At 53.7% G+C, this 110,995-nt stretch overlaps 8 protein-coding genes across 12 annotated transcripts in view; 3 read left to right on the forward strand and 5 right to left on the reverse strand.

Moving 5' to 3' along the window:
• CD93 (CD93 molecule) overlaps positions 1 to 755 on the reverse strand; it is a 1,984-nt gene extending 1,229 nt beyond the window's left edge. The window contains exon 1 of the mRNA XM_051793105.1: positions 1 to 755. This exon is cut by the window's left edge and continues 1,229 nt beyond it. Within this exon, the coding sequence (XP_051649065.1) occupies positions 1 to 499 (499 nt within the window). The 5' untranslated portion in view covers positions 500 to 755.
• A 24,127-nt stretch (positions 756 to 24,882) lies between these two features.
• Positions 24,883 to 34,399, forward strand: LOC127473465 (GDNF-inducible zinc finger protein 1-like). Its single transcript, XM_051793102.1, has 8 exons — positions 24,883 to 25,096; positions 25,186 to 25,359; positions 28,121 to 29,398; positions 30,046 to 30,930; positions 31,659 to 31,753; positions 32,324 to 32,491; positions 33,139 to 33,296; positions 33,785 to 34,399. The coding sequence occupies exons 3-8, from the start codon at positions 28,122 to 28,124 to the stop codon at positions 34,022 to 34,024; spliced, it is 2,823 nt and encodes a 940-aa protein (XP_051649062.1). The 5' UTR covers positions 24,883 to 25,096; positions 25,186 to 25,359; position 28,121; the 3' UTR covers positions 34,025 to 34,399.
• Positions 34,400 to 34,505: 106 nt separating this feature from the next.
• On the forward strand, positions 34,506 to 43,614 carry GZF1 (GDNF inducible zinc finger protein 1). 2 transcript variants are annotated; one of them, XM_051793104.1, is made up of 6 exons: positions 34,506 to 34,586; positions 35,965 to 37,307; positions 39,260 to 39,354; positions 39,871 to 40,038; positions 40,983 to 41,140; positions 41,936 to 43,614. In XM_051793104.1, the coding sequence occupies exons 2-6, from the start codon at positions 35,986 to 35,988 to the stop codon at positions 42,269 to 42,271; spliced, it is 2,079 nt and encodes a 692-aa protein (XP_051649064.1). In that variant the 5' UTR covers positions 34,506 to 34,586; positions 35,965 to 35,985; the 3' UTR covers positions 42,272 to 43,614. The 2 variants fall into 2 exon arrangements, with proteins under 2 accessions (XP_051649064.1, XP_051649063.1); XM_051793103.1 differs by lacking the exon at positions 34,506 to 34,586 and adding an exon at positions 34,600 to 35,780.
• Positions 43,615 to 44,074: 460 nt separating this feature from the next.
• On the reverse strand, positions 44,075 to 53,354 carry NAPB (NSF attachment protein beta). Its single transcript, XM_051793106.1, has 11 exons — positions 53,187 to 53,354; positions 50,969 to 51,048; positions 50,554 to 50,670; positions 49,189 to 49,235; positions 49,008 to 49,085; positions 48,236 to 48,291; positions 47,932 to 48,016; positions 47,221 to 47,325; positions 46,882 to 46,950; positions 46,636 to 46,686; positions 44,075 to 45,892 (listed from the first exon to the last, which is right to left on the reverse strand). Exons 1-11 carry the CDS (start codon positions 53,282 to 53,284, stop codon positions 45,788 to 45,790), a joined length of 891 nt encoding a protein of 296 aa, XP_051649066.1. The 5' UTR covers positions 53,285 to 53,354; the 3' UTR covers positions 44,075 to 45,787.
• A 667-nt stretch (positions 53,355 to 54,021) lies between these two features.
• On the forward strand, positions 54,022 to 61,992 carry LOC127473294 (uncharacterized). Its single transcript, XM_051792718.1, has 8 exons — positions 54,022 to 54,177; positions 54,322 to 54,537; positions 54,954 to 55,137; positions 55,276 to 58,455; positions 58,979 to 59,221; positions 59,488 to 59,660; positions 59,903 to 60,020; positions 60,846 to 61,992. The coding sequence occupies exons 1-8, from the start codon at positions 54,068 to 54,070 to the stop codon at positions 61,104 to 61,106; spliced, it is 4,485 nt and encodes a 1,494-aa protein (XP_051648678.1). The 5' UTR covers positions 54,022 to 54,067; the 3' UTR covers positions 61,107 to 61,992.
• Positions 61,993 to 62,820: 828 nt separating this feature from the next.
• On the reverse strand, positions 62,821 to 77,379 carry ZC3H6 (zinc finger CCCH-type containing 6). 2 transcript variants are annotated; one of them, XM_051793100.1, is made up of 12 exons: positions 76,929 to 77,379; positions 72,449 to 72,629; positions 71,835 to 71,960; positions 71,027 to 71,282; positions 70,701 to 70,822; positions 70,492 to 70,608; positions 69,327 to 69,440; positions 68,679 to 68,786; positions 68,002 to 68,255; positions 66,759 to 67,261; positions 66,124 to 66,363; positions 62,821 to 65,246 (listed from the first exon to the last, which is right to left on the reverse strand). In XM_051793100.1, exons 3-12 carry the CDS (start codon positions 71,907 to 71,909, stop codon positions 63,748 to 63,750), a joined length of 3,288 nt encoding a protein of 1,095 aa, XP_051649060.1. In that variant the 5' UTR covers positions 71,910 to 71,960; positions 72,449 to 72,629; positions 76,929 to 77,379; the 3' UTR covers positions 62,821 to 63,747. The 2 variants fall into 2 exon arrangements, with proteins under 2 accessions (XP_051649060.1, XP_051649059.1); XM_051793099.1 differs by lacking the exon at positions 76,929 to 77,379 and adding an exon at positions 76,635 to 76,917.
• Positions 77,380 to 78,447: 1,068 nt separating this feature from the next.
• FBLN7 (fibulin 7) lies at positions 78,448 to 87,657 on the reverse strand. Its single transcript, XM_051792735.1, has 8 exons — positions 86,565 to 87,657; positions 85,218 to 85,377; positions 84,562 to 84,732; positions 84,157 to 84,282; positions 83,945 to 84,082; positions 82,834 to 82,971; positions 81,660 to 81,798; positions 78,448 to 81,536 (listed from the first exon to the last, which is right to left on the reverse strand). Exons 1-8 carry the CDS (start codon positions 87,270 to 87,272, stop codon positions 81,164 to 81,166), a joined length of 1,953 nt encoding a protein of 650 aa, XP_051648695.1. The 5' UTR covers positions 87,273 to 87,657; the 3' UTR covers positions 78,448 to 81,163.
• A 95-nt stretch (positions 87,658 to 87,752) lies between these two features.
• MERTK (MER proto-oncogene, tyrosine kinase) lies at positions 87,753 to 106,054 on the reverse strand. Of its 3 annotated transcripts, none has more exons than XM_051792734.1 (19): positions 105,821 to 106,054; positions 101,631 to 101,988; positions 101,300 to 101,400; positions 100,944 to 101,117; positions 99,630 to 99,716; positions 98,906 to 99,021; positions 96,385 to 96,568; positions 95,984 to 96,135; positions 93,365 to 93,518; positions 92,907 to 93,027; positions 91,687 to 91,772; positions 91,499 to 91,594; positions 91,082 to 91,162; positions 90,725 to 90,817; positions 90,487 to 90,605; positions 90,172 to 90,281; positions 89,858 to 90,017; positions 89,423 to 89,559; positions 87,753 to 88,284 (listed from the first exon to the last, which is right to left on the reverse strand). In XM_051792734.1, the coding sequence occupies exons 1-19, from the start codon at positions 105,888 to 105,890 to the stop codon at positions 87,810 to 87,812; spliced, it is 2,874 nt and encodes a 957-aa protein (XP_051648694.1). In that variant the 5' UTR covers positions 105,891 to 106,054; the 3' UTR covers positions 87,753 to 87,809. The 3 variants fall into 3 exon arrangements, with proteins under 3 accessions (XP_051648694.1, XP_051648693.1, XP_051648692.1); XM_051792733.1 differs by having other exon boundaries at positions 92,907 to 93,060; positions 93,365 to 93,515; positions 105,821 to 106,053; XM_051792732.1 differs by having other exon boundaries at positions 92,907 to 93,060; positions 105,821 to 106,053.
• Positions 106,055 to 110,995: the final 4,941 nt, after the last annotated feature.

The following is a 110,995-nucleotide window of genomic DNA, read 5'->3' on the forward strand; positions in this document are numbered from 1 at the left end:
ACATTCCCTGGAAGCTGAACTTGCAGAAGAAGGCGGGCAGCGGGAGGCGGCAGGGCCGGTCGGCCCAGCCGGCGGGGCCGTGGGGGCCGTGGGGCCGCAGGCTGGCGCAGCGGGCGCTCGTGCAGGTCATCGACGGCTCCGACGCCCACGCCGAGAAGTTGCCGGGCGTCCCTCCGGCCACCCAGGAGAATCCCCGCAGCGGCTCCTGCGGCTGGACACAGTGCCCCCGCTGCAGCCACAGCCCGATCCAGGCCAGGCCGTGCCCCCCGGCCGCCTCCAGCAGCTCCCGCAGCCGTGCGGCCTCGCCAGGGCTGCCCACGCTGGCCAGGTTGCCGCCGTTGTGCCGGCAGCGCTCCTGGGCGCCCTTCCAGTCCAGCTCATCCCGGTGCAGGGTGTAGCAGGCGTTGTCGGCGCACACCACCTCCGCCTCCTCCCCGCCAGAGCCCGGCACCGCCAGCGCCAGCAGCAGCAGCAGCAGCAGCAGCCAGGCCACGGCCATCCCTCCGGCTGGACGGACGGACACACGGACACAGGGACTCGGCAACGCCGGCTCACATCCCCTCGTCCCGCCGAGCTCGCCCTACGCGCATCCTGTGCTCCCGGGTCTCCTATTTATCACCGGAGGCCACGGCTTCCTGTAGCGTGGTTCTGCTCCCGGTTGCTTGTTGGTCCCTCGCTGTCTTCCCCTTCCCCCCGGCACGGCCGGCTCCGAGCTCCCATCCCAAAGTTTCGGCTGCTCTGGCTGGTGACGCTTTTCTACGGGAAAAACTCGCCCCGTTCCTGCCTTTTTTTTTTTTTTGCTGCTGTTTTTCAAGGGCTTGATTTACTCCCTCAACCCTGCAGACGGTTTTCTAACCCCTAATAGGGTCCGAGAGTTTGCAGGCACGTCTTGCTAAAACGGGGAAGGAAAACAACCGAACCGAGGAGCCGTGGGATCCCTGGCCATCGGCCTCTGAAGCAGACGGAATATTTGGCGCCGTCTCCCCCGCGCACGCGCGACGCTTCCAGTGCATTTTTCCCCTTCTCCGTGTGCTTTAAATAGATGGACGAGCCCTTGGAATAGGAGCTGGGTCGTGGGAAGGTCCGGGCTGCCAGGACAGAGCCAAGCTCTGATGCCGCCCCGAGCAAACCCTGGTCGGTGTTGGCATCACGTGGGCGAGGGTGGATCGCGGAATCCCACAATGGTTTGGGCTGGAAGGGACCTTAATGTTCACCCAGTCCCACCCCTTGCCGTGGGCAAGGACACTTTCCACCACCCCAGGCTGCTCCAAGCCCTGTCCAACCTGGCCTTGATGCCAGGATGCTCCGTTAACACCTCCCTGATCACTCGTGGCAGGAGGAAGGCAGGATGGTGTCTCCAGCCACGGTGCTCCTGGTGCTTCCCACGGGCTGCTGGGAGACCCTGGGATGAAGGTGAGCTGGCAGATGCTTTGATGACACGTGTCAAGCGATGCCAGTCACTGGAAAAGCAGAAGGAGGGATAACAAGTGACCAAAATGGGTTTAAAAATAGCTCATCCCCGGTGGCCCACCCACCCTGCTGCATCCCCAGGAGCTTCTCCTGGAGCTTCCCTCTGGCAGCAGCTCGTTCAGACTTTAACCCCTTGACCTGGGAGTCTGTTGTATCCTTTCCTGCTTGGCAGGCACCCATCACAGCCATGAATTCCCTGCTCATTCCAGGATTTGTTGGTTTATCTGGGTTTTCTGTGCTGAGTTGGCTCAGTAACCAGAGAAAGCAAAATGAGGAACCCCCTTGTTCGCTTCCCTCCTAAAGAGAAAAGCTGCCAAAAATCCCACTACTAAACACTGCAGATTTCTGTCATTATTCCCCAGACCTGTCCATGTACAGTATTCCCGGGACAGCCCTGGTTGCTGGGATGTCTCCTGGCATCCCCTGTCTGAGCAAAGGTCCAGAGATCCACACCTAACACTCCAAAACCAGAGAATTTTGGGTCAGCAGCCATCCCAAAAAGCTGCAGTGGGAGGAAAAAAAAACCACCTTGATGCCATTTCAACTTCAGAATTTCAGAAAGGTGGGCTGGGGGGGGGATTTTTTTTACCTTGGAAGGAATAAGAGAGCTCAACACAAAAGCATTTCCTTGCTGCCAGCCCAGGACTGTTATAAAAACACGGCTCGTGTTTTCCCTTTCCAGCTGGTCCCACAAGTCCCAACCAACAAATTGCTTCAACAAACCAATTCAGCATTTTTTTTTGGTCCATTTTTTCTCCATTCCACGGAGAAAAAAAAAATGCCCATTTTTAAACTATTATTCCTCTGGATTCCCAACCTGGGCTTATGAAAAACCCCCAAAATACTTAAATATAATTTCTGGGTGTGGATCCAAGAGGTCATTCCAGGGTAATTAAATAATTGCTCCATTAGGATGTGTAGGAAGTCAGGGCTCCTGTCCCAGTGAAGAACTTCTTTTAATTTGAAAAAATGAAGCTAAAAACCTTTGCCAGCAGCTTTACTATATTTTTCTCCCCAATAAATATTTTAATATCCCTGTTTACAAACAGTTCTGTGGACAGGAAATCTCCCCCCCCCATCGCTTTTTGGTGAGATCCCCGTCTGCAAAACTTGTGCCAGTATTTTTTACCCACAGCTTTGGCAAGAGGGAGGTTTTTTGGTGAGTTAAAAACACATTGAACTTCTTTTATTTTTAATAAATAGGCCACGCTCTTTAAATTTCCTTCTCGGCCTGATGGTTCGAGAATCAAAGCCGTGGCTCACGACTTAAGAAGGGGTTTGTTTCTTGGCTGAACGAGCCCATAAACCCCCGCCTCGCTTGATAATCAAATCCAAATTATCTCGTGGAGAGCAGAATTCCTGCCGGAGGGCACGCGGGGCTTAAAATAAAGCAGAATTCAATTAAAAAACAATTTAAGAATCGGCTTGACGAGGGGACAACGGTTAAAAAACTGCTGCTGCGAGGCTGAAGGAGGAAACGTGTTCTGTGCGTGTGACATCAGCAGATCCCGAGGGTTGGGATGAGGGACAATGGGGCCGGAGGGGGGGACACCTGCGCCAGCAGCCCACGGAGAAGAATAGGAGGAACTGGGTTTCCTCCGGAGACATCTCCAAGGCCACGGAGCACTGGGCAGCCTGGCAGCCCTGGGAAGGGCACTCTGGACGGGGCAGCGCTTTAATCCGTGAAATTTTGGGAATTTGGGCAGAGTGGAGCAGGGTTGTCCCCCCTGCTAATGCCAAAGGTGCCCTGTTGGATGTTAAGGTTTTTATTGTGTGCTTTTCAAAGCCATCAGGGCTGAACGGGGCATTTCCCAGCTGAATGTTTTGGGAGGCGGATGCCCCGTGGCCAGTTTGGGAGCCCCTCGCTAAGAAGGAGGAATTAGCAGGGCTGTAAGTGGGAATAAAATGCCAAATACCAGGAGCAGGAGGTTTGTTTTATTTAGTTTTTCACCATTGTTATGGGGGGAATGCAGCACAGCCACTTTATTCCTCAGGCAGTCCCTGTCCTTAGGGGAAATGTGTGAGTTGTGGAGGAAATCTGTGACTCATATTATACATATATGGAAGGTGTCCTTGGAATGGGATGATCCTCAAGGTCCTTTCCAACCCAGTCCATTCTGTGGGGTTTTTTTGATGGAGTGGGTGAATACCCAGCTGGACAGAAGGAAACAGGGAGTGAGGGAAGGAAGGAGCAGTGCCCACCCCAAATATCCCGTCCCTTCCAGGTATCTCACTCCCTTTCACAGCAGGAGGGGTTTGTTCCAAGCCTGGGCTGGCATTTTCCACCCTGGCACTGTGTGTCCAAGGACACTCCCTGCAGCTTTATCAGCTTTTCTCCAACACTGGAGCAGCTCCCAGGCTAAACCTCCTTATCAAACCCAGGAATTCCGTATCTCTCCCAGATTAAACCCGAGCTGTGTGTGGACCTTTGCTGGTGTTTGGGGTCTCTGCCAGGTGGGAGGGAGCTGCTCCGGGTGTTCTGAGTGGCTCCCATGTGGGTGATGCTGGAAGTCAAGTAAGGACACGGTCCTCATGTTCCCAAATCCATCTGGGTTTTATCCCCTTTCTCCAGCCCATTTCCCACCCTGCTGTGTGTTTGAACCCAGGAATTCCAAACACCATCTCTCCCTTTCCATTTGAATACAGTCACTGGGAATTCAGGGAGGAGAAATCCCACAGAACACCAGCAGGCACATCCTGAGCGTGCTTTTAAATTCCTTTGGGTTATACACGGAGCACACTCTTCCCAAGCTTTTTCCTCCTGGAAGTGGAAGGAGTGGACCACAGCTGGAATGTTAGGCTCTCATAGGCGACCTGGGAGCAGCAGCAGGGCCACCTGGAAAAACTGGGAAATCATGACAAAATAAAGCTGGCTCTTTGTCTGCACAGATTTGCTGGCACGAGAGAAGGAAAAGCTCCTCAGATCCTTATGGGAACAGGACAACCATCCTGGGAAGCCTCCCGGGAAGGAAATCCTCACCCCAAGGGATGTTTTGTCTCTTACTTTGTTGTTAGGAGTGGGGGTTTATTATTGTTATTTAAATAATCCTAATACTAATACTATTTAATGGAAAAAATTATTTATTATTCTCATTATTCAGTTACAAACAATACAGTGCCTTGAACCTGCTGACTGGGTTGTACTGGGTGGTCTGGTGCTGGGAACGTGGCGTGGAGCAACCTCTCCTTGCAGATGGAGTGCATTCAGGAAAACCAGGGAATTAAATGGGCTGCTGTCCCTCCTCCCACTGTTGGGATGAGGGATATTCTCCAACGAGCAGTTCTGCAGGAGTTATGCCATAGCAGGGGGGGAAGGTGAAGGAGAGGACAGACGTAAAACCACAGCCCACACTCCCTCCCTTTAATTTCAGAGGGAGATTTAGGGATATTAATGTTGGAATGGCACCAGGACACCTGGCTAGAGCCCACACCCCTCTGACCACACAAATAAACTCTGGGATTTCTCCAGCCAAACAATCCAGAGATGCCGGGGCTGGGATTTTGAGCTCTGAGTGGGGATTTGCCTGATGATGATCTGAGACAAAGTTGGTTTTGGGGCCCTGGCAGAAAAAAAAACCCTGCAAAAAAAAAACCCACTTCAACTCTGCTGAATTCCCTGTTATTCCCAAATTTTTTTAGTGTCTCCTGGTCATCTGCTTTGCTGGATGAGCCATCAGGGAATTTGGCAGCACGGGGAGGGTTGTGCTCCTTCTGCTCCTGAAGCCGTGGCTGAGGGAATTCCAACCCACCTTCCCAACCATGGGATTGCCCAAGGAAAGGAAAATCAGGCTGGTTCACCTGTTCCTGACGTTTCTGGCCCCAAAATACAAAGTGGCAGAGGGAAATGGATAATTCCAAAAGGACAGGGAAGGTTTGCATGTTTTCTCCCTGGATTCCTGGGCCTGTTCTTTGTGGGGAGCTGGAGGCAAAGGCAAAACGTGGGGAGAAAACATTTTTAGCACATTATAAATTTTTATTTTTGGCATAACTTGGGATTCTCCCCTGTGCATTCCCATTTTAGCTCATCCCATTGGGTGACAGCATTGTTTCTCCAGTTCAAATGCTCAAAGGCTGTTAAACACTCTGAGCAAGGACTGTGGAGCACTGATATGGATCCTGGAAATTCAGGGATGTGGCGGCTCTCCAGAGCCTGCAGCAGCCCTGGGTCTGATATTTAAACTAGAAAAGCCAAATTTAAATAAAAAAACCCATCCTAAACCCACAGAGTACCCAAAGCAGAAGTAAGATAAGCGTGTCCAGGCGAGGATGTGGTTCCCGTGGTTCCCGTGGTTCCCGGCTAAAGCAGAGCCTGTGGGATGAACATCCCTTTGCCTTCCACGCAGGTGCCGTCATATCCCTAATTTTGGGGCATTTTCCACTCTCTGCAGCTGCTTCAAGTGCTGTAAAGATACATATTAAGCACTGACTGGGAAGAGCAGCAGCAAGGCTGGCTGTGTTCCCGCAGGGAGTGCAGCATGTGGATCCTGGATAGCAGCTTCTCTAATAAGCTTGCCTGAATCCAAGGCATTCTCCTAATCAGCTCTCATTACTGCTGGGCTATAAGACATATTTAATTCCAAATGGCCTTTTCCAGTGCACATTTCCCTGTGCTGGTGGGTGTCCAGCACTGCTCATCCTGAGCCCTCGGAGACGATCCAAGGTGTCCCTCAGGAGCCGGTTGCTGCCTGTCTAAATATGGAATTCACGTGGGAAGGAAGGTGTTGCTCCATTTCTCTCTCAGGTGATATGTGGGGACTTGTTTCCCTGTGGTTCCTAAGGCTTTTGCCCATGGAAAAAACTTGTCCCTGTTACAAGGGAGCGTCAAGCCTTGGGAAACACCCTTGGCCTGGAGCTGAGCTGGAGCGGCAGGAAAGGCCAGGAAATAGGAATGGAAATAAACTGGTTGTAAATGGGACTCGAGGGGAGGAAATCATAGAATTCCAGAATGGTTTGGGTTGGAAGGGACCTTAATGATCCTCTCATTCCAACCCCTGCCATGGGCAGGGACACCTCCACTGCTCCATGTTGCTCCGAGGGGAGAGGGTTGCAGGGCTGGGTGTCCTCCACATTCCAGGGATATCCCGAGTTCCCCATTTTCACCTAAAACCAGGAGCAGGGGGGGTTGAGGTGGTCCCTCATACTCTGTGCCCGTCCCACGTGGTTCCAGAGGGAGAATCCCAAAGGAAACCCCATCATCTTGCACTGACAGATCCAGCCTCTGCCACATGTGATCCCAGCAGAGGGAACAATCAGGTCTGGAAAGGGCTCCAGGGCCTGGGATGGAGGATCTGGGGGCTCTCCTGGGTGTCTGGGGCAGTCACGTACCCACACAAAGGAAGGTGCCTCCGAGTGTCCGTGGTTTCCTCCCTGGAGCAGAGCCAGGGGAGTGGTGGGCTCTGTTATTAAATATTGATTTCCTCCCTTTAGAGCCTGTTTACTCCTCACACACAATTTCCTGCCTGTTTTCCCTCCTGTCAGAATTTCTGCGTTTGTGGCAGAATCCAAATTTCCAATCCCACCCCCCCCAGATATCCCCGGACCGGCCCCAAGGATCAGACACAAGGATGGGGCTTAATTAATTCTCAACCTGAACTCCTTGCGGGATTTACTCATCATTCCCATATCCCAGGGGCTGGGAGGGACCAGGGTGACTCAGCTGGGGTGGCACCATCCCTGTGCCTCCAACACACCCAGCTGGCTTGTTCCTCATTTTCCTATTTTTCCCCCAGGATTTTTTTTTAACGCTGTCCCAGCCCAGCTGCATTGAATTGCTTTTCCGTTCCCTCCCGGTGCTGCGCACGCTCCTGGGGAAGGAGATGGGTTTGGAAGAGGCTGAAACGTGAAGGAAAAGGCAGGATTGTAAACAATCCAGGGGCCCGGGGTGTTGCCCTGTCTGGGCAGCAATAGCTGGAAGGAAAGGGAGGGTGGGATCCTCCAAAGGGATGAGCGGCTCCTCCGAACCCTTCCCAATTTTCCAGGGCACATTTGAGTGGCGTGGGATGGGTCGCTTCTTCCTCTGCTTCCTGGAGAGAGGGATAAAAGATGGGTACAGCCCAGATAACCAGGGATTGATGAAGGGTGTGAAATGCAACCTGCAGTGGAATCAGGAGGATAATTAATTCCCTGCTTTCCAAAGGAGCGAGGGGTTGGAACAAGATGCACTTCAAGGTCCTTTCCAAGACAAACCACCTCACAATTATTGTTCTCCTGATAACTTTTCCAAGTAAAGGGCTCCTCCAGGCATCATCTGCCTCCAAAGGTCAGGTTTAGGATGTGGGATGGATACACCAACCCTCTGGGAGACTCTGGGTGGTCAGTGTGTGTGTGTGTGTGTGTGTGTGTAAAATTCCATAAAAAAAGGGGTTATAAACGTGTCATCAACTGGGAAATCCGGAGCTGCTGAGCTACTACCAGCAGCAGCCCCCCAGAAGCTCCAGGCCCTCTCCCCATCCAAGGAGAGATCCCATCAGGAAGCATATCAAGAAGGAAGACGAGCCTAAAGCTCCAATACTCCTTAAAAAAAAATTTGGCAGGAAAGTATCCTGTAGCACATGAAAACATTGAGGTCATTCCCCCCGGGATCTGATCCCAGCAATGCCTGGAGTGCTCCTGCCTTCCAGAACTGGGCTCTTTTCCAGGCTTTTTTCTTAGTTATATCCAGCAAATCTTCATCCTTGAAGAGGAGGAGGAGGATGGAGGCACTGCCTGGGAGGCACTGGTGCCTCTGGATTGCTCTGGGAATGGGGCTGCACTTGTCATTCCGGGGGCATGAGAGGAATCCTGAGGAAAACTAATCTGTTTTCCTTTTCGCTAATGAATTTCGTGGCTCAGAGGTGAGAGAAATTGGATAAATTGGATATTTAAATGGGATATTTATCACTGGTGGGAGGAACTGAAAGATTATCCCAGCTGCCTTTCTGCTTCCCCACTGGATGCTGACTCTGGGCATCTCTTCCGTGCTACCTCCAACTGGGAATAGCACGGGCTTTTTAGTCCTATCTTTTCCCCTTTTTTTCCCCGTTTCTTTGCAAATGCAGAATTGGTTTCTGGGGGGAAAAAACCACGACTTTTGGGATGCGCCATTCCGGGGCCACGTGTTTCCGTGGAGCATTGGACAGATGGGGTTGGAAGGGAGCTCAGAGACCCTCCGATTCCACAGGCAGGGAAGTGGGTTTTGCTCGTGTGCAAGGAGCTGCTCCGGGTTTTTTGACATTACAGACGTGCCAGGAGCCAGCTGGGGAGCGTTGCCGGAGCTTTATTCCCGGTGTCATCAAATCCAGCTGACTCCAGGACAAACAGAGAATCATCTGTGCTGAACATTATTCAGTATAAACCTCGCTCATAACCGAGTATAAACAGAAAGCCAAGGGGAAGCCAAAGATAAGCCCGATCCACGTGGGCCCATCCCCACTTTTGGATGGATTTGCTTCCTCCTAAGGCACAGGGTTCAGCTGGAAGTCACACTTAAGGTAGCAAAAAGCAGGCCATGCTTCCCTCCCAACCGCCTGGATGTGGGAGAGCTCAGCTTTAACCCCGAGTTTGCATTCCAAGATCAGCACGTGCACTGGAATAACCATTCCCTGTTTCTAGCTCACATCCCCTGGGATTCGGGCCCTGGATGCTGCTGGGTCTGTTTTCTCACATGGGGTGTGTGATGCTGCAGCTCCCAGTGTCTGGAAGCCCAGGTCATTCCCTGCCCTGCAGAGCCATGTCCCACTCTGACCCACTTCCCAAATACAGAAAAATCCCAGAATCCTGCTTTCCCTCCTGTCCACGTTTTCTCACATAAGGAGAATTCAGCTTTTAAGTGAAAAAGAAATGTTTGCTCACACCTGGGCCAAAATAAATAAATAAACATGTAAATATTTCCCTGGAATTGCTGATGCTTGACTTTCTGCCTTAAAGTTTCTAGCCCCTTTAGCTGTGGAGAATTCCTCAGAAACCTGCCCTAACCCTGAACTCAGAGCCCCACTAGCACATAACTGGGAGATAAAAAGCTGAGAAAGCTCACAAAAATGCTGTTGGTACAACCCGAAGGCGGAGCTTCTGAGGAAAAACTGGGAAATGACTCACATGGCTCCCGGGACGAGTCAGTGATGCTATCCCAGTCTGACTCTTTTCCTCCAGGAGCATCCCCCAGCCCTGCCACCTCTGCAGGAACAAGAGGAGGCTGGAAAGTTTCCACTGGAGTGGTTTGAACCCGAAACCCTACGAGGTGCTGTCATAAATCCCGAGCTGGGATCCCTGTTCCGTGGCCAAGGCTGCCGTGCCCTCTCCTGGTTGAGCTCCGGAGGCCTCTGGGATGTGCTGAGCCTGGAATTGCTCAGGGGAAGGGTCCCTTTTGTAGGATCAGGTGTGTCCCACATCCTCCTGAGAGCTCAGGTAATTACAGAAATCCCGGAAAAGCTCTGTCCTGAGGGGAAAATTTGCCTTTCACCCACTTTTTAAATTACTTTTATTATGAATTTTTACAACCACACGCGGGGTCTCATCGAGCCCAGGGAAGCGCATTTTGACCATGGTTTTCCCAGCTTGTGTGGAGCAGATGGATTAAAACTCCGTGGAAAACGGGAGGGAAGCAAAGCCTTGCGCTGTTCCAAGCTGCTGGTGCAACAGTTACAACAGTTTGGAGCGGGAGAAACAACCAAAAAGCCCTTTTTTTGCACGGAAAAGAGCCGCAGTCCTGAGCACAGCTCGGGATAGCAGCCACAGCCTGGTGGGATACACGGAGCAACTCCAACGTGGTTTTTCTTTTCCACGTTACTCCAAGTTTTCTTTCCTTTGTTTTTGTCTGGTTTAACTCTTTTCCCTCTTCCAGCTCACTTTTATCCACGGAAATGGGGCAGTTGAATGGGAGGAAGGCAGGGGCTGTCGAGCCCCACGGCACAGCTGGCTCTGCATCCAGGTGCTGGTGGAGCTTCCCCACATTCCAATAGGATGAAGGACTAATTGCTTCTGAGCTTGCTTCTCCCCTTCACTCCACTGCAAGAATCATGTAGGGCTTGGAAAAAAGGATATCCCAGGAGCTGGAGGGCCTCATGCCAGGGCAAACCAACTGCTAAGGAACTGGGATGTCTGGGAGAGGAGGGAAATAAAACAATCCCTAAAATTACTGGGAAAAGGTTGAGCAAGGTTTTATTTTCTTGCTTTGACACTGGGAAGAAGCAAATCCCACCCTGTTTGAGACATCAGCAGGATGTCAGGTCTTCCTGGATGGATGCTGGGATGTGATGGTCTTTGCTCAGCAGCGGGGGTGATTTGTGTGGGAATAAAGCCCTGGATCTGACCCCCGGGGTGCTTGGAGTCACCAGAACAGGTTGGGCTGGTAGCAGGGAGTGAGCTGGAAAGCTGGGAAGTGGCTGGGATTAAATCCTAAGTGTGCTCCCAATCCCTTTCACTCGGGACAGGGCTCAGCAGGACGGCACCGTGGTAGGAGGTGGCACAGGAAAACATCCCTAAATCCCTCTGTAATCGTCCAGAATGCCAGGATGGATCCCAGCCAGAGGTCACCAGCACTGGGGCCGAACCTCTGGATCAGCTCCATAATTAGCTCGCTCTATGACTGCATTTCCACACGGGATTAGTAACCCGTGACCCACGGGGCAGGCAGCCCCTTCCCTCTCCCGGGTTGGGATGGATCCATGGGAGAGAGGCCGTCTCCATCCGATGGCACCCATCTCCTCACAGGTGGGTGCTGATCCACGTGCAGCACTCATTACTCTGGCAAAGCAATCAGTAATTAGCTGTTCTCCGCTAATGAAGGCCCTGCCTGCACCAAGACACGGGTGAGTGACCAAAAAGCCCCCGTGTCCCAAACCAAGGCGGGATTGACAAAACACAGGGATCAGATCCCTGCCTTAAGCCCGGCCTGATTTACCAGAGCTATCAAGCTCTGCTTTAAACCCCCTCCGAGGTTTGGTGGAGCTCCCGTGGGAAGGGAGGGCCTTGCTGCCCATTCCCCCTCCGAGCACATCCCCAGTGCTGGTTGTGTCAGCAGGGGGGTTGTGTCTCTGCGGGGTGTCAGCAGAGCGGGACGCGGATCCCGCCGGGATTTCTCCGGGAAGCGAGGCGCTCCGCAGCACAATGCATTATTTCCTGCAGGGAGGGACCCCGCAACACAGGAAAACATCAGCACTTTTCTGCAGGCATCGCTCAGGCACTGCCTGGCCCCGGTTTGTCCTGCTCCCCTGATCCCAGTGGGAGCCGGGACCCCCGGGGTGCCAGAGGAGCAGGGATGGATTAGGTTATTTTTAGTGGAATTACGTTGCTGTTCATCCTCCTCTTGGATCCTGCTTGGATCCCGTCCGTGGGTGCTGGATGTGCCGGAGCCGCCGTGTTTATCACATTAACCTCCAGGATAAAGAACTCCATAAATAAAAAGACGGGGCCGCGGGGATTGTTCGGAATGTGGGCGATAAAGATAAGAGCCGGGGAGGTTTGGGCAAAGCCCCTCCCGGATGGAAGGACGTGTTCCCTGTGTCCGGCGGCCGCGTTCCTCCCTCCTTATCGCGGCGCAGCAGGAGCCGGGCGCCGGTGCCAAGGGATGTGCTGGGTGCCCGAGCTGGAGTGGCACTGCTTCAGCGAGGGGAAAAGGGAATAAAGGTGAACAGGGAGAGGAGGGAGAAGCGTTGGGATCGCAGCCAGGGGAAAACCTCCCCTTGACTCCAGGGATTTTTTTTTTATTTTCTTTTTGGCCTCCCCGGGGCACCAAAAACAGGGAAGAAAACAATTCCCTGGGGGTTTAAAAGGCATCTTGTCTTTTCCAGCACTATTTGTGTCCTCTCCTGTGCCATACAAACATGTGGCTATAGGCATCCACCACTGGATTCACCTGTGGAGGGGGGATGAATGGAGACAGGGCTGAGGTCACGGGAATTCCAGGGCTTTGAAGCAGCTCTGGGACCGCTGGCCCTGGGTGGAAAACGTAAACAGCCACAAAAAAAGATGGATTGGGCTCCAATGTCCAGCTCCTGAGATGCCACAAGGCTGTTATGGGTTCCGAATTGCTTTCTAAGCTTTTTGGGAGAACCTGGATATTCATGGGATGGAGGTGTCTCATCTTGGATTTGGGAAGGGGGAGCCCACTGGCTGAGACAGTCCCAGGGATTGGGGCCATAACCGGCCATCCAGAGGCCGCATCCTGCCAACAGGAGGGAGCTGGTCCAGCAGTGTGGAGGTGGGATGCTCCCCTTTTCCAAAATTTAGTGTTTTCCCATATTTTGGTGATTCACTGGCAGGTCAAAGCTGTGTGTGCAGCTTCCCGTAGCTGCAGCTGCTGTGGGATTTCACTGGATAATTATGGCCAACCTCGATTCCCACGCTGGAAATGAAAAAGGAATCTTGATGCTCCAGGTGCTCCCTCCCCTACTGTAATTCCAAGGCTTTTTACCTTTCCCAGGAGCTAGCTCATCTCTAGGCATTATCTGTGGATGCTTTCTGAGCATCCCTTGTGGATTTTGGTGAAGGACAGCGCGGCCCAGGGACAGGCCTGCTGGAAATGGGAAGAGCCCTGCAGATAAGCATCTGGATCCTGCCATTGTTATCCCGAAAGGAGCAGCAGCAGAAAGGAGGGGAGGAACAGGGGATGGTCCGAGGGGGCAGAGAGGGGCCAGTGGGGGCTCACAGGGGATGGAGCTGCCGAGGGGGAGGTTTGCAAACAGACACAATCCTTGTCCATCCCAGCCACCTGCACGGCCCGGCCTGATCCCAGCCCAGCTGGAGGCAAGGGCAGCCTTTCCACTGACCTCACTGGGGAAACATTCCCTCCTCCCTGTTTTCGCAGGAAGGAAAACACCGGGGAACGAGGGACTGGGCATGCAGGATTCAAGGAAAAATGCATGTGGCAGAACACGGTGAGCCTGTGCCTAAAGGATGAGCCCGTTCCCAAAGCCCTCCTGGGATTTCCCTTTTTCCTGCTGCCAAGATCCTATGAAGGCTTCAAATGAGATCCAAGCTGGATACCTTCGGCTACAGGAGGTCTGGGGGTCAGAGCCCGCACTCCCACAAAGTAAAAGCTTCCAGTTTTTCTTTTTCCCCAAAGGCTGCCTTTTGGGATCAAGTGGAAATGCTGTGCCAAGGCCGGGCTTTCCATCAACTGCTCCTGCTGGAGCTGATTCACTTCTCTATTGAACAGCTCAATCTGGGAGGTTTGGCGTGGTTTCCCGAAAATTCCCAGGAAAAGCTGGGAAAGCCTTATCAGGCAGCTCTGCCTCTGGCAACTGTGACAAGACAGTGGGAGCTGGGACCTCTGGAAAGAGAGATTATCCCTGGGGAAGTGGGAAGCAGGTTGTACTACACATCCGCTGTAAACGGGCCAACTTGGAAAATAAAGGGAATGTCATTCCCATCCTGCAAAGAAACAGGGGGCAAAGTCACTTTCCCAAGTAGACGGGATTATTGCTGGCATTCCTGCAGTATCCATGGCTCCCCTTCCCACCGGTGCTCATCCCTCTGTTATCATGGACGTGGGAATCCCCCTCAGCCAAACTCTCCTTTTTCATGCCACTTCTGCATTGGCACAGTTTAAAACAGGCACCACTTCCATGACTTTTAAGAGGAAGGGGTGGAAAAGCGGCATCCCACTGTTTGTGGCTGCAGGAATGTGTGGTGCTGGCAACATCCTCCCTTGGATCTCTTCCCTGCCCAGTTCCTCAAGTTTTCTTTCTCTATTTCTAATTTTTACTCTTAATGACAGAGCAAAGTCGTGGGGGGTGACGGTGTCACTGCTCCCAGTGACATCCCGCGTTATCCGAGCAGGGAAGTTGGTATCGGAGCCTCATCCAAACCACAAATTCCCTCTCCAAATTCCACCTCCCGAAATTATCCCCCTTCACGATCCCCTGAGACAGAGAGGTTTTCCACGTAAGACGGCCCCTCCTTCATTTTAATCCTCGGCGAATTCCCACCTTGGCCACGGGATCGGATTCCTGCAGCCCCCCCATGCTCCCCCAGCCACAAATCCCTGGATGCAACGTGCCGCTGAGGCCGGAATGTCGGATGTGATCCTCCTCGGGCGCGTGTCCTCCGAGCACGGAGCATTCCGGACCGGCCTCCTGCGGAATTCGGGCTATAAATTTCCCCGGCAGTTTTGGCTCGGAGCAGGAATGACGGTGTTGGAGCTCCCACATGGCTTTCGAAAGGCATTTGGTTGTGATTAAATGCCGAGAGTGGAGAATCCACCTCATCCCAGGGTGATCCATCCGGGATCAAACAGCCACGGCTGCAGCAGGGGGATGAGGAGTGAGGGTTTTATTTAGGTGGGATCAGTTTGGGTCTCCAGGTGTTCCAGCTGCTCGCTGGGAGCACCGGTAGGTGTGTTTGGGAATAGCTGGAGCTACGCAGGCACTTATTCTTCCCATTGAGGTGGGATTTGAGGGACTGTCCTTCCCTCCTCATTCCCTGACACTGAGCTGGTGGAAGCTCACGAGTCTCCTCTGCAGCTCTCGGTGCCAAACTGGGGAGACCAAACCCCTCTGTGGGAACAGCCTCTCTGGAATGAACCCGGAGCTGCTGGAAAAACACCATGTCCTGGTCCTGGCTCTGTTGCCATGGCAATGAGCTCTTGGATTGCATCAGCAGAGTGGATGGGGTCATTCCTGGTTTGCCAGCCAGTCCAAGGAGCTCCCCGTGGTGACAACCAGGATTCCAGCAAGGACAAGGCTCCTCTTCTGTGCCTCCCCATGGCCTGCATCCCTCCTCATCCTCCTTTTCCAAGGAGCTGTGCCAGCCTCTGATGTTGGACACAGTGGGATCCGTTGGTCATTCCCTGCCTGGGTTGGGATGGCGGGGCAGACTTGGAGCAGCATTTTGGGAAAAGCTTTTTTTCCAGGGGATTAGAGGGAGCAGCCTCTTCCTGTCACAGAAACAGCGTGAACGCACGACTCTAATTCTTGCAAACATTTCAAGCTGGGAACAGCTTGAAAGGATTACAGATAACAGGGAACACGGATCCCCACGAGGGTGCTGGAGGCAGGAGGCTGCCCTGCTCCGTCACGGAGTGCGTGGTGCCTCCGTCATTCCCGCCTGGATGTGACTTTGGGCTTGCTGAGGAGCGAGTGAGTCCGTGTGTGTCACGGACGGGAACCCCTGGGATGGGATATCTTGGCCGATTTCCAAGTACAGAGCACTGACATCCAGCTGGGACGAACTTTATTTTCACAGACCCTGGATAAGCGGGGTTATCCCGGGCCGTGTGTAGCTGTCGGGCTCGGGAATGGGCAGCCCCTTTGGAAGGACCCCAGGCACTGGTGTCTTCGCGCCTCGGGCTGCATTTTTGGGACGGTTTCCCTAAAAAAAAAAAAAAAAAGCAAGCCCCAGAATTCCCCAGGGAGGCGACGGACACGCTGTGCCTGCATCGCGCGGGGGTCACGGCGAGCCCGGGGCGGCCGTGGCGGGTGGATCAGAGGCGGAAACTCCACCCCAGGGCGGCACATCCCTGCCAAAACAAACAGGCGGGGGGTGCTCCGCTGCCCCGGGGCTCCGGGACAAAGAATTCCCACCCTCGCCCTTGGAATCGGAGCGTTTGTTCTGCTGCTTGAGGGTCCTCCAGGAGGGCACCCCCCGAAACGGCCCTTGCTGTTTTTCCCAAGGGGAAGCGCATCCCGGTGCACACTGGGAGAGTTTCTTGGCTTTTCCCAGGGGAGGCTTGGAGCAAGGAGTGGAGACCCTCTTGGGTTTATCTTTCCAGCAAAATAACCCAGGTGGCTTTTCCAGCACCATCTGGAAAGTTTGGAGGGAGGGAGCGGAGCGTGCCAAGCCACCTTCCTCTGCTCCATTCCTCCAGTCCTGCACCCTGTCCTTGGAATAAAAGGATGACATTCCTGCTTCACAGGAAAGATGGAATGCTCCTTCCCACGCACTCACATTTTCCAGGGGAACACAATTCCCACCCTGATCCTCGTGGCTCAAGCCACAGTGACAGGTATGGTGTGACTCTGTGCACCTTGTCCCAGCTCTGGAAAAAGGCAGGAAAGCTCGGCACAGCCTGATGGTTGGCATTTAGACGTGGGAATTCTCGGCCTATAAACGGCCCTTTGCTCATATCTCAGCTCTGGTTGCGTGTCTTGAACTCTCAACCTTTTGCTCTGCAGAGGGAAGTGCTATTTGTGGAGCCACAGATCCACTCGGAAACTTTTCCAGAATCCCTGTGTGTTCCCTTGGGAAGTTTGAAATGTCATGTGGTGCATGTCCTGGCAGCGTGGGGTGAGGGAAGCAGCCAGTCAGCTCCTTGGCCCCCGAGTCCATCCAGGAGAGATGGATGTAAAAAATCATATTTAAGTAATTTGGGATCTTTTTCTGCTTCCTTTCAGCTTCTGAGCCTTTCCAAGGCATTTATGTCCCTGCCAGATTTTTCTCTGACACTTGAAGGGTCCAGCCTGTTTTCCTTTCATTATTCTTTTTTAAGGATGGATATTCTTGTCTTCACACGTCTGGGAGGTAGGTAGGGCTTAAAAACACAGACCTGTCATATTTTGGGATGTTCTTCCCAACACAAGCCCGGGCTTGGCAGTCCCAACTGTGGAATCCCAACTGCAGCCAGAGCAGCACCATCCTGGTGTTCCCAACCACTCCTGGCTGATTTTTGGGATAAACAGTGCTCTGGAGATCTGTTGCCAGCCCCTTCACAGAAGTGCAGTCAGGATTCTTTGGCACATCCATAATAAATATCCCACTGGCACTGACAACCTAGTTAATCTTCATTTTAGAATTCTTCGGAATTTTAGATGTAATTAGGTGTCATTTCAGACCTGCTTTGCTCTGCAAACCAACAAAATCTTCTTCTTCTCCCCCCCAGCAGTTTCCTGATGTTCACAGCTTCTCTATTTTCCCCATCTCTGAGGGCGCTGAGAAATAAAACAAGTCGAGTTTTTTTTTGCCTGTTCTAATTCCTTTCTCCCCATGGAAACAATTCCTATTTCCCTTTCTGCCCGAGGAGAGCGAGGTGGAGGGATGGCCAGAGGTCAGATCCATCCCTTCGGGCACCCCTGTTCATCTTGCCTGTGCCTATCCCAGAAAACTCAGCCTCACTCGGAGCCTTCTCCGTGTTTGCAGCAACATTTTCCTGCTTCCCTGCAATCCTGCCTTATAATCCTATAAAGGATAAAGACGGAGCACGATGTTCTGGGATTTTAATTGAGGTGCAGCACAGTTTTTATAAACTCCAGCCCCGGCCAAAGGGATACTTTTACTTTATCCACTCTGGCATTTCTACAGCTCTTGAATTTGTGGCTTTCTGGTGCTTTGCAATCGTTAAAACACCCCGGAGTAAAAGCAGATGCTCCTAACAAAGAGCTCGTGGCCTGAACAAAAGTCACAGCTGCTTTTCCAAAGGGTTTCTGGGCATTCCTAACCCAAGTGCTCTCTAGGAATACTAGTATTTTAGTGCTAGTTGGGAAAATGTTCTTTCAAAGACAACCTGTTAGCCTGGAAATGCTTCTGTATATTAATTTTTGTATTTTTAAAGGTCAAGGTGGCCACGGTTCTAAAAACTACCCCTGAGATTTTGCATAATTATTAGGAATAAGCACAAAGCTGGTAAATTATTGGGGGAAAAGCTCTCCAAACCCTTCTCCTTCAGGTGGAGTCCACCGAGCCCCTCACCTTAGAGGTGGATTATTTTTGACTTTCAGGATGTGCAAAGGTGGAGCTTGACAAAACCAGATCACAGAATCACTTCAGCTGGAAAACATCTCCAAGGTCATCAAGTCCAACCTTTAGATGTAAAAAGCAGGTTTTGGTTCAAGGTGTGGTCCAGCCCCTGAATTCCTGCACAGGCAGAGCCACGTTTCCCATTGTTGATCCCCTTGGATCAATCCTCCTTTTCATGAATTATCCACTGCTCAGGTGGTGGGATCCCACGGAAGGGTGGCAAGCAGGGGGAAGCCCTTATCCAGGTAAGTGATGTTTGCTGACTGGGAGTGAATCAGTTCCATAGCCAGGGATATGAGCTGCAAAAACAACTGGAAAAGAGGCGAAGTGACGCAGATCTTAGGGAGTCAAACAGCCAGAAATCCCTAATCTGCTCCTTTATCCCCAAGGCTGGCATAACCCTGAGCTCCACGTGGGCACTGAGCCCACAAGAGGCACATCCGAGCCTCATTCCAGTTATCTGGGTTTTAAGCTTTTCTTGGAATTCCTGAAAGATTATAATCTCTGATGGCTTCAGTTTTAATATCTGATTAATATCTGTAAGAGTGATTAGTCTGAGGTGGAGCAAAGGACCAGCCCTGCCCATTCCCACCTCCCAGGAGAGCCCGACCACCTCAACAACAGCATTCTCCTTTGTTTCCTTTACTCTTTGTTGTTATTCTATAAGGGAAATAATGAATTATTTCCCCTCCAAACCGGGCAAGGAGGGTTTGGGGGGAAAAGCCAAACTCTGGGAGGAGTCCAAAAATAACCCATTTGTTCACTTCCAGCACGGAACCTCCCTCCCCGCTCCTCTTCTGTGCTTAATGACCGTGCTGGGAACAAATATTGATGGTTAAAAGGGGATTAATTGGGCTCTTAATGAGCTCGAACTGCAGCGTGATGTGCCTGGTGATGAGATCACGATGTTCCACCGGCGTTCAGGGTGACGGGGACGGATCTGGAGCTGGCCCTTTTCCCAGCAGGACAGCTGAAAGGAGCGGACAAAGACGGGATGAGAGATGAAAGCAGATGGGAATTTCTTCATGGGACGGGTTGTCAGGCATTAGGAGGCGGTGGAGTCATCGCCCCCCGGAGGTGCTCAGGGAATGACTGGACGTGGCACTCAGCGCTCCGGTCTGGTTGGTGACGGGTCACAGGTTGGACTCGATGACCTCGGAGGTCTCTTCCAGCCTTAAATGATTCCGTGGGACTGCGTGTGTGACCCCCCGAGCTGCGCAGCTGGGGCCGACCTCCCCCGGCACGCAGACGGTGACTAAGCGTGAAATTCCGCGGGAATATTTTGCCAGGTGTTTGTTTCTCCAGGCAGCTGCTCCTCGCATGTTTAGTCATCCCGGGCCAAGACTCCACACCCAATCTGGGGATAGAAAGGGCATTTTCTCATCGCTGCAACAGCACCTGGAGGCAGGAATACACCCACGGAATGATGCCTAAAGGCAGACCGTGACTCCCTGGAGTCACTCAGGTTCAGGACGCACAGGGAGGCCAGATATAAACCTAAATTCTCATCTTTTTCCCAAATAATTTGGATTTTCAGCACTCTAAGGAAAATAATCACTGGGGGGAAAATATTATTGCTGTGAAGACAGATGTTTACATTAAAAAAAAAAAAACCAGGGCTAATTCTAGTGTCCGAAAGTCAAGAGGCTCCTGCAGGATGACATGAAGTTTGGGGTCTCGGGAGGCAACGCTGCTTTCCGGGGAACAAGGGAAAAACACAGCAGGTCGTTGCCAAAATATCACTCAGTCCAATGTATTTAGACTTATTTTCTTTAAAGCTCTGCCTGGTTAACAGCTGGGATCAGGTGGAGTTTGTCTGGCATCACCTTCATCAAACCAGCAGCTATTTTAACCGGAGCCTTGGTCAAACACAGCGGCCGATAAGATCAGCGAGGCTGGGACTGTAAACCTGGCAAGGAATCGCTCTTTTCTTGCCATTAAGAATAACTTTGGGGGTTTGTTTTGCTTTGTTTCTTTTGGCTGGGAGCGAGGTGCTAATATCCATGTGTTCTCTGTGATCCCCTGCAATCCGTATGGGCCTTAGCACAGCAGGGTCTGACTTGGAAGGGACCCAGCGGAGGAGAGGGGAAAAAAAAAAAGGGTGTTTTTTTTCCCCCCCTCCATTTGCTGATTGAATATTTGTTTTATATTGAAGTGCCTGTAACTAAACAGGAGGAGGTTGTTTCCAAGAGGAGAAAGCATTAACATCCTGTCCCTTAGGCTGAGACTAAACATCATCCACCTGCTTTCTAGATCGTTGATGGAGAAACAGGATCTTCATGATATTTATGAACCCCCAGACTCAACTATTTAAAATTGAACTAAAACTATTTAAAGATGGGCTTGACTTCAACTTAACTATTTAAAACTACTAAAACTATTTAAAAATAGGCTTAACTGGAAGGGTTCAGGAGTTAAAAAAAGGGAGGGAAATGCTGTCTGAGAGCTGCATCAGACCTTCAAAATTCCCTGGAATGTGACAGAAAATCATGCCTTTCCACAGGTAACTGTTGGGTTCGATGCCTCAAGTTTAGCAGGGGTTAAAACATTTTTGTTTCTCTGGAAGAAGAAGAAAAAGAAGTTTACAATGTGCCAATGGCTTAAAAATGTGTAATAAACAAGGGCACGTAGCAAACGAGCTGTGCAGAGGATTTATTTAGTAACAAAAGGAAGCCATCACTGATACACTCCCTAAATTTGGGTTTCCATCGCCCTAACACGCCACTTGTCACGAGTGTGGGGTCAGGATCGGAGCGAATCAACCCAAAAGCAGGCCTGCCCCCCTTCCCTGAAGTTGTGGGAACACATCCTATCGCAGATGCCGCCACGCAGGAATGAGCTACCAAGAAAAATGAGATGGGAAAAGCAGCAGTTCATGGGCCAGAGCCAAAATCACGGGCGCCTGAGTGCCCAGGGTGCTGCTGACCCGGCTCTGAGCTCGCTCCTGAGAGACCTTCTCAAATGAGGGTCTTGACCTCGGTGGGAGCCCTTCCAGTGACTTTTGGATGTGTCCCTGTATCAGTAACATGGAGTTGGTATCAAAACTGCTGACTCGACAGCACAAGGGAACTTGAAGGGGTGAAAAGAGCTTTTAATTTAATTTTGAACCACACTGGTTAATGTAAATCGTGGTAGGGAGCGGGAACTGAACAGTCCACATCAGGAAGGTGACAAACACTTATATTTTCCAAGTGGCGATTTGATAAATAATTATTAATCGCCTTGATACATTAAAGTCATCGGTGCTGTAGAGGCCTAAGTTTTCAGGAAGAAAGGGATCATGATTTCAACCACCTGGTTGAACCAAGACCCCACCTGGAGGGAGCCCTTCCTCCAGCTCCAGGGTCCCCAGCACAGGACGGACACGGAGCTGTCGGAGTGAGTCCAGAGGAGGGACATGGAGCTCATCAGAGGGATGGAGCAGCTCTGCTGTGAGGAAAGGTGAGAGAACTGGGATTGTTCAGCCCTGAAAAGAGGTTTGGGGGTGACCTAATGGTGACCTTCCAGTACCTGAGAGGAGCTAACAAGAAACAGGGAGACAGACTGTTTACAAGGGTCTGGAGTGACAGGACAAGGGGGAATGGCTACACACTGAAAGAAAGTAGCTTTAGGTTGGATATTGGGGGAAAATTCTTGGCTGTGAGGGTGGGGAGGCCCTGGCACAGTTTTCCCAGGGAAGCTGTGGCTGCCCCATCCCTGGAAGTGTCCAAGGCCAGGTTGGACAAGGCTTGGAACAACTTGGGATAGTGGAAGGCGTGTCCCTGCCCATGGCAGGGGATGGAATGAGATGGTCTTAAAGGTCCCTTCCAACCCAAACCATTCCACAATTTGATGTTATTGGACTTTGATGGTGGGACTTGATGATTCTCCACCAAAACAGACTGTACTTTGCTTTGAAGTAAATTTTGCTTCTTTTAAGTATTTTAATATCTCCTTTTAAGACAAAACACATAAGGATTTTTATCAATTCCTGCATTTTTCAAGTGACACAAGGATTTTGGAATTTTTTGGCCGGAATACACACAACTCCTGGTTTTTGAGACTGACCATAGAACAGCACGAGGGGGAGTTTTTGTGGGATGTTTGATTTGCAGCACAATCACATGCCAAAATTTATTATGGAGAATAGCAGGAGAGCCTAAGCAGAGCTGACACACGGAGCAAGGGCCTGCTGTTTGCTTTCCATCAGGAGTTTGTCTGGAATTTGCATTTTTAGACTATGCTGAAAGCTCTGTCTCTGTTTGGGGGACAAACTCAGAGGTTTGCTGAGTGGTGGCTTGGCTCCCACCCAGGAGAGATTCGGGAAAAGGCTTTTTGAAGCCCTCCCTGCACTTCCATGGTCGGATTCTTTCCAATACAAAGATCAGCTGAACAGCAAGAGGTAGGAATTGTCCACCAAGGGAAGCTACTTGTACCAGCCTCTTTCTATCCTCCCCAGAACATTCTCACTCCAGGATCCTCAACTATTGAACTCATGTGATTCTATGCATGTAAAGAGGTCCAGGTTATGTCAGCGAGCCACTGGACAAGGATCTCTGGATCCTGGAAGGGATGAGCAGGGCTGCAGTCCAGGCTGCTCTTTCCAAAGTCTGCAGCATCCTCTGGTGGAGCCGTAAGGAAGGGAGAGCCATGCAGGGAAGAGGTACAACGAGGTTTCACTTGGGGTCTCCAAAAATGCACCCCAGTTTTGCTCCAATTCCCCAGTGCCCCCATGCCAAGCATGTGATGCTGTGTATGGAAAGCTTCTGGCCACCCAGCAGCCAGCCTGGGATTTGGGGGACATTTCCATCCCTTGTTTTGCTGGAGCTGTCCTGGCTGACCCTGGGTGAGTGTCCGATGGGTCAGGAGCAGAACCTGTAGCCTGACTGGCAGAGCTGACTTCCAGCTTCTCTCCTTTTCCTGCTCTTAGTCACCACGATCAGAGCCCGAGGTATTTCTTCACTCCCAACCAAAGGAAACACTCAGATAAAATCTGAGTTCTCAGGCTGTGATTCTTTCCTGGATTTTATTGTGTTTTGGCTTAAGGGGCAAAACAAGTTGCTTTATTATGACATTCCGGGGCCTGGAATGTTTGACTCACCACAGGGCACCCAGGTTCAGTGTCTTCCTCAGATTGAGAGGGTTTGGACACCTCTGGGCTGCCTCTCACCCATTTTTATCCCTCCTCTTGTAACTCCAAAGAAAAATTAAGTGATCTGGAGAGAGCAACTATAACACCCTTTCTCCCTCTTCCCACGCAGCAACCAGGATACTCAAGGGAGATGTGGGGAGTGTGGAGACTTCCTTCTGTTCTAGGAAGCTCCTGAAGTGCACGAGAGCAGCCAGAACATTTGGAGAATCGAGTGAATCTCCTGAGAAACAAGACTGGTGGATGGAGGGCAGTGTGAAACCCAGCCTGGAGTCACGCAGCCGCCGGCGTGCCGAAGGTGCAATTCCAGAATCCCTTCTGGGCCGCTCGGGCAAAGATTGACACGCGGATACAACCCGGCGCTGCCAACTTCTCCAGCAATTCACTCAATCCTTGTGAAAGCAAGGCTAAATTGGCCGGGAGCCTTCACTTCATCTTCCCTCCCAACTCCTCTGGGTGAGAACTGTTGAGCAGACCAGGTTTCTGATAAAGTAAAAGCAAACACCATTCCCTCGTGCTGAGATACAGGAATATTATCCTGACATTTTAGCATGGATCACTCATATTGCTGCTCGTTCTCTCCGCTCCAAGAGCTATGTCTTGACAATAGAAACATTCCCCGACTACAAACAAAATAATCAGGGTTGAAAACCAAATTCAGGGTGGAAACATTCCCTCCTCCATGGGAGTGATCCATCAGGCTGGATTTACCTTTCAGCCTCTCTCAGCCTAAGCAAATTGAGTTTGCACAAGTTATTTTTATTTAAAATATTTTGATTTGCAATATTTTTATTCTGTCTTTCCTATAGTAGTCTCGTTTTCAGAGAAATGCACAAACATTTTCTAATATCAGGCCAAAAGCCTGATAATTACAGGGTCAGGGCTCAAATTTGCGTGATAGGAGTGTAAAAAAGAAAGGTAAACAGCACAGATGTCAGCCTCTTCCTGATTTATTTTTATGAAGGAATTTCTTTCACATTTCCTCAAGGAATTAAAATCGTTCAACGTTTTTTTACAAGCCATTACAATTTCAAGATTAAATCTGCACTTAGTTAAAAAAAAAAAATGCACCCAAGGAGGAATTTATCTTGGAAACAAGACTGGTGTGTTGAAGCACTTGGCAGCCCACAGATTTGTCCCATACGTTGGCTGTTTAAAATGATTTTATGTGATAAATAACAGGAATATGGGATCACCAGTGGGAAATAGCAGTTTGTGCTTCTCCTAAGCCCAGGTTTACCCCATCAGAGTTAGGAGGTGGTTTCTATAAACATCTCTCTTAACACTGGCAGTGTTATCTCTCAGTATCCACAGTGGGAGAAGGCAAAGAGCTGGATGTAGCTGGCACAGCAAACCGGGCTCCATCATAACTCTATTTAATTCACCTGAGGAAACGAACCCACTGAGGCCAATTGAAATTGATTAAACACCGAGACCGGGTGCTTGGAAAGTGCGAAAACAAATTTATTTTTTTTTTAATTTCGCGTTGATTGGGGGTGTGAGTTTTTTGCGGGTTACGCGTCGTTTCGGGGTGGGGTTTTTTTTGCGGGTTTAGGGTGGTTTGAGTTTTTTTTTCCCCCAGCTTTGTTGGAACCGCCCTGCCCTCACTCAAGATGGCGGCGGGCCTGAGGCGATGAGGCGGCGGCGGCCATCTTGGTTTCGGGCGGGGGCGGCGGAGGCAGCGGAGGGTAAGGGCGGCCACAGGCCGGGAGGGACCCCCCGGATGGAGCCCGGGAGCGTCGGGAAACTCCTCCGGGAGCGATCCCGGCTCCTCCTGCTCGCCGGGAGGGCGACCCCGGGGCCTCGCCGCCTCAGGGACCGGCGGGGAGCTGCCCCCCGTGCAGGCGGCAGGTGCCCCCCCCCCCCCCGTGCCCTGAGGCGGCTCCCGCTGGTGCCAAGCGCTGGGATAAAACAATTCCCGCTCTCTGGTTTCCTTGCAGGATTTAATAAATGAAAACGCAGAAGATGAGCGCGGCTGTGCCGGCGGCACAAGGAGGAGCAACACGGCGCGGGATCATTCCCGGAGGATGGTGAGCCTTGGTCCCGTTCCAGCCGGGAAGCGGGCGCGGCCTGGATTTCCTCGTGGGAGGAGCCTTTCCAGGGCTGTCTCGAAGGTAACCAGGCAGAAATCGAAGGGCTATGTGTTCTAAAAAAAAAATAAAAAATCCCAAAGTTTAAGACTTTTGGAGGAATTTGGCCAGCAGCGTGCTGGAGGATGGATGGAGATTGTTCTGGAGCATAAATTGAGGTTCTTCTGGTGGGCAGATGGAGATACTCTAAAGGATAAATTGAACTTTTTTTCTGGAGCATTAATGGGGATGCCCAGGATGATAAATTGAGATTCTCTGGAACAGGAATGGAATTTTGTCTGGAGAATAAATGGAGGCTCTCTGGAGCATAAATGGAGATTTTCCTGGAGGATAAATGGAGACACTGTGGAGGATAATTAGAGATACTTTAGAGGATAAATGGAGATGCTTTAGAGGAGAAATGGAAACTTTTCTGGGGGCAACTGGAGATTTTTCTGGAGAATGAATGGGAATGCTTTGGAGGGTAAATGGAAATTCTCTGTAAGATAAATGGAGATTTTTCTGGGGCACCAATGGAAGTTCTCTGGAACATAAGTGGAGCTGCTCTGGATGTTCCTCAGCTTATCCAGAAGTCCCCAGACAGGCTGGAAACCTGTTACTGTTTGCTCAGTGTCATGACCTACCTAACTTTATGTATCTGCATCCTGTGGGAATTCCTGTGAGGAATTTTCCAGGGGATTAACACAGTGGAGCAACTCCAGCTTTTATTTATCTCCTGATGATACTGTTTCTTACCTGTTACCTTGTTGTCTCACTGCTGTAAATATATTTTTATTGTCACAGTCCATTTTTAAGGTTCTTCTGGCTGTTTACCAGAATTCCAGGGATTCTCATTTTGATCCCTGTTGGAGCTCTTTGTTGTTTGTGCACATGCAGTTACTGAGAGTTTAAAGGAATCCTTCCTGGGAAAGATAATAAATTAAGAAAAAACTTCCTCTTCCCCTGTCTAAAGAGAAAATTAAGATGTAATTGGAAAGACTTGAGGGAAAAGCAAGGTGGATTTATGTGGATAACAGGATTTTATTGTGGGAATATTTACTGTCTTTCCTATAAAAAACTCTTCCTTTACTGTGATAATTACCTCATGGAAAAAAATTATAAAAAATATATACAAATATAAATCTCTTCTTGGACTTTGGGAGCCACTGTTGGCCTTTATTTTTTAAAGCAGTTTCACCAATTCCACTTGCACCAATTCCACTTGTACTAATTCCAACTGCACTTATTCCAGTTCCTTATCAGGAGCTGTAATTGAATTGAAATATGGTTTGAGTTTTGCGTCAGTTCTGGCAAAATTAAAGTGCTTTTGCAGTTAATCTGTTGGATGAATTATGTTTTCTGCAAATCTTGCACATTTTTTAAAAGTATTTATTCGCTTACTGCCAGGCAAAAAAAACTGGAAAGAAGTTACAGACAAATCCATAAAATATGGGGGAAAAAAATGTTGTTGTCATTTAAATTGTTGAAGTGAGTGTTTTGGAGACATAGAGATTCAGCAGCACTTTGGAAAACTAAAGTTTCCAAATGGGAACTAAACCCCCGAGTCTCAATTTTTTCTTTTCCCAAAGGAAAAAATGGTGGGAATTGATTAATTTGTGGCATTTTTTTTTCATTGGAAAGACACTTCAGCCAGCAGTTTCCAGGGTGGTTTAATCCAGAACCAGATGAACTAAGAGATGATCTTGGAATGTATCTCTGCCATCTGGCTTTGTATCAGATCCCGGTGTTAGCGGAGCTCCCGCGGGAGCGCGGATCGGGATCTTATCGCAGATGGGAATCTTACAGAGGAGCAGGAGGAAATTAGCACGTGCCGTGCTCATTGATTTCTTTAAGCTCCACAGCCCTGGGGTCAGCACAGAAGCCAAGGATATCCTGCTGGAAAACATTAAGGGAGCAGATTAAGTGGGAGCTTTTGTGGGTTTGTGGGCTGAACCTCCGGATCTGCACTTCTTTGTGCGGCTTCCAAGTGTGCCGGAGGAGCCGTGGGGGTTGTGTCTCCACGTGGGGAATAGTTGGAAGGTGTTGAGTTGGGAGTGTTGCAAAGATCCCTTCTGGCTGTGGGAATGACACAGTAGGAGTCTGAATATGAGGAGTCCTTTCCCAACAGGATTTAGACAACTCTATTTTGCCCCCTTCCCCTCAATTTCCAGCTTCTGGGAGATGGTTTAGTTGCCACGGTGGTGACCTGTCAAAGGTTGGACTCAGTGATCCTGGAGGTCTTTTCCAACCTCAGTGGTTCTGTGAATCCATGTTTCATCCCGTGCTTGGTTTGGCCTTTTTCTCCAGTTCCTTTTCCTAAGTAGTTTCCCTATAGGAATATTGTTTTCTCTGAGGAGACATCTGGGAACTTGCTGGCAGTGGGGGAGTGAGGGGATTGTGGATCAGCCAGGTAAGGAGGCTGGAAGATTCCATGGGTCTTCAGCCTTCCAGGGTCTGAAGGGGCCTGGTTTCTGCTGTAAATCCTTGTCACCTCTGCTGTTGGAAAGTGCTTGTGTGAGGAATGATTGATCCTTAATCCCGGCCAGTCACGTTGCTCACGTTTTCGTGCTGCGGAATATTCATTCCAAAGGGTTTTCCTCGGGGATAAATCCAAGTCTGAGGCTGAAATAAGCCATATGTGTTTGCTGATGGTGGTTGTGCTGACAGGGATAACCTTGAGGTTTTCACCGCCTCTCGCAGGGAGGAATTAGGTTACGGAATTCCACCGGGCTTACTGATGTCAGACTTGAATGGAAAAATGGGAAAGAGGGAGCCCATTCAAACATTTGTGTGTTTCTTCTGGCAGGATGGAGAAGAAGAAAATCCTGATGAAGTCCAAGGTCGCCGCTCCCAACCTCCTGAGGGCACTGCATTCCCTGTACCAGTTCGGGCACCTCTGTGACGTGACGGTTCTCACCCAGCACCTGGGAATTCAGGAGGAGTTCCTGGCTCACAAAGCTGTCCTGGCAGCTTCCAGCAACTACTTCAAGGGGCTTTTCCTGCACGAGGAGATGCTGGACACCAAGACTTGCACGGTGACCCTGCAGGACATCTACACGGAAGAGTTCACCTCCTTCCTGGAGTTCGTTTACACCGCGGAAGTGGAGATCGAAGCAGAAAAACTCCAGCGGATGAAGGAAATAGCCGAGAGGCTGGAATGCAAGGATCTGCTTGACATCTGTGAAGAAGTGAAAGCAGAGGGCAGGAAGGGCTTGGATTTGAGCCTCCACCTGAAAGGACAGAGGGGTGAAAATGGTGGATCCCAGTGGCCTCACATCCAGCACGAGGAGAACCCCGACCTGAGCTCTTCCCAGGTTGTGGCGATTCCTGTGCAGAGGAAACTTTGGGACAGGCAAAAACATAAGAAGTTGCTGGCGGGCCTTGAGCTCATTGGAGGCCAAGCAGTGGGTCTGGAGCAAGAGGACGCTGGTTTTCCAGACCCAAAACCCAGGACAGCAAAGCTGCCAAAATGTAACAATCCAGATTCCACAAACACACTCGGTGTGGATATTGCTAGTCTGGAAAACGAGGATAGTCGCTCCCTCCTAAGTCAGGCTGAGGCACAGGGAGCCTGCATTGTGATTAGGAACACCCTGCCTGAGCGGTGGGAAGACGGAAAGAGTCTAATTTCCCAGTTTTCCACCAAAACAGGACATAGGAAGTTGCCGCGGCACGCGGCGAAAATCCCAACGCCGGTGGCCTGCAGGAAGCGCGACGAATCCTTCTGCGTCCTGGAGCAGTACCGGGAGCACGTGGAGCTCCGGCACGACGCCGGCCTGGCCCTCAGGTCCCGCTGCGAGAGGTGCGGGCAGCGATTCCCGGCTCCGCGGAACCTCCGGCAGCACCGCCCGTGCGGCTCCTCCGGCCACGCCAGGGTCCCACGCCGCAGGGACGCGGCCGAGCGGATCCGCAGGGTGCCCCTGGGGAAGCGGGAATGCCGGGCCTGCCCCTACTGCGACAAGGTGGTCGGCTCCAAGTGCGGCCTGTCCGTCCACATCCGGACACACACCGGGGACAGGCCCTACAAGTGCGAGCGCTGCCCCGCCAGCTTCGCCCACAGGTCTGCCTACAGCACCCACGTCAGGTACAGCACCCTCGGGAATGTGCTTCCTCTCCAGCTACAGGCATAAAGGCATTCCCAAAGCCCTCTCTGCTCTAGGTCCAGAATTCCTTGGACCTGATGCGGAGTGTGTTGAAATCGGGACAGATTTTTTTTAGTTGGCTTCACTGAGCTTGCGGTGCAGATGACTGAGTTGAGGTCTCCTGGACGGGGAATTCAGGGAATTTCCCGTTGAATTGAAGGGGATTAGTGCAACCAGATCCAGGAAGCCTCAGATCTGGGTTTTTAGTAAGAATTTTTTGTCTCCATGTTGGCATTTAATCTTTATTTCCCTTGGTTTAAGTCCATAATTTCTTATTCCATCCACCACGTCCTTGGAGGAAAATTTACAGTCCCTCCTGCATTCCCAGTAAGGTGACAGATATGAGATTAACTGAGACATTTTAATTGCCTTTAATTACCTGGTCCAACTCTACCCAAAATTCCCCTATTTTTGGGCTTTCCAAATACACTGTGAATTTCTTAAATGGTGCAAAGAGCAATTCAAAGGAAGTGACTCTTCCCCCCAAGGCCAACATGTCTGAATTGAAGCAATTGAACAATTAATTTTAATTGAGTTTATCATTTAAACACATCGAAAGTTGTGCTCTGTTGTTTGTTTATTTTAACAGGAAAATCCACGAGTCTGGGCAAGAGAGGAAACTCCTGCCTGTCTACTGGATGGTGGTTCCACCTGCACCTGGACCAAACGCCACGAGCCGTGACAAAGATCCCGACAGAGAGCCTTGGGATGTGACATCAGAGGCCACGAGGAGTGAGGAAGAACCCGGGGGTTCACCCACTGCTGAAGCAGACCGGAGCGAGGAGCAGGAGGAGCAGAGTGGGAAACACAAGGAAGCTGAAGCAAGGAGTGAAGAAGGGAATGAAGATGAAGGTGAGATGAGCGTGAAGGGCGAGGAGGAGGAGGGAGATTACGAGGCGGGATGCTCGGAAGTCGAAGGAGGTACAGCCAAAGAGGTGTGTTCCGAGGAGGATGGCGGAGACTCAAACGAGAAGGACGGCGAAGGACACGAATCAGACGAAGAGTCTAAACTACAGAAGGTCAGCAAAAGCGGGGCCAACAAGAACCCCCCCTACGTGATCCGGTGCGAGAAGTGCCACGAGCAGTTTGTGTCCCGGAAGCGGTACGTGGATCACTGCCGGGACGCGCACCAGTGCCTGCCCGGCAAGGCGTACCAGTGCGACGTGTGCAGCAAGGGCTTCGCCAGCTACACCAGCTGGAAGGAGCACCGGGCGTGCGTCCACACGGAGGAGAGGCGCTTCTCCTGCCCCCTCTGCAACGCCACCTTCAAGCGGCAGCGGGACGTGCGCACCCACTCCGTGCGGAAGCACGAGGGCCGCGTGAAGCGGCCGCTCTGCTCCGTGTGCGGGAAGATCCTCAGCTCCCGCACGGCGCTGGTGTTCCACATGCGGACGCACACCGGGGAGAAGCCCTACGAGTGCGGCGTCTGTCACGCCAGGTTTGCGCAGCCATCCCAGCTGAAGATCCACACCAGGTCAGCCTCCGGCCTCCCGTTCCCCCTCCCTGCACCCACAGCACCTTTTTCCTCTCCTGACTTCCCAGCTTCTCCTTAGAGCAGGAACACCGGGATATCATTTGGATTTTAGGCTCTGTGATTAATCCTTTTACACAAAGGCTTTGGCTCCGGGTGGTTGTTGCGTTTGCCCGTGGTCGGGATTTCAACACGGATGCCCCGTCCAAACTCCCAGTCACTTGGGACAGGCTCTGAAATCCAACGGGATTCACTGATGACGAGTAGCGTAGGCTGAGGAGTGAGTCAGGGACCTCAGAGACAATCTTGGAGCAAGGAATTAGTGTGGGATTTCTTTATGCAGCACAGAATCCGTGCTGCTCCTGAGGGCTCCTGCTGCACTCCCTGAGTTTGACGGGATGAGTTGCTCTCTGGTGGTGTCTGTGTCAGCTGTGTCCTCTCCCAGGAGGGGGTGAATCATCCCATGGAAAATTTCCCATCTTTGTCTGAAAAGAGAGCAGAGCAGATAAGTTACAAGCCTCTTGCTTGACAACTTGAAATTAGGAATGATTTGGCTTGGAATTCCTGTTTGGGTTGGAATAAGGGAATTCAGCGCAGTGTAGAGACCAAATCTCATGTCCTAAAAATGGGGATATCATGCCAGGTAAGGTCTGCAGGACACGAGGGACTGGGGAGGCCCACAGGATCAGGACCTGATTTATTAATAATCCTTTGTGCTTTGCCTCCTTCAGGTCCCACACGGGGGAGAAGCCGTATATTTGTGAGGACTGCGGGGCTTCCTTTGCTGACAAAGGAAAACTCACCGGCCACAAAAGGACACACACAGGTGGGCATTAAATACTCCGTGTGGTTTCTCCCGTGGTTTTCCCTTTTCACTGCTTGGAATTGCTGGTTGGGATGTGAAGAAAATGCCCTTTTTTTTCTTGTACCTCACAGAAGAGATTCCAAGTACCAAGATGGAATTAGTAGGGAGAGAAGCTCTTTTAGCCTGGAGAAAAGGAGGCTCGGGGGGGACCTGCTCGCTCTCCACAACTCCCTGACAGGAGGGGGGAGCCGGGGGGATTCGGGCTCTGCTCCCAGGGAACAAGGGACAGGAGGAGAGGAAATGGCCTCAAGCTGTGCCAGGTTGGACAACAGAGGGAATTTCTTCATGGAAAGGGTGATCAACCATTGGAACAGGATGGAGTCCCCATCCCTGGAGATGTCCAGGGAGCGATTGGACGTGGCACTCCGTCCTCTGGGCTGGGTGACAAGGTGGGGATGGGGCACAGGGTGGGTGGACTCGATGACCCTGGAGGGCTTTTCCAGCCTCAGTGATTCTGTGCTTCGAAGACCAAACTTCAGAGTACAAAATCCCCGTGCGAGAGTCCCGCGTGTCCCGTCTCTCTTCCCTCAGGAGAGCGCCTGTTCAAGTGCGACGTGTGCGGGAAGCACTTTGCCACCAAGGAGTACCTGAAGTGCCACAAGCGCTGCCACATGGGCGCCAAGCCCTACAAGTGTGATGTGTGTGGGAAAACCTTCGGCCTCAGGGCCTCCCTGGCCCAGCACAGCAATGTCCATGCAGGTAATGGAACCACCTCCTGGCACCAGGAAAACAAAACCGTGGCTCCTGGGGTGCTTCCCAGTTTTTGGATGGGGAATTTCATTCCACAGCTCCCTGAATTAGGTGATCACAGAGGTTGGAAAAGACCTCCAGGATCATCGAGTCAAAGTGATCACCACCTTGTCACTAGAGCAGAGCACTGAGTGCCACGTCCAGGCCTTCCCTGAACACCTCTGTGGTGCTGGCAGCAGGGCTTATCCTGATCCTGGCTCGTTAAACAGAGCACAGGAAAATCTTGTGTCATATTAGTGGTGCTTTCCCGGGAAACTGAGGCCTGGCTTGTGCCAGGAGTAGAGAATGGCTGTAGTTCTCCTTGCAGGATCAGAGAGCTGATTTCAGGGCTTCTTGGCAGTGGAGAAATATTTGTCATGGAAGCATAAAATCCCAGACTGGGTTGGGCTGCAAGGGACCTTAAAGATGGGACACCTTCCATATCCCCGGTTGCTCCGAGCCCTGCCCACCCTGGCCTGGAGCACTTTCAGGGATGGGGCAGCCACACCTCCTTTATCCATACTTTAAAATCCTTGGGTTTTTTTGGGGTTTTTTTTTATGGGGTCCAAAGAACCCCCTCTCCTAACGCCGTGTCTCCCGGGATTGGTTGTTCCCAGAGACCCGCCCCTATTTCTGCGAGCAGTGCGGGAAGACCTTCACCCAGCAGGGCGCCCTGCGGCGGCACCAGCGCATCCACACCGGAGAGAAACCCTACAAGTGCCGGGCCTGCGAGAGGACCTTCACCGACATGTCCACGCTGCGCAGACACGTGGCGGTACGGCATCCCTCGGGATCTTCCCGGCCCTCAGGGTCACCTCGGGAGAGGGATATAAGCTCCGGCCGGGCGGAGGGTTCTGAGTTTTCAGCGTGTGGAATTTTCCTCCGACGGCGGCACAGCAGCTCCCACTGCTGGCTGCAAAATCCAGGCGTCTCCCAGCCTTAGGAAAAGAGGCACCATCCCTGGAGGTGTTCAGGGAATGACCGGACATGGCATTTAGTCGTCGGTCAAAGGTTGGACTGGGTGATCCCAGAGGTCTTTTCCAGCCTAAAACGTTTGAGGCAGGACTCGGGATTTTAGGTGCTTGTTATGGATTTAACTACAGAGTCCCCAGTCCTTTAATCCTCACCTTTAATCCTCGTAACATGATGGTTTATACGACCCCGGGAATAGGGTTTTACATATTTGAAATTATTTTAGTTACAAATCAGGTATAATTGTTCTCCTGTCCTCTTCTCTTTTGATTTTTTTTTTTTTTCCCCCAGATTCACGACCGGAATGCTCACTGGAGAAGTTTCCTAATCGATCTCACCACCAAAAAGGACCATAACTGGTCCAAAATAGAGACCTTTGGGGAAGCCCATGCAGGAGGAGGCTCCACCCCGGAGATTTGGTCAATGGACCAAGGGAAACTTTATAAACCAGAAGGTGCCAAAACAGCAGCACAGGTGGCACCTGGTGCTGGGGACACCGGGGACACCGACCGCTCTCTCTTGTACTTGTAAGGTCAGTTTTGGCCCCAAAAATGTGCAGAATGGGGAAAATTATCCCTCAGAACTTGGGGGTTTATCCCCAGTGCTGCACCTGGATTCCAGGTGGAGAAGGGGGTGTAATCCCTGCTGAGGGTATTTATTTCAGTGAAACGTTTAGATCTGTCCCGAGTTTTATTTTCCAAACCCGTGGATGCACCTCAGAGCATCCCATTGAGAACGGGGGGGGGGGGCGAGGAGAGTGTGGGTGCGTGTTTATACAGGCGCAGCGCGGTGCCGCCGCTGTAAATCACCAGTTTCTCTTTTAATAAAGCCACCAGTGCCGCCCAGCCGCGTAAAACTCGTTTTCTTTCGCGCGGGTGGAACGGCCCGAATTTGGAAACCACAAGGCCCGGGGAAGAGCGGCCGCGCGTTGCCTAGCGACGGGCTGCGCGCCCGTGACGTCACTTCCCATGCGCCGCGGCCGCGCTCAGGGCGGGCGGGGCCGTGGCGCGTCAGCGCTTCCGGCCGCGCCCGGGACCGAGCGGGAGCAGCGTCCGGAACGCACCGGGAACACGCCGGGAACACACCGGGAACGGTGAGTGCGGGGCTGGCACGGCGGGAGCCATGCGGGGCTGGCCCCGCCCGACTTCTTGCCCCCTCCCGTTTCTCTACCCCCCCATTCCCCGCATTCCCCTCCACGCTCCCCCCATTTTCCTCTGTCCCCCCCCATTTCCTCTCCAACCCCTCGCAAGTCCCCCCATTCTTCCCCCCAGCCCCCCGTCCTCTTCCCCTCCCTCATTTCCTCCCCTTCTTCCCCCGCCTCCACTGGGATGTGCTCCCAGGTTCCCCTGTGATCCAGGATCCTTTCCAAAAGGGATTGGAAGCAGGAGCTGAGGGAGATCTCCCTGAGCAGCAGCTCCACAACTCCATCACCTGCCCCAGGCTGGGGCAGCTCCCCGGGAATCTTCTCCCCATTCCCCTTCAGTGGCTGCTGACCGGAGCTTTTTGTCTCTTTCCAGCTGGTTTTACCTCTGGAAAAGGGACATATTCCCACAAATGGACAGTGCTCAAGTGGGAATTAGGGGCACAGTTGTGAAATACACGATGAGTAGTTAAAACTCATTTTACTGGGGTATAAAAGTGACATTTTGGTGCCATTAGTTGTTTAGGCATTTGGTGGGTCGTCCTTAAATTCCTGGGAAGGGGAAAGAAATTCCTCAGATTCCAGCAGGAACTAGAGGGTTAAACTCAGCAGGTCGCTCAGAGCCTCTTCAAATCCAGAGAAACGTGGTTTGTTCTGGGGTCAGACATTTGGGGGAAAAAAAACCCAAAAAACACCAGTTCTTTTGCAAACTTTGGAGCAGCTTCAAACATTCCCGGGAAACACGGTGTAACCTGAGCAGTGCTGGAATGGGGACACCCTGGGAAGGCTGGAAACAGGCCTTCAAAATGTGGGGGCTGGGAGCCCAGTTTGAGGGAGGAATTCTTAAGACAGTGAGCATTGTGAGGAAGTTTGATCGGGTTTGGGTTTTCAGTGTGAGAATGTGATTATCCATCGTGCCTGGTGTTGGTGAAGCACTTGGAATTCTATCTGGGAATGCTGTTAAGGCAGTGGTTTTTTAGGATCGCAGTTAATTTTGCTTAACTTTGCTTCATTTTACCTTTCTTTTATTGCCTGCTGAGGAGAGGAACCGTTCCTTAATTCCACGTGCCTTAACCAGAACATTCCCTTGATCCACCTGTGTTGCTCTGTCCCTGTTCCAGGTTCTAATAGTCCAGAGGGTCTCAGGTAAAATTACAGGTGGGATTTAAGCTAAAATTCACTCCATGGTCTGGTGGAGATCAGTCCAAGTTTGGACTCACTCCCGGAGCTCTCTCCCACCCTCACTGGAACACCCAAAGCCCCGGAAGTGGCTTTCGTCCATTGGAAACCCCCGGGAGTTCCGTTGGCTAACGCAGGGTGTCCTCAACAGCTTCTTGCAGGGGGAAGAAAGATGGAAAGCGCTCCGGTCCTGCTGGAATCCAAGTCCTCTCCCATCAACCTGCTGAACGAGATGCACCAGCTGCGCCTGCTGGGCCACCTGTGCGACGTGACGGTGAGCGTGGAGTACCAGGGCGTCCGCGCCGAGTTCGTGGCCCACAAGGCCGTGCTGGCGGCCACCAGCAAGTTCTTCAAGGAGGTCTTCCTCAACGAGAAGGCCGTGGACGGCCCCCGGAGCAACGTGTTCCTCAACGAGGTGCAGGTGGCGGATTTCGCCTCCTTCCTGGAGTTCGTCTACACGGCCAAGGTGGAGGTGGAGGAGGACAGGGTGCAGCGCATGCTGGAGATAGCCGAGAAGCTCAAGTGCCTGGACCTCTCGGAGACCTGCTTCCAGCTGAAGAAGCAGATGCTGGAGTCGGTGCTGCTGGAGCTGCAGAACTTCTCGGAGTCGCAGAACTCCGAGGAGGAAGGCGCTGCCCACCCCAATGTCCCACCTGAGTCCAAAGCCGTGGCAGAAGCCGAGCAGGAAACTCCGGGTTCCCCCATAGCCAGGCCCAGCCATGGAGCGTCCCCGGAGGCGCCGGCTGCCAAATCCAAGGAGAAGACGGACAAAAAGAAGGAAATGCTGAAGGCTCCTTACGCCAAAATCCGGAGGGCGAGCGGGAGGCTGGCCGGGAGGAAGGTGTTCGTGGAAATCCCCAAGAAGAAGTACACCAGGAGGCTGAGGGAGCAGCAGAAGAACGCGGAGGTGGCCGCTGAAGACGACAAATACCCCGAAGACGAGGAGCTGTGCGACCCGGAGGGGGAGGAGGAGCGCGGGGAGGGCGCCGCCGTCAAGCCGGAGGGCGCGGGGCGCGACGGCAGCTCCGAGGAGAACCGCCCGAAGGCCGGCGAGGACAAAAAGAAGCGGGGCAGCAACTTCAAGTGCGGCACGTGCGAGAAGGAGTTCCTGTACGAGAAGAGCTTCCTGAAGCACATCCAGCACAGCCACGGCATCGCGGCCGAGCTGGTGTTCCGGTGCGAGACGTGCGGCCAGACCTTCGCCAACCGCTGCAACCTGCGGAGCCACCAGCGGCACGTCCACAGCAGCGAGCGCCGCTTCCCCTGTGAGCTCTGCGGTAAGAAGTTCAAGAGGAAGAAGGACGTCAAGAGGCACATTCTCCAGGTTCATGAGGGTGGTGGGGAGCGCCATCAGTGCCAGCAGTGTGGAAAGGGGTTGAGCTCCAGAACCGCCCTGAGGCTCCATGAAAGGACGCACACGGGCCACAAGCCTTATGGGTGCCCGGAGTGTGAGGCTAAGTTTTCTCAGCCTTCGGCACTAAAAACCCACATGAGGTATGAACAGCCTTCCCTGGCCTCGGGAGATCCTGGGGGGACGAGCACAAACCCCCCGGAGCCTGTCCCCTGTTTCCCTTTTTCCCCCCTGCTTTGCCTCACTAGAAGGTCACAGGTCGAGTGCTGCTGCTGCTCCTGGAGCGCTTCTCCCCGGGGATGAATCAGGGCTGGAATTACTCCAGCTCACTATAGCCAAGACAATAAGAAGCATGGAAATATTTAGGAAAGGTTTGACCAGGTTTTAAATGGGAGAACACCAGATTTGGGGGCTAAGGAGGGAAAAAACTAAGCTGGGAGTAGAAACGAGTGACAGATCATGGGGCAAAAATCCTCTCCGAGGGGTTTAACCTGATTTTCTCTCTGAGGGGCTTTAGCCTGATTTTATCAGTTATTTTTATCTGTCCCAGGGTGATTTTATCAGGGTAAAAGTCATCTCTGAAGGGTTAAATCTCACTGTATCAGTTATTTTCTCTCTCAGGGAAGAGATGCTTTTGTCAGGGCAAAAATTGTCTCTGAGGGGTCGAGCCTGATTTTTATAATTTATTTTATCTGCCTCAGGGCATTTTTGCGAGGGCAAAAATAATCTCTGAGGGATTTAACCTGATTTTATCCCTTATTTTATCTGTCTCAGGGAAGAGGCATTTTTAGCAGGTCGAAAATCAACTGTGGAGGCCTTGAGCCTGATTTTATCCTTTATTTTATCTGTTTCATTGCAGAGATGTTTTTATCAGGGCAAAAATCATCTCTGATGGGCTTTATCCTGATTTTATCAGTTATTTTATGTCTCATGCCATTTTTATCAGGGCTAAAATCATCTATGAAGGCCTTGAGCCTGATTTTTACCCCTTGTCTGTTTGGTGGCAGAGACGTTTTTATGAGGGGAAAAAAATCATCTCTGAGGGATAGAACCTGATTTTGTCACTTATCTGCTTTGGGGCATTTTTATTAGGGCAAAAAAAAACCTATCTGAGGGGTTTAGCTTGATTTTATCAGTTATTTTATCTGTCTCAGGGCCTTGTTATCAGGGCAAAAAAATCATCTCTTGAGGGGTTGAGCCTGATTTTATCAGGGAAGAGAGATTTTTATCAGGCCAAAAATCATCCATGGAGGCCTTGAGCCTGATTTCTTTTTTTTTTTTTTTAATCTGTTTCACGGTACAGACATTTTTGTCAGGGTAAAAATCATCTCTGAGGGGTAGAACCTGATTTCCTCTCTGATTTTGTGAGGGGGGAAAAAATTCTCTCTGAGGGTGGGTTTGAACCTGATTTTATCAGTTATTTTATCTGTCTCAGGGCACTTTTATGAGGGGAAAACAATAATCTCTGAGGGATTTAACCAGATTTTACCATTATTTAATTTCTGTTAGGGCAGAGACTTTTTTATCAGGGAAAAAATCATCTCTGAAAGATTGAACCGGATTTTATCAGTTATTTTATCTGTCTCAGGGCATTTTTATGATGGGGGGAAAAAATCATCTTTGGGGGGCTTTAACCTGATTTTATCAGTTCTCAGAGCTTTACCTGCCCAAGGAAATGAGCTGATCCGCCTAAAGATTATTTTTGGGGCATAAGTGGAATTTCCTCTCTGTTGTGTCCCATTGCCAGGAGTCTTGCTGAACGCTGGAAACCCGGTGCTGTGTTAATTCCTTATCTTTTGGGATGTGTTTTGCCATCTGCCCTCTCCCTGCGGAGAAAACCGGCTATCCCAAAACCCTCGCTGCGCTTGCCCTCACATCCCAAAGGACGGGCACCACACCCTGGGGAGAAATTCCCTAAACTTTTCCTCTGTCTTACCTTAAAAAAACACCTTTAAAAAATTCGGGTTTACCCTAAAATTCCCAGACCTGGGCGTCGATCCAGCGACAAAACAGCCTTGAATGCCCCCCTGGCTCCAGTTGTTCCATGGAGGGAAGAGCCTCTACCTGGTGTTTGAACATTCCTTTCTCCTTTCAGAATCCACACGGGGGAAAAGCCCTTTGTCTGTGATGAGTGTGGGGCCCGGTTCACTCAGAACCACATGCTCATCTATCACAGACGCTGCCACACAGGTGAGGAGCCGTCGGGCACCGCGGGATCCGGGTCGGAGGAGGCCTGGAAGCCAGGGGGAGGAAAAAAAAGCCAGACAAACCATTCCAGGAAAGGTGGAAACCATCTGCCTTCAGAAGATGCTTTTTTGTTGTTGGTTTTTTCTAGATGTGGTTTTCCTGAGAAAGCTCAGAACACCCAATAACTCGGGATGTTCTGTGATTTTTAAGCTGAAGGAGGGTTTATTTAAATTGGGGACTGGGAAGAAGTTCCTCCCTCTGAGGGTGGTGAGGCACTGGAACAGTTTTCCCAGAGAAGCTATGGATTCCCCATTCCTAGAAGTGTTCCAGGCTAGGGAGCAACCTGGGCTAGGTGGAAGGTGCGCCTGCCCACGGCAGGATTTGGGACTGGGTGACCTTTAAAGGCCCCCTCAGATCCCGGAGGGAGGACACGCTCCATAAGATCCCTCAGTTTTGGCTGGTTTAAGAGCATTCCCAAAAGCCCTGTTGGTTTAATTCTCCTTTTCCCCCCTTTTTTAGGGGAAAGGCCTTTCATGTGTGAAACGTGTGGGAAGAGCTTTGCCTCCAAGGAATACTTGAAGCACCACAACCGGATCCACACGGGATCCAAGCCCTTCAAGTGCGAGGTTTGCTTCCGGACCTTCGCCCAGAGGAACTCCCTGTACCAGCACATCAAAGTCCACACAGGTAGGACGTGCTCCTTTTTATTTGACACTCACCATTGCAATATTCCAGCAGGGAATTTCCCCCCCGAGGCTTTTTCCCCGAGGCTCGAATTCCCACCTTGCCTGCAACGGCTTGATTCTTGGTGCCACTGCTTCTTCCTGAGGGATGGCAGTTGATGCCAAAATTGGCAGAAATGAGACTGCCCAGAGACAGTTTTGAGTCTTCAAGCAGCAAAGGTATTTATTGTGAGCAACGTTGGGGAACCAGCTCCCAAAGCAGCTCCCAAGTTCTCAGTGAAAAGCCAGGTAATTGATACAGTTTTTAGGAGTGATTACAACATTATACGTGCATATTCATTTAATTTCACAACCTAATTAACATATTCATAATAGGCAGAGCTTGAGGCAGAGCTGTCCTTTTAGGGAGTCCTCTGGTGGTCTGTCCAGTCCTTCAGCCTCAAGAGGGTCCTCTTTGTCATCAACTTTTCCTGACTACGTACTGGGAGCTTGCAAAAACCCTCCTGATTCAGCTCCCTCATCTCCCCAGATGTCCATTCTGTCTAATTCATGACTACTGAGTTGTCCTTTCTGTTCTCTTTCCATTAGTACAGAACAGAGCTCTGGAACAGGGTGCCCCTTGTCCCTTTAACATTAATGTTGCATTCCTCAGAGAGAGGGGCTGCAACATCCCCTCAGAACAGAATTCCAGCAGCTCAGAACTCTTGCTCGGTTTCACAATTCCCTGGCACACTCCCGAGGGCCGTGGAGGTGCTGTTAATAACCAGCCAGGATAATCAGTGTCCTGGTTTAGCTCCGAGCTCCTGCGCTGACCGGGGAAGGAGGAAAACAGGATTTGTCCCCGAAAGGAGAGTTTTTGGTGCATCTGGAGAGATCCCCGTGGTCGCTGGGGATTCCCAGGGCTCAGTGTCCCGCTGTACCAGCCCTCTAACCCCCTCTGTGTCCCAGGGGAGCGGCCGTACTGCTGTGACCAGTGTGGGAAGCAGTTCACGCAGCTGAACGCGCTGCAGCGGCACCACCGCATCCACACCGGGGAGAAGCCCTTCATGTGCAACGCCTGCGGCAGGACCTTCACCGACAAGTCCACGCTGCGCCGGCACACCTCGGTACGGCCTCCCGGGCTAACAGGGTCGGGGGAACAGGGTTGGGTGGGATATCATGGAATCAGATGGGTTGGAAGGGACCTCCGAGATCACCGAGTCCAACCCATGATCCAACCCCGCCGTGGTTCCCAGCCCATGGCACTGATGCCACATCCAGTCTCATCTTAAAAACCTCCAGGGATGGAGAATCCCCCAGTTCCCTGGGCAGCCCATTCCAATGGCTGAGCACCCTCTCTGGAAAGAAATTCTTTCTAATCTCCAACCTAAACCTCCCCTGGCACAGCTGAAGACCCAGCCCTCTTGTCTTGCTGATGGTTGCCTGGGAAAAGAGACCAACCCCCAGCTGGCTCCCCCCTCCTGTCAGGGAGTTGCAGAGAGTGAGGAGGTTTCCCCTGAGCCTCCTCTTCTCCAGGCTGAACAGCCCCAGCTCCCTCAGCCTCTCCTCACAGCACTTGTGCTCCAGTCCCTTCCCCAGCCTTGTTGCTCTTTTCTGGACCTGCTCCATATCAGGAAGGAATCCTTCCTTGTGAGGGTGGGGAGGCCCTGGTGCAGATTGCCCAGAGAAACTGTGGCTGCCACCTGGAAGTGTCCAAGTCCAGGTTGGAGCAGCCTGGCCTAGTGGAAGGTGTCCCTGCCATCATCTTTATCCCTGGATCTTTTTTAATGTCCCTTGCAGCCCAAACCGTTCCGTGGTTCCAAAAATAGAATTTTCTGCCAGCATCAAGTACAAGCTGGATCCAGACTTTTCCCTTGTCGTCTTGTGTCCAGCCTTCTCTTTTCCTGGTTCCTCATTTCCAGATCCACGATAAAAACACCCCCTGGAAGTCCTTCCTTGTCATCGTGGAAGGAGCATCGTCGAAGAACGACGACGGCCACAAGACGGAGCTTCCCGACGAGGAGTACGCCGTGTCCCCCAAGATCCCGGAGAAGCTGCTGTCCTTCCCTGGGAACAGCCCCTACCAGAGCCTGGCAGCTGCCCCGGGCAGCGGGAGCGCCGGCACGGACTGTAAGTCTTCCGGAGGGCCGGGATCGCAGGAAGCCCTGATGGGAACCACCCTGAGCGAGCTCGCGGTGCTCCACGCGCAGCCGGACTCTGTCCAGCCACAGCTCCACGCTCTGGTGAACATGGAATAACTCGGGGTTTGCTGCCACTCCTTGAGCTGCACCCCTCGCATAAGCCCTTTGCCTGAGGGAAGCTGGTGGGAGTGGATTTTCCTCATTCCTCTGAAAATTCGTTCCACAGCTCCATCTCCTGGAGGTTCGGCAGGGCGACACTTCAGTCGCTCCTCCGGGAGTCCCTGGGAGTCGATTCCCTGGGAGTAGAAGGGGTGGCTCGGGGACTGTGTTCAGGTGGGTTTATAAAGGTGGTGCAGGTTTGTTTTCCAGGTGATTTGATGCCACGTGGACAATCAGGAGAACCGAGGTCGTGTTTCTCCATGACATTCACTGCATTTTCCCCAGCAGAAATTCATCCAGGAGATAAGCCGGGCCAAACTGCTTTCCAGGAAACCTTGGTTTCTCTCTGCTGTCGCCAAAGATCCCAGCAGTGAGCCAGCTCACTCCTTGGGAATACGAGTGGGAGCTTTGGAGTCTCTTTCCAGGAGTTTTGAGTCTCTTAAGTAGCAAAAGGAGCAGGTGGGAGCCAAGTGCTGGTTTGTTTTTTCCACATTTCCATGAAAACTGGAGCAGTCTGGCACTTCAGTCTTCACCTTCCAGCTGCTCCAGCTCACATGGAAATGGGCACTTAGAGACCAGAACATCTCTTGGAAAAACATCTGGGAAAGGCAGCCATTCTGGAAAAGGTTCAGTTCAGAGGCTTTTCCTGATCAGCACCTGCTGCTCCATTTTATTGGAATAGGATTTGGGGTATTTTCCCTGGGTGGGGGAAGGAGCCTTTGAGAGTTGTCATCTGACTGGGATGACTCTTTTTTGGGAACAGCAGCTCGCTGCTGTGCTTTAATGCTTCAAAAACTCGGGATCAGCTTCCCAGTTGCCACCGTGTAAAAACCTGCATCTTTTTCCAGATAATTTTCCTGTTTCTTTTTGCCTGTTACCGTAGTATTCCCACAGAAACTTTCTCAGCTGGAGCTGTGAGCAGAACTTTGGGAAAGGTAAGCACAATCCAGCCTGGTGTTGAGGGCCTGTTGTCCAGCAATAAACACCCCCCCCACACACCTGTGGCACAGAGATATTTTTGATCCTAAAGGGAGGCCGGAGGTGTTGCCATGGAATTCTAATGTAGGAAAAAAAAAAAGGGATTTTTTTTTTTTTAAAAGAGAGCATTTCCAAGAGGTTATATTTGAAATATTTATTCCTGGTGAAGCTCAGTTGTCCCCGGTGACCGATGGGGAAGGGGCTGTAGATATATTTAAATCCTGAGCGTCTGGAGCTGGAGCCAGGGAAAGTTTTGTACTCCGGGAATGTATGGAAGTGAGTTACTGTTTAACTGGTCTTATTAAAGTATGGGAATATTGAGACCCTTCTGGTGACTGGATGGTCTGATGGGGGAGGGACACTTTGGGACAGGGAAATATTCAGCCTGGAGAAGAGAAGGTTCCATGGAAACCTCAGAGCAGCTTTCCAGGATCTGAAGGTGCCTACAAGGAAGCTGGAGAGGGGCTGGACTAACAGGACAAAAGGGAATGGCTTCAAACTGAAAAAGGGGACATTTTGGTTGGGTATTAGGAAGAAATTCTTCCCTGGGAGGGGGGTGAGGCCCTGGAACAGTTTCCCCCGGGAAGCTCTGCCTGCCCCTGGATCCCTGGAAGGTCAGGTTGGACAGGGATGGTGAAAAGGGGGTGGAACTGGATGGGCTTTAAGGTCCCTCCCACCCCAAACCATCCTGTGATTCCAAACAGGGATTGAAGGAAACACTACACCTGCTCCCCTCCGTCATCACACCAGGCCCCAGCCTCTTGCCTTTCCCAGAAAAACCACTTCTCCTTCTCCTTACATCCATGATTTTCACTTTATTCATGTACAGAGTCACACAAAACATGATATTCCTGCTAAGGCCATTTCATTAATAAGTTTTCCGAGTAGAGAGTGATGGAAGTGGGAGGGGGGGGTAGGGGGGGAAATACAGCGGAGTAAGTGGCGGATTGTCACCTGGAAACGGTCACAGTTCACCATGGATACACCAGAGGACATGCTGAGCCTACTCACACACAACTAACAGGTGTAGGGGGTGTGGGAACAGACCCCTCTGCTCCACCCACGTCCTACAGCCCCTGTGCTTAATACTGACAAGGGGGAGAGGGAACAGGACAAGGCCTAAAAAAAAACAACAAACCACTGGGAAAAAGTGGAGCCTCCCAGCCTGTGCTTCCCCCTAATCCTGGACACAACAAAGCCACTGCTAAGGGTGGGAGTGAATTAACTACACTGAGCTGGGAGATCACCTCCTAAACCTGGGCTTTCCCCTCCACTTGGGATTACACAACAGCCTGCAGGAAGGAAGGGAGCGGGAAGGGCAGGAACAATAATAATAATAACAATAATAACAATAATAATTTGGCATGGATCAGGTTTTTTTTTTTGGTTTTCAGAAGCACTTGGCACAGACCAAGTGCCACTTTCTAGAGTGACACCCACCGAGCCAAGCCCTGCTCTGCCCCAGTACCAAAATTCCAACCAAAGTGCAAACCCCCCCCAAAATTCTCCCTTTTTCCAGAGAAACGTGGGGCTGGGGCTGCCTGGACTCACCAAAGCAGCCCTTAATGAATGACTTCCTCACTCCTGGAACAGAAAACCGAGTGACAAATTGCACAGACTCCCATATATCCACGGAAAAAAAGAGGCAGCTCGGTCCTCTCTCGCTCCCCACGTGGTTTAAAACACACCTATAAATTCCAGCGGGAATTTTTCAACGTGTCTCCACCTTTTCCAAGCAGACTGCGCTCACCTGGCACCCACATTCCAGCAAGGCTCCCGTGGGATGTCAGGTCTCAGCCAACACCTTTGGGGGGGGCCGGAACTAACGGATTGTTCCCGGCTCACACGGAGAGAAAGGTAGAAAAATAGATTATTACTCATGGGGAAGTTATTCTGGGGATGGAGGGATGGGACACACCACAAAATAAAAGTGGGAAAATCCATCCAAGAAGAACCTTAGGCTGGACACTGAGATACAAACCAGCCCTGAACTGGGGCTCCGTGGGGGCCAACACCGATCCCGGCGCTCCTGTTCCCAAGCCTGGAATGCCTCCGGCACTAGGGCAGCGTGTTGGGGGGGCGTGGGAGTTCCCAAATCCCAAAGCCTCTCACTAGCACCGGGAAAAAAAAAAATGCTTAAAGAACCCCAAAATCCAAGTGTATCCAACAGGGGGCCACCGAGAACCGGAAAATGGGAACAACACAACGGGGTGGGAAGCGGTTACTTTGTGCTGCGCTGGCCTGGACCAAAGATGTACATGCTGGAATCAGGAGAACAGCAGGAAAACCGGGAGCGGCGGGTGCAGGCGCCGGGTGGAGCAGCACCAGAGCCGAGGAGGAAGCGGATCCCGCCTCGGATCCGCCGGAGCCGCCCGGCCCGGGAGCTAAAGGGACACGCGGGGCGCTGGGAGTGGGAAGCGACGGGATAAAAGCGAGGGGGGAGCGGGCCAGGTATCCCAGAATAGTCCTCGGCCGGGCGGGAAGAGCCCGCGGGCGTCACTTGAGGTCGCCGTCCCCTTCCCCCTGGATGGTTTTCTTGATGCGCAGCAGCATCGTGGTGAGCCACTGGTCCAGCCGAGAGATGGAGTCGAACTCCTTCACCTGGAGCGGAGGAAAACCGGGATCAGGGACACGCGGCAAGGGAGGGAGGCTGGAACGGCAGGAGTGTAACACTTCGGGCCTTCCAGGAAATAAAGAGAAGGGAAAAAGGGGAAAGAAAAGGGGGGGAAAAAGGAGATGGAACAGGGGGAATAAGGCAGGGAAAGTAAGGGGAGGAAAATAAGGGAGGAAAAATAAGGGAGGCAAAAAGGGTGGGGGGAAAAAAGGGAAGGGGGGAAATACGGTGAAAAAAAGGGGTGAGAAAAATAAGGGGGGAAAAAAGGGGGGGAAGAGAAGGGGGGAAATAAGGGGAGAGAAAAAGGGGGGAAGGGGAAAAAAGAGGAGGACAATGGGGAAAAAAAAGGAGGGGAAAGGGGAAAAAAGAGGAAAGGGAGAAAAGGGGGAAAGAGGGAAAAAAAAGGAGAAGGGGGAAAAAATGAAGAGGAGGGAAAAAAGTGGGAAGGGGGAAAAAAAGGGAAAAGGCACAGGGAAAGTCTCTCCAAGCCCACCCAGAGCACTGTAAGCCCCTGTCAAACACCAAAGGAGCTGGAGCAAACCCAGGTGGGATCTTCACTTAACTCTCCGTGAAAAACTGGGAATTCTGAAGTAGGAGGCTGGGGCCTTGCTGGAGCAGCTCCGCTCCCGGCCCCTCTCCACAGTTTCCCTGGCCTGGAACAGGGCACACACATCCCAAAAGAGAGAGGAGGAAGGAGCCACCATTCCCAAGGGAACCCATGCCCACTTACTGCCTCGGTGTAGGCCTCACTGTTCTGCTCCTCGTGGGCTTCCAGCAGTTTCTAGGAAAACACCAGGAAAAATGAGGAAAGGCTCTGTCAGTGCGTGTTCCCACTCTGGCACCTCATCCCACATATCCCATGGAAAACACCCAGGTCAGGGCCAAGCCCAGGGCACAGCGAGGCTGATGTCCTCTAAAATGTTGGGAAAAGTGAGAAAAATCATGGAAAGGTGCAAAAGCACCCTGGTGTACTCACTTTCAATAGCTTGCATTCCCGTGAATCTGTGAACGCCGGGAACATTTCTTCGTATTTCTCCAGCGCGAGCTGGAAGAGAGAAGAGAACCCTTCACACACAATTCCTGGGGATTTTTTTTTTTTTAAGGATTTGCCTTCCCATCCTCAAACTTGGGAAAGTTATCCACCAGAATTCCAACGGGACACTGTGGTGTGTAAAGATTTCGCCCGTGTGACAGCCACGCAAATCCCTGAGGAGGAGGGGTCAGGGGGTTTTGGGATGAGGGCTGTGAGCCCACTGAGCTCCTCCCAGCCAGCCCAGGGTCATGAGGGGGGATCAGGAATTCTGGGATGACCGACCTTGGCATTCAGCTCGTCCACGATGAAGTGGCAAAGGGCGGCTTTGAAGAAATATTCCTTGGCGCTGTACTTGAGCAGGGGGTTATCCATCGTGTTTGTTCCCACCTGGACAAAGAAAAAAACATGGAAAAAGGGTTGGGAAAGGAAAGCCTGGATTAAAAACAGGGCAGCCAATTAAAATTCCACCCAGAGCCACACGGCTGTGAAGGAAAACACATGGAAAAAATGCCGGTGGCTGTTGGGAATCAGGGAGGCTTTAACTCATCCCAAGGGAAGTCAGATCCCACCAGGCTGGGGGGGGATTTATCCTGGCTGAGGAGGAGAGGGGAAAACAAGTCCTGCTGCAATATAAACCCTCTGGAAGCATGAAGGCAGCACTGTGGGTATTCCCAGGTAAATATCCCACACAAAGGCAGAGCTGATAAATCTCGGGGGGGAAATTTTCTGCCGAATGGAGTCGTAGATACGATCCAAGGCGGAATTTTTACAGCCTTCTCCCAGCCTTTTGCTGGATACAACAGCAAAAACGGTGGATGTGACCCCTGGGGACACGGGGTGGGGGAACAGTTGCACCCCGATCTCAGAGGGCTTTCCCAGCCTAAACAATTCCATGGATTCCAGGCCTTGGCAACTTCGCGAGCCCAGCCCAGCGAGCCGCTTTCCCTCGGGAAGAGGTTTTGTATCCCACGGGATGGAGCGGCTGCTCCTCACCTGCTCGTAGATCTCGATGGCCTTCTGGTACTGCTCCAGCTGCGCTGCATAGGCTGCCACCTTCAGCAGACACTTGTTGGCTGAGCTGCAAATCCACATCCCAAAAATCATGCCCTGTGTCCCGGGAATACACCGGCCCATGCCCCAGCACCACCTCTACCCCTCCACGCAGAGAAAAATGGGAGCCAACAGCTGGGATTTAGAGGAATTCCCTTTGTAACAGCCCCAGTTAAAACCACCTTGGTTCTAGGATGTCCGGGATGGATCCCTGCTCCAGCCCTTCCCGCCGATCCCGAGCACTTGCCTGTTGGACTCCTCTCCTTTGTAATAATCCGCGGCCTGTTCGTAGTGAGCGATGGCCTGGGGACAGAAACACCGGGATCAATATTCCTGGATCAATCCTTCTGGGATCAGTCACTCCTGAAATGGCAGGGCTGCGCCTGGAGAGGCAGCACTGGCATTCGTGGGGATAAATGGGATGCAGCAGAGCAGAGCTGAGGAAGCAAATCATTCCCCAGAAAATAACACCTAAATCCCACTGACTTGTATCCTGCAAACTTCCAGCAGGAGATCCACAGAGGGATTCCTGCTCAGGGAGCTTGGGAATGGCAGTAAGGGAATCAGTGCTCCACTGTGGGCTGGAAGTGACAGAAACAGCTCTAAAACTGCCCCACAACACTCCCAAAGGACTTTTCTGACGGGAAACACCGTCTCAGTCACATGGATTCCCACCGGAGCGTGGATTCCCGCCGGCACCACTCGGCACAGGAGAGGCTTGGGATTGCTCCGGGCTGGGAAAACCACTGACTCCAAGCTGTGGCCGGACTGCACCTATGTGAGGAATCCCAGTGCCAGATGCTGGGAATTATTGGCAAGGAAATCACACAGTCACGGAATAGTTTGGGTCAGAAGGGATTAAAGACGAGCCACGGGCAGGGACATCTCCTGCTATCCCAGGTCGCTCCCGGAGGATTGGACATCCCTGGATGCTTCCAGGGATGGGGAATCCACAAGTTCCTCGGGGGAGGCTGTGCCAGGGCCTGCCCACTCCCCAGGGTAGGGAGTCAGATCCTCACCTTCTCGATGTCGACCAGCTCGGCCTCGTAGATCTCGGCGATGGTGATGTGGTGCTTGGCGGCGATGGTGAAGCGTCCCTAGGGCAGGGAAGGGGAGGGAAAAGGCAGGGAAGGGAGGGAAGGGGCTGTGAGGCGGGATGACCTGCGAGGCAGCCCCTCGGGGCGCCCGGGGTGCCCTTACCATGTCGGTGTAGATGTCGATGGCCGCGTTTAGGCAGTTGATGGCCTCTGCAGCGTGTGCGGAGAGACAACAGCGTCAGCCGGCCCCGCCCACGCCCCCCGATCCCGGCCGGAGCATTCCCTGCGCTCCAGCCTCTCCAAGGAACACCTACTCACCCGCCTGGAACGACACACCTCGTGTCTGCAACCCCAAACCCACAGCCCCAGCGCCCCCATCCACTCCGGAACCCGGAGAGAGAGACCCTCACCAACACCGGGGGGGTGGGACTGGGAAAACGGGAGAGATGGGGATGTAGGAAATGGGAGGGGGGGGTCCATCCCTCAGTGAGGGTGCAAGAGATGGGAAGGGGGGGGACAGGAACTGGGGAATGGTGGATACAGGAGCTGGGAAGGGGAGGCAGGAGATGGGAAGGGAGTGGCAGGAGCTGGGAAAAGCGGGGGATACAGGAGATGGGAAGGGGAGGCGGGAGATGGGGATGAGGGACAGAAAAATGGGGAAAGTGGGATACAGGAGACAGAGGAGGGGCAGGAGATGAGAAAGGGAGGGATACAGAAGCTGGGAAGAGGTGATGCAGGAGCTGGGAAGAGGGGGGATACAGGAGCTGGGAAAAGGGGGGATCCTGGAGCTGGGGAGGTCAGGAGCTAGAGGGGGGGTAGGAGATGGGGAAGGGGGTGCAGGAGATGGAGAGGGGGATACAGGAGTCGGGAGGAGTTGCAGGAATTGGGGGTCTGTAATTCCCAAGGGGAACCCTCCAATGCTGGGGTGGGCCAGCTACAAACAACCTGGATTCGAAGCATCAGTCCCTGTGGGCTGCCATTTCCTTGGGAATTCAGGGGGTTTACTGCTATAAAAGGGTTTTACCCGCCCCGGGTTTGTTCCATCGGCCCCCCAGCAGAGGAAAACAGGGATAATGCTGGTGGGGAGGTGAGGGGTTTGCTTCCACACCCTGAGCTAGGGAAAGGGGGATCGGAGCCAAATAGCACAGCCCTGCTCTTTGCAACCAGGTTTAAGGAATCCCAGATCCTTTATTCTCATCCCATCAGAGGTCAGGAGCGGGGAAAGCCCCGGGGACAAGACAGGGATCCCAATGGGATCCAGCCCAGCGACCTGCCTGAAGCATTCCAAGAAGCCACTACTTCCCTCAAGACAAGCCAAACCAGGATGGAAACTGCCAAGGGGCAGCACTTCCCAGCCAACACGGCATCCCAAATCCCAGCAAAGCTCTGGCACAGCCAAGAGGAGACGCCAGGACCCGCCTGCATCATCCCAAAGCCTCTTCCAGAGAAGCAGGAGTGCTCTTCCACTGCCACTGAGCGCATTGTTGGGAACAATCCCGGATTCCGCTCCCGGATTCCGCTCCCTTACCTTGCGGATCCGCTTTTTTGTAGGCGTTCCCGGCATCCACGAAGCTGGTGGCCGAGTCGTGCTTGCTCTGGAGCTGCATGTGGAGCTTGGCTGCCTGGCAGAAGGCGTTTCCTGCCGCTGGGAGAGAAGGGACAGGGATCCTGTGAACCCCTGGAATGAGCGGGATCACGCCTCTTCCAGGACCCGGGGTGGGGGGGGGTTGGGAATGTGGGCTTCCCAGCAGGATTACCAGCTTAAAATTCATTGAAGATCCTTCAGGATGCCCACCCTCCCAGTATTTAAATAGGAAGAATTGCAGGGGCGTAGAGCCCATTCCCCACAGGAACAGCCTGGGATAACTCACAGGAAGGCGTTCGGGCCCTCGCGGCTCATCCCGGGATGAGGGAACCCCCCCACACGCAGGGATTGGACTCACCACTCCAGTTTTTGGCGATCTTGAACATGTTGGCAGCCCTGGTGTACATCTCACAGGCCTCCTCCACACGGGTGTTGCCCCTGGAATTCAGTGGGAATATCCCTTGAGGGACAGGGACAGGAAGGAACTCCGGCCCCGGAGTGGAAATCAGGATCGGGAGATTTGGCCCCTCTGGGCTCAGTGAGGCCGATCTCCCCCTTCATGTTAAAATGTGTTGCTGGGAGGGGAATCCTGGATTTGGGGTCTCTCCCCAAATTCCAAGATGCCAGAACAGAGGAGGTCGATGTTTCTGTTAAGGAAATGCAGATTTTGTCCCGGAATCCCGGAGAAGAGGAGGCTCATGGGGGACCTTCTGACAACTCCCTGACAGGAGGGTGGAGCCAGGTGGGAGGCTCTGCTCCCAGGGAACAATCCCAGAATCCTTAAGGTGGGAAAATCCCCCTGAGAACACCAAGTCCAACATCCCAAAGCCCCCAAACCCCCGTCCCCAAGTGCCAAATCCACCCGGCTCTTAAATCCCTTCACGCCCCAGCTCACAACGTGGATTATTTCCTTTTTTTCCATCCCTTGGGAATCCTGGCCTTTTTTTTTCCCCTCCCTCCCTCCCTCCCTCCCTCTGGCAGCCGACCACGGTTCGTTTCGAAGCACAGGCGGGATTTTTGGATCATTCCTTGCCCTTGAAAGCTGCCTCTGGAATGAGCCAAAGCCCAGGGAGGCGGTGCCAGGTAACGCTACACCGGCAAGGCCTCCAAAACCGAGCCTTTTTAATCCCCCAAAAAATAAAAATAAAGGAACAAAAACACTTATGCAAAGGGAATGGGGCAATTCCAGGAAGAGCCGGGGTGCGGAGAAGGTGTTTGCCTGGACACTGGGAGGCCTGGACACGGCGCTTCCCGGGAAAAGATGCCAAGAGCCGAGTCACCCCCCGCCACCTTTCCCTCCTCTTTTAATTTTTTCCTGCGTCTATTTTTAGCCACGAAAATTAAAAATTCTCCCTCTCGAAATCTCTGCCGGTTCGCTCCAAGGATTTTCAGGAATTTGCCGCCCGGATTATGCCCCCGGAGCGGGCCCTGCCTGATTAATCTGCCGGGAGGCCGGGCCGGAATTTCTATTTAAAACTTGTGGTTTCAGGGGCTGCGGCAGCTGATTTTTCCAGGCCCACGGATAGAAACGGTCCAGGCCTTCATGGAGCATCGCTCCAGGAATGCTCTTTCCTTAAAATCCCAGATGGAGGTGGCCAAACCCACCACCCTGCTGCCAGGAATAGCGCCGGGAGCAGGGAAAAGGCGGCTCTGCCATTTTCTCCGGCCGCAGCAGCCGGAGCAGAGGCGGTGCCACCCGGGATTTTGGGAGAGCCCGGCCTCGCCGGGGTGAATCCCGGTGACGTGGTGGCCGGGAGATGATTCCCCCCCGGGATAAAGCCGGGATGAGCACGGAGCCGGATGCAGGGATGAGGGTCAGGAGCTGCAGAGGCCAAGAGCGCTTGGCACATCCCTGTGTCCATGGGCAGGAGGGGCTGCTCCGGGGGGGATTGGAGAGGGATGGGGGAGCTGCTGGATCAGCCCTGCTCCGTGAGACCCTCACCCACACCGGGGGGGAGGGATTGGGAAAACGGGAGAGATGGGGATGTAGGAAATGGGAGGGGGGGTGTCCATCCCTCAGCGAGGGTGCAAGAGATGGGAAGGGGGGGCAGGAACTGGGGAATGGTGGATACAGAAGCTGGGAACGGGAGGCAGGAGATGGGAAAGGCGGGGGATACAGGAGATGGGAATGGGAGGTGGGAGATGGGGACGAGGGACAGAAAAATGGGGAAAGTGGGATACAGGAGAGGCGGAGGGGCAGGAGATGGGAAAGGGAGGAATACAGAAGCTGGGAAGAGGGGGGATACAGGAGCTGGGAAGAGGTGATGCAGGAGCTGGGAAAAAGGGGGATCAAGGAGCTGGTGAGGTCAGGAGCTAGAGTGGGGGCAGGAGATGGGGAAGGGGGCGCAGGAGATGGAGAGGGAGATACAGGAGTTGGGGGGATCGCAGGAGTTGGGGGTCTGCAATAATCGGGAGAAGGACGGATGCAGGAATTGCGGGGGGGAGATGCAGGAGCCGGGAGAGAGGGGGATGCAGGAGCCGGGAGAGGGGGGGGGGATGCAGGAGCCGGGAGAGAGGGGATGCAGAGGCCGGGAGAAGGGGGGATGCAGGAGCCGGGGCTCCCCCGCCGCGCTCACCCGAAGAGCCCCCTGAGGAAGGAGTGCGAGCCCTTCACCCGCTTCTCGGCCTCGGCCATGAGCTGCACGGCCTCCCGCTCCTTCCCCGCGCTATCCATCGCTCCCGATGCTCTTCCTCCTCCTCCTCCTCCTCCTCCTCCTCCTCCGCGGCACCCGGAGCGCGACGGGCGCGTGCGCGGGGCGGGGCGCGCGCAGGATGCGGGATCCGGGATGCGGGATGGATCCCGGATGGATCCCGGATGGATGCCCGGCTGCGCCCCGCACACGTGGGAGAGACCGGCTCGTCCCGGGGGTGTGTGTGCATGTGTGAAAGCTGGGACCCCTTTAGTCGTTCCCAAAGGTGGATTCCTTCGGGAGCTTCCAGTGCTGAATTCCCAGGGAAGGGGAGCGGGATCCAGCGCTGTTGGATCTGGGTCAGCTCGATCCTGGAGGTGTTTTCCTGCAGCTCCGATGCTGCTTTTATTTGTACCACTCTCCAGGTTTCCAGGGAATTAGCTCTCCCGTAACGCAGGACAGCCGAAGCTCAGGCTCCACGGAGGGGGGGCTCCGCTTTCCTGGGAATATCCCGCCCCGAGGAAAAAGGCAGGAGAAGGGGCAGAAAACGGGCCTCGCTCGCACCTGTGTCCTGCCCCCGTTGCCTGAGCACAGGGGGCTGATCAGCAACGTCCCTACACGGGGGAAACCGGGACATTCCTGCCCGATCCTTCCCTGGGATGATGAATCCCATACCCCTGAGCAGCCACTAGGGACTACAACTCCCGGCGTGCCCCGCGCCCGCGCGCCGCGATGACGTCACCACGCGCTGCCGCCGTCTCCATGGCGACGCTGCCGCGTCCCGGTGGCCGCTCCCACGGGAACGTCCCGGCCCGGGAACACGGGGAATGGCCCTGGGGATGGAAGACCCTGCGATCCCCCCGTCCCCGCTGCCCCGGGAACACCCTGTGATCCCCCGGGAAAGGGAATCCCGGCGGCAGTGTCCCAGGAAATGCAGGTGACTCTTTTACGGTTGGGAGAAACTAAACCAGGAGCCTTTCCCAAACCGGGAGCTGCCATCCACATCCAAGCTTGCTGGCAAAACCGGTAGCTATTCCACACCGGCTCCCAGATAATCCCGGGTTTTGTTTCCCTTTTCCAGGCGGGACAACATGGAGCCTTTTCCTCTCTCCGAGCTTGGGCTCCCAGCAGAAAACAAAGCTATCCAGGGAATCCTCTGCCCCATGGCTGTGGAGCTCTGCCACCTCCTCCTGGCCCTGGAACGGGAAGATGGGATTTGTGAGGTCTTTCCCAACTTAGGGGAGAAGGCGGAAAAACTGGCCAAAGCCCTGGAAGAACTCGCTGCTGTGGCAGGAAGGTGAGCTGGATGGGAGGCTCAGGGGGATGGGAGTCTCCCAGATGGGTTTGGGGGCTGGGAAGAGATGGAAAAGCTGGTAAGGAGCCTGCATCCTCGGGGAGAGGTAGGATCAGGAATGGGGAATAGAACTGGGAAGGAAAAGCAGGGATATGTGCTTGGAAGGGACACGGCAAAGCAACACCTCAGCAAACCACGCTTAAGATAAACACATCCCAAAGGAACATACTGTGGATTTAAGGAATGCTTTGGCAAATCCAGAGCCCAAACCCACAGATCCTGGCAGACAACACCCACCTTCCAGAGGCAGATTCCACGGATCCCAGCCAGCCCTGGGGTGGGGAATGGTTGAGATAACACTTCCCATCCGTGCTGCTTCCCGGCCCGCCGGAGTGCTGAGCCCAACCCTCCCATTCCAGGCTGGCCCGGGAATCCAGCGAGGAGGGGACCACGGAGGAGATGTGTCCCATGGCCAAATCCCTGGAGCAGGCCGGGAAGGATGTGCTCCTGGCAGCGCTCCGGCTCCAGGAGCACCCGGAGAGCCCTCAGCTCCGGGAGCACCTGGCAGTGGCCACCAGGAGAGTCCTCATGGAGACAGCAAAGGTGAGCGGGAAGGTGGGAAGGGATGCGAGCTGGGGAAGCTCCAGCAGATCTGTGGAGCAAACCGCACCTTCTCCCCGCTTCAGGATGAAACAGGGATGGGAATTCCTGACTGGATTTTGTGCCTCGTTCCCTGGTTAGGTCCTTCAGCTGGAAGAGGCCGCAGGGATGAGGCGGATCACCCGGGCAGCTGGCCGGCTCCTGGAGTGCCTGTGTGTGCTGCGGGATGCCCGGGACACGCCGGGGCTCCTGGCAGCATTCCAGGCCTTCTCCGAGGCCGTGCTCCTGCTGAGCCGCCTGACAGCCAAGCGCCTCCAGGAACTCGGGGATGGTCCCGCACGGAAGAGCTTGGCCCACACCCTGCAGCTCCTCCACCGGTGTGTCCCCCTGCTCCACGGAGCCCTCAGGCATTCCAGGGATCCCCGAGCCGACCTCTCCGGAGACGACGCTTTCCAGCTGACAGAGGGGACCATCAGGGAGCTCCTCTCCCTGCTCACGGAGCCCCGGGACAGGAGCGGGGTCTTCTCCCAGCAGGTGAACATGCTGCTGGATCTCCTCTCCCACCCGGACAGGCTGCGCCTCTCCGAGGGCGGGCTCAGCTCCCACCTGGAAGCGGTCATTCTCCATGGAATGCTGCTGGCAGACTCATCCAGGCTGGATCTGCAGCTGGAGCTGGTGGAACGCTGCTGGGTCCTGCTACAGCTGAGGAAGAGCATGAGGCGGTTGGAAGGATGTCCAGGACAGGGTCAGGGAGAGCATGGATTGGAGCAGGAATGTCACAGCATGAGGGAGGAGCTGGAAAACCTGGACCGGACCGTGCTCAGGGCCACTCTGTGCCAAATCCTTGAGGGATTCTTTGAGGAGAAGGAGCCCCTGAGGCAGTTAGTTGAAGGTGCCCTTGCTCTTGCTGGTTCAGGGTGTTTTCCAGCAGGACCGGGAGGAATTCTAAGGAAGCTCCAGCCCCTCACCGCTGCCCTCTTCGCTCAGGCCCAGCAGATGCTCCGAGCGGCCGAGCTGGTTCTGGCCCGGTGCACCAAATCCCAAACTGCCAGGGAAATCCGGGAGTGGGTGGAGCACCTGCGGAGCCTCCTGGGCAGCCTCCCTTCCCTGCTCCTGGAAAAGAGTGGGAACACTGCAGAGCAGCTCCAGGCCCTGTGCCACGCCTGGGCTGGAGCCACCGGCAGCCTCCTGCGCTGCTTCGAGGAGACGGTTGGCACACAGGAATTCCTGGAGCTGTCTGTCCTGGAGATGGCCAAGCACAGGGAATGGTGTGAGGCGGCGCTGGAACACCGGGATCCCAAGGGATTCTCCTGGCACGCCGCTCGCCTCACCAGCTGGGCACGCTGGGTGGTTGGAGCTACTACCCGGCACGTGGACAGGGCCACAGATCCCATCTTCAGGAATGGCCTGCTGGTGTGGGTGGAGCAACTGGCCAATTCCATCCTGGAGCTAAGGGCAGTGACAGCCCACTGCCTCCAATCCCAGGATGCCTTTTCCCAGGCAGCCAGCTGCCTAATGGATGCTGCTCTCCGTGTCCAAGCCGGGCTGGATGGGTCCAACCACCCGGATATCCTCAGCCCGCTCCGGGAGCGAGTGCGGAGCACCGAGGTGGCAAAGGGGCTGGAGCTCAGCCCGTCCCACACTGGGATACAAACCAGTATGGATGAGGCCACATTCCACGGTGACATCCCAAGTCCTCCATCTTCGCCAGCAGGCACCTTCCACCCGGATGTTCCGTGGGAAGGGGGTGCACACCCTGCCATCACGGCTCTCCTGGCAGCATCCCGAGCCCGGGACACGGCCGCTGTCGGTGCCGCTGGCTCTGCCTTGCTGGAGCTCTCTGAGGGCTGTGTGGATGCAGCACGGGAAGCACTGCCCGTGGCCGAGCCCCCCCAGCTCCTGATGCTGGGACAGCACCGGGACATCACGGCACTGACCCCCAGGATTATCAGCCTGGCCATGGAAACGGCCCACAGCCAGCTCCGTGCGCCAGGCAGGCTGATCCACATGGCACTCAGGCTCTCGGGAAAGATCCGGGACACCCAGCAGTGCCTGGCAGCCGTGGCAGGCTCTTGGAATAGTCTGTCCCAGCAAGTGCTTGGGTTTATCTCGTCAGGTGACTTTCCAAAAGGGAAGCAGGCTTTGGATGAGGCCATGCTGGCTTTAGCAGGAGCAGTGCAGTTGGCAGGAGACATTGCAAGCACAGCCTGTAGTAAGGAAAACCCCATTCCCTCCCAAGCTTGGGATAGCTTTTTGCAGGTCCAAGCCAAGTTTTCCCATGCTCAGCTGAACACCAAAGTGTTCCTGGGGAAGGCAGAATCCTTCAGGGGCTCCTGTGGGATGGAAAAGGCCATGCTGGAGCTGCACGGTGTCCGGTGGGCCGTAGGCATGTGTGTCCTGCTGCATGCCATGGATCGCTTAGTGGGAAGGGATGTGCTGTTCCTGAGGGAGCTGAGCAGGGCTGTGAGGAACAAGGTTGGCTCACGGAGCCTCCTGGCTGCCGTGGCCGAGAATTCCCTGAGGCTGCAGGAGGCCGCCCGGCTCTCTTACCTGTCCTGTCCCAGAGACTGTGGTGCCAGGGAAATCCTGGCGCTCCGGGGGGAGATCCAGGTGCTCATGGAAGCACTGCTGGATGTCTCCAACACCCTCCTGGTCTCCCCACTGCCTTCAGCCAGCCTGTCCATCCGCTTCGAGCTCCTGTGGAGAGACGTGGCCCTCAGGGCCAGGGCGTTACTGCTCCGCCTGGAGAGGGCCAACACGGAGCAGCTGCACATCATCCAGGACGTGGTTGGAGCAGCCCTGCCCGGCCTCTCCCACGAGGAGAGGGACAGGAGCAAGGAGGCCTTTGAGGAGAAGGCGAGTCGGCTCATGGCTGATGTCCAGTGGGTCAGGAACACCCTCCGGGACGCTCTGGAGGCTGGAGGTGAACTGCCACCGCAGGACAACCCGCTCTCCACGGCGGAGCACCTCCTGCTCCTCACGGCCCACGCCGTGGGCAGCGCCCGACGGAGCCTCCGGAGCCACCGGGACATGGGGGATGCCCACCTGGACACCTGGGATCCCCAGGACACAGGGGATGCTCACCTGGACAGTGTGGTGTTGTACTGGTCAGCCCAGGCCCGCTACCTCCTCACACAGCTCCGGGCCACCCATGGCATCAGCACAGACATCCTGCGGCGCATCACGGAACGCCTGCAGCGGGACCAGGCATTCCCAGGACAATCCCAGCTCTGCCCAGCCCCACAGCCCACTGAGGCAGCGGGAAGTCGCCCGCTCGGGAGCAGAGCAGGGAGTGGAGCTCCACAGGAAGCAGGTGAAATGGTACAGTAGCTCTTTTCCCTATCAGCTTTTCCTGCAGGGTGATGGTCTATCACTCCTGGTGCTCCCAGCATGGAGTGGGAATGTGAGGGATGCTGGCAGGGCCTCTGGAGGTCAGCACTCTGACCCTGGGCAGCTCAGGTTGCTGGCAGCCCTGGAGTCCCGATATCCGATCGGCATCAGCAAACCCATCCTAAACTCTGGCACTCCAGAGGGGCAAGGGCTGTACCACTCTCCCTCACTTTCCCACAGGCTCCCTCTGGGAATACCAGCAACTCCACTCCCACAGCAAACACTGCTGGGTGTTGGGAGCTGGGAAAGGCTTTGGCACATGACCCAGGTCCCTCAGGAGAACTGTTTCAACTGTGCTCTGAACTGTGCACTGTCAGCTCACGTGACAGCTGCTCCCATTTGGAGCTGGCTCCAGGGGCTTTGGATCTGGGAAGAAGGGCTGGTGGGGAGTTGGAACAGACGCAGCAGGGCCCCCACCTCTCCCACCAACTTTACTCACCAAAATCTGTTTCAGAACCAGGCAGGTGGAGGAGGCCGCTCGGCATCGCTGTGTCCACACACTCCGGACCTGGAATCTGTTCCATTATTGTCTGGACAGCAGCGGGATGGCCCTTCCAGCACCTCCCCTGCAAAGCACAAGAGAGGAAACTGTGACACACAGCAGGGCAGCCCCAGCAAGGTGTCCCAGGTCATCCAGGACATGGCAATGAGGATGCTCCACATGGCTCAGTTCCTGAGGAAGAAGGGCCCCATCGCGGTACGCAGCATTCCACCCCTCCACTTTTCCCTCAGGATCACAAAGCACATCCCAAATCCTTGTGTCACCCCATTCTCGGGAGAGAGGCACCAGCTCTACTTATGCAAAATACTCAAAATGCCTTCCTCTTGGTTAGATGTGAGCTTGGCATCCCATCCTTTCCTCGTTCCAGGATGCATCTGGGCCTCATGTATCCTTCCCTGTCCTGCAGGAAAAGCTTTTTCCTCCTTCCCTCCCCAGTCCCATTGATTTTTATCCCGTTTTAGAGCAAGGAGCAGTTTGTTGCCTGTGCCAGGCAAATCGCTTCCGACGGGCAGGTGGTTGTCAGATTTGGGCACATCCTTGCCAAGCAGTGCCCGGACCAGAGATGCTCCACGGAGCTGCTCCGCGCCTCCGAGCACACCCACACCCTCAGCAGCCAGCTCAGCATCGTGGCCAGGTGAGCTGCCAGGCCCAGGGATCACCTCTCCCAAGGTCATCCCAAGACCCTGGAGAAGGAATGTGCGTGGTGGCCCCCGGAGGTCCTTGTGGGCGGTGGGAGTTCGGACACCATTCGGAGGGTTCCCTCTCCTGCCCGGGTTTCCCCGCTCGGATGGCACAGGGGACGAGCCGGGTTTGGAGTAATGACACTGTGGGATGCCCGATGCCCTTCCAGTAAAACCCTCTGGAATGTCTTTTCAGGGTGAAAGCAGTGACTGGGGAGAGCAAGGCCTCCTCGGAGCTGCTCCTGAGCAACGCGCAGAACCTGGTGCGAGCGGTGCGGCACCTCCTGGGCGCGGCCGAGGCGGCCTCTGTCAAAGTGAGTGAGCCTCGGGATCAGCCACGGGATCAGGGAATGTTTGGGGGCAGGGGGAAGGGTTGCTCCAAGCCCCGGGTGCTGTGGGACTCCAGCTGGAGCAAACATTCCTCCTGGGATGTTTTTATTCCGTGCCTTTCTGTCTCGTTTCCAAAGCCCACCTTACACCTTCCCAGGTATTGTTCCTGGAGTCACCTTTAGCTGGAAATAGTCCCTGCCAATCCCCTTTATTCCCAAAAGCCAAGCTCCCACAAGCTTTCCATGCAGCTGCCATCAACAGCCAACTGATCCAACTGGAAACAGTCTGTGGGAGCAGATTTTACCTGAAAACACTTGGAAAACAAGTGCAACCACCACCAGCCTCTCCTGAGGCAGCATTTCTAGCTGAGTCCCATCCTCCTCTACAATCCTACAACATTTTCTGGGATCAGCCTGTCTTTTTGAAGGAGACAGTTTTTTAAAATCCCATTCCCTGTATAATCAGCCCCAAGGGTGACAAAGCTCCTCCTGTGTTAATTAATTGCCCAAACTTAAAACTTCCTATATTTGTCCATTTTTCACTTCGCTGATTCCAGCCTGGATTAATCAATTAATTAATCTTGACTGTCTAGATTCCAAAGTCCTTTTTGACCTGGAAATCTCCCTTTGGAAATTTCCCTGCTTCTCAAGAAACTGCACTCCTTTTCTCTCCCTGTAAGCACCTTTTTGATCATTTTTAAGCATTGTGAGCATTAAGAGGTAGAAATCCCACATGGATCAGCTCACATCCAGACTTTCCTGTCATTTAGGATGTACAGAGATATTTAAAGCAATTATTTTGTCCAACAGGGTTTGGGACAACCCTCATCTGACCCTGAAGCGGAAGAAGTTGCTGCTTTTTGCCTGCAGTGGAAGAAAAACCTGTTGTGGCACAGAGCCAAGGAGGCTTTAAATTCCAACAGGGATGAGTTAGGGCTCCGCAAGACTCGGGAAGCAAAGGCGGAGCCCACCCTGATGGCTGGGGTGCAAGAACCACCCCCTCAGACCAGGAATATCCCAAAGCATCCCAGTCCCAGGAAAGGACACACAGCTATGGACAGACACCTGTAAAACCAGGGAGGGGCTTCTCATCCTGATGGCATTGGAGTATTTGCAAGATGAAGGATTCGTGTTGGAGCGTTTCCATTGTGGCAGGAAAATCTTGGAAGAGGCTCCGTGGGGAGGCCAGGAATGTTCTGGTGAGTGTTTTACCCACAGGGCAGCAAACACCAGGTGGTGACACAGGCTGGACAGGGCTTGGAGCAACCTGCTCCAGTGGGAGGTGTCCCTGCCCATGGCAGGGGTGGGATGGGATGAGTTTAAGGTCCCTTCCCACCCAAACCATTCCAGGATTTTATGATCCAGAGTTGCTCAGTCTTTCTGCACTGCAGAGAGCAGACAAGGTCACAGATCACATATCCAGGGATACAGCAGTGGGTACGGTTTTATTGTGTCCCTGATCCTGCAGATTTCCTCCCAAAATCCCCCTCAGCCCCAGGATTTTCTCCTACCAAGTAAAACCTTCAGTCCTGACCATCACCCACCTCAGAGCTTCCAGAGGATCCCAGACTGGTGACACTGGCTGCTCCTGTATCTCTGGCTCTCCACATTCATCCTTCACAGCCTCAGGGGATGGAGCTGCAGGTGTCCCATGGAAACGCTGATCCGTGCCGGAATACCGTGCAGGAGGGCTGGAAACAAGCCTTCCCTGTGGAATTCACAATCCAACACCACAGCAGATCACAACTGGCTGGATGCACAGCCCATTCCAACCCCACCTTGGTGTCCCCACCTGCCTCTCTATCATGTTCCCCGTAGCAGGAATTCTGTTACCTGTGCAGTCACAAGGAATCTCCTCCGTGTTCCAAGGGAGAGCAGCAGGCACACCGGAGATTCTGGGAAGCAATCTGCAACGGATAAAGCAGGGAGCAGGGGTGGATGGAGGAGCAGAGCAGCCCCAGAGGTGCTGGGAGGGTCCATGGGGACCTGTGGGGTTGGGGGAGAGGAAGGAAGGAGTGAGTTACAGAGTTACCCAGGCTGTGAGGACTCGCTGGCCTTTGTATCCACATCCCATTTCCACACCATTTTTCCCTGCTGGCTTGGTTTTTTTGAGGAAAACCTTGACCAGCCACGCTTGTCACTACATGAAGATGTAATTACGCAGAACTAATGGATCACTCCAAAATAACAACCAGGTTCCCTGTCCCTTACCCAGTTTTCCTATTCAGAAGACCATAAAATTAATGGAATTTACATTCTGGGAAATCAGGGAGGCAAATTGAAACCGCAATTGCCTTTGGAGATGTCTCCTCTGCCATGAAGGAATTACCTTGGTTCATCCCTGCAAGAAACCAAAACCTCAGAATTTGGGATAAACTGGATTGTCCCAGTGGAAGCATCACTTGGGCCAACAAAGAAAGAAGAGGAGAAGGTGCACCAAGGAAGAGACTGAATGCAAAGAAACATTCCAAAGGGGCGGGAAGCAGGTGGTGATGGAGCAGCCGGCAAGTTCTTATTGGAAAGGCAGCTGGGCTAGGAATGACTACATTTCCTCTGGAGGAAAAGCAACCCAAAAGGCAGGACAGGAGGCTTGGAGGACATTTGTGTTCTCCTGTGGAAATTAAAGACATGCAGGACATTTTGCAGTGGAAAGTGGCAACTCCCTCCAAGAGGGGCCTTGGAACCAGGTACATGGTTAAGTTAAGAACCCACCAACCATCCCACTGTGCTATCCCACGGCGTTATCCCTCTCATCCCAGCGTCCCCACGGAGTCACCACCAGGGATTAACGGTACCCTTTTTAATTGTTTTGTTAAAAATGTCGCCGAGACACCATGAATACAAGTACTGCGGTTACAGCCATACAAAAAAAGCAATACAAATTAAGCAGCTGAATACAAAAATACGTTGAAATACATGAACACCACAATGGAACTCGGAGCACTAAATCCCAATCGTGTAGGTGTGGAAAAGAAATTAAATAAAAACCTTTTTTTTCTTCTCGTATTAGACAACGTAGTTCTCTCCACTTTGAACAGTTACTTCTCCTAGTTATGTACTTCACAATTTTTTTCTATGTACAGCATAGAATAAAATACTTTGAAAAGATATGACATTTTTTTTCATCCTCAATATGCGATAGAGTCTCTTTTACACTAATATTGACTGCAGGAATAAAAACTGTCCGTGTCTTACATCAACGCATCGGAAAAGGAGGAGCGACGGTTTCCTTGGAATTCATTTACGCAGGTTTTCCATCGGTTCGGGGGTTTGGCAGTCCTGGAACGGCGTCTCTCCCGGGAATTAATGTACATAATATTGCTTGGATCTATACAAATGTGGCAATCGGATCTAAGTGGTGGTTGGGAAGAGGCAGCTCACACATATACAGCTCTGGGGATTTTCCATGACTTATTTACAATGAAAGTGCTTTTCTCAGCTCTAACACGATCCGGGGGGATTGGTTTCCTTTCTACAGGTCAATTATTAGTCTCCCTGAAATTGGAAAAAAAAAAAAAAGGATTCTCTAGAAAATACCACAGCTTTGCAAACACTCGAGCGCACTGGAGAACTGTGTGTGGTTCGGGATTAGCAGCTGAAAAGTGGTGGGAATTATAATTTAAAAATAAATAAAGCCAAAAGAGGTAACCCAGGTACAAAACAGCAGAGAACTGCAATATCCACAACGGTAAAAAGGCTCCAAAGCCATCTGCTAACAAAACGGGGAAGCGGTTGGATCGAAAGTCTTGAAAACATCTTTCAAGGATTTATCATCCGACTCCCCGTTGGGATCGTTCTCCGGGGTCTGCGTTACCTGTCCGGGCTGCCTCACCTGCCTGGGGTCGCTGTACTGCGGCCTGATTAATCCCGACAAAGCCTGGATCGGGAGATTATGCACGGCAGGAGCAGCGCTGGAGTGTTTAGCCTGAGATTTACTGGTGCTGTTCGCTTTGTCTGAAGCGGCCTCCGCTGATCCTTCCGTGGTTTTATCCGCGTTGGAGGCAGCTTTCTGCAGGGACGCGTCTTCCGCCAGGCTGGGCTCGCTTTTACTGGAATTTTTCAAAATACTTTTTTTCTGGTTCTCTCCGTTCTCTCCCGAACTGGCTGGCGCCGTGTCCGAGGCGGAGCCGTGATCCCTGGGATCGTACAAACTGATCCCGCTCAGGATGGAGCCGGGCGTTCCCAGCCTGACGCCGCTGGACGACAGTTTGGGCGCGTACGGAGGCAGAGCGTCGGGGTCGGGTTTCGGAGTCGTGGCTTCCGAGGGCTGGGATGAGCTGGCGGCAGCTCTGGCGAGCCGGGGGTCAAACTTGGGAGGGTGGGAATCCTTCCCGACTCCGTGGTGCGCGTCTGCGCTCGACAGTCTGTGGAGTCTGGGATCCACGTTCTTTTGCAAGCGGGGATCCCCCAGTTTGCTGGAGCTACTGGCGTGGGAATCCGCAGCCGGATCCAAGTAGCCGCTCCGGCCCGCGAGGCTGTTCTTGGCCTTGGCAGCGAGCCGGGGGTCGGCCGGCATCGCGTTCGGGTGCGGATCGTTCTTCAGATTCCGCAGTTTGTTCAGTCTCTGGTCGGCAATGAGCGGAGGGAGAGGTAAATTGATGGAAGAGACGGGGTCGGGCTTAGGCAAAGGGATTGGGAGCAAGTCCTCGGGGGCCCAGACGATGTGCTTGGCAAAGTTGGGTTTCATCAGGGTCACATCCATCTTGATGTGGCTGAACTGCCGGAGCTGGGAGCGGGGATCCCTTAACGTGACGCCGGGCAAAGGTTCCAAGGGAATGAGGAAAGCCCGTTCCCTCAGCTCTCTTTCCGAGTCCTCCTCGTCGTCGTCCATCCCTTTCTGCTTGACTTTGACTCCGGTGTGCGTGTGGTGCAAATCCAGCTTGGCTGCCCCGAGGGAGGAGCCGGCGTGGCCCTCGCTCACCTTGTGCATCCGCGGATCGCGGGCCAGCCGGGGGTCCAAGGATGCCGAATCGGAGGGTTTCCTGGGATTGGGCCTTGGAGAGGCCCGAAGTCTCGGGTCAGCAGTCTGAGGCCCCATACCTTTGTCCTTGGCCAGCCTGGGATCCGTAGGAATTCCCAGCATGTGCTGCTCCGTGGAATGTTGCTGCCGATTCCTAAAGTTTTCGCTCTGTTTCTTTAAGGTTTTGAGGATCGATTTAACACTGCTCCCCTCTTCCTCCTCGCTACTGGAATACCAGTTGACATTGTCATCTAGAAACCAAAGAAATTCCAAAGAATTTCGATTATTCAAGCAATTAATCCCCAGAGAATCCAACACATTTACTCCACAATGGGAAACTTCTCAGTGAAATCAAGCTGAAAAGATCTGACATTAAATCATAACTCCCTGTGTTATAAAAACAGTATCTAAAATGACAAAACTCCATCTAACCAAAGAACTGACATATCAAAAAATCCTGGAGGTACTGGAAATACTCCCAAGCTCTGCAATGTTCTCTCTCCATATCCATCAATATTAATTTGGGAAAATAACCTGCTTCCAAACAAGTCTAACAGTGCCGGTGAAAAAAACTCACATCTAAACTCTGAGTCTCAATGGGAGAATGAAAAGTAAAATGGCCCCTTAAAACCAGATAAATGAAAAACCTGCTGCATTACTATAATCCAAATCCCAAGCTTTGGGGGAGAAATCAAGATTCAGGGTGGGAAGAAATAAGAATATTTAATTTTAAAGGACATCACAGAGGAAAAAATACTGCTCTAGAAAAAAAGATCAAGAGGTGCAACTGAAAAACCAGGATCTAGGATGCACCTGCATTCCTGGCAGTGAGAAACCTTTCTGGTTCAATCAGGGATTTTCAGAAGTAATTATCAACCACAGAACCTTTTAAAAGTGCCAACTAGATCCATAAATTATCCACGGATCTTCTTCCTTGGAGCTAGGATGAAGCAACTAAGCCTGTACTAAAATCCCAGAAGAAGCTGGGAAGAAGAGCTGAAAACACTGAGTGGCTGCTTGTGCATCCCCAATAACGTGAGCGGTGACGCAAATCAGTGTCAGCAGATTTATTCCCGGCTAATTCCCAGCCAAGAACCAGGCTGAGAATTCTGACAAAACCCTCCTCACCTTCGTCTTTGCTCATGGCCCTCTGGCCCTGGCTGCTGGCAGAGTCTCCATCCCGTTGGTGCTTCTGGCTGAGCCTGGCATACAGGGCCTTCTGCATGGCGGGCAGGAAATCGGGCACGTTGAGGGCCTGGTTGTGGCCCATGTGGCCACCCATGCATTCCGACTCGCTCCCGCCCGCGTGCGACTCCTGAGCCATGAGGTGAGCCTGGTGGTCTGGGAACTCTCCGTGCCATGTTCCATCTGCAGGAGAACAAAGCTCCGGTTAGCACCTATCCCAGAGAAGTTTTCACAGCTATAAGACATGGAATCATGGAATGGTTTCAGTTGGAAGGGACCTTAAAGGTCCAGTACCAACCCCCTGCCATGGGCAGGGACACCTTCCACTAGCCCAGGCTGCTCCAAGCCCCATCCAACCTGGCCTTGGACACTTCCAAGGGCAAGCCACAGCTTCCCTGCCAACCTGTGCCAATACCTCACCACCCTCACAGGCAACAATTTCTTCCCAATGTCCCATCTAAACCTAAAGCAAAACATGACTTATTCAACACAACCGGACACCCCCAGCTGAAAAAGCCGGAACACTGACGACATTCCGGGAGGTTTCTCTCCAAGCTTCTTCCAGCAGACGTGCTTACCTCCGGAATTATTGGCCGGCTGGAAGTTATGCACAGCTTGGTGGGAATAGTAGTTGTCGTAGAAGTCGGCGGGGTTCTGCATGGACTCGTATTCCCCGGGCATCTGCTGGTACTGCGGCCCCGGGGGACAGTGGTTGTCCCTGGGCATGTTCACCATGTGTCCCTGCACTCCGGGGGAATTGTAGGAGCCCCCGAGCCCCGGCGGGGTCAGGGGCGGCCCCCCCTGCTGCCCTTGCATGGCCATTCCAGTCTGGTTCTGGGGGCCCATGTACCCCGGGGGAACCCCCTGCATGGGGGGGCTCTGCGGCATTCCCGGCCCCGGGGGCCCTCCGCAGGGATGGTGGCCGGGAGAACCGGGGTGCATCGGGGGCCCGTTGTGTCCTTGGGACATGCCGGGGCCCGGCCCCGGACTCGAGCCCGGATTGTACATGTGCTGGGAATGCGGGTCGTTGCCCTGGAACGGCGGCCTTGGGGGCGACGCGCTGTTGTAGAAGGTCGGTGGCCTGGGGGAGGAGAAAATGGAAGGAATCAAATTTTGGATCTACAAAGCCCGACAAGCCCACTGGCTCTCTCCTCACCCTCCCCACTCTTACTTGTACTTATTTGACCTTAAATTGGATAAAAATCCCAAAGGAGCAGAATTGTTTTCCAAGAGAGCTAACTACGCCCATTCCATGTATCACAGAATCACACGGAATCATTTAGGTTGGAAAAGACCCCTGAGATCATCAAGTCCAACCTTTACCTAGTTACTAGACCAGAGCACCAAGTGCCACTTCCAGTCCTTCCTTGAACACCTCCAGGGATGGGGACTCCACCACCTCCCTGGGCAGCCCCTTCCAATGCCTGACAACCCTTTCCATGAAGAAATTCCTCCTGCCCCTCCCCTGGTGGAGCTTGAGGCCATGTCCTCTTATCCTGAATGACAACGGAGTTTGGCTGGAAGCACATTTTTTTTCAGCATTGGCTCATCTCCATCAGTTTTCCTCAAGAAAAAGCCAACTGCAAAAAGACTGGAGCAGGGAATGAACTGCTCCACCTGCAGATGGAGATGCCAAAGCAAGAGCCAATGGAGTGACCTTCTGGAAGGTCAAGCCTTTCCATGGAATGCATTAAATAACTCTGATATCAAGTATCTGGCAGATCCTTAACTTATCCCAGAATCCTGACAGGAACAAAGCCAATGATGAAATATTAAATGAGAAATGTTCAGAGAAGTTCTACCCAGAACTCCAACACCTACTTCTTCCCAATTTTGTGGGCCAAATCCACAGTGGGCTTCACGACTATCTCAAAAAGAGACGGGATTTTCTTATAATCTCCTGAAGGATCTTGATAATTTTCCATGTCGGACTCGGAGAAGGGATATTGCTCTGGGGGGGTTGGCAGGAGCCCGACGCCCGGAGGGGGTTTGGGAAGAGGAACTATGCCCCGCTTCCGGAGCTCCTCCAGCTCCTTCTCATCTTCATTCTGGGGCTCCTCCTCGTTATTCAAAACCTGGAACAAAGCCACGGAGCAAACAGTCCATCAGTTTCCCACTATTTGCAATTCGATTTAGTCTCGCACCTCCCATTTAAATATTATTATTTACATATTTAAATAAACAACCTTCCCTGGATATTGACATCCCACTCAGAGGATTTATAAACCCATTTCTGGGGGTTGTTTTGCAGGACACCCAATTCCCAGGCAGGAAGAAAACTACTCCCAGTAGCCAAGAAGGGACAATTCCCCACAAGTCCACTTCCTTCAGACAGGAATTCTATGTGAGAGGAGTGGAAGGAGTTGTTATAAGATTCCCAATGTTTTTAGTGTTGGATTCATCCCCCTTTTCTGTTAAGGTCTGTTGGGCAGTGACTGGAGAGAGACAGGAAAATGCTACGTGAACCAGAGGTCAGGATTAGTGCCTGGATTCCTCACCTTATCCAGCAGCTCCTTTGTTTCCGCAGTCAGGGGAGCGTGAGAGAATTTGCACTTATCTCCTTGATAGCACTTGGCTCCTGTGTGGTAGAACTTGCAGGGGAATTCATGTAATTCAGGGAGTTAAGGATTCCTAACAGTTTGGGAAGGTTAGAAAATCCAGCTGGCAGCTATCCTTCAATTCTTCACCAGGAATTCATCTTTCCAATGCCACACGTTATGAAATTTGGAAGCTAAAAACCAACTTACCTCTTACTCCCACTTAAAATTCTCCTCTTAATTACATTTCTGTGGCCTTTGGATTTCATTTTAAAGTTGTGATTAAAAAGGGGAAGGAAAGCACAAGAACAACAATAATCAGGAACAGATCAGAGGTTAAAAAATATGTAGATAACTATATCTCAACTTCAAGGAGTTTTATCTTTAAAAATGTTAAAAATCCTTAAAATTGACACAACCCTAGATTTTATATTTATTTTTTCCTCTTAACTAGTTAAGAAAAAAATATCATCTGTAACAAATCTACCATCTTTGGTAGAGTCTCTTAAGGAAAGAAAGAGCCACCCTTAAGAATCACTTACACCAAAATAAACAGAAATAAACAGCAATATAAACTTCCTGATGAATTCTCAAGTGTTTTCAAAGGATATTGTGCAAATAAATGCAGTTCTCTCCTTTGGTGCAGTAACCCTGGATGTAAAACTTGCAGATTTCCTTTTTCTTTTCAATCTCTGCGTCGTGATCAAATTTACACTGTTCCCCCTATAAATAAATCAAAAAACAAGGAAAAGCCATTAGTGAAATGCTGAATAATTTCATTTCACACTGAAAGAAGAACATCCTCCTCAGCTGAAACTTTTTATCTTGACTAACACTGACTTGCATTATAATCATATCCCTAAAATGAGTGAATAGGAGAAAATTCCTGGATTGGATTTCAAAGGAATATGCAGAGTGGTGACAGAAAACAAGCTGCTCTTACAGTCTCAGGTCTTTTCTCTACCTCCACCTTGGAATTTGCATTAAAAAAGGCATTTAAGCCAATATTTTCCTGAATTGTTTTCCATACATCCTGTTATTCATTCGGATTATTTTGCTGGGCAGGGGGTTTGTGGATCTTTTTAGCATTTATTTTCATGAACAAGACACCAAGTGCTCTTTCAGCCCCTTTTAAAACTGAAGGTGGCAGCAAATACTCGTCTCACTGAACCAAACTTTCAAAGGCAGCAAGAAATACAATATTTCCAATAATCTTCACCTTTATTTTGACCATTTGAGAAACAAACATAAAATATTCCACTTCTAAATCCTGAGGAACCAAAGAAAAGTGAGTCACTCGCTGAAGAAGCATCCAGTGGTTTAAGGATGTGTTTTATAACAATCCCACTTTTTAGAGAGAGAAATCACTTGGAAATCAATGTTTCCAAATTAGCAAGGAACAAACAACTTAATATATTCAGGAATTGTTGCCTATTTAGGTTCCAGACTTGTGAGATTTATCATATGATAAAATATTTTTATTTGGTATTTACATATGATGCATTGCCAGTGTAAGTTTATGATGCTGTCACAGATGCTTTTATTGCATATATTAATAAAAATATAATACTTACAATGGAATTAATAAATTAAATGGAATCTAATAGCAGTTAAATTCAAAATGTGTAACACAAGGGGATGTTTTCCCACAAGCAATTCTGCTGGATTTATCAATACATCCTCAAAACCTCAGAAATCAAAATATTGAGTTGCAACACCCAAGTTTTCTTTAAATCAGCTAAGAATGAAGTAAAAAAAAGAATTAAAACTGTACCTTAATGCACCTGCCTTCGAGGAAATATTTACAGATCTGCTTGCCCTTGTGCTCCACCGTGTGCTGGTTGATGAACTCCTGGCTCATATTCACCCACTTCTTCACTGGTTTGCCATCCTGGAAAACCAAAAAATCCCCCTTTTACTGATGCTGCACAAATATTAGTTGCCATGCAGTGCACTGGGAATAAGGGCTTTGATCCCAGGTACCTCATGGAAGCCATCAGATCCTTTATTGCCTCCTCTTCCCCTGCCACGATCTTTGCGCTTCAGCTTCTTCTGCATCCCACGCCCTCGGCCCATGTTGTAATTGTTCCCTCGCTGGGAAATGCCTGGAAAACGGGAATGACCATGAAATTAAGGGAAAACGGTTCTCTAGTGGCATCATGGAACAAAGGAACTCTCTTTTTGCTGTTGGAAATGTCATTTCTAACCAGCCCTGATGGCAGGGAAGCCACCCCTGGCAGTTTCCCTCATCCAGGTCTCCATCCCAGAATGATCCAGGACACAGCTGCTGCCCCCCAGAATTCCCTTACCTTTCTGGATCCCTTTCATCCCCTGTTTCTTCACCGGCTCCTTTGGGAATGGAGGTCCCAAATCCCCACTGGAGGTCTCCTTAGCCTGTCTGTACTGTTTCAGCTGGTCAGCAAAATCCTCATCCTTTTCTTCCTCGTTGTAATTCCCAAAGTTTTCATCACTGTAGTGACTGTAGTCATCATATTCCTTACTTTTGACATTTTTTTTATGCTGCATTTTCTGGGAACTCATGTAATTCCCTGACACGTGCCCATGCTGTAGGAAAGGGACTGCATTAGGAAGCAACTCTGTATTTCCAAATCCCACACTCCAAACTGCTCTAAAAACCCATTTTTGGGGCTGTTTTACTTCCAGATTTGCCCCAAGAAAGCATCAGTAATACAAAGAAAACCAGTTATTCAGTAAAAACCACTATTTTTGATTCCCAGACTGGGAAAAACCAGGACAAACTGAGCTCCCAGGTAGCAGAATCAACTTTAGATATTGCAAAATGGCTTTTCAAGAGCTGTTTCCTCTTAGCCCCGTCTAAATTCAAAACAGGCAATAAAATATTCCTTAATAATAAAGATTCCTTAATTCCTGTTGCCTCGTGGAGGAAAAATTGGTATCAAGCTTGCTCACACTACCTCCCTTCTGCCACAGATCCTGCTCTCCATCTGGGAATATACCCAGGGAGATGAGAACTAGACGTGCTCCCTGAAATCTGGGAGAATGGGCACCGGGATCGAGCCAAGAATTCCCGAACCACAGCGTTTCCATTGGCATTTTCGAAATGCCACCTGAGAAATCCCTTGGAAAACTTCCTACCTGACTGAAGGACGAATCATAATCCCTGTAGGAAGAGCTGCTGCTCTTCTTGTGTGGCCTTTCCGGGCGCTCCATGTCGGAGTCGTGGCTGTAGTCGGAACTGTCATCGCTGGAAGGGGAATTATGCTGGAAAAAAAGCAAAAAGAGCTGTGAGACTGCCAGGAATTTCAAGGGATCCATATGAGAACACTCTGTTTTTAAAAAAGGACCAGCAGGTTTCGTTTTCCAGGATCAAATTTTATTAACCTCTTGCACTGAAGTTGATTAAAATCTCTATTAGCTGCGTTTTCCCAATGAATTTTCCTGAAGAATTCACTCATCTTGCCTGACATCTTTTCTTTCCATAAATAGTCAGCACAAAAGTGAAACTGGTAAACTGACATTTTTGCCTCTTTATCCTAAAAACTCTCAGATCCCTGTGGTTCAGCTTCCAAGCCTGCTCTCAGTGGCCAGGGCTTAACTTAAACCACTGCTTGAGATTTAAAACCAGTTTAAGTCTTAATACAAACGACACCATTTTAGTTTCCCTCTCCAGTTCCCTGGATTCTTGTCTAAACCTGGAAACCTGCAATTCCAATCAGCACCTCCAATACTTTGTTTTTTTTGTTCCTAACCTTATGCTTGTCCCGTCTTCTCCTCTTGGATTTCTTCTTTTCCTTCTCTTTTTTGCGTTTTTTCCGGGATTTCCGGTGGCCTTTCTCGGTTTTCTGTTTGTCATCCCCTTTTGTGCTGTGCTCCTTCACATCCTCATAGGCAGCATCATCTATTTCCCCGTCTTCCAGCTCTCCATCTTCTCTGTAGGAGGAAAAACAGCAGGACAATAAAATTCCACGTCACTGTCCAGCTCGTTAGCACTGGAAAAAAAATAAAAAAGGTTAAGAAGTTTGAAGCAACCCCAAGCTGTGATTTTTGGGATAAATGGATAAGCCAGGGAGAAGACATGACTGCTGTATGACCTCCTACGGCCTGGAATTTCTTGGAATTAACAAGAAAGTGAAACTGGAGCATAAATACTCCTGAAACACCTGCAGCTATCCCAAAAAAACCCAGTTCTATTTTGACAACATCGGCTAAACTCGTTCCCTCAAGGATCAATTAAATTATCCTCCTAAAATACCCACTGAAAATGCTCTCTGGGAACAAGATCATTCCCATTTCCCAGTTCCCTGGGGAACTGCACTCATAGACTTCCACTTCTGGGACACATCCAGGACTGGAATAACTCTCCAGGTAAAACACTCTCCGTAACACAATCCTTTGGATTGCATGTCAGAGGGAAGATTACACAAGTCCTCTAATCTCTAAATTCTTTCCACAACATCCAAGCATTTTCCAAGCACTGAACTTCCAGAATGTAAAAATTAAAAAAAAAAAAATAAAAAAAATAAGAAAAGCCACAAGCTAACTGGATAAATATGACTTGGAAAGGTAATGGTCAAAAATGTATCATTTCTTGGGAAAACCGTTATTCTTCAAGGAAAGCTTCAAGGAATTGGCAGGGCAGGAATTCTCATCTGGTTTAGAGGCTTTTATTCCCATTTAAATCCCAAACTGGAGCTGTGCACTAGGAAAGCAGAGCAGAGCCTCCCCCTCTTCCACAATCTCCAGCTACTCAGAGCTCAATGGATATGTGAGAACAACCCCAGAAAGATTCCCACTGTCCCGAGGGGATTCCTAGGGCATCTCCCAAATGGGTCAGAAAGGAACAGAACCCAGGGAGAATCAGGCTGGTGAAACCACTGAGCAGTCACACAAATCTCTGGGAAGGGAAAACCAAAATCCACATCTCTGGGCAGGGAAAAAAAATTAAAACCCACACCTCAAATGACTCCCTCAAATTCTGGTGGTTTAATTTCATTTCTAACCTTCAAATCTGGGGTTTTAACTCTCCTTCCTTCACCTCATTCCGGGTCATTTGTAAAAATAGAATTCCTTATGCCCAAAAGAGGATTTACACCTCAAGCTCCTTAAGTCCAAGATCCAAACCCAGGATGCATTTCCTCCAATATTATGGGGATCCCGAGCCTCAAACATTATTCAAGCCTCTAAATTTTAGGTTTGATTTAGGGCCTCGGAAAGGTCTGAGTTAAAAACAATTGTATTTTAGTTTAAAATAGTGCAGGAGACCTTAAACCACCCAAGTGTTTGTGACACTGGTCCAGAACAATTTAAAGAAAAAAAAAACACTCCCTCCCAATGCTCTCGACAGGTTTATAAAATGTTAAAGAGCTCAATAATGAAGATAATAATTATTTCAGTAATGAAATATTATTGTATGAAAACGCCATGCCTAAAATAAGACATCAGAGGGCTAAAATTCCCCAAATTTTGAGACTAGGGTGCTGCTAGGCTAAAGAAATTAGGAATTAATAAGGAAAGTAATTCCAAATAACACAGAAATTTAACTGGGAAAATCAAATAAAACCAGGGGGGCGGCTGGGAGGAGTAAAAAAGTGAAAGTCAATGAACTCCAAGTGATTTTCTAAAGTTCCTGGGAAAGCTGGCACCGATTTATGTGTTTATTTGCTGGAACTGAGTTTGCCTTCAACTTCCTCCTCACCCACAGAACCAAGAGATCCTCACTAAATGCTCACCTTGCAGGAAAAACCTTTCCAAGGTCCCTGTATTTGAAGGCTCAGACCCTTCATCACCAAAATAACATCACCAAGAGGAGTTAACTACAAGCATTTAAAGAATTACAAACAATTTGGCTTGAGAAAACAAAGACTCCGGATTAAAACAACCTTCCAACTTGGAATATTCAAACTGTGAACGGACAGGGCTTTTTATTGTTTCCTACTGCTCAAAAAACAGTAACAAAATCAAAGACACTGGATTAAAACTGGATTAAAACAACCTTCCAACTTGGAATATTCAGAGTGTGGCCAGACAGGGTTTTTTTTTTTTTACTGAGCAACTTCTTGAGAATTCTACAGATCAGCTCAAATCAAACCACGTATTAACAGCAATGCCCTGAATTCCTGCTGCACAAACTGATGGAATCTGTGAGGTTCCCAGTATGGGTGTTCCCTGCAGTGAACTGGCTCTACTGGTCCTGCATTTGCACACCTGATGTGACACAAAAACCTGGAGTTGGGGCTTTTCTGTAGTGAATTAAGAACGTAATTTACCAAAAATATGATCTCCCGGGTCGTGTTTGTTGTTGCTATTTGGGAATTAAAGCACTATAAAGCAACACTTACAAATTACAATTAATTAGAGTATTAGGTGGCACTTAATGGTTCTATTGCACAATTTACCAGTGTCACAACTGGCTGTACTGGTGGGAATGGCTGCTTTCCAAGCTGGAAAAACTCTGCTCCCAGCAGAACCCGGAGCCACTCAGGCTTGTCCTCGAGGAGGACCTGAAAACATGGGATATTTTCAATCCTTGAAACAGTAACAAGGCACAGCCTGACTCCTGGGAACTCCCCAGCACAGCTCTGTGTCCCAGCTCAGGCAATCCCAGTGGATCCCTGGGGTGCTTAGGGCACAGCACACGGAACACGGAGCGTGACACAACTTCCACCCTTTCCCAAGGACAAGCAGGAAGGGGAAAACAAGACCCAGCAGCTCTGGGCTCTTCCCTGAACCTGGCACTAAACCCCAGGATTGTTTTGGTCCCACTTCCCAATTCCTAAGGACAAGCAGGAAGGGGGAAAAAAACAATCAGCAGCTCTGACCCTTTCCCTAAATCCCAGGACTATTTTGGGACCACTTCCCAGTGACGAGCAAGAAGGGGAAAACAAGAATCAGCAGCTCTGGGCTCTGCCCTGACCCTTTCACTAAATCCCAAGACTATTTTGGGAGCACTTCCCACTTTTGCACACGGAATTAGGGACTCTTTCTCCAGTGAGGAAACTGTTGCATTTGCCCACGAGCCCCTTCCTTTTTTTTTTGTTTTGGTCTGTTTTTCCCAGTGTTTTCCAGCCCTCTGAAGTACCACAGAGGGTTGTGGAGCTGTGTGGGGGGAGGCCAAGCTCAGGGAATCCCAAAAACCCAGCGTTTTTAACTCCTGCAGCTGTGTCAGGAATGCTCTGAGTAGGTGTAGGCTGAAGGACGGGTAGTTCCCACCCTGGCACAGTATTTTTGGAACTAGTTAGGAAGGCCAGGGCTGCCTGGAGAAAGGATTTGAATTTCCAGCAGCTGCAGGAGAGAAAGGGAGGGAGGGAGGGAAGGAGGGAGGAACAGAGGTCCTTTCACCAGGAACAGGACTCTGGTTTCTGCGCATGGGGATTGAGAGGTGGCAAAGATAACGTCAGTCAGCCCTTAATCTGCATAAAAAAAGATCCAGTTAAATGTGTAAGGTGGAATCTGGCAAGAAAATGACGTTAAATATGGCTCTAGTGAGAGATTGTGGTATCAACAAAAACAGCCAAAAATAAAAAACCCGCCCAAGTCGGAGCACCCTTTCCTGCCTGAGACAGAGAACAATGGTGACATTCAACAGACACCCCCTGGAAAGTGCAATTTATGGAAAGAATGGAAAACAGCCCCCCTTCCCAGCCAGAATAAATCAATGAAGATGTAAAAACGCATGCATTCCGTAAGGAAAAATTAAAACCTTGCTAAAAAAATGCACTTTTTAATGCAGTGACACCCCCCCTCCCCTCCTTGCATTCCCCCCACCACCACCCCGGTCCAGCCTGAAGGTGACCTGCCCCCCCAAAAACATCGTTAACCCCCTCAGGCACATTAACAGAGCATCATCATCAGCATCATCATCATCATCATTACCAGCATCACCCCACTAAGTACCACCATTATGAGAAGCGGAGAGAGAGAAGAATGTTACTCGACCTTTCGTCCCCTGCATGTTGCCTGTCAGAGTCGGGCATGTTTGGGTCAAGAACTGGGTTTGGGGGTTTGGAGAACAGGCTTTCAAAGGCCATTGTGCCTGGCTGTGGTGTGGTGAGGAGGAGGAGGAGGAGGGAGGTGGAGGAAGGCAGGGCCCCGCCGCTGCCCGCGGTGCGGAGCGGCGGGAGGAGGCGGCGGCGGCGGCGGCGCGCACGGCCGCGCTGGGGGCGGCTCGGTGAGGAGGAGGAGGAGGGCCGGGCCCCTCAGTGAGGAGAGATGATGAAGGTTTGCACTCACGGTTACTTAGTGAGACACTAACGGGCACTCAGCGCCCGGGCCCGGCCGCCCCGCGCGGGCGCTGCGGGCAGGCGGCGGCGGCGGCGGCGGCTCGAGCGGCAGCCCCGGGGCACAGGAGAGCGGGAGGACACACACACGGGGGGAGGGAGGTGCTGCTGGCCGGAGATGGCGGCCCTAATTCTTCCTTACAAACATGGCGCCCGCGCGAGGCACTCGCACAAAATGGCGGCGGCGGCTGAGAAGGGAGGAGGAGGAGGAGGAGGTGGTGGTGGTGGTGGAGGAGGACGAACGGCGGCGGCAGCAGCAGGAGCAGCGGCGGCGGCAGCAGCAGCAGCGGCCCCCCCGGGGCTTTGCCCGCACACGCTCGCTTAAGCGCCCGCGGCCCGCACGCGCCGCCGCCGCCGCCGCCACAGCGTCTTCTGCGCCCGCCGGGGCCGCGATGGCGCCGCGCTCCCTTCACGCCGCCGCCGCCGCCGCCGCCGCCGCCCCGCCGCGCTCCTGCCCCGCCCCGCCCCTCCTCCGCCCCGCCCCGGCCCGCCCCCCGCGCGCCGCCATTGGCCGCCGCCGCGCCGCCTCGCCCGCCCATTGGCGCGCCCGCGCGCCCGTCAACCCCCGGAGAGGCGTCACGCGCGGGCCACGCCCCCGTCCCCTCGGCGGCCGCCGCCGTGCGCGCGCGAAGGGGGCGGGGCCTCGCGGCGCGCGGCGTCACGTGCCCCGCTCCGTGTGTATCCCCCCTTCTCCCTCCGCCCGTCACGTGACGGCGGCGCCATCCGGGACGCGTTTTCCCCACTGGAATTGCGGGGGGGGGGGGGCGGGGGGCAGGAGGGGAAAAGAAGAAAGAAAAGGGAGGGGAAAAGGAGTGGAAAAGGGAGGCGGCTTCCGGCCGGCGAGAACCGGGACGAGGAGCGGCGACGGGGCCCCCCCGCCGCCGCCGCTGCTGCGTCATGGCCGCCCCCCCCACACCACACGCGCTGAGGGCAGCGCCCCCTGGCGGCGGTGCGGGGGGGGGGATCCGGCCCCGCGGGGCTCATTAGTGACATTAATAATAATTACATAAAACTTGCGTCCCCGGGGCAGCCGTGACGCCGCCACCGAGATAAAAGTGTTTTCCCTTGGAATCGCGGTTCGGCGATGTCAGGGCGTGACAAAGAAGCGGTTAAAACAATAAATAAACGTGCGAAGGGAAGACCTGGCCGTCGGAGCGGGCGGGATGTTTCTTAATTAAAAATGTCCCCCAAAAAGTTACTTTCTTTTTTTTTTTTCCCCCTTTTCCGGTCTGCCTCCCTGCCTCGCGGGGCTTTTCGGGACGTGGGACTCGGTTTTTTTCCAGCGTCAGCAATCCAAAGGAAAAATACGATTTATTAAAAAAAAAAAAAAGAGGGAACAGCCACATGTATTCCCATGGGTTCCCATTGGGAAGAGCCTCAGGTCCATGAGAGGAGAACCACCTCCCGTGTAGCCAAGCTCGACTGAGGGTCCAAATCGTCATGGAGACGAGGCAAATCCAAGGAAACAACTGGAAAACGGCATTCCAGCAGTGCTGGGACTGACACAGGGCTCTGGGGAGGTGCTGGTGGCTGGGGAGCGTCATCAGGGCTAATTAGTCCTAATTAGCCCCATCACGCAGACCAATTAACTCCATGGTGCCCACAGGGCTCAGTACCATCTCCCCAGGCTATAGGGAAGGAAAAAAAATGGGATTTCAAATCCGGAATAAAAGGAAAAATCCTTAAATATTGGTTAAATATTCTGATTTTTAACATGTAGTTGAAGGTAAGTTCCTGTACGTGTTTAATAATTATCATTCTTTTAACTGTAGCTCAGACTGAGGGTGAGGAGAAGCTCAGGGATGCTCCAGGCTTGGGATGCTCTGCTGGGAAAGGTCCATGAGGAATGGATTTTGGGAAGTGGAGGATGATGATGAGAAAATGGGATGGGATGTTGTAGTTGCCTCATCACACCCCACACCCCCCCCCCCCCTCGAGCTTGGGGCTTGTCCCTCCTCATGGAGTAAGGAGGAGAGAGACTGCTTTCCCAACCCAGTCTCCCAAATTCCAAGAAATTCCAAGATTTCTCTCCTTCATCCTTTGCATTCTCCCCCTGAGCCATTTGGGGTGAGAAATAGTGATTTTTGAGGCAGCCTCTGGAGCTAGCTGTGCCCATCAAAGGGGAGCCAAAGAATTCCAGCTGTTTTTTTCGGCTCCAAAATATTATTATCCCGAAGAAAAGGTGTATTTCAGGGCCGGAAGAGCCTCTCTCTGCACCTTCCAGCCTCGGGAAGTCTGAAAGGCGCTGGAACAGCCACTCTGGGAAGGGAAAAAAATCTCCTCGAGTCAGCTGGAATGGCAGCCAGAGGTTTGCAGCCCGGAGAGCTGACCTTAAACTTTTCCAGGGCTGGAAAGGGAGAAACCAGCTCACCCTGGCCTTGGGAATTAGGAAAATGTTGTCAGCCTGGAATTGCGCCGCAAGGAAAAGCCTCTGGAGCACAGTCCAGGCGCCCGTCTCCAGCTGTGTTATCCGGTGAAAGCAGCACATGGAAACTATTCTGCCCCGGCAGGAGCTTGTCCTCTCCCAGATTCCTGGTTCTTGGCTCCCAGATTTTGTTATCATCCCAAAATACGGTCATGGCCTGCTGCAGGAGCACATTCAGCCAGGCTGGGAACTGCCAGGGAATGAGAGAAGGAGGAGAAGGAGAAGGAGAAGGAGAAGGAGAAGGAGAAGGAGAAGGAGAAGGAGAAGGAGAAGGAGAAGGAGAAGGAGAAGGAGAAGGAGAAGGAGAAGGAGAAGGAGAGCAGTCGTGCTCCCAGAAAAGCCTTTTTTTATTATTATTATTTTGGGGCTTTTTAAGGAAGTTTTCCCTTCCCTCCCCTCGCACAACCCTGGGATGCATTTCCCTGCCTGACTCCACATCCATCCGGAGCTCCCGCCAAGCCAAACATCCTCCATCCGCTGGCAGCAGCCCTGAATGTCCCTCCTTGTTCTGCCTGGAGAGATCCAACCCATCCCAAGCTCCCCTGGAAAGGCTGTACCCCCAAAAAAATCTGGGAGCTCAATCCCCCAAAGGATGCAGAGATCCATCTCCCCCCTCAGGAGACAGATCCATCTTGGGAAATCTCCCTCTGTGGGGCAAGGACTGGGAAGGGTTTTGGTGGGTGCAGCTCAGCAGGATGCTCAGGGGTGAGGATTCCTAGGGATGAGGGTGTTCCAGGGTGAGGATTCTGGGGGGGAAAAGGATGCTCAGGGATGAGGATTCCCGGGGGAAAGGATGCTCAGGGTGAAGTTTCCTTGGGGGGAAGGATGCTCAGGGGTGGGGATGCTCAGGATGAGGATGCTCCAGGGGTAATGAGCCACCTCCCAAGCAATGTAAGGCAGGAAAGTAAAACTCTGGATAACAGATTCTTGCCCCACCAGACCCAGAGCTCTCCTGGATGGCTCCAGATGAGCATTCCCACCATCCACACATCCATTGGGTGCTTCACTCTGGTGCCATCCTTTATATCATCCTTTAATTGTGCTAAATCCAGCGGAATGTGGGAACATGCAGAATGTCAGGAGAACATGCACAAGCAGGGGCATGAATCCCCCCGGGAAGAGCTGAATCCCAGCTCTTCCCAGCGCTCCTACACCAGGATGGATGCTGTGGTTGGTGGAGCAGGGAATATTCCCACCTCCACACGCAGCCAGGAGGTCACGGCGAGGGAGATCCATAGGGTATTCCCACTGGGGAGGTTTAAGGAGCAGGGATAGCGCTGGGATTCCTCCTTTACCCAGCTTGCCAAGGAGGGCACCAGGAGCCAGCCAGGTGGATGTTCATGGAGTTTTCCAGCCCTGATCAATCCCAGGGGATAAAGGCCATGGACCTCAATCCCCAGCAGGCTCCAGGGAGATTCTAAGCATCCAAAGGGAAGCAGAGGCATGTTTTTAGGGAGCCGGGGTCCAAGCAATCCCAGGCCAGCAGGGAAGAGAGCGGGAAAGGCCAGGAGCCTCCCTCCTCCCACATGCTCTGCTTCACTGCCTTCCTAAAGGAAAAAGCAGGAATCCTAAGGAAATCAGGTGGCTGTAGGACATCATCCCTCCTGAGCTGGGGGTGAGGATGGAGCCCCACTTCCCGCTTCTTTTCCACCTCGTTTGGGTTTTCCTCCTGCACACAGGCAGGTGTCAATCCACCTGGGAAGCACCTCAGGACAGGACGCTGAGCAGGGGCCCGGGAGCCGCCAGCGCCGCCGCCGCCTCCCCTAAAACTCATAGGCGGAGACAAAGAGGGTGATTTTGGACAAGTGCTTGGCCTGGAAGACCCGGTCCAGGTACTCGGACATGTCCACGTCCACCTGGACGGTCTGGGGGCCCTGCAGGCTCTGCACCAGGATGAGCTCCCCGGTGTGCCGGTCCGAGCGCTGCACCACGAAGTGCCCGCGGCTGTTCCCGCCCGCGATCCCGAAGCGGAGGCTGTCGGGGCCCGGCCGGCCGGGAGCCGCCGCCGTGGCCATGCGGAACAGCGGCGTGGGAGCCACGAGCCGGGAGGGCAGCGGCAGGTAGTGGAAGGAGATGGTTTTGGGAGCGTGGTGGCACGACCGGCTCTCCATCGGGCAGGGGTTGCGCTCGCACTGGCTGCGGAGGGGAAAAGCGAGGGAGGAGGTTTTTGGGGACGCGGGATCCCCGTGCCCCACACCTGCCTCGCTGTTGCATCCATAGGGATGCCGTGCCATGGGTTTTGTGCCGAACCACACTTACAAGGGGGAGGTTTTGACGTAGGAGACGTTCCCGACGGCCGGGGGGCACTGGGGGGTGACGCACTGGAATCCCCCCCCGGTGTTGATGCAGGTGCTCCCGCCCGTGCAGTTATCCTGGGAGAGGGAACACTCGTCGATGTCTGGAAAACAGGGGCAGGCAGCAGGTCAGGACCCTGGGAGACTTCAACCAACCTCGCTTTTAGGTGCATTCCGGTGGAAAATAGGCAAAACCTCCTTGAAATGGGTCAAATGGGACTCAGAAAATATGGGAGTATGGCTGGGAGCATCCCAAAATCCCATCTCCTCTCCCCAGGCTCTGCCCTGGGCCAGCAAGGGTTAATGGCAGCAGGAGGGTAGCTGCTTTTCCAAACTTTCTGCTCAGTTGTTTGGACACACCATCCCCTTTTATTTACTAAACACCCGTGGGACACCTGGAGGAGCTGGAATGCAAAGGGTTTGCTGGGAGCAATGACAAGATGCCACTGAACACGTGGAAATCAGGGAGAAAAGGGGAAATCGGGATTTTCTCACCCTGAATTGCAGCAATCAACACATTCCAGCAGAAAATTTCCCTGTTTTTCAGGAGGAGCCTTTTAGCAGGGCTGGCCTCCCACCGTTCCCACCCGCTTCCCAACTTCCCTGGGACTGGGGGAGAGGACACTGCCCTCCGAGCTGGTGCCCTCCTGTGGAATTCTGGGGTTCTAATATTATTTCTGGTTCTTCCCAGGGATTCCCTGTTTTGGAGGCATCCCCATTTTCAGGGAGGTGCAGCCCCAAAGCATCACTCCATCATCTTCCCCCCCACCCCGCCGGGAGGGGAAGGAGAAAGGGGAGAAGGGAGAGAGAAAAAGGAAAATGAAAAGGAGAGAAACAAGCTTCCAGAAAAGCATTTTCTTTTAATTTTGGGGGCTCTTTGAAGCCCTCAGGTGGAGATTTCCCTTCACTCCCTCCCCCAGCACAACCCCGGGATGCATTTCCCTGCCCAGCTCCCCATCCAGCCGGAGCTCCCGCCAACCCAAACATCCTCCATCCGCCTCCATCCCCAAAAACGTCGCTCCATCCTCACCCTCCCCTCTGTGCCAACCCCCTCGGATTTCTGCCTGTGGAAATGGAGAGAAAGGGGAGGGGGAAGTGAAAAATCCCTTGGGAACACGTGGATTCCAGCCCTCCCTCACCTTCGCAGCTCTTGCCGTCTCCCAGGAGGACGTATCCGGAGGGGCAGGAGCAGCGGAAGGAGCCGGGAAGGTTGACGCAGGAATGGGCACAGAGCCGGGGACCCCCGTCCCGCTGGAACACCTCGCACTCGTTGAGGTCTGCGGAGAACAGGGATTCAGCCAGGATCCCACAGCATCCTGCTGGGAAAACTCGGGAAGAGTGGGCGGCGAGGCGGGTTGGGAAATGGGCGGTGGCAGATCCCAGGGGATTGGGATCAGCAGCACAGAGTCCCCCAAGGGTTGATACTGAGCCCAGTTTTAACTCGTCCATCCAGGACTTGGATGAAGGGGTTGGAGCCTCCTCAGCAAGGTCCCTGCCAACGCAAAACTGGGAATAGTGGCTGATCTCCCGGGGTGCTGTGCAGCCCTTTGGAAGGACATGGGCAGGCTGGAGAGGAACTGTCTGGAATTCCATAGCAGCAAATGCAGGTCCTGCACCTGGGGAGCAACAACCCCAGGCACCAGCACAGGCTGGTAAGCAGCTCCATGGAGAAGGACCAAGCTGTCTGTGCCCAGCAGTGTGCCCTGGGAGCCAGGAAGGCCAATGGAGTCCTAGGATGCACTGGGAAGAGCATTGGCAGTGGGTCAGGGAGGGGATCCTTCCCCTCTGCTCAGCCCTCTGAGGCACATCTGCAGTGCCTGGTCCAGGTCTGGGCTCTTCAGGACAAGGACATGGAGCTCCTGGAGCAGGTCCAGAGGACATGAGGAAAGGACTGGAGCATCTCCTACAAGAGATGAGGGAGCTGGGGCTGTTCAGCCTCAGGAAGAAGCTGAGAGGGGACCTTATCCATCTTTATCATTATCCAGAGGGAAGCGTCAGAGGCTGGACCAGGGGGGCCCAGCAACAGGACAAGAGGGAATGGGCAGGAACTGATGCCCAGGAAGCTCTGCCTGAACACTGGAGCACAATGCCCAGGGAGGGCACGGAGGCTCCCTCCCTGGAGACGTTCCAGAGCCACCTGGACACAACCCTGTGCCACATGCTCACCCGCTGTGGTCCTTCCAACCCGCCCCGTGACTCCGCGAGGGCCCCGCATGCCCCGCCCGTGTCCCGGTTCCCAGCGTGGCTCACCCTGGCAGAGCCCGTTGGCGGCCGTTCCGTTCATGTGGAAGCCGGGATCGCAGCTGCACTGCTGGGCCTGGGCCACCTGGGCACAGCGGGGCTGGCGGCTGAACGCGGGATCGTCCGTCACGCTCCAGGCGGGAGGAGCTGGGGGGGACACGCCGGGGTGAGGAAGGGGCACGGAGCACCCCCAGCTCACCCCCCTGGGGAGGGTCACCCACCCGTCTGTGCCCGGTGCTGGCAGGTGGCCCCAGTCCACTGCTGGGGGCAGAGGCACCTGAACTGGTTGAGCCCCTCCAGGCACGTCCCGCCGTTCTGGCAGGGGCTGCTCCAGCACTCGCTGATCTCTGCGGGAAAAGCAGCCGCGTTCCACGTTACCTTCCTTTGGGAATGCTCCAGACCCCGCAGCGCCCCGATGCTTTTTCCCCCCTCATCTCTGCTGCTGAGCTGCTGGGGAGGCTCCACCTGTAATTCCCAGTTTTCCTTGAGCAGCATCCCCGGGGATGTTGGGAGGCAGCTGCAATCCCTCCCTGTTTGGTGAGCCCCCAAAGCTCCCCATACTCAAATAAGGCCACGGTACATCCTGCTCTTCCAAGCACCGTTCCCAGGCAGGGAAGGAGCAGTACCTTCACAGCGGGGCTCCTGCCCACTCCAGGTGCCATTGGCCTGGCACATCCGTGTGCTGGAGCCCAGGAGCTGGAAACCCGGGTCGCAGGTGAAGTGAACCTCGTGCTCCACCAAGTACTTGGTGCCGAACTTCCTCCCATCCGTGGGGGCTTGGAGGGCAGGACAGGAGACTGCGAGACCACAGGGAGAGGGGTCAGCTTGGGGAGGGCCTTATCCTTCCCATCCCCAACTCTCCTGAGCTCACCCAGTCCCTCCAAGCCTCCCTTTACATGTTGTTTTCCTGGAATATTGTCCCACTGACAACATCCAGCCCCGCAAGGAGCGCCTGGCGGGGATGTTGGGGCTGGCAGGGAATTGGTGACATTTTTGTGTCCCCCCACACTCCCAGCACCAAACTGTGGCCTTTTTGCTGGAGACACCAGCTTTCCAGCCTGCTCCTGTGCTTTGCCAGGAGCTCTTGGCTTTGCCAGTGAGGGCTTCTCACCCTTTTCACCCTCCCCAGGCCGGAGAAGCTCTCCAATTTACAGCAGGAATTGCCAACCTGAATCCCAGTGACTCCACGCCCAGACTTCCACCTGTCCCAGCCCTGAGCATCCCGAGCTGCCCGTGCCCACCCCGGCTGCTCTGAGGCCGTGGGAGGCCGGGAAGGACTCACCGGTGGGTGCCTCTGGAGCTGCCTTGGCCAGGGTGGAGTGGAGGGAGCTGAGCCGGCTCCTCATGACACGGAGCCCTTCGGAAAAACGCGTCTCCTGCCCCTTCAGCAGCTGCTGCATCTGCCGGATGGCGGCCAGGAGCTGCTGCCTGCTGAGGCAGCTCTGTGGGAACAGGGATGGGGACAGGGATGGGGATCCCGCTCCGGTGTCGGTGCTACCGCGCCACCCGGGATCCAACTACGGATTTTGTATTCTCCCCATTTACGCAGATTCAGGAGTTTTTTCCACCTGGGCAAGAAGTCCTCAGCCCAGGCTTCCTCCCTGGAATGTACCCGGGTGACGCCGCGCTCCGGGCAGAGCTGGGATAGCTTTGTCAGCCCTGGGAGAGATGCTATAACTCATGTTTCGTCCTGCTGGAGCTCCAGAGCCCCGTCCCGCTGCCACATGACAAAACAAGAGGAAAACAGCTGTCTTGTGAGCTCTGCCGGGGCCAGGAACGCTGGTGGGACTCCTGCCTGCAAACCGATCGCTCCCTCGGGACTGACTCATGCCGGAGACGGGCACCGTTATTATGGGATTCCTGTGGAATTGACTTAAAACCGAGGCAAAAAAAAAAGCAAAGCCAGAGCTCAGAGATCCAAGGGAGCGCAGTGGGGAGACAGCACAGAGGGGCTGTGGAGCTTTGGGAAAGTAAGTTGAGCCGGTGGGCTCTGACCCACCTGGCTCAAGGGATTCCTTCCCCCTCTTTCATAACCACACCGAAACGATTCCCGCTTCCAAAACGGGAGGAGAAACACGCCAGCGCCAGCAAAGAACGCACTGGGTGTCCTCTGGTTCCCTGGGAGCAGTTTCGGGGGTCCCGGGCTGCCGGTGGGGATGAGCCGGACTGTGCCGGCAGCTCTGGGATACCCTGGTACCAGAGGAAGGGAGGTAAAAGCAAATAGATGCTGGCGCGTCGCTGGCTTTAATAAACAGCTCTTTGTTAGGGCTGGGTTTAACTCCGGGAGCCAGCGCGAGCTCCGGCGGGATGCTGAGCCATCGCGGAGCCGTAAAGTCCCCGCCAAAACCCCCAAACGGGCATTCTTTGCTGCCGGTGTGCTCGGGGGCAGCTTCAGGTGTGGGGTAAGAGGGGGGGGCGGAAAAATAGCCCGAAGGAAGCCGGGCGCGGTTTAAGCGCGGTTTCAGCGCGGTCTGGGACTTCGCCCACCTGTTTGCCGGGGCCCGGGGCAGGAGCGGGGATTGCACCGCAGGACTGTCGGGGCGCTCCGGCTCCGGGGAGGGGGTGGGAAGGGGAGAGGAGCCCCGTGCCCCCCCATAAAGCCCCTCCCGGGGTCCCGCTCCCCTCTCACCTGGGCGGCCGGCGCGGCCGGGAGCGGCAGCAGCAGCGGCAGCAGCAGCAGCAGCAGCGGCGGGAGGCGGCCCCGCGGCCCCGGCACCCCCGGCATGGTGCGGTGCGGCCCCGCCGCTCTCCGGGACCGGCTCCCCGCGCTCTCCCCGCCCCGCCCGCGCCGCCCCCGCGCTGCCCCGTGCAGGGGACGCGGCGCTTCCCCGCCCCGGCGCCGGCACGGCCCCGCACATCCATCCCATGGGACACCGGCACGGCCCCCCGCATCCCATAGGACACCGGCACGGCCCCGCACACCCATCCCATGGGACACCGGCACGGCCCCCCCATCCATCCCATGGGACACCGGCCGGCTCCGGGCATCCATCCCCCGGGACACCGGCCCGTCCCCACAGGGGTTGGGCTTTTTCCCCCAGAAAACCTGTTTCTGCCGCTGCCGGGTGGAGCGAGCACCGTGCGGGAGAGCCCCCGAAGGTCCCCCCGCTCCGCCTGGGCCAGGACCACCTGCCCCCGCTCGGGAACCCCTTTCCCAGCTCTGCACCCTCTCCCAGCCCGGTACTCCCTTCTCCAGCCCCTTTCCCACCCCCTGCGCCCCCTGGAGAGGCGGGAGGTGCTGCACAGAGCGCAGAGTCCGGCTCCAGTCGCTACCTGAAGGGAAGCAGCAGAAATCCCCCCAAAACAGAGAATGGACAGCAGGGAAGGGCCAGGCCATGGCTGGGGGGCTCCAGCCCTCCCGGGACCCCCCTCACAGACTCCTGTTTCCCCGTTGTTGCGACAGGACTGACGGTTCCTCAGCACGTGGATGGATGGGAACCTGCTCTCTGGGAGAAGGGAATGCGGGAGCACACACTGCTCCTGTTGGGGTTCCTGCTGCCATTTTCCATGATTTCTTGCAGCATGAAGTCCCCCAGTAGGTTCTATAGCAAGAGCCTAGACCATCCCAAAATCCTCAACACGCGGTGGAAAAGTGGGAAAACACCAGGCCCTGCAAGGCTCGCTGCCCACTCAGTGTGGGGAGCTCCAGCCCCTCGGCACTGCTCGCCCCACCCCGCTCTGGTCCTTCTGGGAAAGAAAAACAATTACAGAAAAATAATTACGGCGTCGATTCCAAACCCTCGGTACCTTCAGCCCAAGGAAGGAGCTCCCGGGAAGGGCCAGACTCCGCCAGGAAAACCGTGCGGGAGGTAACAAGTAAAAGAGACAACCATTTATTAAAATACACCCTCTGTGTCCTTGTCCTGGTGCCCGCTCACACCTTTCCCGGCGGCACTTCCGAGTCCTCCCCGCAGCTCTCGGCCCGCGGCGGCTCCGGTGCCGGCAGAGTGCTGGCTTGGCTCCAGCGGCTCCCTGGCTCCGAGCCGGCTCCGGGCAGCAGCGGGACGTAGGGATCCTCGGCCAGGCCGCCCAGCTGCTCCTCCACCACGTACCTCGTCCCCCAGGGCTCGCCGGGATGCACATCCACGGCCACCAGCGCCGCCTCCGCGCCGGGAGAGCCGGGCTCCGACACCTCCCCGGCGTCCAAGTCCGAGTCCGCCTGCGGGAAGCCCGAATCCTGGGTGGAGTCCGGGCTCTGCTCGGGCAGGCTGGTGTTGATGTAGATGGCCTCCCCGGAGCCCTTGGAGCTGGGCAGGTTCTCCAGCAGCTTCTCCAGGTGGACCTTGAGCTGGGAAAAGGTCGGGCGGGTGGCAGGGTCGGCTCTCCAGCACGCAGACATGACTTCGTACCTGGAAAGGGGAGAGGAGCATGGTTATCTCAGAGGATCCCAGAACCCCAGAATCCCAGACTGGTTTGGGCTGGAAGGGACCTTAAAGCCCATCCAGTTCCACCCCCTGCCATGGGCAGGGACACCTTCCCCTATCCCAGGTTGCTCCAAGCCCTGTCCAACCTAGCCTTGAACACTCCCAGGGATGGGGCAGCCACAGCTTCTCCGGCAGCCTGTATTTCTCTGGATTAAGGGAGATAGGGGGTTAATTCCCAGCTTCCCTCCAAACTGGGCAAGCCTTGAGCTTTCCATGAAAACCAAGCGAAAACAACTCCCTCTGCTCGGGCTGTTTCCAAAGGGCAGGGACTGATCAGCCCAAGCTGCTGTCAGAAGTGTTACAAGTCTCTCCCAGCGCAACCCTGGGATCTGTTCCCTGGGAACATCCCAGTTCTGCATCAGGGATGCCCAGTCCCTCTCTTGGCAGGTGCCTGCTCCCAGGCTGGATGTCAGAGAGCACTGAGAGCTCCCAGCAGGTCCCAGCTGGGCACACATCTCTTCCCCAGCCTCGGGCAGGCAGGATCTAAAAAGGTTCCTTTGCCGCTTCCTTCAGGAACAGGCACTGGAGAGGAGCCTTTTAGGAAACGTTGCACAACTCAGTTTATCCGGTTTGGATTCTTAGCCATGGGGAGATTAAACATTTTCAGCTCTAGTGGCACCAGAGGAAACTCAGGAGAAAAGCCTTTGCTGAGCTGCTCAGAAATCCAGGTTTGAGGTTTCCAGATTTATGGATTTGAGGCCATGAAGGGCACTAGAGGGGAGTTTTGTGGGGCACAGAGGAGCATCACCAGCCAGGAAGGACCTTCTGGCTAAAACTGTCTTAACCAAAAAAATAAAGAAATAAAGCACTAAAAAAATCCTGTCCCCTGACTGCTCCTGGTGACTTCAGCTCGTCTGTGCAAAAAACCATCACTTCTCCCTGGGGGACACCTGTTGGGATTGTTGCCTGGAGTTCAGCTGCTTTTCCCTCCCTGGGTGACACAGGATGTGGCTTCCCTTAGGCACATCAAAACTTGGGAGACCTATCGGATCTGTGAGCTCATTCCCAGGATACTTTTCATCCAGAACACGGTGGAGCCCGGGAGCGGGGTTCCGGTACTCACAGCTCGTCCGAGCAATCCTCGGGCTTCTTGAGGCGCTGCCCGTGGAAGAGGAACTCGTAGATCTCGTGGTTCTGCACCCCCGGGTAGGGCGTCATCCCGCGCGTCGCGATCTCCCACATCGTGACGCCAAAGGCCCACTGCGGGGACAAAGGGAAAGGACAGCGCTGAAAGGACACTCCAGGGGGAATGAATGACCCTTTTCATGGGCAAAGGTCACTGCCCGGCGTGCCAGGCACAACGGGCAGAGCTGTCACCCTCCCAAAAACCGGGAATAACAAGCGCTGGCGTGGCAGGGGCAAGCCGTGGGGACAAACCCACGGCAGGAGGCCGGGCCGGCAGGGAAAGGTCACCCACAGCCTCCTGCCCCTCTGGCACTTCCAGGGAACGACAACAACAGGAGCACAGGGTTTGGTTCCCAGTTTTTCCTCCACCTACCACGTCGCTCTTGGTGGTGTAGACACGGTCGGCCAGGGACTCGATGGCGATCCACTTCACCGGCATCTTGGCTATCCGGCCCTGCCGGTAGTAGTCCCCGCTGTAGATCTTCTTGGACAAGCCAAAGTCTGCCACGCACACCGTCATGTCATCCCGCAGCCTGCCGGGGGAAACCAGGGAAAGCTCCATCCCGGAGCACAAACCCGGGGCTGAGCTCTGCCTCCCAAGAGCGAGGGAGGTTGTAGGGAAGGGAGCTGAGCTGGGCCGTAAATCCCCAGGATTTCCCGCCGGTGTTCCCAGGAAAACAAACTCACATGCAGTTCCGAGCCGCCAGGTCCCTGTGCAGGAAGTTCCTGCTGCTCAGATACTCCATCCCCAGGGCGATGTCCACCATGAACTTCACCAGCGTCTGCAGGGGCACGAACTGGGAAGGGAAGGTGGGGATTAGGCAGCGTGAGGCCTTTGGGAAGCACGTGGGGGCTGATCCAAAAGGCTTCCCTGTCCAGGGCTGCCAGCTGACATTCCAGACATTCATCCCTCAGACTGGGCCATTCCTTGAACCACGAGCCTGCAGGAGCTGCAGAGGGATCCTTTCCCACCCCGATCCCACTGCTCCGGGTGCTCCCTACCTGGGGGGCCATCTCCAGCCGGGAGCGGAGCAGGAAGCTGTGCAGGTCCCCATATTTCATGAATGGCAGGATCACCATTGGCTTGGGGATCTGCTGGGAGCTCAGCTCGATGCACACTCCTGGGAAAAACACAGACAGCTTGGAAAAGGCACCACGGTCTCCCATGGATCCGTGCAGGATCCAGGCCAGGCTCCCCAGCCCAAATCCCAGTTGGAGGGGAGGGAGTGACATTCCATACCCAGGAGCTTGATGACATTGGGATGGTCAAAGTCCTTCATGCATGCTGCTTCACTGAGGAACTCCTCTATCTCCCTCTGGGAAAAGTTATCCACTGAGAAGCAGAGAAAAAGAAGGAGTTTTAACACCGAGCACTGCTGCTGTCACCTCCCCTCACAGCACAGCTCCTGCATGAGAAAGGGATCACCAGGATGGCTCCACCATCCTTGGATGTCTGATAGGAGTGTCCCTGATGGCACCAGGAGTTGTGGCAGAGGGGCCACAAATTAGTGCCAGGATGCTGTTCCCGAGAGAGGTAGTGGGAACGCCGGCATCCAGTGGGATAAACACAGTCCTGGGAGGACTGGGAATTACTTACACTTCATGGTCTTCACAGCCACCTTCTGTGGGACACCTTCGGGCTGGCTGAGGCGTCCCTCCATCACTGATCCGAACTCCCCTGTGCCACGGGAAAGAAGAAATCCCTTTATCCACAGCCCAAAGCACCGCCTTTCAGGACACTGCTATGTCCCTGAAAAGACGGAGACCTCATCCCCCAAAAAAGCCAGGGGAAGGCTTGTTCCTTATCAGTGAAAACAAGGAGATGTGGAACAAGATGAGTTTTAAGGTCCCATCCAACCCAAGCCATTCCAGGATTCCGTGATTCTATGAACCCAGGGCACTTGGTTGCCTTGTCCCACCATCTCCCCACATCCCCTGGGCCTGGAGCTGGGGGTGATGTAAGGAAGAGCAGCAGCCCCATATCCCACATGTCCACTCCCAGCTCTCCACTCACCCTCTCCCAGGACCTTCCCCAGGCTCAGGGCATTTCTGTCCACGACCACATCCTGCAGCTTCTGCTGGAGTTCCCTGCTGACTCCCAGGCTTCCCACTGCAGGAGAGGGGAACAGCAGCTCAGTCACCTCCAACCTGCTGCCCCAACCCCCTGAACCTCCTTGCAAAGGGATAGCAAGTCATCCTTACGCGTGAGCTCCACGGCTCTCCGGCAGTAGGACTTCTTGGCCGTGTAGCTCACCGCCAGCTCCAAGTCGTTCCCGCTGAAAGCATTCCTGGTGGGACAGAAACACACCTTGCTGGGACGCATGTGGCTGCCTGGATGAAGGAACTGGCTACCCGTGGGATCCGTAGGGAAGGAGGAAATGCCCATTTTTCATTTCCCCCTGGCTGGACCAGCTCCATCGCCTACAACGGCCCGGCAAAACAGCAGCTCCATAAAGGAGGCCCGGGTGTCAAGGAGTGAGTCACAGAGGTTTTGGGGAGGAAATAGGATACTCATTTCCTACTCCAGGAGCAGTCTGTGCCAGTAGGAATGCTGCTGGAGACGCTGCACAGCCCCTCTGCTGCAGGGCCCTGCTGAGGTCCAGCTCTGGGGAGCAAAAACAGGGCAGGATGCTCCGGGGCTGGAGCAGGGAAAGAGTGACAACACTACACCAGTTCAGAAAGGGATCCTTACACACCACCAGTTTCCAGACTGGGAGCACGGGGCAGTTAATGCCACTTGGGAAGTCACAAGGATGAGTGAGTAGTGTTGGCTTATTGTAGGGGAACACAGCCCTCTGTCTGTGTTATTTAAACAACACTGGGCCATGGAACTGGAGCATGGGATGAGGCAGGAGGGGTTTCTCTAGGCCACAGGATATTATAGAATCGTGGAATATCCTGGGTTGGAAGGTACCTACAGGGATCATCATGTCCAGCTTCTGGCCCTGCACAGGACACCCCAGGACACAGCAATCCCACCCTGTCCCTGGGAGAGTTGTCCAAACCCTCCTGGAGCTCTGGCAGCCTTGGTGCTGTGCCCACTGCCCTGGGGAGCCTGTTCAGTGCCAACCACCCTCTGAGGGAGGAACTTCTTCCTGAGATCCAACGTAAACCTCCCCGGACACAGCTCCAGCTGTTCCCTCAGGTCACAGAGAAGACATCTCTGCCCTCTCACCTCCATGTCAAAACAACTCCCACACCAAGTTGCACTTCCCTTTAGAAATAGGAATAGTGAGCGAAAGGTGAAGTGCTGGGCAAGGAAGGGAAGGAAATACCATCACTGCAGCAAAAATACACTCAGTCCCCCACCATAAAAAATGCCACTTGTGGCAACACCACCAGTCCTGGAGACAGAGACCTTTGTCCCCAAATCCGCTGGCCACCCACCCACCTGGGACCTGCCCAGTTCTCCCTCCCCTTACCCATATTTTGTTTCCACACATCGTTTCTGGATGACCACGGACAAGCAGAGGATGAGCCCGACAGCGACGGTCCCACAGATAAAGCCCAGGGCCACGACAAAGGAGTCGGCGTTCCCAGAGGCTGGAGTCAAAGATGGGGCTGAGGTTATTAATCCTAAGAAAACATCCTGTTAATGGAGCCGGTGGGAGAGTCAGCCTGCAGCACCCAGGGTTCAGGGGAGGAATTCCCAGGGGCTGGAGCCGAGCCCAGAGAAGGGTTACGTGGGAGGAGAGGGAATGAGGAGCGAGGCTGCACGTGGAGAGCAAGATCTCCTGCTCCCAAATGGCAGTCCCTGCTCCTTGGCTGGCAGGGGAAGTGTCCAAACGGGAATGGAGGGATGGCAAAGGGCTTGGTCGGGCACGGGAAGCACGCCCTGGGTGCTTCCCATCACCCGGGGCAGGGACGGGCATCTCCTTACCAGTGCTGGGGATGAAGATGTCCACGGGAACGCTGAAGGGTCCCACCCCTCCCTTGGTGACGGCGGCCACGCGGACGGAGCAGGTGGCGTTGGTGGCCACCACGGGCAGCACGGCCACGCTGGAGTTCAGCCACACCTCGGCAGAGATGTCCTGCTGGGGACGGCACAGGGAGAACACTCTGGGCTGGGGAACGCAGGGAGACCCGGGCATTCACTGAGAACTGTCCCCCTGGCAACCTTTGGAATGGCTTTGCTTTCCCAGCCCGGAGGAAACGCAGCACTGGGCTATTTAGGGAGAAGAATGGCCCTGTGTGCGAGGGCCGGATGGGATCAGGAAAGGAGCCGGGCAGCATTTCCCGTTCAAATCCTTGTGGTTTTGACCCTCTTTGCTTCTCAACAGCAGCAGCGCTGGCAGCCTGAGCCAGGAAAGGGGTGGGAATGGGATCTCACAAGGATTGTGACCCTCAGTCCTCCCTGTGGCCACTGGAGCCCTGTGAGCCTCAGCACTCACAGAGCCTCCGAGCTCCCTGCGCGCTCCTGGTGGGACTGTCCGAGTGCTCTGCCCAACAGGAAGCAGATCTTAGGGCAGGTATTTTCTGCCTGTGGTTTTTGTGTTGAGCTGATTATATTTCCAGCTTTAAGGACTGCTTCCTTGCCCAGCGTCGTGGCAGGAGGCGGCGTGTCCCATAGCACAGGCCTTGGGAAAAAACACGGGAGTCTTTCCCTGCAAATTCCCTGCAGCTCCCTGGTTGTTTTCAGCTCAGAAAGTGCTGCTGCTGCTGCTCTCTGCCGATTTCCAGCTGCAAAACAGCTGCCCAGCTGCAATCAAAACATCTGGCAGGCTGTGCCCAGCAGAGCCCGGCTCCTTCGTGGACATCCCACAAAAAAGCAGGAGCCGAGAGGGATCGCTGGGAGAGCAGGAGGGAGTCAGGAGATGAGGGGGATTGGTGAGCAAGAAGGAGGGAATGGAGCCAAGGGGGATCTGTGGGAGAGAAGGAGGGAATCAGGAGGTGAGGGGCATCAGTGGGTGAGGAGAAGGGAATCAGAGCTGCTCACAGGGAGCCGGTTTCTGTTCCCAGTCCCACAAAAGCCACGGGAATGGATGTGAAATCCCCCAGCTCTGGGAGCGTTTCTGCATCACTGGGTAGTGGTGGGAGCTGGGACCTGCTGTCGCCCCCATTCCCACATTCCTGCCTTCCTCCAGCCTCCACATGAGGTCCTTTCCCTACCAGCAGCCTAAAAATGCTCCCTGTCCCAGAGGGCTCTGCTGTGTCAGCTGAGGACAGACCCTGCTGATGTCACAGACAGTGAGCACAAAGCAGGGCAGACCTGCCAAATTTGATGTTTTTTTTAGGAGTTTTGTGGTAGTTGAGGAATTCCTTCAGATCCCAGATGCGGCAGCCTTGGCTCAAACAGGAGCTGCCGGTTTAAGAGCAAAATAAACCGACTTTTTTGAGTTTTCCTGGTTGTGGAGAGACCTGCAGGTGGCCCTGTGACACAGAGATCCAGCTCCACCATGACTTTTTCCTGGCAAAACTCGTGGTTATTTTGGGGCAGTCCATATTTAGCCTGTCCAGGGCCAAAACTTGGGGACTTGGTGAAAATGATTCTGCGAAATAAGAGTTGGAAATGACGTCAGAGATCATCGAGTCTAACCTTTTGGAGGAACTTTCTGAGGAGTCAAAGCTCCCCTGCACATAAAGCACATCACTCTCGTGACTCAGGCTCCTGTTAAAATTGAGAACTGGAGAAAATTTCCCTCCATAAGCACTTGAGCAGGGAAATGGGTGAAAAAATAACAACAACAACAACAAAAAACAGTCTCCCAGGGCTTAAAGGGCAAGGGCAGGGTTTGGCCCTTGTGCTGGACAGACGACAAAGCCGTCAGCAGGGTTTTTTTCCCTGCTGGTCACAAGACCAGGATATTGTTTCCCTGGCTTTATTCAGGCTGCATCTATATGGGTTTTTCTTGTTTGTTGGTTTTGTTTTTTTTTTTTTTCCAGAGGAGCAAAAGGAGAACAGAAAATGCAGCATCCTACAAAATTAGGGGGTGAGTCACAGTTTCCACGCCGGGTTCAGGCTGCCACAAGCCCAAACCGCAGCACAGAGGCAACAGCTGGACATGTCATCCAGAGGCTCCTGCCCTCTGGCAGAGCCTGGATTGAGGCTCTTGTGCCCACAGAGGCCAGGCCAACCTCGCCCTAGAAAATTCCTGCAGGCTGCCTCCCGAATCCTGGAAAAGGCAAGCAAGGGGTTGCCGGATGATTTCACGCACTCACAGCCAGGGCTTTGGCCCGAAGTGTTCCTCGAGCTCTGGAACTCTGTGCCGTGGGTTTGCAGAGGAGTTAATGCACGGGATAAATCCCACCTGAGTAAGGAGCAACTCAAAATCCAGGGAATACGCTCTCCCACGCGCCTTCGGATTGACCGCAGGGCCGTGAGTTACACAAACACAGGAGAGGGATGGTTTGTATGGCAGAAATCCAGAGGGAAGCACGAGGCAGCACAAACAGGTTCCAAAGGAATATACGGAAGCACCAGGACCGATCTGGACATCCCTGCTGGGATTTTTTTTTTCCTAGGCTTCAGCCCTTCTCCCCCATTTCCCCAGGGACTCACCATCCCCTTGGAGCTCTGCCACCTGTACTGGACGTGATATCCCTGGAGTTCCCCGTGGATCCTGCCCAGGGGTGGCTTCACCCACCGGATCTCCAGCGAGGAGCTGGATTCATTGAAGGACACCGTGACGTTCAGCGGCGGCGTGGTCGGAGCTGCAGGGATCGGAGGGAAAGGAGGTGAAGGGATGGGTGAGGAGTCCGATGGAAAACCAGCCGGAGCTGACCAAAAATCCCATGGGATTTCCTTCAGGCCCGTGATGGCCGATGGGGAAATTTCCTTTCCCAACCCTTTGAGCCACCACGACTCCGGAGCAGCATCTCATCCAGGCAGCCCTGCACGAAGCACAGCTGCTTTTCCCAGGGCAGGGAAACCCTTCCCAGTCTCCACTCCTGGTTTCCTACCTCCCTCGGTGGTGCTGGCGGATATCCAGGGGCTGAACGGCGACCAGCTGACCTCATTCCTGCAGGAAACGCGGATGTTGTAGCTCTCCATGGGCTCCAGCTGCTGGATGTGGTACCCGTGGGGGGGCACCGACGTGCTGAAGAGCAGAAGGGAGACGTTGCCTCGTGGAACGGCTTCCTCCACCTTAATTGGAACAATCAGCCCACAAACAGGGATTAGTCAGCGACAACCTGCAGGGGAGCAGGAATCTTACGTGGGAAAACAGGATCCGGAGCCCTGCTTCCCATCAGGGCTGTGTTCCTGCACGCTGGAGAGCTGATGGCAGGTCCTGATGGGACCCAGGAAGAGGGATCCAACATGTGTGGAGAAGACACCCCTGCAGCAGGGACAGGGAAGAGATGTTGGGAAGGAGGAGCCAAAGGAACCCCAAATAAAATGACCAGGCAGCACACACCAAATAAACAAAAGAAAGTCCTTTTTCTGGGCAACACATCACTGGAAAACAGGATTTAGCGCTGTTGGATGCCACGGGATTAATCCCAGGCCTAGTCAGGCTCCATCATTACATTTGGCAGCATGGATGAATTTAACATCCCAAAAACAAGTCCTGCTTTTTGCAGGAAGGTAAATTGCTCTCTCCCCAAAGGGCTGGATGTGGAGCCCCCATGGAATTGCCCACACAGCCCCTGCAAGCTCTCCAGGACGCGCCTTTTTGTGGGAAGCACCACCTGAGTGGGATGGTGGGAGGAAAGAGGGAAGAGCAAGAACAAGGAACACCAGTGAGAGTGAGGCAGTTCACTGAGAAGACAACCCAACCCACAGGATGTGTTTTGGGGTGCCCCACATGCAGAAGGTCCTGCAGTCCTCTCAAAAGCCTCCATCCAGGTGTTGGGATGGCAGGAGACCTGCCCTTGTGCTCAAGCAGCAAGAGCACCCCCCTGGGTATTCCAGGATGGTCTCAGCATCAGTGTTTTCCAGCCAAAATGAAAGGGAACAGCCTTCAGCCTCAGGTTGCCGTGTCTTTCCACGGAGAGATGCCCAGAAATGCTCCAAGTTGCTCTTTGCAAGCCTGGAGTTGCTGCAGCCACTTGCTTGTCCTGGTCAAACACTTCCCAGGCAAGCAGCCTTTCCACCAGGGTTTAGAGGGGCAGGATTCCCTCAGCTCCACGCTCCTTACAAACACTGGGAAGGAGCTGAGGGGTCTCCTGGAGAAGTCAGGGAATGCTACCTCCATGGGCAGAGCCTGTGAGAAGGTCCCCAAGCTGTCAGTGACCAGGGAACACACACGATGTGTCCCCAAAAGCACCGCCGGGCCCAGCTCTTGTCCTGAGCATCCAGCTCCATCCTCAGCTCATCTTCTGGAGAGAGTCCATCAAATCCGTGCCTTTTTTTTTTTTTTTTTAAGAAAATCAGGATGTTTGCAAACTGAAAGAATTGGAATTTGGCAGGTGGGACAGCTGGGAGTGAGTCACTCGGGCGGTGGGATTATCAAAGGGGACAGGAGCGAAAAGGACTGAGTCACAGCTGTGTTTTTTTGCCAGAAATCAGCTCTTGTTTTCCAGTTTGAGAGGCTGTTTCCTACTGACAGCCCGTGAATGTTGTGTCAGAGGAAATTCCTTGGCTCTCCACCCCGCTTCCCAAGCTCCAGCTGGAAGGCAGCAGCAGCTACCATGCTAATATTAGCTCTGGTACCTTCCCTCCCTGGAACTGCTTTCACTTTTACCTGCCTTCAAACACCTCCTCCAGCCATGTGTCATCTCAGCTGGAGTGGAGACTATCCAGGATAAAAACCATATCCGTGAGAGCAAATGGGCTTGAACTGGGAAACCAGCCATGGAGAGCAGGTGGAAAAGGCCTGCAGGGCATGGAAGTGGCATTCCCTGACTTGTCCAGGAGACAGGCAACCCCTCAGCTCCTTCCCAGTGTTTGTAAGGAGTGGGGAGCTGAGGGAAACCTTCCTCTCTCCAAACCCCACTGGGAATGCTCCTGGTTTGGGAGGTGTTTGACCAGGATGAGCAAGTGGCTGCAGCAACTCCAGGCTTCCAAAAAAGTTCCTTGGAGCATTTCTGGGAGTCTCTCCATGAAAATGACAACCTGACTGTCTTGCCCATGAGGAAAGGGACTCCAAGAGAGCTGGGGAGGGGCTTTGGAAAAGGGCAGAGAGTGAGGGGACAAGGGGGAATGGCTTCCCACTGACAGAGGGCAGGGCTAGATGGGATATTGGGAAGGAATTCTTGGCTGTGAGGGTAGGGAGGCCCTGGCACAGGTTGCCCAGAGAAGCTGTGGCTGCCTCATCCCTGGAAGTGTCTAAGGCCAGGTTGGATGGGGCTGGGAGCAAGATGTCCCTGCCCATGGGACATGGGCATCACAAGGTGATCTTTAAAGGTCCCTTCCAACCCAAACCATCCCAGGATTCCAGGAAATCCGTGCAGTTCATGCCAAACACCACCGACTCCCACCTGCCTCGGAGCATCCGTGTGAGGAGGGCTGAGGGACGGGGGGGGAATCCTGGATGTTTACCTGGACCCTGCAGCTGTTGAAGGCAGAGAAGGCATCAAAGCCCGGCTCCCAGGAGATCCCGATGTCGTGGGCTGTCCTGTTGAGGACACGCACGCTGACGGGCGCAGATGGGATTCCTGCAGGGAGAAACCAAGGACACTCAGCTGGAGGACGTGCTGGCTTTCCCTGGCAGCTCCTGGGGTTCAGGAATGACCCCCAGGCACGGCCCTGGCTCCGGCTGCTGCGTCGTCCCCCATCGGAGTCCTGCGGATGGGCTGGACCGCCAGACGGGGAAGCACAAAAAAGGTCATTTTCAGGACTATTTTGAGCATGTTCTATATTTGTGAGCACTCTGCGTTGCTTAGAGGCAATGACATATTTGGGGAACACCTTCCTCGTGTTGCCGGAGTGGCTCCCGTTAGGAATGTCAGCAATTTCCACCATTTCCTGTGGAAAATTGTGAACGTTCGTGAAGGAAGGAAAAGAGTGATGCAGCCCTTCCCAAACCCAGGGCTGAAAGTTCTGCTTTCAAATGTGCTCTTTGGTGCTTCCTCCCCAAGCCCGGGATGATGGAATGGATGTAGATCCCACTTCAAATACAGGATTAAAACAGGGAAAAAAAATAAGTCTGGGAGTCCTAAATGGGATCTCCCCTCAGCCTGTGCAGGACGAGTGCTTGGAAGTGTGGAGAGCTCCTGCTTGGACACACGGGTTTAGCAGGGAAAGGGAGGGTCCCGTGGCTGACCTTTGACGTTGACCTGGCCGGGGCTGGACGCCGTGAGCCCTTTGCTGTTGTGGGCCTCGCAGCTGAACAGCGTCGTCTCGTTGATTCCTGCAGGGAAGAAACACGTCCCTGCGCGCTGGACACGCACCCAACCCCACCAGAACCCTCCCGCCTTCCTCCCTTAGACTTCACCACCTCGAGCAGCACAGAAGGTCTGTCATTCACATGTGTGGCACTGGTGCCCGGGGGTGACCCCACGGCCCAGCTCAGCCCCGTCCCACGCCGGGAACACGCGTGTGCCGCCGGAGCGGGGCCCGGCACGGTGCGTCCCTACCGGGCCCTTGCACAACCTCCCCTTTCCCTCTGCCCTCAAAAGGGGAAAGGCAGAAAGCAGAAGAGCCCCCGGGCTGGGTCAGATGACTGATTGCTTGTCAAAGATTGCTCAAATCTCCAGCTGATCACGGACAAGGACCACTGGAAATACCCGGGGCAGGGGGGGGGATGGCTGCTGGCTTCCCCCTGGGCTCAGCATTTCTGGCCCTTTTGCCAAGGGTTTACTGGAAGTGCCTCCTGGTTGATGCTGCCACAGACGTGCCATGAGTGCTGGCTCATCCCAGTGCTCCTGGGCCAGGAGCAAGACTGTTCCAGTGACCCAACCGAGCGAGTGCCAGCCGGATGCAAGGACATCCAAGAGGAATGAGTCACTTCTTCCTGCTTTCGCTGCCCTTTAAAGGCCGCCTTTGGATGCCAAGACCAGTCAGTTATAGCCTGGCTGTTAATTAACTAATGGCCTTCTCCTCACAAGCAAAGGTAAAAAATCCCCCCTCTTTTGCCTCTGCCCAGTGGGTTTTATGGGACACGAAGGATTTTTCTCCCTGTGCTCCACCGGCTGGAACGGAGACACGCTGGGACCATCCCAGGCTCTTCCAGAGACAGGGAAAGGGGACCACCAGTCAAGCAGCCCATGAGAGCAGCAGTTTCTTGTCGGCACAGCCACACACTGAAGGAAAAAATCTGCTTCTTGCTCAGGGAAGGGCCATTTGAGCATCTGCCTTTTCCAAGGAAGAAATTTCTGGCAGCAGCCAGAGGGGCTTGGATGGGGTTTCCTGAGCCCTTCATTTGAGAGCTGGACTCGGTGATCCTTGTGGGTCCCTTCCAACTCGGAATATCCCATGATTTAAGAGTGGTGCCCAGGGCTGTGACAGGAACACATATACCCTATATCCCTATAACAGGAGCGCGAGGCCAGCGGGACCGGCTCTGAGGTGACACGGGGCGCCTTCCCACCCTGCCCTCCTTCCTGCCACCACCCAGAGGTGCCCCAGCTGGGCTCACCTGGCACGGTCAGCACGGACGGGGACACGAGGGGCTGCTCATTGAGGCGGACGTTGTTGCGGAACCAGAAGATGCTCACCGGCTCCGGCGGCCCCACGGCCTGGCACGTCAGGTTGAACGGGCGGCCCCTGCTCACGTTCAGCCTCTCCGGCTGCCGGATGAAGTGCGGGAGGCCTGGCCAGGGAAGCAGCTCTCAGTGCCAAAGGTACTGCCCCAGGGGCTGTGCCCGGCTGCAGCAACGAGCCCCTTCCCAACAGGGATTCCCCGTCCCTGGAGAACAGCTCCCAGCTCGCGGCCCCCGGGGACGCCGCTCAGCCGGGGCACGACGCTCCACGTCTCCCTCCCCTCCTGCTCACCTTCCAGCTGCACCAGGATGGGATCCGACACCACCTCCATGCCAGAGATGTTGAGTTTGCAGACGTAGGAGCCGTTATCCGAGCGCTGGGCCGCCAGGATGCTGCCGGAGGGAACAGAGAGCACGTCGGGGCTCTGGAGGCCACGGCAACGCTCCAGCCTGGGGATGGGTTCTATCCAGCACCAACCACCCCACGGCACACACCAGGATAACCTGGGTTTGCAAAGCCAGGCTTTGGGAACCCTAATCCCAGTCCCAAACCCCTGCTAGTCACGCGGCAGTCCCTCATCGGGCATCTCTCCTTCCCGCCCGGGAAGGACAGCGGCGCTCACCTGAAGGTGGAGGTCATGGACACCTCCTCCTCGTCGGGAATCTCGAAGTGGCTGCTGGCGATGCGGTCCAGGGCGTGCAGCTCCCTGCCGTCCTTCCACAGGGAAATGCCGGGGGCGTCCGGCCGGAGCAGCGCCTGGGGCACTTTGATGGAGCAGTTAAAGGTGACGTCCCTGTGCTCGTTGATCACGATGTGTCGCACCGTGGGGTTGAACTTCAGCTGTCCCAGGGAGGAGCTGTTGGGGGGCTCCTCCCTGGGGGTCCGGCGAGGCCAGTGGCCAGCGGTGGCCACGCCGTGCTCCAGGCGGTGGGAATCTGCCAACAGGTCCAGCCTCACACCTGGAGCTTGGTCAGCACCGTCTGCAAGACAAGACCTTGGGTTTGTCACCACCAGGCAGCAAGTGCCCCCCTCCAAAACCCTGCTGAGCCCCTTCCAAGAACAACTAAAAGCAGTTCGTTTCCACTGCCAAAAGCACAGCACCTCTCAGACCTCTCCCAGGAGCCCCAGGGAGGAAACGTGGAGCAGGGGGTTGTCCCAGGACTGACCACGTACAAGCAGCACCCCCAAAAAAGCCATTTTTAAAGCTAAAGGAAACACTCAGCTACATCTTTTGGGGCAGGGCAGAGGCAGGAGCTATTCCTGCTGCACTGCACCCCTGGGACTGGAGTATAAAAGGATCCCTGGGCAGCAGGAATTTGGGACTTTACACCAGCAAGCCCCTTTCAGGGCCTCATCTCAAGAGTTTTCAGCTGGGGCAGAGGAAGAGCTCCCGACAGGAATTTCACTGGTTTTAGGCTCTGCTGGTGATGCCATTCCCTTCCCAGGACAAGGGAGCTGCTCCAAGAGTGGGACATGCTCTGAGTCAACTTTTGCTAAGTTAAGTGCCTCCACTCAACTGCCTTTCCTGGGAAAATAGCTGCAGTCAGACAGAGAAATGCCTTCAGACAGTGTGTAGGAGCCAGCTGCTGTTCAGTGCTGCTCTTCTAGAGTCTTTTCCCACATTTTTTCCCAAGGGAAGGCTATTTACCAGCTTCATGCCCCCACCTACAGATCATAAAACAGTCCTATAATGGTGTTTTCCCCCTCCCTCCCAGCACTTCCCACCCAGTCACAGCCAAAGTGAAAAGCAGCTCCACATAAAGGAATTCCCTCTCCCAAAAATGTACATTTTTAAAGAGAGAAAATCCAGAGGATACACCACGTGTGGGTGATTTTACTGGACCATTTCTGAGCTTCCCAAGGCTTTCACAGCCATCAGCAATCCCAGGCCGAGTGCTAAGTCTCCCTTTCAGCAAGCAAAGGCATTGTGCCAGACAGGAATTTCAACTAAATTAATTTCCCTCTTCCAAGTTAAAAAAACAAACAAACAAAACAAAACAAACAACTATTCACAGTTTAAAAAAAAAGAGAAAGAAAGCACAACCCTTTTATTTGAACCTGAGCTCGGGCTGAGTTTGGTTTGGGGCAGGTTTTAGGACCTCAAACATCAAACAGCAAGTTTTTAAAGCTACGTCACCACTGTTGTGAGTAATGGGGCACGAGCCTGGTGTGTTTTCCCTGGAGCCAAGAAACACAACCGAATTTTCAGGCTGGATATATCTCCCTTTGCTAAATCACTGGTTTTAACCCTCAAGAAGTGGTTAAAACGCGAGGACAGAAAGCAGGGGAGGTGTTTTAAAGCCCTGCGGGGTCCGGTGGTGCAGAGGGGAAGGGGGAGGCTCTCCCTGGCTCCCTTAGAACACAATGGGCTTCCCTCGCAGAAAGAAACAAAAAGACCCGAGGCTTTTCCAACCTGCTTCCTAAGCCTCACATCCCAACACAAACAAAGGCCATGTGACTGCTGCAAAACGCAGCGAGACTTCCACGGAGGGACGTGCTCTGCAACAAATCCCCCCTCCCCGCCCCGGCAGCTCCCAAGGGATCTGCCAAAAGCAAACAAGGGAGCGACCCCGAATTCCCTTCCCTCCCCTGCTCTTCCCGGAGGTCGCTCAGGCTGGAGCTGCTGTCGCTGCCCGGCACAATCCAACCTCAAAGTGCTGTTTTCATGCTCCATTTGGAGCGTTCCAGCTCTGGCCGGAGCAGCTCCCCCAGCTCGGACCCCTGGCCTGGGAGTACATGGATGTGTGCCCTGGGATGATTTCTGCTTCCCTGGGCTGCTTCAAGTAAAGGCAGAGGATCTCAGCCTTGTTTTTTACACTAATTAAGTGGGAAGAGGTGTTTGCCGGCCCACGAATGAAATACTTTCCCCTCTGACTCATGTAACAACAGGAATTTCTCATATCCAGCGCTGCCCTTGCGGGTATCCCTTCCATCCGCAGAAGTTTGGGATGTGGATATCATGGCACCTCTGCCCCTGTGTGGCAGGACAGCCCTTCCCTGCAGCCAGAGCAGTTAGGCTGGCTCCAGAGTGCCAGGCTGAAGCCAGGGAGCTGCAAGCCCGGCGTGCCTGCGTGGGTGCAGGAGCAGCTCCTGTCCCAACCACAGCCTGGCCTGAGGGAAAAGCTGGCGTGGAAATCCAACCACCTGCAAGTGCAGCACTGCTCTCAGAACTCCTGGGATCAGAGCAGAACTCAAGGGCCAACAGAGACACCTCTTTCTGCCCAGCCCAGAAGCTCCCACGTGCCTTTCTCCATTACTGCCCTGGAGAACGGAGTTGTAGCAGGAAAATCTGCCAGGGTACTTCATTATGGATCAGAAGCAACAAGCAGGGAGCTGCACACCCCAGAACTGACACAGCAAGGTCTTCTGCTGCATCCAAGTCTGCCAAAAAGCTGGCTACATCCCTAGCCCTGGAATTCCCGCTGCTGGAAGTAATTCACCTGCTGGCACAGCTTTCTGCTCAGGCACTTGTTGAGCAGAACCCCCTGCCTGTGGGGTTTCCTGCTCCCCATCCCCTGGGAGCTGTGGCAGACCTGGCAGTGTCAGATTAATGACTCTATGACCTTACTGATCTTTTCCAAGCCAAACGATTCTGTGATTATAAGAAGCGAACTTCCCCCTGGAATCCAAAGAGACCCTCAGGATTCGAACACCTTTTGTATAAACAAGCCCAGGATTCCTGGTTATATCCACACTGAGTTCCCCCTCCCCTCTGCAGGCTCCTGCTGTGACAGAGTCAGGGCTTTAACTCCCCCCTGCCCAAAGCAAACATTCGAATTCCTGCCTTCCCTGCCAAATTCCATCTGCACAGCTACTCTGGGACCCCCCAGCATCCCTGAGCAGGGGCTGTGGACCCCCAGCAGCTCCCAGCTGTGCCCAAAGGTCGGGCAGCCCTGGTCACAGGACTTCTGAAGTCCAAAAACTGCTTTATCTCCACATTTCTTTCTGCACGTGGAGCTGAAAAGCCACCAAACTGCCAGCACTGCAAAGGGCCACAACCCGGGGTGATTCCCAATGATTTCTCCCAGCACTGCTACACAGCTGGCTCATGGCTAACAGGATAAATCCCAGACTGATCTGTCACAGTTTGTGGTCCCTCACTGTCATGGTGTCCCCAGCAAGCAGAGGCACATCAGGCAGGAAAGTGCTGGGACAGGACCACACTGCAGAGGCAGAGCTGTGTCCCAGAACAACCAAACCCCATGTGCCAGGATGGCCAAATCCCACATCCCAGGACAGCCAGACCCTGTGTGCCAGGACAGCCAGACTCTGTGTGCCCAGTACGCCAGGACAGACAGACCCTGTGTTCCACAACAGTCAGACCTTGAGTCCTGGGACAGCCAGACCCTCTGTTCCAGAACCAGCCAAACTATATGTTCCAGGACATTCAAAACCCATGTCCTGGGACTGCCAGACTCCATGTGCCAGGACAGCCAGACCTTGTGTCCAGGGACTGCCAGACCAGTGAACCAGGACAGCCTAACCCTGTTCTCCCAGGACAGCCAGACCCTGTGTCCTGGACATCCAGACCCTGTGTGCCAGCACATCCAGACACATTGTGGTTTGCGATGCCGCCAGAAACCCGCAGGGAAACCCCCGCGGAACTTCTCCCCGGGGTCCAGCCGTGCCGGGATCCGCGGTGCCCACGGCACAGCCCGGCCGCGGGGTTGAGCGCCCGGAGCAGCACCCGCGGCAAAAGCGCTCCCGCGTCCCGCACATAAAGACCCGTCCCCCATCCCGGGGCCGTCGTCCCGGGATCCCCTCGGGATGCCCTCGTGCCCCCCGCGCCCCCGGGATCCCTCCCGGACTCACCGGCCCCTCCGCGGGGCGGGCGCAGGGCCGCCAGCAGCGCCCAGAGCAGTGCCCAGCGCCCGGTACCCATCGCCTGCCGCCACCGCCACAGCTCCGTCACTGCCACAGCTCCGTCAGTGCCACCGGGACCGCCACCGGGACCGCTCCGTCAGTGCCACCGGGAGCGGCACCAGGAGCGCTCCGCCAGCGGCCCCGGGCCGGGCAGCGGGACCGGCTCCGCTCCGCCGCTCCCGGGGGCCGCCAGCGCCGCCGCCCCGCCCCGTCCCGTCCCGTCCCATCCCATCCCGTCCCCGTCCCGTCCCGCCTCCAGCGGGGCCCCGCGGGGGAGGCACCGGCGGCACCGGCGCTGCGGGGCTCAAACCGCGCCCCCGGCGCTACCCCAGCCGTGCCACCAAGGGCCACAGCTACGAGTCTGCTTAATCCCCCCCCCCCAGGGATGGGGAGTCCAGCCTGTGGCAGGGATGGACAGCACTTTGGGCAAAGGATTTTTTTTTCCCAGTGTCCAACTTAAATCTCCGCCGGCACAGCTGGAGAACGTTTCCTCTTCACCTGTTGCTTGTTAACTGTGGCCAGAGCCCGACTCCCACCTGGCTCAAATCTGCTCTGCCCCAACCTCATTAGTGTCCAAGGACAGGTGGGACAGGGCTTGGAGCAATCTGGGATAGTGGAAGGTGTCCTTGTTCACGGCAGAGGATTGGACAAGATGAGCTCTAAGGTCCCTTCCAACCCAAACTACTCCATGACTCAACGACTTGTAGAGAGCGAGAAGGTGCCCCCTGAGCCTCCTTTTCTCCAGGCTGAGCCCCCCCAGCTCCCTCAGGGATTCCACGACAAAACCTGCATTTCCCTAGCAAAAATATTGACCTTCTTTTTGTCTGGCACGGGAAGGAAAAGATGGAGTTCCTGGGTATTCCAAACCTGCCCCAGCGCTGGCCTTGCCTGAAGACATTTGGGACCAAGCCATATTGAGGCCACGAGCATTTCCCACACCACAAACGTGAAGGGACTGGGATCTGGGGAACCAGGGCTCGTTGTGACCGAAATAATCCAGTCTGAAGTCTTTCCCAACTGGGAAGAAAGAACTTGTTAAGTTCAGTTAAAAAAAAAAAAAAAAAAAAAGAACAAATCACTCCCAGGTTTCTTTGACTTGCAAAGCTGCTTTATTCACTGCACATTCCCAGGCATTGGTGACAGGGATTGAATTTTCCTCCCGGACCAGCTTCCCACATCTTGAAGCCATCAGCAGCCGAGGAAGGGCACATGGCACTGGGGGCCCCGAGGAAAGGGGAGAAGGAAAAGCTGCTGCAAGGAGTCAGAGCATCCTCAGCAGTGCCTAAGATCCAGTGCCTTCCATGCAGCTCCGGCAGCATCATTTTCCCTCCAGATTTTTGGCACATTCCCTGTGGATCCAGCATCGCTCAGGGAGCAGGACAAGACCAGGGGACAGGCATTTGTCCCGTGCTTGTCATTTGTGGTCAGCCTTTGCCACATGGATGCACTCTGTCTGGCTGCATTCCTCACCGGCTTTGTGATTTTTGGGAACAAAGCAATGGAAAGGCCTTGGGACTTTCTGGCTGCAGAGTGGAAACAGCCCCTTGCATTGGGATATTGTCACCCCACTGAGACAGGGCAAGGAAGAGGAGCAACTTGTGCAAAAAAGGATTATTAATAAAATAAACAACGAGAACACCCGGGCAAGTAAAGAGGATTTAAGCAGCTCCCTAAAATCCCCTAATTTGGGTCACTTCTTTACAGCAGGTTGGTTTCTGCTCAGTGCTGGTGCTCCAGCCCCAGAGGGTTTGTTGCACAGCCTGATGGGAGGAAGAGGCTGGTGCATGGAGAGGGAGGAAGAAGCCGGAGAGGAAAAATAGGAGAAGCCTTCAGGTGAGGTTTGTGATAGGAAAGGCCTGGAAAAGCAGCTGGAAGGAGACAGTCTGACCACTCTGGCTCTCGGGTTGGTGATGTGCAGCTTCCACCTCGCTGCCATCCCTCTGCTCCTTCCCTCAGCACGTGGAATACAGGAGCAGATGATGGATTCCCAGCCTCAGAGCCCAAACTCAGCAGCTGTTGGGGGTGTCCACACAAACTGCTCCTGGTTTTGGCCCCAAAACACAGACTCACCATCCCCAAAGAGCATCCCCTGCTCCCGCTGCCCGGGGTTGGGAATCACTTGGCATTTGGCCCTGGAAATACCTCCTGGGGTGGTGGGAGAGGGAAAAAGGCAACTGATGTCAAAGGAAGGAGAACTGGAATGGAGGGAGACCCTTTCATGGAAACAAAGGCTGCCTGTGTGAGGGCCAGGATCGCCCCTGAACCAGCTAAACCAGTCACTATCCAAGGTTATCCGATCCATCTCCCGGCCATCCCGGCAAGGAGGGGCCACGGTCCTTTGAAATCCGGGTTTTCCAGCTGTGTTGGTATTGTATGGACACTGTGTCCTCCTCCGGAGCTCAGAGCTGCCTATCCTTATCCTCACGGGCTTCTCCTGCCTGGATGAGGGTTTTAACCCTCTCCTGATCCCATCAGCAGCTCCACGAGTGTCCTGAGCTTTCCCTTGGCAGGATCCCAGCGCTGCAGGTGCTCTCCGAGGCACCCGGAGCATTGTGGTGCTGGGCTGGAGCCTGAATTTCATCCTTGGGGGGTTTTTTGCAGTTTCACTTGAGAGCATCGACCCCGTTTCCTCACAAGACTATTTGGACACTTCGGAGTCAACAGAGTCCTTGTGAAATCGGATGGTTTAGCAGAAATGGCCCTCAGCAATCGGGCTTGGGGGATGTTGTTTACTGAGTGTTTTTTCCCCTCTTTGCTATTTCTGTGTTTTTATTTTCATTTTGCTAAATCCCTCTTTTATTTCTGCTTCCTCTTTGGGAAGTGTTTTTGTTTCGATTTGCGGGAGCTCCTGTCCTTTCCAATGCCAAACTCCTCTGGCAACACGTCCTTAGCCGAGGGCAGCTGCTCTGTTTGTGTTAAATGTTAAACCCCAGGCACAGGATGCAGCTCAATTTGCAGGGAAAACTGAACATTTTGTGATGCCACTAAAATGCCTTTTTTTTCTCGCGCCGCTGCTTTGGGCACTGGGACATGTTACGTCTCTTACTGGGCACATCCTGTCCCTTGGCTCAGCTGGTTCTTCCAGGGACAATTTCTCCTGGTCTGCAAATCATTTTGCAAAAGCAGGAAGCCACCTCCAAAGGTTAGACACTGGCTTTTTCCCATCAGACTTCTCCTTTCCGAGAAAACAGTCACAACTGGAGCCAAGGATTCCCCAAAACACACACTGGAACCCCAGTTTCAAATATGTTTTCGATTCTCCCCCAGCTTCTCCCTTCTCCTTTGATTATTGTGAAACTTAAATCTTGAAAACAAATCATCCCCGTGAGAAACTGTGCTTTCAGTTCCCACACAGGTTTTAGAGAGCAGGGCTAGATGGGATATTGGGAAGGAATCCTTCCCTGTGAGGGTGGGGAGGCCCTGGCACAGGTTGCCCAGAGAAGCTGTGGCTGCCCTATCCCTGGAAGTGTCCAAGGCCACATTGGATGAGGTACAAGTCCTGTGAGGAGCAGCTGAGGGAGCTGGGGGGGCTCAGCCTGGAGAAAAGGAGGCTCAGGGGGGACCTTCTGGCTCTGCAACTCCCTGACAGGAGGGGGAAGCTGGGGGGAGTCGGGCTCTGCTCCCAGGGAACAAGGAACAGGATGAGAGGGAACGGCCTCAAGTTGTGCCAGGGGAGGGTCAGGTTGGATATGGGGAAAAATCTTTTAATGGAAATGGTTTTAAACCCCTGTCACTGCCTGACCGGGGAAGTGGTGGGGTCACCATCCCTGGAAGTGTTCAAAAAAAGTGGATGTGGCACTTGGGGACACGGTTTAGTGGGGAACATGGTAGTGCTGGTTGACAGTTGGACTTTACGATCTTAAAGGTCTCCTCCAATCTTAACAATTCCATGATTCTGTGATCCATACCCAGCAACGCCTCCTTGTTTAGGTGGGCAATGCTAGAGGTGACAGTGAAACAAAAGAGGTAAATAAAATCCCTGTGCAGAGTATGAATGGCCAAAGGGCACTGCTGCAGGACAACCTTGCTCGCTGCCAACGTGTCTGTGTGGGACAGATGCTGGGGCTGGGTTTGGAGCTGGTGTTAAGTCAGCAAAGCCCAGACTTACCCAGAGTTACACTAATCCATGTCACGAGCATCTGGAATGTCGGGAAGAGGGTTGTACAGCGTGCCTGTGGGTGGCTGCAGAAGTCCTATGAAGGAGTTTCTTAAGCACCATATCACAGAATCCCAGAAGGTTTGGGTTGGAAGGGACCTTAAAGATGATCCCATTCCACCCCCTGCCATGGGCAGGGACACCTTCCACTACCCCAGGTTGTTCCAAGCCCCGTCCAACCTGGCCTTGGACACTTCCAGGGATGAGGCAGCCACAGCTTCTCTGGGCTAATGCCCATATCTCAAACACAGACAGCTGGATAGTCATGGAGCTAAACAAGGATTGTTGGGAATAACAGACAAGGATTGTTGGTAATAACACGCTGCAAGAAAGAACAAGATGTGACTGGAGAAGGGAGGTAGGGTAGGACTTTTCCAGTCCACGAAGACACAACAAAAGACACCATCAGCACAAAAGCAGGCTGGAATTGGGGCTGGTGAAGTTTTCTCTTTCTCTCTCTCTTTCCCCCTTTCTTTCTCCCCCTCTTTAATTCATCTCTTCCCTTCTCTCTTCCCTTTCCTCATCCCTTTATCCAAACCCCACTGCCACGTGCTCACACTAACTCAGGGACTCACACACCGATTTCCACGCCAAAGTGTGTCATTTATTCATGAAACCTCGCGATTTTTATTTTTTTTTTTTTTTTTTTTTGCGGATCCTCCGACTTTCCGCTTTTTCCTTTGGACGATGGAAATTGCCGAGCGCGCCGGGTGCTCCCGTCCCTCCCAGGGCGGGACGCCACGTTGTGCCCGCGCCTCACCACCCTCACAGGGAAGAATTCCTTCCACGTATCTCCAACCTAAACGGGCTCTCCGTCAGTTCAAAGCCAGCCGAGGACAACCCTCCGGGCTGTTCGCTGGCTGCTCTCAGGAGAGAAAGCGCCGAGCGCTAATTCCTGAGGAGCGAGGGCGCTCCACGCGGGCAGCGCCCACGTGAGGCGCGGGGGGGGGGGGGAGCAGCCACCCAAC

Source organism: Manacus candei, unplaced genomic scaffold (genome assembly GCF_025592945.1).
Source record: "Manacus candei isolate 608988 ecotype Guabito, Panama unplaced genomic scaffold, ASM2559294v1 h1tg000035l, whole genome shotgun sequence".
NCBI classification, from domain to species: domain Eukaryota; kingdom Metazoa; phylum Chordata; class Aves; order Passeriformes; family Pipridae; genus Manacus; species Manacus candei.

Coding starts and splice junctions, on each gene's coding strand:
- LOC127473465 (XM_051793102.1), top strand. CDS start 28,122: ATGGAGAAGAAGAAAATCCTGATGAAGTCCAAGGTCGCCGCTCCCAAC. Junction 30,931..31,658: donor CAGCTGAAGATCCACACCAG/GTCAGCCTCCGG, acceptor TGCCTCCTTCAG/GTCCCACACGGGGGAGAAGC. Junction 33,297..33,784: donor CGCTGCGCAGACACGTGGCG/GTACGGCATCCC, acceptor TTTTTCCCCCAG/ATTCACGACCGGAATGCTCA.
- GZF1 (XM_051793104.1), top strand. CDS start 35,986: ATGGAAAGCGCTCCGGTCCTGCTGGAATCCAAGTCCTCTCCCATCAAC. Junction 37,308..39,259: donor GCACTAAAAACCCACATGAG/GTATGAACAGCC, acceptor TTCTCCTTTCAG/AATCCACACGGGGGAAAAGC. Junction 39,355..39,870: donor TCACAGACGCTGCCACACAG/GTGAGGAGCCGT, acceptor CCCCTTTTTTAG/GGGAAAGGCCTTTCATGTGT.
- NAPB (XM_051793106.1), bottom strand. CDS start 53,284: ATGGATAGCGCGGGGAAGGAGCGGGAGGCCGTGCAGCTCATGGCCGAG. Junction 46,951..47,220: donor TGGACGAGCTGAATGCCAAG/GTCGGTCATCCC, acceptor TCTCTCTTCCAG/CTCGCGCTGGAGAAATACGA. Junction 46,687..46,881: donor GGGAATGCAAGCTATTGAAA/GTGAGTACACCA, acceptor GTGTTTTCCTAG/AAACTGCTGGAAGCCCACGA.
- LOC127473294 (XM_051792718.1), top strand. CDS start 54,068: ATGGCCCTGGGGATGGAAGACCCTGCGATCCCCCCGTCCCCGCTGCCC. Junction 59,222..59,487: donor GGAAGAAGGGCCCCATCGCG/GTACGCAGCATT, acceptor ATCCCGTTTTAG/AGCAAGGAGCAGTTTGTTGC. Junction 59,661..59,902: donor CAGCTCAGCATCGTGGCCAG/GTGAGCTGCCAG, acceptor ATGTCTTTTCAG/GGTGAAAGCAGTGACTGGGG.
- ZC3H6 (XM_051793099.1), bottom strand. CDS start 76,726: ATGGCCTTTGAAAGCCTGTTCTCCAAACCCCCAAACCCAGTTCTTGAC. Junction 71,961..72,448: donor GAAGACGGGACAAGCATAAG/GTTAGGAACAAA, acceptor CTTTTTTTCCAG/CATAATTCCCCTTCCAGCGA. Junction 70,609..70,700: donor GATCTGATGGCTTCCATGAG/GTACCTGGGATC, acceptor TTGGTTTTCCAG/GATGGCAAACCAGTGAAGAA.
- FBLN7 (XM_051792735.1), bottom strand. CDS start 87,272: ATGGCCTGGCCCTTCCCTGCTGTCCATTCTCTGTTTTGGGGGGATTTC. Junction 84,083..84,156: donor CCAGCACCGGGCACAGACGG/GTGGGTGACCCT, acceptor TGTCCCCCCCAG/CTCCTCCCGCCTGGAGCGTG. Junction 81,799..82,833: donor AGACGGCAAGAGCTGCGAAG/GTGAGGGAGGGC, acceptor CCTGTTTTCCAG/ACATCGACGAGTGTTCCCTC.
- MERTK (XM_051792732.1), bottom strand. CDS start 105,890: ATGGGTACCGGGCGCTGGGCACTGCTCTGGGCGCTGCTGGCGGCCCTG. Junction 93,061..93,364: donor CATCTTCATCCCCAGCACTG/GTAAGGAGATGC, acceptor ATGTTTTCTTAG/GATTAATAACCTCAGCCCCA. Junction 91,595..91,686: donor GAGAGCCGTGGAGCTCACGC/GTAAGGATGACT, acceptor CCTCTCCTGCAG/TGGGAAGCCTGGGAGTCAGC.